Source organism: Indicator indicator, chromosome 14, assembly GCF_027791375.1.
Source record: "Indicator indicator isolate 239-I01 chromosome 14, UM_Iind_1.1, whole genome shotgun sequence".
Lineage (NCBI taxonomy): Eukaryota > Metazoa > Chordata > Aves > Piciformes > Indicatoridae > Indicator > Indicator indicator.
In genome coordinates, this window is record NC_072023.1 from 18,481,003 (window position 1) to 18,587,771 (window position 106,769).

Genomic DNA, 106,769 nt, shown 5'->3' on the forward strand with positions numbered 1-106,769 from the left:
CCTGCCAAGGTTGTTTGTTTTTTGTTTTGTCTAACATCTTTGACCTCTGGCTTAAAGTTCATGTTAGTTTAGAAGAAGAAAAGGAGAAACAAATGAAGCAGGAATTCATCTGGGACACCCATAGTGGATCTGTCAGCATGGACTACGATTAATATAGATGATTATGTGGACAAAGGTATGATCTGCAATGTGGATAAGCTCTTGAGGGGATTGTTGCATTCTCTAGGTTTATTAAACTTGAGAAATCTCTTCTACCTCCAAAGGGCACAGAAGGATTGTGATTAAAACTACTGTCAAGGTGAAACAACACTAGGTTTTCAAACAGTGTAGCTCAAGTGACATTTAAGATTTCCCTAATTATATCACACTGACCTTAACACAAAGCTTGCCAATTCTACAGGAGAAACTGTTGAATGGACAGAGACCCTGCCAGGGCAAGAGCAATTCATTCAGTTCCTGTATTCTCCATGCTGCTTCTTTTTTCCTTCTGGGAATACTCCAAGGGAAAAGGGAGACTTGATATTTTGCCTGTCCCTTTCAGCTTCCTCATCCTCATCGTATCTTTCATCCTCATCTTCATCTTCACTATGGTGAGGGGTGGAATGCTGAGAGGCAGAAGGTGATGGTGGTACTGACGAAGGCCTGGGGTATCTGAAACCTTCCGTCTGGCAGAGAGAGAAGCAAGTTGTACTTGAGCTTATCAGAGTATTGTTCAGCTGGTTGTATCCTGTAGTTTATGGCTATCAGCACTTCAAAAGAAATCAGTGGTGGGATATAAACTAGACCTGTGCTGCACTCTAAAACTAAACTTGAACCCAGATCCCATCAATCCTTCTCTGACAGCAAGTATATGCTTGTATGGCAGGGATCTTTAGCCTGTGCCATAAGCAATATGCTGCCCTTCCAGAACTGCTTTTAGCCAAATATGAGTATCTGTACTGAGCCTTAAACACAAAATTCTCCTCTCCTCTGTAGTCAGAATATGCTTATTGAAGTTCAGAATTCAGTTTAAAGTTTTAAAAGAGTTTTCTGATTAGAATGTCAGTATCTGCAAAACCAGAACCAAGCTAGGGGTTTGGTATGAGCCTTCTTTCTCCTTCTTAGTTAAAAAAATTGAGCTGCTCTCTGGAGGTGTCTGGAGGCTTGGTTTCAAATATCATTGTTCATACATTGGATCTGAGCAGCCTCCCTTCTGAAATTTATTCTAATATTCACTATGCAAGAACTTTTTTGAAGGTATGCCTTTACACTGACCCCTTGCAGTTCCAATCACAGTTACCTTCTCAGATACCATGTTTAGATGAAGGCAATACTTTGCCTCACTTTCCCTAGAACATCCTTTCCCAGCTCCCCTTCTGTTTGGTTTCTGCAGAACATCCCATGACATTTAATCAGAAGAAGAATCAGAAGCTGCCACTTTTCTAACAGGAATTCCAAGGGTCTGTTCCTCAGCTGGTCTGAAGTAGCCTAGTTTCATCCAGGATACCCTCAGTCACCTGAAGAACTGTTCCTGTATTGCACCTGGTACCCTTAATGTTTGCATCTGCTACCTTTTCAGCTGGAGCTATGGCCTATAACTTGTTGAGCTTTTAACTGAGCTCCTATTTCCCCTCACTTAAAACCTGTTAACTTTTCCCCCACTGTTTCTGTTACACTATCACAGATGCAGATACACACACACTCTCTTTCTCTCTCTTGCTTGCAAACAGCTGAAATGCAGATGAACTCCTCCCCAAAAGCAGACTTTACCTTTGGTGGAGCACTTGGTTCCATCTCAAATTTATCTGGAAATGTTCTGCTGAGGGCCAAGTGTCTGGCATGCATGTAATACTGCAAAATAAAAGAGGAGCCTTTACAAGTGAAGAATGTCTGGGTAGATGAAGCTGGGGGCGAAAAAAGGGAATATAAAATGAATATCTTTTAAAAGATGATGCTGAAGAAAGGCTAAACATGTTTTCAGCTAAGCTGATTCCACTGCTGATATGTGATGAACATGTTGCTGGGAAGCAGTCTGCTGCTCATGTTAGATCCACTCTGAAGCAGAGTCTGGAGCAGAAGATGAAGCAGGTTTCTGTAAGGCTAAGATGTATAAAGATGACAACCAGCACTTGTCTCAGGCAGTGATAGCTATTCTTTATCCCTCAAAACAGAACTGTTTCTTTTTAACCAGGAAAATATACATCCTTAGAGTTTGGATGTGTAAACAGGGAATATTTGGCCTAACCCCTGCTTAGAAAGCATGTGTAACTGCTACAGAGAAGTGGCATTTATCAGTTTAGTGAGGCTTGGAATTCAAGAATTTGGCAAAAATATTTATGGTTCCCCATTTTGCTCTTGTAAGACCTCACCTGCAGTACTGCATCCAGCTCTGGAGCCCTCAACACAGGAAGGACATGGACCTGATGGAAAGGGTCCAGAGGAGGGCCACAAAAATGATTAGGTGGCTGGAGCACCTCTGCTATGAGGACAGGCTGAGGGAGCTGAGGTTGTTCAGCCTGCAGAAGAGAATGCTGTGGGGAGACCTAATGGCAGCCTTCCAGTACCTGAAGGGGACTACAAGAAAGCTGCAGAGGGACTGTTTGCAAAGGCCTGCAGGGATAGGACAAGGGGCAGTGGTTTTAAATAACAGGTTGTCTGGGGAGGCAATTGAGGCCCCATCCCTGGAGATATTCAAGGTCAGGCTGGACAAGGCTCTGAGCAAGCAGATCTCGTGGAGCATGTCCCTGCTGGCTGCAGGGAGCTTGGACTAGATGACCTTTAGAGGTTCATTCCAACTCAAACTATGTTTCTGTATTCCTGCATCTCCATCACATGCATGGATAAAACGGTTTGTTGTGTCAGGGTCTTATGGTGTTTTGGGAAACACAAACAGAAAGGTTCTCACAGTTCCATGGACTTGAGAACATAGCTTTGCTGCTGTTCCTAGTAAGTAGTGCTGCAGTGTTTTCTGTGGTGAGTTAAACCTACTGTTAGGTCATTGAGGCACAGAGGTAGTTTGGGATTGTTGAAGAGCCACAAAGCTCAGCAGCATTTTAGGAAGAATAGGTAGGATGTGTGTTAGAGACATGAGCTTTTTGTGTGGTCTTCAGCACCAGGAGTATAAAGACCTCAGTGTGACTGGCTTCTGCTGTAACCTATTCAGTTAAGTCATGTCCCTCCTTAACTAGAGAAGGGAACCATTACACTGAGACGTAAAGGGAGGCTTTGCCTTTAGCAGCTTTGAGAGAGATGCTTTTCAGAACAGGGATGTCTCCCTACATTATAGCATGATGCTCAAGATTGTTACTTAGACCTCTGTGCCTGGAATTTTTAATACTTCCGTTACAGTTTCACACACCCTGCCTAGGTATCTCCAGTCCAACAGGTCTGAGAGCCTCTCAGTTCGGTTCCTTTGGATGATCCTCTGGCGGCGGGACTGCTGACAAAATCCATACAGGAACTGAGTCAGCTGGTTGCATGATTCATCAGGTGACAGGAACCTCCTGTCAACTATGTAGATGCCTGAAGGACACAAAAAGTTGAAGATGAGTTGGGGTGAAGGTGAGTAGAGGCTGGGTCAGAACAATCCTCATTATCAATGCAGGCTGGGGGATGAGGTGATAAAAAGCATCCCTGTGGAAAAGGACCTGAGAATTCTGGTGGATGAGAAGCTGGACATGAGCCAACAGTGTGCACTTGCAGCCCAGAAGGTCAAAGGCATCCTGATCTAGTGGAGGATGTCCCTGCTGACTGCAGGGGGGTTGGACTAGATGACCTTTGGAGGTCCCTTCCAACCTAAACCATTCTATGATTTTATAATAATTACTCTTTGTTTGATGAGTGGCTTTGATGTCCCAGTGCCTCCTTCTCAGACTCTTCAAAAAGAAGCAAATTTTCCATGCTTCTTTCAAAGGGCTTCAAGTGTTAGAGTGTAACCAGAGGCATTATAGGGAAGTGGTGAGAGACTCTAGAATAGTATAAGAAGTGCTGAGTTTGGAAGGTTAAAGCAGACAAAAGATTAAAGGAGATGAAAAAGAGAGAACCTGGAAAGTGTTTGGATAAATATAAAAGCTTAAATGGCTTGTTGAACAGAACAAGATATTCAGAGCTCTGAACATAACCCCCAATGGACTCCACTGCAACAGTGAAAGCATGCAGTTGAGGACTAACAGCATCATTGCTGCAGGTTTTGCTTTACTAACACAGAGCTGCTGTCCTGATATGGTGTTAAAAATTTTACCATAAGCTGCTGGGTCAGCAACATGTTCCTGCATGAAGCAGCCGAATCCTGAAAGGTTTGTGGTCACACTGGGAATGCCCATCACAGTGCATTCAGCTGCCAAAAGAAACAGACAAAAAGCATTTCAGGGCAATATGCTTGAAATGGTTTTACCTTGAGAGGAAAAAAAAAGGGGTAAAAAGGAAAAAAAAAAACAGATAGAAGGTCCCATTACATTAGAACTGCTCTGAAAATGTCAAGTGAAAACTATTATGCTTTGTTGTGGACTTGGAGAAAAACTAAAAAGACAAAATAAAAGAAAAAGAAATCTTACAAAGAAAATTTCACACTGTTTTTGTGAACATAACTTTTTTCCACAGCATCTAAAATGTAATGTTTCTGGGAGTCCAGTTTTGGAACAGAGAACCCCTCTACTCTGGTCTGGTAAGACCTCACCTGAAGTGCTGTGTCCTGCTCGGGGGCCCACAGCACAAGAGAGACGTGGACCTGCTGGAGTGGGTCCAGAGAAGTGCCACCAAGACAATCAGAGGGATGAAGCACCTCTGCTATGGGGACAGGCTGAAAGAATTGGGGCTGTTCAGCCTGGAGAAGAAAAAGCTCTGAGGAGACACTTAGAGCTGTATTTCAGTATTTGAAGGGGACCTACAGGAAGGCTGGGAAGGGACTGTTTAGAAGGGCTAGATTTAGGTCGGAGATCAGGAAGAAGTTCTTACAATGAGATGGTGAAATATTGGAACAGGTTGCCCAGGAATGTGGTTAATGCCCTGTCCCTAGAGACATTCAAGATCAGAGAGGATGTGGCCCTGGGCAGCCTGCTCTAGTTGGAGATGTCCCTGCTGAGTGCATGGAGGTTGGATAAGATGACCTTTGAGGGTCACTTCCAGCCTGATGCAATCTGTGAACCCAAAAATATGGTCTAGACTGTTTGGATTTTAGATTGAAGCCAAATATAGATATATTCATTAGTTACTCACAGCTATGCCCAAAACTGGATCTCTTAAGTGCAGGAGCATGTTAAGCTTTGCATTGTGATATTCCTTGTTTGTAAAGTGGTCCCTTTAGCAAGAAAAAAAGCCAACCAACAAACCTCCTCCTCAACTCATAACTGCATTCAAAGTAAAAGTGGAGCTAGTTTTAGAAAAGTAGAAAATGGATGCATATTTTGTAGTGATTTCTGTCATCTCTTTAAGAATAACTCTTTACTCAGGCTTAAAAGGGTTTCGCCAATGAACTTCATCCTAACCTAAGACAGCATGCAGAAAAAGTGAATAATCTCTGAAATCCTGAAAGCCACCTACATGGCCTTCATTGATATGACAATAAAACTGGTGTCTATGAAACAGAGCTATAAATCCCCTCCCCATTTTTTTTTTCTGGGAGAATTAAATGGGTCTCAACAAAAGCATTAGTAAACAAAAGAGAATTTACCCTTTTAACTAGTGTAAATCACAGCTTTCCTCAAAACTGCTAAGAACCAGCCTAATTTATCTGTCCAATTTACTTTCACTTCAAAATCATCCCTGACTGTCACCTGGCCCCCAGATTTTGCCAGCAGGTAGGACCTTTGCACTGCAGAGGAAACAGAGCCCCAAGAGCTTTGTCACCACTCCAGAAGAAAGTGGCTGCAAAGCTATTCTGCATCAACAGAATGGGTAAAGAGATTAGGTACTCATCTTTTGATACAAGTTAAGTGTACAGATGGCCTACCTGGAGTGTAACCCCAGGGTTCATAGTATGATGGAAACACACCAAGGTGGCAGCCTCTGACAAACTCCTCATAGTCCAAGGGCAGCAGTGGGCTTGTTGAAGAAAGGAACTCTGGATGTAGTATCACCTGAGGATTCAAAACTTACATTAGAGGTGAAAGAAAACCATCATCAATGCATTTGAATTAGCAACAAGCTTAAGCAATCTCTTCATTCTGTTTTTTTCCTAAGTATCTGGACAATGCCTCCTTTGCCCATCTGTGGTCTAGTTCACTTCCTGCACTAAAGTGTTGTGTGTGGTCTTGTCCTGGAAACAGTACTGATAATGAACCCCTTGTCTGAACAGGTCTTCAGCTTCATCCTTGTTGATTGAGGAAGACCATGTGCATTGAGAAATGCACCTAAGGCTGTGGCATTTAACAATGCTAAACTGAACAACCTGGTCTAGTGGGAGGTGTCCCTACCCATGGCAGGGGGGCTGGAACTGGATGATCTTTAAGGTCCCTTCCAACCTAACCCATTCTATGAAAGGATGAATTGAGAATAGCTGTGAGGTGACTGGTTGTCTCCCCTGGAAGGGGAGAAAGAGGGAAGAACTCTGTTAGTGTAATGCTGCCTGCCTATCAAGAATTCAACTGCATTCCCCATGCTGATGACCCAGAAGGAGCCTGTTCAAAGGCATCCCATGTTCCATCTACAATGCAGAGGGCAGGGGGTACCTTTACTCTGTCCGTCCGGTTGTTGAACAGGCCGATACGTCGGATGGTGTTGAGGATTGGATCGTTGCCATCATCAATCATGTTGTGGGTGGTCACTGGAGGCAGACAGTGTCTCTAAGGAGAGAAAAGCCAATGCATAAGCCAGGCAAAACTGTTGGGGAAAGAGTCCTATTAGTATTTTCCAAGGTTAATGGAAGACAGTGGGAGATTTTGTCACCGATGTTAAAAGGTTTTTACCCTCTCATGTTAAGATTAGAAAGGAAAGTTGCAGTCGTACAATGTGGTCTTCTACATAACAAAGGCCACAAATGAGACTGTAAAAATCTGTCACAGGACTTGTTTCATTTACATAAAAAACTATGTTTCTGTGCTAACTTTTAGAAAGGCCTTCCATTGCATTTTAAAGGACTTTAGTTGATATTTAGTTGTTCTTAATTGTCCTCAAGAGCCTGGGTGTACATATTTAATAAAAACGGAAGGCTTCAGGAACAATGCAAGCTTCACACTGAGTACAAAACAACTAGGAATTTCAGTGTCCTGTATGGAACTAGAGGAATTCTGCATGGATTCCCCAAAAGAATTAATCTGGATCATAATCTTAGTAAAACCAATCACAGCTGATCTTTAACTGATGAGAAGTGTGTTTGCCACAACCTTCTTTTTCAAGGCATTCATATGACTACATTTACTATTCAATCCTTCTATATAGTCACAGTTCTCATTTGTATTGAATATTGGTGTAAATAATACATTGTCTGACCTGAGTTGAAAAGATGGCTCTTTTCATAATGGTTATATCATCTCGGTCAAGAATCTTGGTCAAGTCTGGAATTTCTCCTCTGCAGAGGCAACACAGAGCCCATTTTACTAAATCACTTATTATCAGTTGTACAAAGAAAGGGAAAAAAAGGCAAACAAGATCTGGTCTGGCTAATATCAACATGAATCTGTCCTTTGTTTTCATGGGCTTTCTAGATCCCCCACATTTTGTTCTCTCACATGCTTGGTGATCTTCTAGTTAGTTTCCAAAAAAGCTAAGGAATTCTTTTTCTCTGTTTTTCAGATGCACCTTGGTTTTGCTGAAGTTGTAGTCATCTCATTTGTGTTTTAGGAAATTCGCTTCCAGCTCTCTTTTGAAAGGTCTATGACTAGGTCACAAATACATATTAGTGTGTGTCTGGTGCTTTTTTTAAGCTGAGGTAGCTTATTTCTGACAGTGAGTAAAACTTTGTGTCAGTTGGACATCCCCCAAGTCTCTTAAGACTCTTTCCACAATGGTATGCTAGTTGCCTTATTTTTTTTTCTCTGTGATTTTCCTACTGAGTAAATAACAAGAGGGTCCCATATCCTTCTCTTATGGATGTTCCTTCCTATGGATGTCCATTTTTTTTTAACAGACAAGCACAGAAAGATCCAAGGTAACCCAGCTGAATATGTGGCTCTGCAAGGCAGGGCAAAGTCACCTATACACTCACTTTAGCAGGGCATTGTAGAGTTTCTTTCCAAACTTTTCTTTCACAGATTGGGCAGTGTCCCTAGGGAAATAAATGAATATATGTTAGAAAACAGGAGAATCCAGGATAAGCACAGAATAAGAGAGATTCCTGCTGCTGGAAATTAAATTGTGTTTTTTTGCATACTGGTGGAACCAAGAATGCAGAAGGAGATAGAGGTCTGAGTCTCAAAGCTGTTACCCAGTCAGCAGCCATACTGATGCATTTCAACACAACTGAGAATCTGACCTGCATCCACAGATCAATGAACTGTGAAAGCCAGAGGCAGACCTCAATAGTGATTACTTCTCGCATTTTGATCTGATTAGCAGACCACACTTTCACCTCAGCTATGGAAAGGAAAATGTGACTCTATGTAGAGAAACATGGTCATTACCACTGGACACTAGTCAAGACTGAGAGGTCGCCAGTTTAACTTAACCTAGTGAAAAGATGTTATAAGAATTAAAAGTCTAGGGATTTTAAAGCAAGCATCTCCCTTCAATTTCTGCCATATTTCCTGTCTCAAAGATCTTTGAAAACAAGTGTTAGGCTATAAGGTAGCTTATAATAAATTAGTTTGCAACACAAAACACTTCCTGGAAAACTCAGGCTATGCTTTAAGCTAATAACAAAGCCTGGGGCAGACAGATGTTGTGTTTGAACTAATCAGGAGCTCCAGGAAACAACTGTTCTAGATGCAAAGACTCATTTCTATTTCTTTAGTTCCTAGTGTCCATATCCCATAGTTAAAATAGCTTGAAAAAGTACAGCTGCAAGTGCTGTTGATGAATCAGCAAACGCACTTAACTCAATCCAGGTGAAACATCCTCTTCATGGAACTTTCTCTGGCTTTATGATTTCTAAGAATGATACTTTGGACTAAAACAAGGCGTGATGGTTTGAAATGAGAGAAGATCAGGTTTAGATTGGATGTTAGGAACCATTAGGGTGCTGGAATACTGCAACAGATTGCCCAGGGAGGTGGCTGAGTCTCCATTCCTGGAGATATTCAAGGCCAGGCTGGATAAGGCTCTGAGCAAGCTGATCTAGTAGAGGATGCCACTACTGGCTGCAGGAGGGTTGGACTAAATGACTTTTGGAGGTCCCTTCCAACCCAATCCATTCTATGATAATGCTGCATGTGATGATGCAGAGGGTCTCTTGCTTTTCACAGAGCACAGTGAAAACAGCAGCTGGAAGCATCATTTTTTGCATAATTCCACATCTTAAGTTTCCCTTCACTGTTACTGTTGTGCCTGCATTACTGAGTGCCACATAGTAGAGACACAACAGGGAAAATCCTTTTGCATATTTTGTTTAAAGTTTTCCTCATATCCATATATCAATTATTTAATATGTACCTGCTGTATTATATTCAAACATTACATACTTCATATCAAAGACGAAGCAGAGGCCAAAAGTACTTGCTGCAAACATGGCTGTTTCTCACTGCACTCATATTATTTTCCTACAGTTCTTGTCTACAGAGCTCTGTCTGTGTTACCCTACTTTAGCCACCTACAGTTTGAGATAGTTGCACAGATCCTCCACAAATCTACAGGGGGTGACAGCCTGTCCAGATCAGAGGATTCCCTTCACTCATCTCGCTGAAGAGGTATAGCATGAACTTTAAGGTCCCTTCCAACCTAAACCATTCTATGAATTTATCAACTTAACAGGCAGTGCTTATTTTGTGGGAACTCAATGGCATGTCCAAGTGGAATATCATAAACAGTCAGATGTCCAGAACCAATACTGTATTTTCAAGAGCCTTTCACTTTGTGGCTGCAGAACAAGAGCCTTTCGCTAACTTGTTACAAAGAATGGCAAGGCAAGTTTACAAAAAAAGACCTAGGACCAAAAAAAAAAAAAAAAAAAAAAAAAGAGAAATATTTGCCCTTATTTTTCATTCCCATCTCCTTCATCCCCACAAATACATTCGAGTTACCCCAAATCCTCAGTTTTAGCAGAGCAAAAAAGAAAGGGCACCATCCTTCATTAGAAACCTTTGCATGTCTCCTCAACTCACTGTACCAGAGCCTCAGTAGAACGGCAATTACCAGAGCTGCTTCCGGACTGCTTGTCCTTTCAGGGTTTCCACATTGAAATTGTTTGTCTTTGCTGGCATGATGAAGAACACAACAACTGTAACATCAGCCTTATGAACCTACATGGATACAAGAAGGAGAAGAACAAAACATCTCACTGCAAGGTATCATGGCCAACTTCAACGCTAGGAATTAGGCACAGGAAACAATGCAGTTGGATTTCTTCTCCAGGAAGGGTTTGATCTTATATATACCTAACCCTTTAGCTATGAAGTTTTTGTCAAGTCAGAGGAGTCTGAGGGGTGACCTCATTCATGTTTATAAAGATGTGATGGGCAGTGTCAGGGGGATGGAGCCAGGCTCTGCTCAGTGATGTCCAATGACAGGACAGGGGGCAATGGGTGCAAGCTGGAGCAGAGGAGGTTCCCCAGGAAGATAATAAGAAAACTTTTTCATTGTGAGGGTGCCAGAGCCCTGGAGCAGGCTGCCCAGAGAGGTTGTGGAGTCTCCTCTGGAGACATTCCAAACCCAGCTGGATGTGTTCCTGTGTGACCTACTCTAGGTGATGCTGCTCTGGCCGGGGGCTGGACTGGATGATCCTTGGAGGTCCCTTCCAACCCCTAACATTGTGTGAATCCTGTGCAAAAAGCATTTGATGTAAATTTGATGGTTTCACCTGCTGGTTTCTGCTGTCCACTAACAACGTGCAGGATATAAGGTCCCTCAGGCATTCCTTGCATGGAGCAGAATGTGGTTGCATCTTGTTAGCAACTATTTAAAGGAAAGCTAAGGGTGAAGTGTTCAGAGCTGTAAGCACTAAATAGTTAAAACTGCCTCCATTCTGAACTTTAGAAACAAACATGCTGTCAGCATGGTGTGTCTCAGACTGGGCTGTTGTATAAACCTATGAGAGTCATCTGTCATCCTAAGGCTCTTCCTTCCCTCTCTTCAAGGCAGCTTCAAAGTCCATCATGCTATGATCCACTCACTATAAATGAAGATCAGGTTTGAGACCATGTAAAGATCCTGAAGGTGCACAAGTCACAGAATCACAGAATGTTAGGGGTTATGGAAGAAATTACTAAGTTATGTGAGGTGACCTTTGTTGTATGAGTGAATGGATAAAGTATTTCCAGAAAGTTCTTAGGCTCTAACGGTGTATTAATAAAAGGTGGAGGCAGAAGAAGTGTACTTAGGGCTTGGAAAATCAATTTTTTTTTTTCAGCTCCACAGACAATATAGTATCAAGATTTTTATTTCTATCATTTAAATGATAGAGTACCAAAGAGAGAATTGAAAAAGTGGTTTCTAATAATTTTCTGTTTTATTTTATTTTAAATGTGTGTTTGGAACATATCTGGAGACATTTTCAACAACCTCACTCTGCTCTTTGATCATGACAAGGCCTAGGTCTTGTCTTCATTAAGGTACTCCATAAAGGCATTCAGAAACACTGCAGTACCTGAGAAAGCAGAAGCTTGGAGGAGTGGCTTCCCAATGCTTATTCATCAGGCCCCTGCCACACTGTGAATTATGATGCAAAGTTATTATCCAATGTGATAACAGCACTCAAAGATTTAAAAGATCATGGTCAGGTTTCAATGAATTAAGTAATTTGCTTTAAAAGATGGGTTTTAGTTGTGTCATTCAAGGATTATTTTTATTTGCCTTCTTTATAAGCCTTCGGGGTAAATTCCTGAATTATATTTTCAGGTTTTTTTCTGTAAAAACAAGAGAGCTAACCATGGGTTAACTTCTTGAGCTGTGTAATCAATTAATTTTAGGTAGCCTGAAATTGGCATATGCTGCCATAGTTCAGAGAGAGCTTTGTGAAAACTCTGAATGTCCCAAGGTATGGCATGGAAATTCCTGCAAGTGACTTCCATAGTGTAGTAAGTTTGAGCAAAAGGTCTGTGTGACCTACATTTAGAGGCTTCCTTACCCTCAGCAAAAAGTTTAACCTTGATAAGGCTTCTAGAAACATGTCAGCTCCTTTGTTGGAGAACTCATATCTGCCAGCAATGAAGAAAAACAAGGTCTTCTCAAGACTGAAGTCAAGGTGTCTGAAAGCAAGCAAACAGACAAGTACAAAGTGTTTCACACGAGGTAATAAAGCAAAATAAGTAACAGCTTTCTATTCTGGAGAGCCTTTGGATTCCAAGGGTATAATGAAACTGAACCTTTCTGTTGTTCTTTAGATTAACATGACTGTCTTCATCCTGGGTAAATAATGAAACAAATCAAGACCTTCTGCCTGATCTCACAATGTCTCAATCACAATGAAAACTGGTGAACTAAAATTCCTTTAGCTTCTGACTGAGAAATCCCAGACAGATATTTGAGTAAGTACCACAGAATCACACAGTTAGGGGTTGGAAGGGACCTCCAAAGATCATCCAGTCCACCCTCCCTGCCAGAGCAGCATCACCTAGGGCAGGTCACACAGGAACACATCCAGGTGGGTTTGCAATGTCTCCAGAGAAGGAGACTCCACAACCTCTCTGGGCAGCCTGCTCCAGGGCTCTGGCACCCTCACAGGGAAAAAGCTTCTCTTCCTGTTCACGTGAACCTTCTCTGCTCCAGCTTGTACCCTTGTCCTGTCATTGGACATCCCTGAGCAGAGCCTGGCTCTGTCCTCCTGACACTGCCCTTTACATCTTTATAAGTATGAATGAGGTCAGCCCCCAGGCTCCTCTGCCCCAAGCTAAAGAGCCCCAGCTCCCTCAGCATTTTCTCAGCAAGGAGATCTTCCACTGCCTTCAGCATCTTTGTGGTTCTAGCTAGACTCTCTCAAGCAGTTCCCTGAGGTCCTTCTTGAAGTGAGAGGCCCAGAACTGGACACAATATTCCAGATGTGACCTCACCAGGGCAGAGTAGAGGGGAAAGAGAACCTTTCTGGACCTACTCACCACACCCCTTCTAATCCACCCCAGGATGCCCTTGGCCTTCTGTCCACCAGAATCCCTAGGTAAGGATCCCCAGAGCTGCTCTCCAACAGGTCAGTCCCCAGCTTATACTGGTCCATGGGGTTATTCTTTCCTGGATGCAAGACTCTACACTTGGTCTTGTAGGATTTCATTAAATTTATCCCTGCCCAACTCTCCAGCCTGTCTAGGACTCACTGAATGAAGTAGGTAACACGTCAAGTATTTGAAGTATTTGTTAGTCTTCCTGCTTTGGTTCTTGCTTTATATGTTGCTGCTAATGTTTGCAAAGTAAAAGCATACCCATAGAAATGACCTCGAACAAACTCTTGGATCCTGGCCTTGTACATGGAGTGCAAATTCTGAAACTCATGCATTGCTGAGAATTTCTTAACATTCAAGCCATTTGGGGTGACAACATCTGGAAAAGCAGAGAAAAGACAGAGGTAGACATCTTCAGAGTCAGGAAAATCTTTAGGGAATGAACCAATGTGTCTTTCAGCTGTGGGTAGGTGAACAGGTTATGGACATGTATTACTCATGGCTGGGGAACAGCACTGGCTGGCACAATGGTTAACCCCACAAAGTAATTCTATGTAGCACTCCACTGTCTGTATCACTGAAGTGGCTTGGTATCATATTGAACTCGTAGCATAAACCCTGATGAACAGTGAGGCATCCCCTTGCCCTTTTGTCCTGTCAAGACTTAAGTAATGTCTCTGTTTAGCCATATGGGTTTTGTGCAGTATGCTTTTTACCTCTTTATTCTTGATCTCACTGTTGCCTGCTTTATCGGTAGAGACTGAAAGCTCTTGAAAGCAGAAAATGTTCTACTCTGCAAGGCACAAAAGAGGTCTGTTCTGTCATGACAAAGACAACCAACACCAGTGATCCCAGTGCACATGGTTAACTCCACACACATCAGGGACCAGCATCTCCTGTGATCCCAGTGCAGATGGTTAACTCCACACACACATCAGGGACCAGCATCTCCTGTGATCCCAGTGCAGATGGTTAACTCCACACACATCAGGGACCAGCATCTCCTGTGATCCCAGTGCACATGGTTAACTCCACACACACATCAGGGACCAGCATCTCCTGTGATCCCAGTGCAGATGGTTAACTCCACACACACATCAGGGACCAGCATCTCCTGTGATCCCAGTGCACATGGTTAACTCCACACACACATCAGGGACCAGCATCTCCTGTGATCCCAGTGCAGATGGTTAACTCCACACACATCAGGGACCAGCATCTCCTGTGATCCCAGTGCACATGGTTAACTCCACACACATCAGGGTCCAGCATCTCCTGTGATCCCAGTGCACATGGTTAACTCCACACACATCAGGGTCCAGCATCTCCTGTGATCCCAGTGCAGATGGTTAACTCCACACACATCAGGGACCAGCATCTCCTGTGATCCCAGTGCAGATGGTTAACTCCACACACATCAGGGACCAGCATCTCCTGTGATCCCAGTGCAGATGGTTAACTCCACAGACACATCTCCTGTGACCCCAGTGCACATGGTTAACTCCACACACATCAGGGTCCAGCATCTCCTGTGATCCCAGTGCAGATGGTTAACTCCACACACATCAGGGTCCAGCATCTCCTGTGATCCCAGTGCAGATGGTTAACTCCACACACATCAGGGTCCAGCATCTCCTGTGATCCCAGTGCACATGGTTAACTCCACACACATCAGGGACCAGCATCTCCTGTGATCCCAGTGCAGATGGTTAACTCCACAGACACATCTCCTGTGATCCCAGTGCAGATGGTTAACTCCACAGACACATCTCCTGTGATCCCAGTGCAGATGGTTAACTCCACACACACATCTCCTGTGATCCCAGTGCAGATGGTTAACTCCACACACATCAGGGTCCAGCATCTCCTGTGATCCCAGTGCACATGGTTAACTCCACACACATCAGGGTCCAGCATCTCCTGTGATCCCAGTGCACATGGTTAACTCCACACACATCAGGGTCCAGCATCTCCTGTGATCCCAGCGCAGATGGTTAACTCCACACACATCAGGGACCAGCATCTCCTGTGATCCCAGTGCACATGGTTAACTCCACACACATCAGGGACCAGCATCTCCTGTGATCCCAGTGCAGATGGTTAACTCCACACACATCAGGGACCAGCATCTCCTGTGATCCCAGTGCAGATGGTTAACTCCACACACACATCTCCTGTGATCCCAGTGCACATGGTTAACTCCACACACACATCAGGGACCAGCATCTCCTGTGATCCCAGTGCACATGGTTAACTCCACAGACACATCTCCTGTGATCCCAGTGCAGATGGTTAACTCCACAGACACATCTCCTGTGATCCCAGTGCAGATGGTTAACTCCACACACACATCTCCTGTGATCCCAGTGCAGATGGTTAACTCCACACACACATCAGGGACCAGCATCTCCTGTGATCCCAGTGCACATGGTTAACTCCACACACACATCAGGGACCAGCATCTCCTGTGATCCCAGTGCACATGGTTAACTCCACACACACATCAGGGACCAGCATCTCCTGTGATCCCAGTGCACATGGTTAACTCCACACACACATCTCCTGTGATCCCAGTGCACATGGTTAACTCCACACACACATCAGGGACCAGCATCTCCTGTGATCCCAGTGCACATGATTAACTCCACACATACATCAAGATCTTGATATTCTTTTGGTAAATTGGTCCTTCTCTGTAGTATAGCCAGACACACTGCATGTGCATTAGCACTGCTCTTTGTGTTGGCACACCTGTCTCTATTATTTTCATTCAGTCAGAGGAAATGTACTCAGAGGAAACATAATAAAAAAAAAAAAAATGAAACCCAAACCAAGACTTACCAGGATTTCTCTTAAGCATGTGCTCTGCTTCTACAGATGTTATCTGTGAGACTGTGGTGAACACATGGGCACAATGTACAGATGCCCGTTCCATGCAGTACCTGTGGTAAATCTGTCTCTCTCCTGCTTCCTTGTCAATGTCAAACTGTAATAAAGCAAGAAAAAAGACACCTGTGTGATATGGTCATCAGGCTCATTAGCACAAAGAAGGTCTCTCATGTTAAGCTTGATTCAGAATCAGGTGATTATGGCATTGATTTGTCTTTCTGTTTTTTTGAAACATTTTATCAATTTCAAAGAGTTTGAAGGAGCAAGAATCCTGAGTTCCTGTGTGCTAATGAAATAATGGCAGCTCTGCAGTGGAAGAAGACCTAAGTTAGTGACCCCATGAAAGGTAAGGATCTGTGGTGTTTGGCCTGCTGGCTGGCAAAACGGAGAAGAGGAGCCTGAGGGCTGACCTCATTCATGTTTATAAAGATGTGAAGGGCAGTGTCAGGAGGAGAGACCCAGGCTCTGCTCAGTGATGTCCAATGACAGGACAGGGGGCAATGGGTGCAAGCTGAAGCAGAGGAGGTTCCCTGGGAAGATAATAAGAAAATTTTTTCATTGTGAGGGTGCCAGAGCCCTGGAGCAGGCTGCCCAGAGAGGCTGTGGAGTCGTCTTCTCTGCAGACATTCCAAACCCACCTGAATGTGTTCCTATGTGACCTGCCCTAGATGATCCTGCTGTGGCAGGGGGTGGGTTGGCCTGGATGATCTTTGGAGGTTCCTTGCAACCCCTAACATCCTGTGAGTCTGTGAATATGTCATGCTGCATATTGCCTGGGTTTGCTGGAAAACTTGGGAGGGCAGGAAAGTTGCTAGTAACTGAAGGTACAGGGGAAAGAAGTAAAAATGGAAATGGGGATGAGGACAAAACCTGGGTACTGAGCAGAATGTTGGGAATCATGCCTAGGTAAGAGGGAAATGGGAGTTGTAGTAGACAGGTAACTCAGTCACAAATCCCAAGACAACAAAATAAATAGGAGATACTTTCTGATACTCTTCCAGACATGCTTCCTCCAACTCCATCACTGTTACTTGCTGCTCCTTTTACTCCAATTTGAGCCCCATTAATTTCTAGAGGCAAATGTAAGCTAAACTGCCAGTTATGATCACCCCAAACACTAAAGTGTTTCTCAGTCACCTTTTAAACCTTGCAGCTACCTTTTGTCTTTTCTGAGTTTACATTATCCTGATGGAAGAAAATGCACAATGCCTATGGAGCTCATGCTTAAAGGTTCCCACTAATCATCATTGACTAATGATGTCCATTGCAAAATTCTTACAATGTAGGCTAAAAAGGAATAAAGGTAAAGGTGTGTCAATAATGACAATTAAATTACAATCCTCTTAGTCTTACCTGGTGTTTCACTTCAGGCAGCAGAAGTGTTGATCTCCTAAGATCAACAGCATGGGCACCAAAGAGGCACATGAGCACCATGGAGAGTAACAATGATTCTCAGGCAGCTTTGTCATTACCACTGCCTAATGCTAGGTGCAGTCTGATTTTGATTGCATTTGACTCTGCAACTTCATTGGCCATAATAGATTTAACCAGTATTAGATGCTGGACAAAGAGCACTTCCTATAGTTAGAACGTCCAGTCTAACCTTTGCCGTGGCTCGTTGCTTTGAGTACTTCAGGGCTTAGCCAGAAGTAAAGCTATTTTAGACCACTTCCCCCCCCCCCCCCTTTTTGTTCCTCATTTACTTGCTCAAGGTTGGTATAGAAAATACTTCAAGAAATTTCAGCAAATGTGAACCATTTCAGGGAACAAGATTGAAGCAAATACTTCTGTTTTTTTCTTCCTTTTGTTCTCATTATTTTGTATTTAATTGTATATCTATAGATGTGGGATATCTTACAACTCTATTATTAAGAAACTTAAGCATTTTTATTCACTGAGTGCTCTAATATTGCTCTGGGGCTACACTGCTAGTGGGAAAATGCCTTCTACTATGATGGGTGGACTGCCAAGTGGACAAGGAATTGGTTGGATGATTGCATCCAAAAGGCTTGATATTCAGAAGTGGTGTCCCTCAGGGTCTGTGTTTGGGCCAGTGCTGTTCAATATCTTCATCAATGATATAAAAAATGAGACTGAGGCACCCTCAGCAAGTTTGCAGATGATATCAAGCTGAGTGGTGTGGTTGATAAGGATGAAGGATAGGATGAGTGCCATGCAGAGGGAGCTGGACAGGCTGGAGAGTTGGGTTGAGGAGAATCTCATGAGGTACAACAAGGCAAAGTGCAAGGTCCTGCACCTAGGTCAGGGCAATTCTAGATATCAATCAAGGCTGGGGGATGATGAGATTGAGAGCAGCCCTGCAGAAAAGGACTTGGGGGTGCTGGTGGATGAGAAGCTGGACATGAGCCAACAGTGTGCACCTGCAGCCCAGAGTTGGCCAAGAAGGTGATTGGAGGGCTGGAGAAGCTCCCCTATGGGGACAGGCTGTGTGAGTTGGGGCTGTTCAGTCTGGAGAAGAAAAGGCTCCAGGAAGACCTTAGAGCAGCCTTCCAGTACCTGAAGGGGCCAACAAGAAAGCTGGAAGGGGACTTTTTACAAGAGTTTGGAGTGACAGGATGAGAGGGAATGGATTGAAGCTTGAGGAGGGCAAATTGAGACTGGAGATTAGGAAGAAATTCTTTCCAGTGAGGGTGGTAAGACACTGGAACAGGTTGCCCAGGGAGGTTGTGGATACCCCCTCCCTGGAGGTGTTCAAGGCCAGGTTGGATGAGGCCTTGAGCAACCTGCTCTAGTTGGAGCTGTCCATGCCCATGACAGGGGGGTTGGAATTGGATGATCTTTAAGGTCCTTTCCACCCTAAACTATTTGAAAAACTGACTTGGGGACATGTTCACTGTTTATGTGAACACTCCCTCCAACACTACTGGAAGAAAGGTTAATAAAAGGATTGTTCAAAGCACTTTGGCTTATTTGTTGCCACCTTTGACTTCTATGATCGCATGAAAGCATTTTACACATTTCACTCATAGTGATGTTTATTTCTTCACTGCTAATCATTTTCTCACATTCCGGAAATGGAAAATATCTGATTTTGCATGTGCTTGCATGACTTTTGGATTGGTTTTTCAAGGGTATAGAATTCCATATCTGTTAACAGGTGTAAACCGAGGTCACAGAGTTCTCACATTTCATTTGCTCTCACTCTGCTGCAGGTTCCTCCATCCAAAAGTAAAGTGAGACCTTGACCTTTGACCTCCTTTATAGAGTGGAATAGGAAACCTCACTCTGCACTTCTGAGCAGGCTAGATGTGTGACTTCAGAAAATAAGCCTTAGACAAGTTGAAGGACAGGTTAAATGGAACTTAATTGATGAGACAGTGCAGGAGACAAATTTAGTCCACACAGTACAGCACAAAGACAGCTGAGCTTGCTGTGACAGTATTAGCTCCAGAATTAGAGCAACGTGGGACATGGCAATGTACCAAGCCAGTGCCAAAATCAATCAGAACACCAGTGCAGCTAGTTTGCTTTTCACCCCCAAACCAAGCTTTCTGCTCCGCAGTCAGCTCTGCTGTCTGAAGGCTTGCCTGCCCTAGCTCATGCACCTGTAAACTATGCTCCTTAGCATTCACATTCACCAAGAGCAAAGCATAACCTCTGTCAAGCGTGTTGTGCTTCCTCTTGTTTGCTGTTCTCACCAGATGGGAACACTAGCAAAGGCACAAATGAAAACTGCATCAGGAGAAAAAAACATCTCTGAGGCAGACTAAATGTTTATAGAATCATTTAGGTTGGAAAAGACCCTTAAGATCATTGAGTCTAACTCAGGGAGTCCAAGGGTTGATCAAGTTGTTAGTCTTTGTAAGTCACTGAGGAAACAAACACACTTCTTCAGTGACTTTTAGAGACTAACAACTTCCATGTTCACTTCCCTGTAGTTCCATTGCTTGTCCCAGTGAGGATTCCCCCCTCCTACACTGACTGTTAGAGACCAAGCAGATTATTAGGAGTGTACATGATGGCAAAGAGGGGAAAGTGCCTCCCTTGTAAGGCCACTTTAATTTCAAAGCAAAACAGGAAAGTGTTTGATAGGCAGAATGCTTTAAACTTGCATTTGCTGCAGTGCAATTTGGAGGAAAAGCTTCAGCTCATTTCTGTCCTTCCTGTGGATCCCTGTGATAATTGTAACATTTCATTCATGTCTTTAAAAGGTAGCATGCTAGGGGATGCAGTAGGTAATCACTGAGCCTCCCAGCATCAAGTTCTAAGACAGCTAAGGCAGTCTTTGGATGCAAAAGAAGAGGGTATCAAGCAATTGTAGGATACAGGCCTCCTGTTTCTTTGGAAACAGTGAACACTCACTGAAGGAACAAGTCCAAATCAGACATTCTTACTTCAAAATAATAAAGACAAATTACAAAGGATTTACAAAAGCACAAGAAGAATGATTTGAGAGTAAAAAAGGAGGCAAGATATACTAGCTGTGTAAATACTTTTCTGAAAGAGAAATGATTTGTCACTGCCTGATGCTGATAGTATTCTATGCTTTCCTGAAGCAAAAAAGAAAAAAGTATGATGGAAGGCAGTGGAAATTAAACCACAACAAGTTCAAACTGGAATTCAAATATGTTTTTTTTTGATAATGAGCAACTTTGTGACACCTTTGGATAAATAATACAGGGTCCCCTCACCACTTGAACCTTGCTTCAAGAGTGGGTAATGTTTCTGTAAGTAGTTAGTATCTCAGATAAAAGGTATAGGTTTGGTGGATGAATTTTCAGCTGAGGATTTTAGGCAGAGAATGAAATGACCTCTTTTGGTCTTTAAAATCAGCAGCACACTCAAGTTCACGAGGTGATTCACCAGTGGGATCAGGAGCAGTCAGAGATAGGCCTGAAGTTAAAATTCCTTATCTACCAGAAGGTAGAACGGAAAGATCTTGACTCCTAGCACAATCTCACTGCCATTGTCTGAATTGTGTAAGAATTACTCTTTTTTAAATCCAGCTTACACCAAATGTAACTCCCATTAATTATCTTGTGCAAACAGAACTTTCATCCTGGTATACCTCTGCCATGACAAAAAAGAATGAAATTTACACTTCCTGCTTTAAATCAGATTTCCACGAGCTGCTCTCCTAACAAAGCGGATCAGCTTTGCATAACAGTGAGCTTAGTGACAGCTGTGAGGGGACTGCACTGCCTGCAACGAGAACTGCTGCTTCTGGCTTCTCAGCATTAAAGCTCTTAGCAATTCATTTTCATTGGGATTTTTTTTTAGTACTTTTCCTCTTAGACTTCTTGGGACAGAATTCTCCACCTCTTTGCAAACTAGATTCAGCTGTACTTATGAGCCAAATTTAAAATGTTGGTAGGGCAAAATAAAAGTCTTGTACATTGGCATGGCAACCTTACATAAGGAAAAAAAGGCAATAAATAGCGAGACCAATATTTTCTTTTTTCTTCTCCTTAGAGCACTTTTCCCATTATAATTCAAGGTGATTTTTTTTTTAGTAAGAACCATGAGAGGCTGAAGCTGACAAACTTCTCCATTATGCCAGACCAATGGTCCACAAAACCACTTCAGATGGTCACCTTCCAGATGCAACTCCAGGTTAGATCATTTGCCAAAGAGACAGTTCCCAGTACAGCTGTCTATTCATCTATCAACTAGTATGGATCATCAGTGCCTCTGTCAATTATAAAAGGTGTTGATTTATTTAAAGCCCTAGAGGGGTGAAATGAGACCCCAACCAACCAAAACCAAACAACCCCTCAAGTACGGCAGTTCCCTTCAACAATGGGGAAAACAAAAGATTAATAGCCACTCTCTTCATCTGAGAATTTAGTTCTCCTGAAGACAAAAAGGCACCACAGGCTTAGAATTTTCCAGAGAATTTCCTTCCTTCTGGATTAGCTATTTTGGTTCCGTTTATTTTAGCAGCAAACGCAACCCTACTCTCACCAGTGTAAAAGCTACACTGGACATGGGAGAAAAAAATGCCTTGTCAACTGGACTAGCTAGATCCTCAAAACTTGAGCAGAGATAATATCTCTGTTGGGAGTGAAGCTCATCACATACCCTGCTTGTTATTGAAATTAGAAAGTGGTGACTTTAGATGTGTTCAAGACAGTAGGCAGGATTAGAAGTCCCTGACCCAGCCATTTACTCACAGACTCACAGATTGCATCAGGTTGGAAGGGACCCTCAAAGGTCATCTTGTCCAATCCCCCTGAAGTCATCAAGGACAGCTCAATTAGATCAGGCTGCCCAGGGCCACAATGAGTCACATCTTGAATGTCTCCAGGGACAGGACCTCAACCACATTCCTGGGCAGCCTGTTCTAGTATTTCCCCACTCTCATTGTAAAGAGCTTCCTCCTGATGTCCAGCCTAAATCTACCCTGCTCCAGTTTCAAATCATTGCTCCTCCTCCTATCACTCCAACCCCTTCTAAACAGTCTTTCCTCACCCTTCCTGTAGGCCCCCTTCAGATACTGAAATGCTTCTATAAGGTCTCCCCAGAGCCTTCTCTTCTCCAGGATGAACAACCCTAGTTCTTTCAGCCTGTCTTCATAGGTGAGGTTCTCCAGCCTCTGATCATCTTTGTGGCTTCCTCTGGATCCGCTTCATCAGGTCTGTGTCCTTCCTGTGTTGGGAGCCCCAGAGCTGGACACAGCACTGCAGGTGAGGTCTCCCCAGAGTAGAGCAAAAAGGCAGAATCACCTCTCTCCACCTCTGGCCACCCTGCTTTTGACGCAGCCCAGGCTGCCAGTGGCCATCTGGGCTGCAAGTGCCCATTGGTGGCTCATGTCCCCCAGCACCCCCAAGTTTTAGGAACTAAAACGTGCACTGCCCTGGGTTTCCTTAGCCCATCTATTGTTTGTTACATGCTGTTGAGGACACAACAGTGTTAATTCCAGTGTTCACCACGTCCCTGTGCAGACTGTTAAGGATTTAACACTCAGGTTTCCACTGAAGCAGAGGCAGCTAAAATTCTCCCAGTCCAGGTGAACTGAGTAAGCCTGTAAGGATATACAGCATCACAGAGTAATGCTGTGTAAGAACCAGGACCCTGTCTCTGAGGCAAAGAGCAGATGGCTTAGGAAGAGGTGAGTAGTCAGATAACATTACAGTTTTACATCTGTAGTGCACCCTCTGATCTTGCAGCAATCTACAGCTCTAATCTGCTAGGTTGGCTAGGTTTTTCAGTTCCCCAGAAAAGGTCCTTTCATAGCTTACAGGCTGACATGTGCCCTCAGGTCACATAATAGAGAGTTTGGGTAAGCTCCAGGAGTTCAGACCTCTATGTGATTTAGGGAGTCCATAAAGAATCACCATCATGGTGTGTCAACCCTTCACTGAGCAGCAACCCTTCACTTCAACCAGCAGCAGAACGAGGGTGCACAGTCTCAAGTTGTGCCAGGGGAGGTTTAGGCTGGATATTAGGAGGAAGTTCTTCACAGAGAGAGTGATTGCCCATTGGAATGGGCTGCCCAGGGAGGTGGTAGAGTCACCGTTCCTGGAGATGTTCAAGAAAAGACTGAATGGGGCACTTAGTGCCACGGTCTAGTTGATTGGATAGGGCTGGGTGATGGGTTGGACGGGATGATCTTGGAGGTCTCTTTCAACCTGGTTGATTCTATGATTCTAAGTCATTCTTACCTTTTCTCCACAAAACGAGCAAGGCTTAAGGTGAAGTTTGCACAGGTCCAGTGTTTGTGAGGACTCTCAGAGGATCATTTGGAGCCTTCCCTTCCAGTTTTACCACCTGACAGGGGATGGTGCTAGAGAAAATATCAGCCACCACCACTGTATAACCCTTTGCTTGATTATTGGTACTGATGTTCACTTTGAACTGTTCGGGACATATGACAAGGTCTTCTGTGCTCTAAAGCTACTGACCCCAGTGGCCTACTTCAGAGAATGCATTTGTCTCTCCTATTCTTGTGCCAGTTGGCACCTATTGAACTTTTGCTAGGAAGGTGAATTAAAGTGGTATTTTCCACCGTGGGATCCAGAGAAAGAAAGAAAATCTCTGTACTCCTGTATATTTTTAAAAGAGATCTTTCAACTCATCTCATATCTCCTGGTCCTGCTTATCTACAGGGCAGGGTTTAACAGGGAAGTGGAAGAGTGTCACACTGTGTGGACAGCTGTGCATGTGTGTGCAGAGCAGTCAGGGCTGACGGACAGTGGAGGACAGAGAATGTTACAGTGGCAGGGCTTACTGGAAGTACTAAAGTGAGGAACATTGCCTTGGTCACACATACCCTGGGCACTGTGAAAGAAGAGAGAGAAAAGACTGTGAAGATGTCAGGACTGATCTCTCTCATCAGTCATCAAACAATCATGTCATGGTTTTGCCTGTGGATCCCTGTGTTAAATCCTTCAATGCTGCAGAAAAGCCCTTGGCCTCAGAGGGCTGAGTGCTCTCTAGCAGGTGTTTTAAGCCAGCTTTTTGTGGTCTGTGCTGGGGATTAGAAAAGAGAACATTAGGTTCTCTCTTTTCTCTGCAGCATCTGCACATGCCTGCTTGTCTCTGGGCACAATTAGGCCACATCCTTTCCTTTTGCACTGCAACCATTTTCCTGTGTTACCGGGCACAGCACATACTACAGTTGCATCTTTTGCATCTTTCCCATCTGTGTCAGTTGCTGTGCTTAAAGCTGGTGGAAATTGTGTTCTAACCATGAAGTGAGAATTAAGTCAATTATTATTATGCATTAAAGGAAGACAGTTTTGCAGTGGTATTGAAACAGGAAACCCAGCTATTATACTTTGGGGTGAGAGGGAATTACATGCCCTAAAAATGTATTGTCTCATCCAAAGATTAAGCCTTAGGAATCCTTGGAGAATTTTCTTCATTGGACAAATTATTTGTTTGACCTTAAGAATTTACTACTAGAAGACAGCAACAAGAATAGCCTCTGAAGGCTTAGGTTCTGAAGAGTTAGCTGTCTGTACTCTTTAAAATGACTTTAGATCAACCTCTCATGTTTCTCAACTTTTTCTAGGTGATAGATGGAAAGATAGATAGATAGATAGATAGATAGATAGATAGATAGATAGATAGATAGATAGAAAGATAGAAAGATAGATAGATAGATAGATAAATAGATAGATAGATAGATAGATAGATAGATAGTTCAATCTTTCAGATGGTAATCTGAGGATGTTTGCCTTACAGTGGGAGCCTAGGATGAATAACCACCTATATTAGCTACCCCATACTGGGCAGAGAGAACTTCCCCTGCACACTACCATGCTGCAACCTTGAGGCACATGTGTAAAGGAACAGAGACAAGCTCAGTGTGTTCAGTAGATTCAGGAGTTGCCTTTGGTGGGAAAGAAAAAAGAATAATCGAGAGGAGTGGAGTGAATGAGTTTCTTGGAAGTACAAGAGAAGGGCAATCTGTTCCGTGCTTCTGAATAAGGCCAGTGGCACACTACTGCTTGGACCTAGTCTTCGGAGGACACTGTTCCATAGTGTGGCATTATAGAAACACCCAACTGAAAATTGCCAGCTGAGTAATTTCCTTCATTGATTTTAGCCAAGGGAATGCATGGACAGTGTATAAAGCAGTTGGTTTAGCCTTTTAATCACCTTTACCATCAATAAGTGCTGGAATGCAAAAACCTCTTTTAACTCAGTTTGTCTGTAACCATATTAGAAACACAAGGCAGTGCTGAAGACATCTGGGTCCCTGAAGCATTTGTTTGTGTTATGCTTTGAATGGAAAGAGAACAGTGAAAACCAGCTTACAAAAATTCCAAGATACAAATGCGAGTCATTTGAACTCAGAAAATACTTCTTACATCTGCCAGTTACAAAGTAAGCCTAACCTGAAAAGATGGAAAGTAAAAGGACTTATTATGGCTTGCAAGAATTTAGAAGTAGGCTGGGGAAAGGGAAAAAAGACCAACAAACCTTTAATGGAATTCTGGGGTAATTTCAGCAAGAAGAGGGCTACTGGCTGTTTTTTTGTACTGTCTTTCATGAAAAAAGAGCACTGTCAAGTTGCACCTGAAGTGTCAAATGCCTACAGATGAATAGGTATTTCATTCACTGGTTACTCTTGCTACCAGTAACTCCCAAACCATAGCAATCAGCTCGAGCAAGGGATGCCTTTCCTGAACACAAAGGGGAAGATTCTTAAGGACACTTGGCTTGCAGTGATGTCTGGGCCTGTAACTCTCCCCTTGCTCTTGAGAAGTACCCCAAGCCATTGAAAAGAAGGTTAAGAATCTCTGCTGGCAATCCCATACTGCTGCAATATTAGTGGATTGGATTAAGGCACTGACTTGGCTGGAGGCTGAATGAGTTTCAGTACTCTGCAGTGTGAGTGTGGTACAAGAAAGCTCACTGAAGGTTCTGAAAGTAATTTTAGATTCCACTGAGCTTTAACACCTCTCAGATGACATAAAGGCACTCATTCCTAAACACCTCATGGTCTTACAAATATTATTTCTTGTGCTCTTGAACTGATAACCTTTCAGTCAGCTGTGGGTCAATCATATGTGATCACACAAGGAAAATACAATATATAATGTGGCCCAGTAAACAGAAAAGGAGCCAGGAGCTCATTAACTGAAAAAAAAAAAAAAAAGAAGGAATTCAAAAAAATTCTCTTACCTGGTCAAGATTGTTGTAAAAATCTATACTGGCTGCACATAAGTATCTCCCAAGCAGAGTGGCATGGGTAGTAAAAATGGTGGCAACAGGAAGTTTCTGAGATCGAGACAGTATTAAACCCACTCCTGCCTGCCACTCATGGAAGTGGGCAATTATGTTGGGCTTGTCATCAAACTGAGAGGAGAGCTGAAAATAATCAGAAAGAATACACATTATCCCATCAATCATCCCAGCCCCAGAAACCTCTGTTTCTCATGATGCCTCCTGTGTGCTTGCTTGCTTTCATATGACAAAGCAGCACAGCATTTTCAGTGGTCATGTGTCTTGATTCCCACCAGTTCTAATGCTTAGCCCAAGAACTGTGTGAGTCTCACTACTGCCTCAGAACAGTATCCTGCCTAGATTGTTGGGAAGCTCTGCCAGTCTTCCTTCGATTAACTTGCTCTTCTGCTGTGGAAACTTGTTTGAGTAAGAAAATTGGGAACACCTATGATGGACAGATGATTCTGCAGGAATGTTCAAACCTCAGCCTCGTCAGCAGGGCAAAAAGCTTTGGGATGTTGTTCCTATTATGTAGTTTGAAAACTGTGTTTATAAGGAGGTTTATACCTGATGTAGATCAAATTTCTAGATTGAAAATCTGTACCTCTTTTAAAAACCAGGCTGTTAGTGATCCAAAAATCACAGCATCGTTGGCTTCGCGGTCATGAAAAGGGATCCCTATGTTGCTCACATCCCAAAATTCACCTTTCCACCTGTCCAGATTCCAAGCTGCTGATCCTATATCGAACAGGATGACATATGGGCTGCCCTCTATCAACCATCTTCCAAAAAAGACCTGTGGGAAAGAAGAAGAAAGCAAAAAAGACCAGAGTGAATGCAACAGCCAGTCAACAGAACTGTGCACATCCATCAGACGTGAAGCATCTGACATCAGCACTATGTGGTCATAGTCCTGCAAACACAGGACTTGTGGTTTTCCTTGCAAAATGCATGGAATAATCCTGGATCAAAGGCAGGGGTAAAAAGAAACTGCAATCTTTAGGAACATTTTGAGTGCTGAGTGATGCACTTGATAAGTCTGATGTGCTGATGTGATGCCATGCAGAGGGAGCTGGACAGGCTGGAGAGTTGGGCTGAGGAGAATCTCATGAGGTTCAGTAAGACAAAGGGCAAGGTCCTGCACCTCAGTCAGGGCAATCCTAGATATCAATCCAGGCTGGGGATGATGAAAGCAGCCCTGCAGAAAAGGACTTTTTGCTGCTGGTGGATGAGAAGCTGGACATGAGCCAACAGCATGTACCTGCAGCCCAGAAGGCCAATGGCAGCCTGGGCTGCATCAAAAGCAGCATGGCCAGAGATGGAGAGAGGTGATTCTGCCTCTCTGCTCTGGGGAGACCTCACCTGCAGTGCTGTGTGCAGCTCTGGAGCCCTCAACACAGGAAGGACATGGACAATATGGAACAGGTCCAGAGGAGGGCCATGAAGATGATCAGGGGTCTGGAGCACCTCTGCTATGAGGACAGGCTGAGGGAGCTGAGGTTGTTCAGCCTGCAGAAGAGAAGGCTGTGGGAAGACCTAACAGCAGCCTTCCAGGATCTGAAGGGGGCTACAAGAAGGCTGCAGAGGGACTGTTTGCAAAGGCCTGCAGGGATAGGACAAGGGGCAATGGTTTGCAATAACAGGTTGCCCAGGGAGGCAGTTGAGATCCCTGGAGATATTCAAGGTCAGGCTGGACAAGGCTTTGAGCAAGCAGATCTCATGGAGCATGTCCCTGCTGGCTGCAGGGAGCTTGGACTAGATGACCTTTAGAGGCTCATTCCAACTCAAACCATTCTATGACTCTATATTCCTGCATCTCCATCACATGCATGGATAAAATGGTTTGTTGTGTCAGGGTCTTATGATGTTTTGAGGTGCTGGAGTTGTTCAGCTTGGAGAAGAGAAGGCTCCAGGCAGACCTAATAGCAACCTTCCAGTGCCTGAAGAGGGCTACAAGAAGGCTGCAGAGGGACTGTTTGCAAAGGCCTGCAGGGATAGGATGAGGGCCAATGGTTTGAAATGAGAGGAGAGCAGATTCAGATTGGATGTTAGGAACAAGTTCTGCAGCATGAGGGTGCTGGAACACTGCAACAGGTTGCCCAGCATGGGAGTTGATGCTCAGTCCCTGGAGATATTCAAGGTCAGGCTGGACAAGGCTGTGAGCAAATTGATCTAGTGGAGGATGTCCCTGCTGACTGCAGGAGGGTTGGACTGGATGACCTTTGGAGGTCCCTTTGAACCCAAACCATTCTATGATTTTGTTTTAAAGACCTCAGATTTTGTTGCAACATTAGAAAAAAAAGGCAGTTTAGGAAGACTGCACTTGGTTAAATAATGAGGTTATTGAAGTACCTGTGTCTACCATCAAAATGGCTGCAGAGATAGAGATCCCTTAACCAGGAAGAACGAGGTACTGTAGGCAAGCTAGGACAGTTTATACCCCATGCAGAGCAATCTTTTCTGTGACTCTTCATTTGCTTTTCATTCACCAACTCCTGGGACCTCAAAGTTTGAACAGTAGAATTGTCTTGAAAACAATGATATGGAAACTCTTAGACCTGTCTGCACAGGGTGTAACAAAGACAGGTGTGTGCAGAATAGACTACACTGAGCACTGAGGCTAACCTGCCCTCAGGCTTTTCCTAAACTCTAGCCAAGCCCTTCAGAAGGGTTGGTGAATTCAAGTTTGTATCCACAGTCAGATAATTAAATCCAAGTCTGAATTTTAGGGAGGTTTTAATTTGAGTCTCCTCCTCTTTCTCTGCTGTGAGTGGTCCGGTGATTCAGTTAAGAATCTAAACTGCCTCTTGCCCTCTTCTCCCATGAGAAGATTTTAGTAATTCTTTTTACAATTGGCATGGTTGCTTCAATGTATGGGAAGCTGGCATAGTCAACTGGAACTGTGTGATTCTTCCAGGCTGGCCAGTGCTGTGCAAGAGCATCTCTGAGCATCCTGTCTGTGGAGTGTCTTAGGAGACAACTGAAGAGCCCATCCTTTAGCAGTGTTAAACCCAAGACTTGGGTTAGACATCTGAAGAAATTTCTTTTCAATGAGGAATGTCAGACACTGGAACAGGTTGCCCAGGGATGTGGTGGATGCCCCACCCCTGAAGGCAATCAGGGTCAAACTTGACAGAGCCCTGAGCCAATTGACCTAGTTGGAGGTACCTGTGCTGACTGCAGGGGGATTGGACAAGATGACCTTTGAGGTTGTCTTTCAACCCTACACATTCTGTGCGACTCTGTGTGTGTGTGTCTGGTGAGAATCAGCTCCTTGTGGGCTTATTTCAGGCTGTGCAGGTTTCTTATTCAGGACAAGGAAGTTAAAAAGCAGAGAGATTGTGTGAATCCAGACTTCATCTAAATATGGAGTCAGGTTGTGGCAAGGAATGTTTCTCACTTGAGAAGGCATTCCTGGGTCCCCTGGTTTCAAGGGATGCATTGTGATGCATAAGCAAACCCCAGACATAAATGTTAATAGGATCAGCACAGCTCTGGGGCAGTGGAGTGTCATCATTGAAGATCAAAACCAGCCTTGACGTACCCAGCCTTGCTGCTCTACATGAATACTCCAGCAGCACAAGGCACAGGCTGGGCTGATGAAATTGAATGTACTGCTGGAACAGCATGAAGTACATGAATATAGCATCCTGGGATGCAACAAAAGCAATGTGGCCAGCAGGTCCAGAGAGGTGATTCTGCCACTTTGCTCTGGTGAGAACTTACCTGCAGTGCTGCATCCAGCTCTGGAGACCCCAACACAGGAAGGACATGGACCTGATGGAGTGGGTCCAGAGGAAGGCCACCAGATGATTAGGCAGCTGGAGTCCAGGTCCCCTGCAGTCAGCAGGGACATCCTCCACTAGATCAGCTTGCTCAGAGCCTTGTCCAGCCTGACCTTCAATATCTTCAGCAATAGGGCCTCAACCCAACCACCTCCCTGGGCAACCTGTTGCAGTGTTCCACCACTCTCATGGTGCAGAACTTGTTCCTAACATCCAATCTAAATCTGCTCTTCTCTCATTTCAAACCACTGTCCCTCATCCTGTCACTGCAGGCTGACGAAGTTGAACATACTGCTGGAACAGCATGAAGTACATCTATATAGCACTGCAACTAACCTGCCCCACAGGTCTTTTTGGCTGTTTCCCAAACAAGGGCATGCTACCCAGCTTTTAGAGATGTCTCTTTGTAAGCAACATGGAAAACTTTATCAATCACTTACAAAAATCTGATTAGAAATACAAACCATCAGTCAGATTAGACCTCTTAGCATGAACCTCAGCTTGGATAATGCAAGCATCACATGATGTTAGTGTCCCCAACACTTCGCCAAGCTGAGGCACACAGACATCCAACAATGCACTTCTACAAAGCATGCAGTGGAACACTAGATCCTAACAACAGCAGAACTGCTGCTATAAAGGGACATAACACATTGCCAGTGCCACAGCAGGTGGCAGTCCAAGAACTTCATGAATTTCTACCCTGAAGTGTGTCTTGTCCCTCAGCAACAGAACCTTGTACAAATGCTTCCTTGCTGATGCCTCTCAATGCTTTTCACATCTGTTCAGCACACATTATAAGCAGACAATTCTTTCTTCTGCAAATTAGCACCTCTGAAGGACTCTGCTGAATTTGTGAAGGTGAATTCTCAGTGCTGAATTAGTGAAGGTGAATTCTAGATTTCTGATGAGGACTTTCAAGGAAGAAGGTCAGATTTAGCCTGTGTTACCCTCCCCCCTTTTTCTGGTAATCAATTGTCCTCAAGGCTGCAACTGCATGCAGCTTGGTAGGTTGTCCACTGACACAGCAGATTCTACTCCTTTCAGCAGATCACCTTTATTTGTTGGAGAAACTGAGCAACAAAAAGTCTATAAAGTTTGACACAGAAAACACTGGTTTAAAGTTGTCTAGGAAACAGATCAATTCACTCCTTGTGCTGTGGTTTATCCTCTCTTCTTGGGGAAGAGATAGCTGGTTGCATTGATCTGAGCAAGCAGATCCTTTGTCCCTGTGGTTTGTCCCTTACTGGTTTTCAACTCACTATAAAGCTACATAAGAATATTTGTGAGCTAGCGGGACACTCTTCTCTCTCTAGGACAAACACACCAAATGTAAGAGTTCATTCAAAGTAAGGTCATATTGTATCTACTAAAATCTCACTGTATTTAGAGACTAGATAAATAAGTCATTAATCCAATTAAGCAGCCTTGCAGATAAATGGCTGTTAAAACCTGTAATTGGATAAACCAGTTCTTCCTCAAAAATAACCTTTAATGAATTGACTCTGTTGTTCCAACAGTGGATTCTGAGCCTCTCCCATTGTGACATTGACCAGGTTTGCTGTGTCAAGTGGAATCACGCTGGCAAGAGCATTAACCAAAACTGTAATCTCCTCAGAGTCAGCTTTGTTGCCCTGGGAAGCAGTAACCCATCTGATTTACCTGACACCCTTGGCTTTTCATGGTATCCATTGCCTTCTTGACTGCAGGGTTTGGAGGCTCGCATGCTTCCACCTGAGTCTTCACATTATGCTCAAAATAGGGACCAATCAGAAAATAGTTTTCACCCCATTCATCTGCTGTAGTTTTGGCCTTTGTCTGGATCACAGTGTAAATGCCTCCCACTGCAAAAGAAGATCACAAAGAACAAAATGCAGAAAGGGGAACAGGCCACAAAGCTCTGGGTCAGATAAGTCTCTAAGTAAATCACTTCAGATATTCAGATTTTAAGTGAAACCCAGGCTCTATCAAATCAATAGAAGGTCAGGCTCTGAAATGGATCAGAACTTTGTGGCTCAGTTGTGGAGTGTGCAACTCCAAAGCAGGCTGTGTTTTATTACTCCTGGGTGACTGCATTTACCTTCCCTGTATTTCTCCTCCAATCTCAAATGGAGATCCCAAACTGTTATTTTTACCTAGTCTGTGATTTTAAAAACATCTTCTAGGTGTTCTGTGCCACACCACAAATGTTTAACCAATATATTGTTTTATTTTTATGTTATTCCCCCTTTTTCAGATTGTGAAATCTTTGCACTCAGATTGTGGGATTCAAATCCTGGGGATACTGCTTCAACTCTCCCATGCCTCACCTGGATTCTACTAAGCAAAGCCTTCTACTTTTTTATTGCAGCAGTTACCATTTTCAAACATACATTTCATGATGTGGAAATATGTGTGGTGAGAACAAAGCTGGCACTTGCAGCTTGTTTTACACAAACCACTGAGAGAAGGTGAGGGACTGATGGATTTCATTGACTGCTGACTATAAAAATGGATTTGGACCAATATCCTCATAGAAAGGGTGTCTGTTCCTTTACCATTCTAAAGAAGTGATGAAGTTGCAACGAATGGAGCCTATACTGCCCATATAAATGCCTGCAGCACCTTCCATCAAAATCTTGTCTGTTTTTAAATGCAGCAGTGGGCACTCACAGCCTAGAAGGCTAGTGGCATCCTGGGATGCAACAGAAGCAGTGTGGCCAGCAGGACCAGAAAGGTGATTCTGCCACTTTGCTCTGGTGAGACCTCACCTGCAGTACTGCATCCAGCTCTGGAACCCTCAACACAGGAAGGATATGGACCTGATGGAGCAGGTTCAGAGGAAGCCACCAGATGATTGGGCAGCTGGAGTCCAGGCCCCCTGCAGTCAGCAGGGACATCTTCCACTAGATCAGCTTGATCAGAGCATTGTTCAGCCTTTCAATATCTTCAGCAATGAGGCCTCAACCAGCTGCCTGGGCAACCTGTTGCAGTGTTCCACTACTTCATAGTGCAGAACTTGTTCCTAACATCCAATGTAAATCCAATCTTCTCTCATTTCAAACCATTGCAGGCCTTTGCAAACAGTCCCTCTGCAGCCTTCTTGTAGCCCCCTACAGGTATTAGATCTCCCCAGAGCTTTCTCTTCTCTATGCTGAACAACCCCAACTCCCTCAGCCTGTCCTTGTAGCAGAGGTGCTCCAGCCCCCTGATCATCTTTGTGGCCCTCCTCTGGCCCTCTCCATCAGGTCCATGTCCTTCCTGTGTTGAGGGCTCCCCAGCTGGATGCAGTACTGCAAGTGAGGTCTCACCAGAACAGAGTAAAGAGTAATAAGAAAGCTGCAGCTCAGTAGCTGGATAGAGCCTGGACCTTTGTTTTGTATAGCCAGCAGTTGAGTATTTCTTTTCTCAAGGCTTTGCTTAGCATCACTGTGCTCTGCCAAAGAGGTATGGAAGGCCTGTTCTGAGGGAAAGAGGGGAGGGTATGCTGTGCTCTGCCATCATAATTTGATGCACAACAAGGTAAAGAACACTTCAGGGCAATGATTTGCCTGAAATGCAATTAAAAGTACTTAGGATGAAAACAAAAGAGTATGTTTTACAGACAGAAAAACTCTTCTGAAGATACCTTGATGATCTTGGAGGTCTTTTCCAACCAAACCAGTTCTATGATTCTATAGCTGTCATAATAGCTCTGGGTTACCTGGTTGAAAGCTTTTGTCTTCTCTCCTATTGTGGAAATATGAGACAGAAAACATGTCTGTGCATAAGTTTTAATTGACAGGGGAGAGAACCTGCAAGTCAAACTATGCATGCGGGAAGTGTAGGGCAGAGGAATGTCTAGAATAATGAATTATCCATAGCAAATTCAAGGAACACATCACATATCATTAAGCATTCAAGAAGGATCTAAAAACTGAAAGAGTCCAGCACAGAGCCACAAAGATGCTGAAGGCAGTGGAAGATCTCCCTGCTGAGGAAATGCTGAGGGAGCTGGGGCTCTTTAGCTTGGAGCAGAGGAGCCTGAGGGGTGACCTCAGTCATGTTGATAAAGATGTGAAGGGCAGTGTGGGGAGGATGGAGCCAGGCTCTGCTCAGGGATGTCCAATGACAGGACAAGGGGCAATGGGTGCAAGCTGGAGCAGAGGAGGTTCCATGGGAACATAAGAAGAAAGTTTTTCCCTGTGAGGGTGCCAGAGCCCTGGAGCAGGCTGCCCAGAGAGGTTGTGGAGTCTTCTTCTCTGGAGACATTCCAAACCCACCTGGATGTGTTCCTATGTGAGCTGCCCTAGGTGATGCTGCTCTGGCAGAGGGGTTGGACTGAATGATCTTTTTAGGTCCCTTCTAACCCCTAACATTCTGTGATTCTGTGAAGAGACAGCTTATATCTGCTCACTTACTTTGAACTCCATGGAAATACCTGTACCAGGAACCAATGCACTACATCCCCTACTAAGTAACAGAGTATGAGTTCACAGATTCCCTTGGGGCCTAAAAGAATCACAACAACTAGTAGGATGTTGCAAGGTCATATAATAAACAGAAAACCTTTACAAACAACAAGGATGTACCAACATCTCATGATGTTGCAAGCTTCTGTATGCAGCCCCTGAAGTTTTGTACTTTGAAACGGGTTTTAAAACAAACAAGAAAAGACAAAATGAAAAGAAAAAGGAGAGACTAGATCCAGAGAATTGGTTCAGATTGTCACAAACATGAAGAATTAGCAGTAAAATGCAGGGCTGGGTTCGAGTTTTTCTCTCCACAAAAATGCTTTGTAAAATTTGAAGTTTTAATAATTTTTAAAACCCCTTTAGAGAAAAATATTTCTATTATTTCTTTTTAAAATGCTTTTTAAACTTTTTAACCAGAATGAAGGAAAACAAGCCATAAAGGAAATCAATAAAAAATAATTTTCAGTGTTGATTTTCTTTCCATTCTTCCTATTTTCTCTCTTCCCCCCCTCCTTTTTATTCCCCCCCAAAAAAAAATCTGGCATGGAAAAGGAAAAGTAAAATGCTTAGTAAGAAAGAAATGTGTTCATTTAAGAGAAGTTTGGCTTTTTTTTTTTAAGAGATTACTAAAAAAAAAAAGGAAGATGAAACCAAAGTATTTTCACAGAAAATATTCCACAGGATTATTTTTAAGGGGTTGAATGTTTTCAAATACATTACCACTATGAATTTGTCTAAAGGAGTTACCTCCAACAATTTTTTTCTTTTCTCAGTTGAAGTCCTGGTGCATTATTTCTGTTGTATATTTAAAATCCAAGCAGCAATTAGAGCCCTCCAGGATAGACATCAGAACTACCTAAATGAATAAAAAGTCTGTAAATCAAGAACAGTCTCTTGATATCATAGGATTATTGAGGACAATAAAGAGTTGGGGCTGTTCAGACCAGAGAAGAGAAGGCTCCAGGGAGACCTTAGAGCAGCCTTCCAGTATCTGTAAGGGATTAACAAGAAGACTGCAGATGGACTTTTTACAAGGCCTTGTAGTGATAGGAAAAGGGGCAATGGCTTTGAGCTGGAAGAGAGGAGATCAAGACTGGAGATTAGGAAGAAATTCTTCCCAGTAAGGGTGGTGAGACACTGGAACAGGTTGCCCAGGGAGGTCATGGATGCCCCCTCCCTGGAGGTGTTCAAGGCCAGGTGGGATGAGCCTTTGAGCAACCTGGGCTAGTGGAAGTTGTTCCTGCCCACGGCAGGAAGGTTGGAACTAGATGATCTTTAAATCCCTCCCAACCTAAAGCATTCTATGAATCTATGGCTGCCATGGAACCCAAGAGAGCAGTGAGACCCCAAGTTCAGGATTCAAACTGACTTCACTGCCACAGCTCCTAGTTATGCTGACTACCCTTTCACCTCCTCCCCTCAGAATATGACCTCATTTATAGATGTAGTAAAATTGCACTTGCATTTTAAACTTTTCTTTAATGTTTGGCCTGAATTCTATTGCTTGCTTGCCTGCCTGTTGAGGTAATTGGGAACAATTTCTAGAATCAGCTTGCAAAATGTGTCAGGTGAGACCCTTCCCCCCCAGCATCTTCAGCACATGATTTTCATGAAATTTTTGCCTATGTTTGTGGCAAAGACTCATCAGAAGACAGAAGATCTCTAAATTCTGTGAAATCCTGGCATCCCAAAGACATTCTGAAATAATACTGAAACACTGAAATTTCTGACAGATGTCCACAATAGAGAAGCTATTTCTGTGTACATCATCCCTGATGCACAAGATTTCCTTTGAGATCGACTTGACGTTGTTCTGCCACCCCACTCTCAAATGCACAGAGCTTTGATGCTCTGCTTTTGCCAAGCTGATGCCAGCTCATCCCCACTCCCCAAACTGCGTTAGCTCAGGTGTGTCACAGATGACAGTGTTCACTTTCTGCCAAGGAACTTTCACCATGAAAAGATGTTTAGCACAGAGAAGGTAAAATGCTGGTCCTGCTGACTTCAGTGGATTCAGGATTGAATTTCCAAGAGCCTGGATTTCCACCAGAGAAATTGTGGACACAGCTTTGCTGCTTCAGGGTGAGCTGAACCAGGGTTTGGTCTGAAGCAGAGTCTTCAGTCCAATAGGGATGGAAACAAATATTTAGGGTTCCTCCACCAATGACTCCTGAGCTAATCTGTTCACAGCTGAATGATGATACAAACTGGCTGCCTGCCCAGCGTTTTTAAGCACTCTTCTATTTTCTCTTCAAAAGCTGTTAGTTGTGCAGCAGAAATTACTAATCTAAATATCACAGTATATCAGAGGTTGGAAGGGACCTCAAGAGATCATCAGATCCAACCCCCCTTGCCAGAGCAGGATAATTTAAGTCCACCCAGGAATGCATCCAGGTGGGTTTTGAAAGCCTTCAGAGAAGGAGACTCCACAACCCCCTGGGCAGCCTGTTCCAGGGCTCTGTCACTCTCATGTTGAGGTGAAATCTTCTATGTTCTAGTTTGAACTCATTGTTCCTTGTCTTATCACTGTGAACCACCAAAAAGAGCCTGGCCCCCTCCTCCTGACACCCACCCCTCAGATATTTATAGACATTGATCAGATCCCCTCTCAGTCTTTTCTTCTCCAGACTAAACAGCCCCAGGGATCTCAGTCTCTCTTCATAGGGGAGATGCTCAAGTCCCCTAATCACCCTTATGGCTCTCCATATTGCTGGAATGATTTTAAAGACATTGTTATAGAGCACACTTCAGATCTATAACATTCTCAGCTCTTCTCAATGTATCAGAAAACCTCCTAAATCACAGCTAACTGTTATTTTAACTTACAGAATTAGATGTGTCCCCTCTACCCAGATGAAACACTTCAGTTTTCAGAGGGCAAGAGGTTTAAGAGGACAGAGCCATTTTCATTGTGGGAAATGTTCCTTTTCACATGAGTTGGAGGGAGGGGGAGGGAGAGCCACACTGGCAAATGATCCTTTTGTATGTCTCATTCTCTCCTTTAGCTACTTTATCATGGCTTGCTCCAGACAGAAAAGAGGGAAAAGAAGAGTAACTGAGATGTTGGTGCTTTCCAATACATGTGTCAGAGGTTGCAATTAGCACAGTTAGTAGCCAGGACAGAGAATATAAAAAGGAAGCATGGAGAAGTAGAAAGCTCTGCCTTTTTAGAGCATTTATTAAATGGCCCAGACTTAAAAAAAAAAAGGAGAGACACCTTCACTGTGACAGCTGCAGAGAAATAAGTGACAAGGAACTGGAATGGGTATTTGTAGATCTCTGAGTACTGAAATCAGACAACTGACTTATCTTTTCCTACAGCTGCATCTCATGCTTCAGTACCAACCAGCACCACCAGGGAAATCCTAGTGAATGCTTGCTCTCCATGGGCAGCCCAGCAGATGAAGATCCTCTCATGCTAGGTGTAATCAAATGTGCTCTGATTTGCAGGGTCCAAGCTTTGAAGAAGAATATGGTTAAGACAGGCTCAGAAAACAGCTCAGGACCTATAAACAAGACTGTTTACAGGTGTGAGGATAGCTCTGGTAGCATGTTCTCACTGTGAGGAGGATATTCTGCCTTATTGTCGCTGCCACAGAGAATTGGAGGACCCACTAGGAAGATGAAAGGAGGAAATGTACCCACAGCCCAGCACCTAGTGATGTGCACAGTTAACAATGACTAGATTTCTCTCCTGTAGACAGCAGCAGCTTTACAGCACTTCAGCAGTGCAAACCAACTAATCTGACACCCCTTTGGATTGCTAGAAAGGAATTAAAAAAAAACCTTCACATTAAATACCCAAGATTTGTTTTTCAGGCAACAAACCCAGCTAGTGCTTGTCTTCTGCTCTATCACAGGAACACATACAGCAGCAGTCCTGTGTGACCTGCTCTAGGTGATCCTGCTCTGACAGGGGGGGTTGGACTGGATGATTTTTGGAGATGCCTTCCAACCTCTAAAATTCTGTGATTAAAACTAAAACACTAAATCATGCAGCAGTACTAAATCTCTGTGGGGTTGGCCTACTTAGTTAAATAGTTCTTCCTTCAGCTGAAGGAGGTGGGATACATACAGGGTAAGTTACTATTTCCTAAGCCTAGCTAGCTTCTGTGATGACCACTCCCCTGTATTTTGTTGGCTCCTCTCTCCTAAGGAATACAGTGCCCTACCATTTTCCAAGAACTGTTTATGAAAGTTAGGTCACCAGAGTACAGAATCTCACCACGTGACTTAGCCATTCAAACAAAAAAAAACCCTCAGTATCAAGAATTTACCAGAGAAAAAGCACAGAATGCTTCCAGTCAAGGTTGGTCAATGGAAACTTTGCAGAGAGATCCCATTCTGATGAAGAAATTGTTTGCCATCAATAATTCAGTCAGCCTTGCTTGAATATTATGGGTTTGGGAAGTGGTGCAATTATTTTAAAATTAACTGGATAAATAGTAATTAATTATCTCAAAAATGTGAGATTAATACATTGTAGCTGTGTCAGTAGATTTCACTTCAGTGCCCCATGTACCATTATAAACTGGGGACTGACCTGTTTGTTGGAGAGCAGTGAAGGGGAAAGGGACCTTGAAGTCCTAGTGGACAGAAGGATGCCCATGAGCCAGCAATGTCACCTTGTGGCCAAGAAGGCCAAGGGCATCCTGGGGTGGATTAGAAGGGCTGTGGTGAGTAGGTCCAGAAAGGTTCTCCTGCCCCTCTGCTCTGCCCTGGTGAGGCCACATCAGGAATATTGTGTCCAGTTCTGGGCCCCTTGGTTCAATAAGGACCTCAGAGAAGTGCTTGAGAGAGTCCAGCACAGAGCCACAAAGATGCTGAAGGCAGTGGAAGATCTCCCTGGTGAGGAAAGGCTGAGGGAGCTGGGGCTCTTTAGCTTGGAGCAGAGGAGCCTGAGGGGTGACCTCATCCATGTTGATCAAGATGTGAAGGGTAGTGTGGGGAGGATGGAGCCAGGCTCTGCTCAGGGATGTCCAATGACAGGGCAAGGGGCAATGGGTGCAAGCTGGAGGAGAGGAGGTTCCATAGGAATTCAAGGAGAAAGTTTTTCACTGTGAGGGTGCCAAAGCCCTGGAACAGGCTGCCCAGAGGGGCTGTTGAATCTCCTTCTTTGGAGACATTCCAAACCTGCCTGGATGCATTCCTATGTGAGCTGCCCTAGGTGATGCTGCTCTGGCAGGGGAGTTGGACTGGATGATCGTTGGAGGGCCTGTCCAACCCCTAAAATTCTGTGATTATGAGGACACCCGGATTTCCTAGATCTCTGCTGCCATCTGCTTGCTAGCTTACTTAGCACTGACACTGCAAAAGTAAATGCTTGGTGCTCCAAGTTCTGACAGCAATAAATTACCTCAAAAAGCTTGACTGAAGTTACTGAAAAATAAACCCACCAGGATTTGAAGAGCAAAAGCTACTTTGTACTACTCAAAGGCACTGACAGCCTCATCAACTTCCAATGACCAATGCAAAATTGCACTGCAGTAAGGATTCCATACCAAGAGTTACCACAGAACAGTAATTTCAGTTTCACTATGGGGATAAACCTATGCACTATCTGTTCCTCTCACACACATTTGTCTAGAGTTAAAATCTTAACAGATTCCCTTCTCCTGACTAAATGTGCCAGGACACATGAGGTCAATCATTTACTCACACTACCTCACTTTTCTGGTGAAAACAAGGCCTGGTCTCCCTTGAACAACAGCTAGGTGAAAGGGGATGATCTGATGACTGAACTAGAAATGGAGGCAGAGGATCTTTGCACAATGAGCAGCATGCACTTTGCCTGATAGGCTGCATGCACTGAACACATGTTCAATGTGTACACAGGCACAAAGAATGAAGTCCCTGCCTGGCATTGCTCCTGTTTGCAAAGACCAGTCCAAAAGGCTTTCAGAAGCTGGTATAAAGACTGCTGGTCATTGACATCTGGTTTTTGCACACTTGTTTCAGTGCAGCTGTGTTTATTTACACCTGTTTCAAATGTGGCCTCTTCTCCACACTGCTCTAGAAAACTGACAGAGACTGATCAACTGCGCTGAATCCAATGTCTGTTTTACAGCTCATTTCATATTCTCAAGTGAATTTGCATGAACCATAAATATGTCCAAAGCAACATCTTCAATATTCATACATCTGCACACACAGACATAACACTGAGATGTTTAAACAACCTACCCTGGTGGTGCACCATGCAAAGAATCATAGAATCAACCAGGTTGGAAGAGATCTCCAAGATCATTCAGGCCAACATATCACCCAGCCCTATCTAATCACCTAGACCATGGCACTACATGCCTCATCCAGTCTTCTCTTGAACATCTCCAGGGATGGTGACTCCACCACCTCCCTGGGCAGCCCATTCCAATGGGCAATCACTCTCTCTGTGATGAGCTTTCTCCTAATATGCAGCCTATACCTCCCCTGGCACAACTTGAGACACACAGCCATCCTGAGGACATGCTCACCCGACACAAGCACCAGCAGATGCATGCAGGATTGCACATGGACGCCACATGTGCTCCCTCCAGCACAGCAGCTCTGTAGCATGCTTTCCCCCAATCTCCCTTTGATGCCTTTCTCATTCAAGCCCTTCATGCCTCCTGTGAAAACAGCAATACTAATTCCTAAGAGCGTTGTACAAACCTTTGTTGGCAACTTCCCAAGAAACTTCAAAGAGCAACAAATCCTCCACCGGTAGGTCTTCGTCCTCCCACTGAGGAAGTCCGTTAAGAGAAGTCATGGACAGTGATCTAGCCAGTGGCATTTTCTTCAGCCCTTGAATGCTCTCCACGCAGGCTACAACAGCTAGCAAGTGTCCAGTTAATGTGGCAGTTCTCTGCAGTTCTGGTTAGAGCAGTCTGCTGCTGTGCTGGGCTCCAAGGAGAAAATTATTCAGATAGCTGGGAGCTAATGGGTTTAAACTGTCTGACCACCAGCATTAAATTGGCTCAGCAAAATCCTCAGAGCTTGAGAAACAGCTGCTGGTAGGGGTAGGAATTTAAGACTGACCTGAGAAATGTCTTGACTGTTTTAGGGCCAGGGCTTGCTCTACTTTTTTTCTCTTAGAGAAAAAACGGTTTCAGCTCTTCAGCCACAGCATTTGCTATCTACCACCTCAGAGATAACTGAAACTTGACTGTAAATTCAGCTCTTCCCCAAGCAAACTCCAACAGGGAGGAGGACACTGAATTCACCACCTGGTTTGAGTTCTGCCCCCGAGTCCTCCCCTCGGGCTACACCCTCCCATTAACACCCAGGGACGTTCTCTGTCTGCTGGCCACCTGCTGACTGGGTTAGGAGGCTCATTCTGCACGATTTCTCTTAGATTACTTGTTGGGTTAAATGCTGTCACCTGTTCTTGTTCAGTTCCCCAGTCTGTAAGCACTACTTTACCTCACACCTTTCTTCTGCAATTAACTCCAGCTGCGTTTCTAGGGCTCTGCACAAGCTGCTGGCTTCATTCTGCTCTCGAGCAGTCCTCCAGCCCTGACAGCTTTTAGAGAGCTACAAAGGCTCTGTCCCTGCTTTGACACACTTTGGCCCTATTTCCAGTCCTGGTCCCTGATTTTCTACCTGTTTTGTCTTTTTCTATGCTACTGTGCTTTTTTGGTCCCTGGATCCATGTCCTCTGCTGAGGGAAACTAGTGAGTAGTATGTCATGGAACAGTGCTCCCTTGTCTTGTTCCAGCACAGAGCTGGGATGCTCCAAGTGTTGCAGGTGCATCTGCAGAGATGTCAGTCCCTAACTTGCAACCTGACGTCCTCAAAGCTTTGTAGGCAGTCACCTGCTTGGAAGATGCTTATGTGCTTACAGGTCTGGTTGAGAAGCCAGTGCCTCTGGGACAGCTGTGTATGTTGAATCCGATTCTGAGCTTAGAGCACAACCTGCCCAAAATCTGCATTTCAGCAGGGAGCAAATCTCCAGGTGAGATCCAGGGCATCTCTGGCACTGTGGAGAATAACATTGTACCAGCAGGTAAGGGATATACAGTAACACAGAGGGAAAGATTTTTGAGCTCACTTAATATGAAACAAGTTCAAGGTGACTGGTCTAGAAGACAAGCAGCTCATCTGCATAAAAATCTCTTAGACATAACAGAATATAGTTGAGCCTATCTTAATGGCTAACTCTCCCCCAAAAGACTGACTCTTACACATACACCTCTCATGCCCTCTTTGCCCTTATGGCAGTCAGACCCATCCCTGAGCTCACTGAACTGATCTATGGAAAACTTTTTTTCCAAGTTAGGAATGAGAGCTCTCTCAGGAGAGAGCCTAGCAAGAGGGGAAGGAGCAGCACAGCTGGGACCAGGGAGAGATGGGAAAGGTGAGAGGTAACGGTGCCTGGCTTTCCCAGCTGGTGGAGCTGGCAGGCTGGCTCAGCTGCCCTGTGACACTTTGCCCACAGACTGAGCTGCAGGAGGGAGGTTTCCCTTCTAGGTTAACTGGAAGGCCTGCCCAGAGAAGGATGATGGGGTTTCTTGGCATTTTGTCTGGATGGTTTGAGTTGCCCTATTTGCTGATTTATGAATAGAAGCCTGGCCAAAAACTGTTATTTTTGGAACAACTACTTGGAGTAGGTAGAAAACCCATGGGTTAAAAATCATGCTACTTAAAGGAAAAATCAGTAGTCCTTTAAGGATCACTTCATTTCTGAAACAAGACATCTGCCCAAGTCACATTTTCAGTTTTCCCTGGAAACCCTGAGGGAGAAGCTGAAAGCTGCCAGTCCCATGCGAGCCTCAAGGTGACAAGTGGGGGAGGTACGAACAAAAGACCCCACAAGCCTGCTGTAATCATAGAATTGTTTTGGTTGGAAGAGACCTTTAAGATCATCAAGTCCAACCATTAACCTGCCACTGGCAAGTCACCACTAAAACATCTCTCATCACCACATTTATGTCCTTTAACCACCTCCAGGGATGGTGACTCCCCCATCTCCCCGGGCAGCCTGTTCCAACGCCTCACAACCCTTTCAGTGAAGAAATTTCCCCTAATATCTTAATAAACTAAACCTCCCCTGGCACAACCTGAGGCCGTTTCCTCGTGTCCTATCACTCGTTCCTTGGGAGAAAAGACCGACCCTCACCCACCTCGCTGCAACCTTCTTTCAGGTACTTGTACAGAGCAATGAGGTCTACCCCCAGGCTCCTCCTCTCCAAGCCAAACACCAGGCTTTCGCCAGCCCTGTTTCGAGGCATACACCGCAAAACGAGTCGCTTTAGACGACCCAGGAGAGGCGGTGTGACCCAGCCTGCCTGGCTAGCTGCAGCCGACGGCCCAAGCCCCAAGCTCCGCTCGGGGGGCTCACACCAGGCCTCCTGCTGCCATCCTGCGGCGCGGGCGGGCGGCGCCTCACAGCCTCCTGCTCGGGCCGCGCCGCGCTCGCGGGCCGCTGCCTCTGCCCCTCTGCCCGCATGAGGGCAGGCAGGACGCTGCCGTGTGGCACCGGCGGGAATGGCGCTGGGGCGCTGCGTTAGCCTTAGGCGGCACATAGGAACTTTTTGTTAGCAAAAATGCGATCCCCGCCGAAGAAACTCACACCCGCTCCCTCCACGTTTCAGGAACTACTGCGAGCTGCAGCTTCCCAGAGGGAAACCAGCTGAGTCTGCACGGACAATTGAACTTCTAGTAGTCATGCCAGATAATCGTGAACCAAGATTTACTGAGAGGGATCAACCAACCTTTTGGTCAAATCACACAATCACAGAATGTTAGGGGTTCCAGAGCAGCATCACCTAGAGTAGGTCACACAGGAACACATCCAGGAGGGTTTGGAATGTCTCCAGAGAAGGAGACTCCACAACCTCTCTGGGCAGCCTGCTCCAGGGATCTGGCACCCTCAAAGTCAAAAAGTTTTCTAAGTGATTCAATCCAGCCAGATGTTTGTTACCCCAGCACAATGAAGAACTGCTTCAGACTAGCTTTCTAGTTGAAAAAATCAACTTCAGCCTCCCTGGCTGCACGTGAGGCAGCATGTGTTAGGGGAAGAAACACCTGGACGTGTGACATGTGGGAGTTTATGGTGAGAGAACTGTCTAGGTGTGGCTCCTTCTAAATAGAACTCTGCCCACACTAACAGAAAGTCGAAGAGAGATGTTAAAAATATTCATACACATTGAGTCAAATTTTACAGGAGGAAGCCACAACAGTTTGTAGCAATTACTGAGGCACACATACCCTTCTGCAGAAACAGAGCAGTCAGTGGCACTGATGGGATTAGCATGAATTCTCCAGGGTCTTTATTGTTCGTCTGCAGTACTGTGTCCAGTTCTGGGCCCCTCACTTCAAGAAGGGCCTCAGAGAACAGCTAGAGAGAGTCCAGCATAGAGCCACAAAAATGCTGAAGGCAGTGGAGCATCTCCCTGCTGAGGAAAGGCTGAGGGAGCTGGGGCTCTTTAGCTTGGAGCAGAGGAGCCTGAGGGGTGACCTCATTCATGTTATCAAGATGTGAAAGACAGAGTCAGGAAGATGGATCCAGGCTCTGCTCAGGGATGTCCAATGACAGGACAAGAGGCAATGGGTGCAAGCTGGAGCAGAGGAGGTTCAATGGGAACATAAAGAGAAAGTTTTTCACTGTGAGGGTGCCAGAGCCCTGGAGCAGGCTGCCCTGAGAGGTTGTGGAGTCTCCTTCTCTGGAGACGCTCCAAACGCACCTGGATATGTTCCTGTGCGACCTACTCTAGGTGATCTTGCTCTGGAAGGAAGGTTGGACTGGATGATCTTTGCAGGCCCTAACATTCTGTGATTGTGTGATTTGACCAACAGCTTGGTTTATCCCTCTCAGTAAATCTGGGTTCATGATAATCCTTAGTTTTATGAAGTCCATGGAAAGAGTCACAAAGCAATCAGCAAAATTGGTGATTTTCTTCAGGAATAAAAAGCCTTTGCCTCAGGCTGAACGACACAGGAAAGAGAAGAAAAGAAGGGTAAAGATGGGATCCCACATAAAACAAAACAAAGCTCTGACCAAGCTGAGCTAGTGGAAGATGTCCCTGCTGACTGCATGGGTTTGGACTAGATGACCTTTGGAGGTTTCTTCCACAAACCATTCTATGAATTTGTGAGCCAAGGCTGAGCCCAACTCTGTGTACAGAGTTCTGATCCTTGGGAACAGCCACACCAGTCTACTGTCTCATGTGACATTTTCAGGGGACTCAGAGTGACTTTCTGTTCTGCAGCCTGTAGTTATTTATGCCTGCAAATATAAGAGGGTCTAGGTCCTCACAGCAATTAAAATAACATTGCTGGTCCTACCTTATGTGAGTCAAGCAAGTATTCCTCAGCACTTTCTGAAGTGTTCTGCTGTGCTGCTTCTTATTGGCTGTGCTACTCTATCCCCCCGCACCACAATGTTTGCTGTTAGACCAAGGAGTGACAAAAGTACCTCTTGACAGGAATAAATGTAGTGAAAAACCACAAGGTTTTAGCCTTTCATGGGCTAAAACAAGCACAAAGTTCATGTATCAATGGGCTGTACAAAGCACATGCAAGATAAACACGAGTCTGTTACATTCAGAATAAAACCCATAGGTATCTTTTAGAGATAAAGCACAATGGCAATATAGTTATTAAGGAACTGATATGGTTGATAAGAGTCTGTTATGGATAGACTCCAAGTAACAGAGAGCAGTAGGCTGGTGTTAAGCACACATACAGAAGCCATTATACAGCCATGCAATAAAGATGTAAGACTGCATGATAAGACTCCTAATAAAACTGATATACTTGAAGAAGACTTACATTTAGTGAATGCAAAAAAATAATTTGAAAAGCTTATTTATAAAAATCTCAAAGTCCCTTAGCTTGAGACCCTCAGACCTAGTTAACAATTTTGAACCAATTCTCCATTACCAACAAGGCCATTTTGATGCTGTTTAGATTTCTTAGATTTTTTTCCTCCAGGAGATCATCTCCCCAGGAGCACTTTTTACACCAACTTATCATGCAAACCCAACATTCCTTCTTTATTCATTCAGTACCCTGCTTTCTGTATCCACTTTCTTTGTGACAGAAATTCCCTCCCCACCCTGCTGCTGACATTAGAATCACCTTCCAGGGAAGCAGTGGAGTCCCCTACCATTGGTCAGTTTTAAGACTCAGCCTGACAGGCTGCTGGGCCCTCTCATTGCAATTATAGAACCTAGAACATTGGACCAGATTATCCCTGAGGTCTCTTCCAACTCGGCATTCTATGATCTTCATTAGCTCTCTGGTTGTTTAAGGTATAGGCACAAAAGATCTTGTGCTGTTGTTGAGTCTCATGATCACTAACAAACAGCTCTGGACTCCGAGGAGGAATTGAAAGAACCATTAAACTCCAGGTGACAGTAGCTTTTCAGCTCAAGCATTGATTACAACCTCCCTTTCAAGATGTCCCAGCCTACTTGAGGTCTGTTTGCTGACTACAATGTATGACCCTACACTTTTAATGGGTGATGAATGCACACTGACACAATTAGGGGCAAACCCCAGTTTTACTGTAGCCAAAACACACAAAAAAGGCTTCCACTAATGTTGTATTCGTGAAATCCCACCACAAGTGATTCCAACATTGTTTCTGACCTTTGAAAAGGACATTTCCCTCTACACTTCCATGTAGTCTGTGATTGAAGTAGAATACTAGAGCAAGATATACAATTTAAACACTGAAAATGAGCCACTAGGACAACAAATGCCTGAATGTTGCTTTATTTGTTCGTAAGGTTTGTGCGTTACAGCAAGCCTAAGTTTAGCTACTGTTGACAAAGCTCAGTCTGGAAGAGCATTAAATGTTATTCAGAGATGTACAGTGCCCACATCTGCACATGACATGCTGGTTTTCTATTGCTGGAATCTAATATTCATGAGTTACAGATCTTTGAGATCTTTCTGGATGTTCCACAGCGTATCTGCGCTCTTCTTCAGCTGAGCCACCTCATCATCCTTCAGTTTTTGGTTGATGACACTTGTCAGTCCAGAGGCACTTAGGACAGCAGGAAGGCTCAAGAAGACATCGTTCTCAATGCCATACATGCCCTGCCACAAACAACAGATCACTCAAACATGTGCCCAACACCCAGATCTGCTTTTGCTTTACATAGCAGGAAGCTTTCTGAGAGCAGAGCAGACTAATTCTGAAACCTTGTAACAGTGTGAGAGCTGAAATCCCCCCCAGCAAATGAAAGCTATTTTAAAACCATTCACAAACCTGGAGAAAATTCAGTCATGATGTATTTGAGAAAAGAAGTGGTTTAGACCAAGTGACTGGCACCACAGAGAGAGCTCACTTCAGAAACTCCACCTCCAAGCCCCTCACTTTTATTTATATGCAGCAAGCAGCTGACAACATTCAGACACTGTATCAGTGCACATCTTTTTTCCTGCTATAGAGGGAGCAGTAAGTTCAGCCTGCTCAGAGTTCTTGCTGCACAACTGGTACAGGCTAGATGCCGCCAGTTCCACCAGCTATAAAAGGACACAGCTCTCTTCCTTAGCACCTATGCTAGGCAGTGGCTTGTGGAATTATAGGTGAACCTCCAAGAATTTTGCATTTTTGTATGGAAACTTCCTTTAATGCATCTGCATGTCACACATCATAAACTTTACACCAGGGTAATAAAACATTAGGTAGAATACAGAGAACTTAGTTTGTGAGGAGTGTAGGCTAAGAGGTCAGACTACAAAGAGCTGCAATAAGCCCCCATTTTAAATTTAAAGTAGTATTTTATAAAGCTTCCTTTGTTCAACACCTTGCAAATTGAGGCTATTTAGCCTTCCCATAACAAGAAAATGCACCAAGAGCATCTCATTAGCCACCACTTCTTACCTTTACCAGCGTTGAGACTGAATGAACCCGGTACAAGTTCTTCAGCATGGACTCACAGAGGTCAGCAACACTAAGGCCAATAGCCCAGTTTGTGTATCCCTTAAGTTTGATTACCTCATAGGCACTGAGGAAATATTGAAACAGTTGCATTAAGATATCTTCAAGACATTGTGTAGATGGCAAGTCTTTAGATGAATACTTCCCATTAAAAAAAAAAACAAACCACACCAGACTGTGACACTAAGTTATGAAATTAAAATGTCAGAGTGCAGCATCACAGTAGAAGGTATCAAGTCTGTACCATCCCATAGGTACACAAAGAAGCTCTACTGTTCTCACAAGAATGGCTGAAATGAAAAATAGCTTTCATCCATGAACAGTTCTTAGGGTTAAGCAGAAAAGCAGACAGGAGACATCTACAGCTGAATGAGTTCTCCCTTCAGGTCAGTGCCTCAATCATTCTGGGTGCAGATTTAGATTGGATGTTAGGAACAAGTTCTGCACCATGAGAGTGGTGGAACATAGCAACAGGCTGCCCAGGGAGGTAGTTGAGGCCCCATCCCTGGAAATATTGAAAGTCAGGCTGAACAAGGCTCTGATCAAGCTGACCTAGAGGAGGATTTTTCATGCTGACTGCAGGAAGGTTGGACTGAAGGACCTGTGGAGGTCCCTTCCATTCCAAACCATTCTGTGATTTAGAGCTAAAGCCATGCACTATTTACACACCCCACCCTAATTTTTAAACCAACATCTTACACTTTACACCAGCATAGTCCTTACTTCCTGAGTGACAAGTGATTTAGCCATTCCTCAAATCAATGTACCTTTCAACCACCTGTTTGTGGACTTCCTTCCAGTTCTCACTATCTTTGTCACTTCCCATGGCAGGATTCAGCTGCTGGAGAGAAACACCTGCCACATTAACTCCACTCCAAACAGCCACTGTAACAGAAAGAGGACACAAGTTTCAATAGCACTTAATGATGCCCAGTCCACTTCTCCTATCTCAGATACCTGAAAATGAAAAAAAAAAAGCAGTAGTAGCCAGAACCACAAACACATTTGAGACAGATTAAGGTTAATTCTGAGAACTCTGGGCAGTCAAATATTAACAAGTCAATCTCAACACATGAACTACAGTGCTTTTCTTGGAAGGTGCAGACAGCTACTTTTAAAGCCAGAAACCTCAAATTCTAGCAAAAAGGCTTGTCTTAGCTGTTTAGCTTTCTCAAACTAATTTTACCCAAAACCCACAGCAAGTAGCTATTTACTTTTCCACAAATCAGTATTAGCTTTAGCCTTCAAGAATTTATTTTTCTGAATAACTGAGTAGCAGCATGCAAACTTAGAATATCAAGAGAGGAACTGTAACCAACAGGACAGGGAGATGATTCTGCCCCTCTGCTCTGATGAGACCCCACCTGGAACACTGCATCCAGTTCAGGTACCCCCAGCATAAGAGGGACATGGAGCTGCTGGAGAGGGTTCAGAGGCAGCCACAAAGCTGATCAGAGGGCTGGAGAACCTGTGCTGCAGGGACAGGCTGAGGGATTTGGTGCTCTTCAGTCTGGAAAAGAGAAGGCTCTGAAGAGACCTTAGAGCAACCTTCCAGTACCTGAAGAGAGCCTACAAGAAAGCTGGGAAGGGACTTTTGACAAGGGCGTATAGGACAGGATGAGAGGTAATGGACTGAAACTTGAGGAAGGCAGGTTGAGACTGGAGATCAGGAGGAAATTCTTTCCAGTGAGGGTGGTGACAGGTTGCCCAGGGAGGTCATGAATGCCCCTCCCAGGGGTGTTCAGTGCCAGGTTGGATGAGGCCTTGAGCAACCTGGGCTAGTGGAAGATGTCCCTGCCCATGGTCAGGGAGGTTGGAACTAGATGAGATGATCTTCAAGGTCCCTTCCAACATAAAGCATTCTACGGATCTAGGGATCTCCTGTCATATTGGAAGCTTACAGGCAGAGTCATTCTCTGTTCTATTAAAACACCTGGGAATTCTTTGTTACCCAAAAGCAAAAGCAGCTGTAGCACTGAAGCAAGAGGAGCTCTGTGTATGCTCAGCCAAGCTCCATTTTCACTATGGTAGAAGGCTGGCTTCTGTAAACACTGCTGTTGGTCACTGAACTTTGATCAAATGCAACAGGACACTGAAGAGGTGGCTTCCTTAGGAATGCACAGCACTAAAATACAGAGCAGTACCAACCCATATAGATTCATCCATCAGTTATAAGCTGTAGCCTCTGGGATACCACTTTAGGTAATAAATCCAGCCTTATCAGTTCAGTGTTTAATTATGCAACCACAATCACTTTTATAAAAAAAAGTGCAGCTACAGTTCCTGGACTTGTCAACTCCAATATTGATAAAAATAAAGCCAAGTTCTAGTTACTTGAGCTTGTCTGCATCCATTCTCTCAGAATTCTGTAACATCCACTAGGCCCCAACCTCTAACCAATATCATTGCTTATTCCCAAAGACATTGGAAGTGCTCCTTACCACTGGAATCACCATGCTCTCCCAAGATCCAGCCATGGCAGCTGGTTGGGTGGATGCCAAGCCTCTCAGCCATCAGATGGCGAAACCTGGCTGTGTCTAGATTGCAGCCACTTCCAATCACACGGTGCTTTGGCAGGCCACTCAGCTTCCATGTGACATAGGTTAATATATCCACTGAAAAGGAGCAGATGCACAGCAGATGAAACCATTTGCATACACCGAGAATTCTCCAACAACTACTCTACTGCAAGGCAATGAGGACCATCCTTTACCCATGAGGGGGGTGGAACACTGGAACAGGTTGCCCAGGGACATAGTTGATGCCCCCACCCATGGAGATATTCAGGATGAGGCTTGACAAGGCCCTGAGCAAACTGATCCAATGCAGGATGTCCCTGCTGACTGCAAAAGGTTTAGGCTAGATGACCTTTGGTGGTCCCTTCCAACCTAAACCATTCTATGTCTGAGAAACAGCATCCAGACTTTTGAGCTCTGCTTTGTAGTCTCATAATTTGCCTCCAGTAGGACTTTCCAGGCTGCAGACAGTGCTGAGCTAGAGCCCAGACAGACAAAGGGAAGTAAATCAGGAAAGGACAGAGGTCACACACCACCACGTATGCAGTGGACACCCCTGAAGTCCCTCATAGTAACTTCCACTGTTGAAGGCTAATGGACAAAACACTACACACTGAGGAAACAGAGCACTACAACAGTAGTTCTGACAAGGTAACATGCAATTCTCTTCCTGCAGCTGCTCTACTGGAGAGAAGTTTGTAGCTTGAATTCAGCTTCACTAGAGCAAGAACAATTTGATCTTGACTGGGTTTGATTTTTAGATAAGTGTTTAAAATTGCCCTAACTTCTTGTACTTGTACTGTAGCTCACTACACTACTATTCAGCAGTACTAATTGTATATCAACTATTTACACAACCACCAGCTGAGCTGCTAGCTTTCTATGCACTGTTTTGACTCTGCCAAATAGCTTTGGAAGCAGTGTCACTTGATTCCCAGGCTTCACTCAGATGTCAAATCAAGCAAAGACAGCATGCCAATTCTTTTTCCTGAAAATACCGCCAAGACCATAGGGCAAGATCTTCACTCTGAGAAACATCATATCCAGCCACAAAAGAAAGCTACGATTTCTGAACAGCTTTCAAGCAAAGTGGATGTCTCCTTTAGGTAAAAATTTTAAACTACCTACTGCTTAAGCCAGTGTATGTAAAGATCTGAAGTATTTGCCATGAGACATGCTTTTGAAATATGAACAGCATGAAAAAGTTCTGAGTAAAGAGCGTCAGAAAGTACAGAATGTTTGTATTCTGCTGTTAGCAAACACATGGCAGGTGGCCACACAAAGCCAGTCATTATTAACATTGAATTTGTATTTAATAGAATTGGTAAGCTAAAACACTAGTTCCAACAGACAGAATCACTAGGTGTTCTGGAAAAGATTGCCTTACCTGGGTTGGAAACCACTAGGATGGTACAGTTGGGGCTGTATTTGACGATCTGAGGAATGATGAATTTGAAGACGTTCACATTTCTCTGAACCAGGTTGAGACGACTCTCCCCTTCCTGCTGACGAACTCCTGCAGTTACTACCACAATCTTGGAGTTGGCTGTAACAGCATAGTCTACAACAGAGCATGGGGGAAAAGATGTAGAATGTTAGCTAGACTTATCACTGATTTCAACAGCATTGTGTCCATACAGGTATCATAAGTAGCTTTTCCACTGTACAAACATTCCAACCCAAAACCCACAAAGACATCCATATTAAAGCCAGCACTATCATAGAACAGAGTTGGAAGGGACCTCAAAGTTCATCTAGTCCAATCCCCCTGCAGACAGCAGGGACATCCTAAACTAGATCAGCTTGCTCAGAGTCTTGCTCAGCCTGACCTTGAATATCTCCAGGGATGGGGCCTCAGCTACCTCCCTGGGTAACCTGTAGCAGTGTTCCACCACACTTATGGTGCAGAATTTGTTTCTGACATCCAATCTAAATCTGCTCTTCTCTCATTTCAAACCATTACCCCTTGCCCTATCCCTGCAGGCCTTTGCAAACAGTCCCTCTGCAGCCTTCTTGTAGCCCCCTTTAAGTACCAGAAGGCTGCTATTAGGTCTCCCCACAGCCTTCTCTTGTCCAGAGTGAACAACCCCAGCTCCCTCAGCCTGTCCTCTATCTCTTAACATTATCCCAACTTAGGGGTCTTAAGAGCACATTCAATCCCTCAATCTCATTTCCATCATCCAAATAATGCTTTGCACTCTACAAAGAAGCACCAGAGTGTCATTAAAATCAATTTTACTCAACCAGCTCAAAATGGTGAAGTGGTCACTAGAGATAAGGAAAGCCTAGGTAAGAACCACTCCCACTGTTAGGGTGTTTATCTGAACTCTCACCCCAGTGAGCTTTTCAAAGCTAAGTCATTAGAGTTCTTTAGAAATACACAACTAGTGGTCCACTACTTAGCAAATTCACAGAAAAGAAACTAAGGCTCACCTTTGTCTGCCACAATCTTGTGAGTGCGAAGGAACAAGCTCCCATGCTGCAGATCCATCATTTCTCCTTTGAGTTTGTCTTCCAAAACATCAACCAGAGCAAGCTCATCACAAAGATCCTGGAAAGAATGAAATTGGAAGGAGTCAATGAATCCAGTTAACTTGGACTTTTAATTTCACCCTTGAGGTATACTACATTTTAAATGAACCTGTTACACATCTGAAAGAATCTCCTCTCCAAAGGTAAAGCAGTAGGAGAGCACTATGGTGGTGCTCTGATTCATGTCACAGTAACAAAGTCAGAAGCCACAACAGCACAGAATTTCAAACTTGAAAAAGAAAAGGAGTTATTATGGGTTTGGAGTTGGGGTGCACAGCTAACCCTTGCTAGCAAGGCACTTTGATTTAGCCACTATCTTAGGAAACAAGCAGCATCTTTCAGAACCATAACAAACCTACCCTAACAAAACACACCACATAATTATAAAGTATTCTCTTTTAGTTCCTTCAACCAATTCATTTCATAAAAATATAGAACCAGAATGGACTTACTTTCCTCAATCCTAAAAGCAGCATCAAGATAAAGCAGATTCTTCACCTAATTTTTCTCTATTATAGCCGCTATGTTCTATCTACTTTGCAGAACAGATTCAGCCATGCATGCTTGTTCTCCAGCCCAAATAAATTGGGAGATAATGTCACACAACAGAATATTGTGTCCAGTTCTGGGTCCCTCACTTCAAGAGGGACCTCAGGGAACTGCTTGTGAGAGTCTAGCTAGAGCCACAAAGATGCTGAAGGCAGTGGAACATCTCCCTGCTAAGGAAAGGCTGAGGAATCTGGAGCTCTTTAGCTTGAAGCAAAGGAACCTGAGGAAAGAACTCTAAGAACCTTTATCTGCAGTCCAAAATCAGTCTTAAATATTGGAAGTCTCCTTAACTGAAGTCACTGGTGTAAAACTAAGGTGGTGGTGTAATCAGAATGTGCACATGTGATTATGGGTAGATTCATACACACAATCTGACAACATGGGACTTTTATCGTAGGCCAATGTTCAGACTCAGCAGGTTCATGGACCCAGCTCTCATTGAAACAAGAGCATCTGGAATAGCCCCAATGACCAATGTCATCTGTGTTGCCTAGAGAAGATCTCAGCTTGTTATCAGCACACAAAGGAATGAAATTTACAAAGTCACCAAATGCAGCTTAATATCCTCATTGAAAGCAGCTGACCTGTGGCTGTAGAGACATTTCCTTTTCTACAACAGTAGGGCAACATCAGGGAATTCTAACTCCAAGGGAGCTACAAATAACCCATGCGGAAGTTTGAGGGGCATTCAAATTTATCTATTAAAATATTACAGCAGTAAGCTGAAATTAGTGTTATCATAGAATGGTTTGGGCTGGAAAGGAGCTCCAAGGGTCATCTAGACCAAACCCCCTGCAGTCAGCAGGGACATCCTCCACTAGAGCAGCTTGCTCAGAGCCTTGTTCACAGCCTAACCTTGAATATCTCCAGGGATGGAGCCTGAACTACCTCCCTGGGCAACCTGTTGCAGTGTTCCAGCACCCTGATGGTACAGAACTTGTTCCTTACATCCAATCTAAATCTGCTCTCCTCTCATTTCAAACCACTGCCCCTCATCCTATCCCTGCAGGCCTTTGCAAACAGTCCCTCTGCAGCCTTCTTGTAGCCCTTCAACGACTGGAAGGCTGTTATTAGGTCTCCCTGGAGCCTTCTCTTCTCCAGGCTGAACAATGCCAGCTCCCTCATCCTCTCCTTGTAGCAGAGGTGCTCCAGCTCCTGGATCATCTTCATGGCTGTTTATCACAAAGATTAATTTTATAAAATTCAAACGCATGTCAAACTCAACTGTATCAGCTCACTATAGTACACTATGGACACCATTTTATGCCATGGTTTAGCAGACATCTTGGGAAGCCAACCACCTGGCACAAGTCAAAGCCATATTGTATCCCTCCACAGCTGACTGGACATGAGCCAATAGTTTGCCCATGAAGGACAACAGCATCCTAGCTTGTATGAGAAATACTATGGCCAGCAGGACTAGGGAAGTGGTGCTGAGTGGTACCAGACTTGGTACATTTAGGTAATGGTTGGACTTGATGATCTTAAAGGTCTCTTCCAACTGAAAATATCCTAAGTGATGTGTGTGTGTACTCAGCACTGGTGAAGCTGCACCTTAAATAATGTGTCCACTTTTGGGCCCCTAATGAGAACAACACTGAGGTGCTGAGGCACAACCAAAGAAGAGCAACAAAGTGCCTAAAACACAAGTCTGAGAAGTGGCTGATCAATCTTCACTTGTTTAGCTTGGAAAAAAAAAAAAAAAGAGAAGGATCAGGTGAGATCTGATCACTCACTAACTATCTGAAAGGAGGTTGTAGCAAGGTGTCAGTCACTTGGTCCCAAGTGTCAAGTAATAGGACAAGAAGAAACAGCCTTGAGATGGATGAAGAGAGGATCACTTATTAGGAAAAACTTCTTCCCTGAAAATGTTCTAGTGCATGGCAACAGGCTGCCCTGGGAAATGGTGGAATCACTATTCCTAGAGGTATCCAAAAGGCATCTATGTGTGGAACTTAGTGACATGATTTAGTGGTGGACTTGGAGAGCTAGATTACAATTGGACTTGATCTCAAAGGTCTTTACCAAGCTAAATGTTTCCAATTCAGTGACAAAAAATCAAATGGTTTTGTTATATAAATGCTTTATACTGCCTGTGAGAAAGTAGGGGAAAGCAGAGGCCTAGTTGAAATAAACTCCATTATACCATAACCCAAGGCAGAAAGAAATTAAAACCAGTTTTCACTCTGGATTTGCATGAAACTTGTGATTAGTAAAACTTTGTACCTAGATTTCTAAGTTTTCTGTATATGGTTTGATCCTCCTTAGAGCAGTGCATTAAACAGATGAATGCTGGATTGCAGGGAAGTCTGGGGTAACTTTACCTGGCTCCCTGCCATCCTTTCAGGTTACACTTCTTCAAAAATAAATGGGTTCAGACTATAAGATAACATCAGCTTAAAAAAAAGCCCACACACAGTGAACTGTCATTGTTTTTCCATTAAATGTCTCTTTCAGTTACACAGTCTAAAAACCACTCATTACTTTCACCATGGCCTTTGTCAGGTTTTTTCCTTTGCTCAGAAGGCTCATGAATATAAGCAACTGAAAACCCTCCAACTTTTTCATGATTAAGACCCCACATGCATCCTCAAGGTAACAGGTATAAGAAGGATCAGCTCCAAACATAATACAGTTGGTTTAGTAGTACACAAGTTTTGTGATCTCACTGTGAGACACCAAATTTAAGATTCATTGAATCGTTTAGGTTAGAAGAGACCTTCAAGATCATCCAGTTCCAACCCCCCCTGCCATGGGCAGGGACACCTTCCACCAGATCAGGTCTCTCAGGTCCTCATCTAACCTGGCCTTGAACACGTCCAGGGAGAGGGCATCCACAACCTCCCTGGACAACCTGTTCCAGTGTCTCATCACCCTCACTGTCAAGAGCTTCTTCCCAATCTCCAGTCTCAATCTGCCCTCCCCAAGCTCCATCCATTCCCCCTTACTCTGTCACTCCAAGCCCCTATCAAAAGTCCCTTCCCAGCTTTCTTGTAGGCCCCCTTCAAATACTGGAAGGCTGCACGTAGGTAAGGTGTATCTGTTTAAGTCTTTCTAAAAAGCAGAACAAACAAAATTTGCAGCTCCCATTTATCTTTTTAAGAAGAGCATAACAGGAATCAAATTAACTCAATTCACAATATTCTCCAAAAAACAAAGTGCAAAGATATCCTTATTGCATAATAAGCTTTTGCTTTGCTCAAAGACTACAATATGAGATTTTGCTTTAAGAAAAAATAAAAAGCACAAATTGAAAAACCAGAATCCAGCAGGATTCAGAATAATCTTTAAGTCCAGCCCCTCTATTGTCAGTTTTTTTGGAATAAATAAAGTAGTATAAACAAGCAATAAGGGCTTATGAGAAACAAAGAAGCCTGGGGACAGCAGTATTTTCAGTTCTTATGCCACACATGCATTAAAAGAGTGAAAACCAAACACAGAGATTCCTATCCCCTATTTCACATGGATTTCTATTCTGCCTGCAATCTTTGCTCAGGGGATCTCTCCCATCAAGTAAATTCCAGCTTTGTTCTGGAAAAATAAGAAAATTAAAAAGAGAGGTTGAACAGGGACTTCAAAGCCATTTTTTCAGCAGCCTGCAAAATAACTCTGCCTAATGAGAGATTCATTGTGAAGCAACAGAAACCAGTGGAAAGCTGAGAGAGCAAGGAGAAATTGAATGGGGAGGTCAGCCTTGCCTGAACAGTGGAGGTCACCTTTTGCTTGCTTACATGAACCACAAGTGATTCGTTCCTGTACTAACCTACCAAATTTCCCACTGTTTGCTAAGACAAGCAGGCAGTGCAGAGGATTACAGCAGTGGGAACCTGAATAACACGTTGCCCTTGAGCTGTACCTTTCCAAGGATGCTGATAGCACAGGCCATCCCGACCTGTCCAACCCCCACAACAGTTATCTTGTTGTTTGGGGCTGTGCTTCCTGCAGCAATAGGGGTAAACAGCTTCTCCTTGAGGGTAGCCATGGTGTTCTGCAAGGAGAGACAGAAAGATATGGGTCAAAGCAAGCCAGAGAAAAACAAAAGGAGCGCTCTGAAAAGGTCAGCTCCCACAGCTGGAAACTCGCCGCTGGCAGTGCTGCTGTCGGCGCTTTACGAAAGGCAGCAGGCAGGCACACTGCCCTTGCTCACCGAGCTCCTTCCACCCGCCACTTACCAGCTCACCCACACACCCTCTTCTGCTTCGGCACAGGGCTCTGGCGCCCAACCCTCCCTGAATTCGATGGTGCCTACGGGAAGAGCTGAAGCGGGACAGAAGCTATTTCGGAAGCAGGTTAACAGAATATCCTTCTGTTCTCGGAGTTTCTAGAGCCTCCCCAAAGGCAGAGATACCTTCCCCCCTTCATAAATCCCATCAGAGCTCCGGGCCTGGTAATAAAACCACGAACCAGTTTGGTGCAGCAATACCACTGGTATTTTCTCGACTCGTTTCTATTCAGCCCGAAGGTTCCCTTCGCTCAACCCACGGAATCCTGCGCGGTGCCTCCGACCTCCCCCATGCCGGCTTCGCCATGCTGGGGGTACCGCCCCCATCTCACCAGCCGCAGCCCAGCGAGGGGCCGCAGCCAGCACACGAGGTCACCGGGAGGGATTCTGCGCACGACAGGGGGCCGAACCAGGAGCCGCCATTCCATTTAAACGCTCGAGAGCTTCAGCCTGGCTCCGGCCCCCGGCTAGCGCATCGCATGCTCCTTGCCCCAGTGCCATTTGCCCGCCGTGCAGGGATGCTCGGCCCCAAGAGAAGCCGCCCGCGGAAAAAAAGCTGGGCTGAGAGACCCGACAGCATCTAACAACCCGGCGAAGACACCCCACCAGCTCCGCTCGTCCCATACCCACCAGTAAGGCTCAGTCTGAGGAGAGGCGAGAACACCAACGCCACGCTCCTCTGGCGCTCGGGCAATGAGGACTCCGCAGCGGAAGGGGCGGGCAGGGCAGGACAGGGCTGGGCTGGGCCGCCCCTCGCCTCGCCTTCCTGGGCGTTCCTCGGCGGCTTACGGGAGGCGGTGGCCGCTGCGCTCAATCAGCGCCAAGGACGGAGGCTCAAGGGTGCTGCTGCTCCGCCCCCGGCTCCCCTCGCTGTCCGTCCGCTTCTCGCCCTCCCTCCTGCCTGCCGGCCCCTGGGAGTCACCTGAGCGGGGAGGGAAGCGCTGGCTCGTCCTTCTTTTCGTGCTGGCGGCGGCAGGGCGAAGCGATGGTATCGGTCAGCCGTTAACGGCGTGCAGCCCTGAGCGTCTCTGAGCTGACCGTCACAATTAGCTACCAAGGTCGGGCTGCGTTATTTCTCTCGCGGGGACATAACCTTCGCCACAAGGAACACGCAGAGGAATCGTTGCAAGCAAGAAGTTACACAGAATCATAGAGGCGTTTCGGTTGGAAAAGACCTTTAGGATCATCGACTCCAACGACTACCTTAACTACCACGGCTGGTGCTAAAATCATGTCCCTCAGCACCACATCTCTTGCCTCTCTTAAATACCTCCAGCCGTAGGGATTCAACCACTTTCTGGGGAGCCTGCTCCTGTGTTTAACAAGTTGAGCAAAACGAAAGCATTTTTTATAATCTTCGGGGGCAAAGTCGCTCAAGTTGGTGGTCTTTGATTTTTATGCGCTCTGAGTTTTTGCTCTCCACCTAACTCAAGTTGTTTGGTTTTTTTTTCGTGTGGTTGAACAAATCGGAGGGGGACAATGGCACGGATGGAGTCACGTTGAAATTCTTTGGCAGGAACAAAGGAATGTAACGTGATGCAGTGCCACAACCACTCCTCCCCCTGCTCCGTCTGCTTCTGCCCTATTCCGGATCACGCTCTGACCATTTCGCCGTATCACTTTAAAATGGTCATATGTAGGACCTGTGGAATTAGCCCCTGGGGCGTGAATGGAGTTTTTGTTTCTCCTAATGCTGTAACATTACTTCTTTCTAGCTATAAAGGAAGAGGTAGGGGCAAAACACGGCTTGTACACGTTTAGTTTCACTGAGGAAAGAAAAGAAAGCTTTAGGTTCCTCTTCACACATGATTGTTGCTCACAAGAAGGAAAGCAGAGGGTAGATTCCAGAGTCGTCCCGAATAAGTCGCTGGGTTAAATGTGACTAGGCAGAAATCCTAGCCCTTCCCATCTAAGAATATGGTTACTTTTTTTTTTTTTCTGTTGTTGTGGCTAGTTTAAGGTTTTATTGATTTTTTTTTTTGACAGATACTTTGCCAGGTTAGTAAGAACTGGATTAATTCCCTCTGGCTCACCATGCAGCCAAACAAATGGTGGTGCCAGCACAAGAGCAGTGGCAAGCACAAGTGGTGAGGAAAGGGTAAAATCTGCTTTTCTGCATGGCAGGACAGATTCATGCTGGCTTTAAATGACTAACTAGGAGCTACTTTTCTTCTTCACGTTATTTGACAGAGCAGAGGTTCCCTTTGAGGGAAAGAAATGAGTTAAGCCATCCACATGACATGCCAGGTAGTAGACTGCTGTAGGAAAATAAGACTTTGGTAACTACAACTGAAATGGGAGCTGGTGGTAAATGATAATTACCCAATGAAATAGAAGGTTCATGAAATCTATGCTGTATCACAAATGTGGGAACAAGCACAGCTGAACTGGAGGAAAATGAGGTAGAGAAAAGGTACAGGAAACATTAGGGAAGGATCAGAGCAAGTTTTTTTCATTCCTGAACCAGAACCAAGGGGTCATGCCTGTCCTGCCAGTGCCTGTTGTGAGGAACCTTCACTGCTGCATTATGTCGTTGGACAGGATCCTTCTCTCTGCTTATAAGCCATTAGCAATCAATTATCATATTAGAATTTATAATTAAATAGAGAGGAAAATGCCACTCTCCTATTTGCAAGATCTTAAAGCTTTTAAAGGCAGAGTGGACCATTTACCACATTGCAACAATTCTGCTAGACTCTCACTTAGATCAAGCCTCAGTTTGTTTCCAGTGTTAGAAAGTATTTATTCCCCTCCCTGAAATGCTTGTGATCTAAACAGACAAGGGAGGTGCAGGATGGTGGGAGAAACATTATTCTCTCTTCCTGCTCTTAATGATTTAGTTTTTTTTTTTTTTTATTGTTTCCAGATGATGGAGGATTAAGGCACAGAGAGGTGAAGAGATCTCCCCAAGGTCAGAGGGGAAGTCTCCCAGTGTCAGGTCACAGTTTCAAAGTTCAGCTCCACTTTGGCAACTCTGACATTTTTGGTGAAGTGTAGTTTTCCAGAAAACAAACCCTGAGGGGCACAGTCTAAATAAATTTGTCTAGTAAGCTTCATACAATTACAACATAATTTTTGTGTGTACATTTTAACAACATTTAACTTTTGGGTTGTATACAAAGTGTGTAGTTAGATAAGTCTGAGCTACTTCCCTAGCGTTTATCTCATCATCTTTCCAAAATACATGAAAGTATTTTCTTCCAAAGAAAGAGAGCTCTCACTTGAAAAACTTTGTTAATGAAACTATTTTTCACAGCAAAATATTGATAGTCTTATGGCTATAACCACTTTGCTCTGGTGAGACCTCACCTGGAGTACTACGTCCAGCTCTGGAGCCCTCAGCACAGGAGAGACATGAACCTGATGGAGCCACAAAGATGGTCAGGGTGCTGCAGCACCTCTGCTGAGGTGCTGGGGTTTTTCAGCCTGAAGAAGAAAAGGTGCCAGGCAGACCTTAGAGCAGTCTTCCAGTGGCTGAAGGGGGGCTACATGAACGCTGCAGAGGGACTGTTTGCAAAGGCCTGCAGTGATAGGATGAGGGGCAATGGTTTGAAATGGAGAAGAACAGATTTAGATTGGGTGTTAGGAACAAGTTCTGCACCATGAGAGTGGTGGAACGCTGCAAGAGGTTGCCCAGAGAGATAGCTGAGGTCCCATCCCTGAAGACATCCAAGGTCAGGCTAGAAAAGGCTGTGAGCAAGCTGATCTAGTGGAGGATGTTCCTGCTGGCTGCAGGGGGGTTGGACTAGATGACCTTTGGAGGTCCTTTCCAACCCAAACCATTCTGTGATTCTATGATTCTATGATGATGGCCGTAGTCCTAAAGTGGTAAACATCACGAAGAATAAAACCTGGGAAGGGAAGGAACCCATTACATGAAACTGACATGGGATGTAAGCCTGGTGGCAGGAGAACATACATTATAAAGTAATCTTCTCTCACTGTGTTAGATCTAGCAGATCAGGTCATCAGACTCTGGGATGTATATGCTCTGTTATTTCACATGGCTGTAATGGAGAAAAAAACATGAGTTGTCCAGCTCTGCAAAACACAGGGAACTGGATTCATCTGCTGGAAACCACGACGTGCCGACACACACAGTGCCAGCAGACACTACATGAAAATTCTGGTCCATTGGTATTTTAATTCTATGCTTATTCATCTGGATTTTCCATTCAAAGGGAAAGTACATCACACCATAAAGAAAAATTCTCTTGAAATGGCAGGTTTGAAAGCTTCTTTTGATCCAGTTTTACTTGAAGGAACTGTTCCTTATTTTTTGCAGGGGGCCTGGTTTCTGTTTGATTTTTGCTTAAAGCTGTTGTACAGATATGTGTATACAGGTACACATTGATAATTCACAGATTGCATTGGGTTGGAAGGGATCCTCAAAGGTTGCCTTGTCCAGTTCCCCTGCAGTCAGATCAGCTAGATCAGGCTGCCCAAGGCCACATCCAGTCTGATCCTGAATTTCTCCAGGGACAGGGCCTCAACCATGTCCCTGGGCAGCCTGTTCCAGTATTTCACCGCTCTTGTTGTAAAGAACTTCTTCCTGATGTCCAGCCTAAACCTGCCCTCTTCAGTTTCAAACCATTGCCTCTTCCTCCTATCAGTCCAAGCCTTTCTAAACAGTCCCTCCCCAGCCTTTCTGTAGGCCCCCTTCAGATTTTGAAATGTAGGTCTGAGGTCTTCCTGGAGCCTTCTCTTCTCCAGGATGAACAGCCCCAGTTCTTTCAGCCTGTCTTCATAGGTGAGGTTCTCCAGCCCTGTCCTGGTGGCCTCCTCTGCATCTGCTCTATCAGCTCCATGTCTCTCTTGTGTTGAGGGCCCTGTAGCTGGACACAGTACTCCAGGTGAGGTATCACCAGAGCACAGCAGAGTGGAGATTAATCTATCCCACTCCCTTCCACCTAGACATTCACTTCCACAATCCCACAACTTACCTGTATTTAAATTACCATAATTCTGGAGGCAGACCAAGTGATTTTTGCCTCTTTACAGAAACCCTTCTGCCTGTGCTGTCCACTAGAGCCAGGGTCTTCCAGCCACTGCCTTTGAAGCAGATTGCTGATGCTAAGGGTCAGGGTTGTTTGACGTTTTTGTGTTGATATCTTGGCTAACCTTTGCCATATTGCCCTCTGGATTCATGCTGCTCTGCAGTTCACAGAGCAAGCTTTGTGGAGCATATTGTGAACACAACTGAGTTTCCAGTGAGCATTATTAATACATTTCCCAATACTGAGGGATGTTTGGCTCCATTGCTGCAGCCAAGTCCCATCTGAAGTCTAGAAGGACACACTTTTCTCTGAACCCACTGGAGACTTGTGGTCATAGAGATTTGTTGATGAAAACTGGCAGAAACCAATCAGATGATGTTGGGGAGCATCTTACCTTTAATGATATTGGCTTTATGGGGAGGAGGAAGAGAACTGTTGCAGATGCAGTGCATATCTGAATGTTGGGGAAATTCCTAGAGTGTCCTCAGTCATTGCTTATTTCACTGACCAATGCATGTCCTGAGAGGTGAAAAGTGGCAGCAACACAGAGCTGCTCCTAGAGAAGGCATGGTAGCTTGGCACTCTACCAGCCTGGCAGACATGGTCATGAATGTATGCAGGTGTCTGTGTGATGCATGTATAAAGGAGCCCATTTATAATTGTCATGATTCTTCTTTATTGTGAGGAAGTGTTGTTTCCTTTAGCACACACCATTACTATATGCTGAAAGGAGAGCCAGTGAAATGCTTCATGGCTGGAGCTTGGCAGTGTGACCTGAGAATTTCAGTGTAAAGTCATTGCTTCGAAGCCAGGTGGGACCAGCAGACATCAGAAGGTGTCACTTTCTGTCTGACTGGCTCCATCTAAGCACCATTATTTTGCATACTGATACCCCTCTCTTCTAAGAAAAGAAACCAAGACACAGAAATTGTTCCTCAGATCTGCAAGTCAGTGCCAAAGCAAGTCTGAAAAGCAGCTCATGTTCTCATTGTCATGCCACCTCTTCCAGGCACCCCTCACCGACCACAGACACCCATTGCTGTCTTCTTGTAATGCAGACTCCCAGTTCTGACCTTCTGACTCACACCTAAGTGAGATGCCTGCAGAAGAGAGGACTTGACTCCTCTCTGTTACAGTGAGTGAATAAACGGAGCCTTCTAGAGGGCCTGTTCCCAAATGCTGATTCTTGTCTGGGGAAGCTCTTTTCATCCCCACACCACATTCAGCAGAAACTCTCTTCCAGAGCCAGTTTAAGACATAGTATGAGATGATGGCTTCAGAAGCATCTCTTCAGGACAGCTTCATGTATTTTTGCCCCATGTTGGCAGCTTCCAGTTCTGCATTGGCTGTATTGCTGCAACTACACTGGCCTGAAAGCAAGTCTCTGTGCGCAGGGAGGTCATTTCTGTCAGTTAGACATCCAGTTCCATGACAATGACAGCAGCATGAGGAGTGCAAAGTTACAGCATGGATGTAGGGATTCATTTAAACCACCTCCACCATTAAAACTCTTCACTTACAGAGGAGCCAGTGGTGAAGCTACCCAGCAAAGCTGAGATAAAGGATCAGCTCAGCACTGTGGGAATGAGCAAGTCTCAAAGTGCTGCCATCCACCCATACTTGTGTCTTGCACCCACCAGCTCTAATCCTTCTCTAATCTCTTCCTGGGCCAGTCCAGCTCATTAAATCAGCTGAAGACTATCACTTTTCTTTCCTCGAAGTAGTTTTCTGTTCATTAGCCAACTGGTATCAGAGATGTGCCCAGCAAGCACCAGAGACAGCTCAGGAATGCCCAGGCACAAGGAGAGTCCCTTTCCTTTGCTGTGGCTGAGAAACACTATCAGCTCTTTGCTTCTCCTGTAACCTCAGCCTAAATTAAGTTCATGCTCTGAGCTGCCTTCTAGAGAAGCTTTACATTACCACAGACTACAGAAGGAGCTCAAGATGGTGATTAGCTTCACTCAGCTAAATTTAGACTGTGAATACCTCTTCCTGTACCTATCTGCTGTAATTCCAACACTTCTTATTAAGTCTTTGTCCTGTATTTGATAGGGGCAGAGTTAATTTCCTTCCTAGTAGCTAGCAGAGTAGTGTATTTCAAATTTAGCAGGAGAATAATGCTGATAGCACCCTGGGCCTCAGTCAGCAGGTGGTGAGCAACTGCATTGTTCATCAGTTGTCTTCTCTTGAAATTTATTCCTTTCTTTTTGTTATCCTCCTATTTTATTACTATTATTGTTACATTTTATATTATTTAAATGATTAAAGTGCTCTTATCACAACCCATGAGTTTTACTGGTGTCTTTCTTTATGATTATCCTAAAACCAGAACTATCTACTATTTTATCAGTGCTATAGACAGTGGGATCCAGTGCACCATCAGCAAGTTTGCAGATGACACCAAGCTGACTGGTGCTGTGGATATGCTAGGGGGATGGACGGCATCCAGAAAGACCTGGATAAAGCTGGAGAGGTGGACCCAGGTGAACTTCATGAGGGTGAACAAGAGCAAGTGCAGAGTCCTGAACTGGGGTCAAAACAACCCTCATTATCAATCCAGGCTGAGGGATGAGCTGATAGAAAGCAGCCCTGTGGAAAAGGACTTGGGGGTACTGGTGGAAGAGAAGCTGGCCATGAGCCAACAGTGTGCACTTGCAGCCCAGAAGGTCAATGGCAGCCTGGGCTGCATCAAAAGAAGCATGGCCAGAGATGGAGAGAGGTGATTCTGCCTCTCTGCTCTGGTGAGTCCTCATCTGGAGTGCTGTGTGCAGCTCTGGAGCCTTCAACACAGGAAGGACACGGACCTGATGGAGCAGGTCCAGAGGAGGGCCATGAAAATGATCAAGGGGCTGGAGCACCTCTGCTACGAGGACAGGCTGAGGGAGCTGAGGAATCACTGCTAGGAAAAGAGTAAGATTCATGTTCAGAACAACAGGTAGGGACAGGTAGCATGGGAAAAGTAGGAGGTGGGGGTCACTGTTTTGGTACTAGCCCTTCTTAGCTCAGCATAAGGCACTCATGAAGCTGCACCTTCAGAGCAAGGTGAAGGTCATTCATTCCAGCTCAGCACTGCACTCCTGTTGTGCCCCTGCCAGTTTCAAAGGAGAATTATTTTAGCCAAAGCAGCTGTAAGGTCAAGTGACTGCCTGATTATTTAGAGCAGCAAGGCACTGCCATTAGGCAGGTTAGCATCCAAATTAATAAAGGAAAATGAGCAGCGTTAGGAATGCCACCTCCAGCTGAGGTGGCCTTTGCTGTTTGTATGCTGGAAGTCTGGTTTGCAGCTGCAATGAATTCTGTCACCATCTCATTAGCAGATATAAAAAAATGAAATCAGATTGGATTACTGTATGAATGAGATGCTGTGGACTCCTGCAAAAGAGTAAAACTGGGGTTGGGCAGTCTTCAGGGAACTGGTTGGTTCTTCAGGATGCAAAAGACACTAGTGCTATCATGTCAGAAATAGAAAAAGAGAAAACCCAATTGCTTGTGGCTGTTAAGAGTCTCAGAGGTACTGTTCTGGGAGTTTTGTGCCATTCAGACTATTGTGCTTCTTCACTGATAGAATGTCTTGTAAGCTAGCATTTGGTATTGCAAAAGACAAGGTATTTCTGTGTCAAACAGCAAGGCAATAGCAACATCTCCTGAATAAGCAGTCATGAAGCACGTGTATCAGGAGCCACTGGGGTTGGCTAATCGTGTCTGATGCTTACATTGTGCTGCCCTCACTGATGCTAGCATAACCCTCACCTATTTCAGATTATCTGGGTCAGGAAATCAAGGGTGCCTTCCTCCTGAGTTTCTTATAAGCCCTTTATTGCTGCCACTCCCACTCTGAGAGCGTAGAGTCTCCCGACTACTCTGACTCCTTTCCAACCGATCTAAAGATTGAAAAACAGAGTGGATAAGGCCCAGCTTGTGCTGATCTCTGATTCATTTCAGGTGGAAAAAGAAGGTCCAGAGCCGTATTGCTGGATGGCTTTCTTGGCATCTGTCTTCAATGACAGCTTTCTGGTTTCTGCTCTGGAGGGATAAATGTGTTAGCTTGCCAGCTCAGGGAGTGCCAGGGTAATACTTATTCTCCTGATTGCTATCATTTGCTCTACTTGAATCTTCAGTCTAAAAGTCAGTGGAAACTCCACTGGAACAAAAACTGTTACTGTATTTATGGAGTCTTAAAGGTTTTGGGGAGGAATGCCTGTGAGTATTTAGTGTGGCATTTTGTGCTCTAGGATCACACAGTCTGATTCAGATTTCCAGGCACAATCCTAGCACAAGCAATATTATGTCATGATTCATACATAGATTCATAGAATGGTTTAAGTTGGAAGGGATCTTAAAGATCATCTAGTTCCAACATCCCTGCCATGGGCAGGAATGACCCAAACTGTTCCTTGATTCTGTGATTCTGTATTTGAAGCAGTTATGGAGTCTGAGCGTGGAGAGTGCCTGGGACATCCAATCCAAGTTTATTCCTCAGTAGAAAAAAAAAATCAGCTCTTAGCTATGTCTGCTTCGTGTGATTTTGAGTTGTGTAAAATGTTTGGTTTAACTTTTCTTAACAAGGCACCTCCAGTGATGCACATTTGGAGGTAGTTATTAGGCAAAGCCAAAAGCACTACTGTGGTGCTGTGGGTGAAGGTGATCATCTCAGGTACTTTAAGTTGTTCACTAATATAAGCAAGCTATACCACTGCCTGCATAGCCTAGCCCTTCTGGCAGGTAAATCTGTTTTCCTCAGTTCACATGACCCCCTAGCAGGGACAAAGGTCCTGTTTCTGCAACCTTATTGTCTCAAGGGCTTGTAATCTTCTGTACCTTGGGTAGCGTCTTCTCCTTCTTTAGTTCCCTTTACCTCAATGGGATTGCTTGCAAAGCAGTCAGGGCTGCTGTGGCTATCATAAGCTGTCCAAAATAAAAGAGTCTTTGACCATCTGTGGAGGCTGACAATGTGGAGAAGAAATATTAATCGTGGCGGTGCTTTTTATAGTTTTTCCTTAAAATTAATAAAAAGACATTTCTCTAAGATAAAAAAACATTTAATAACCATTTAGTAACTAGTCACGCTTATATTTACTTCTTTAAAGCAGTTATGTTATTGTTTGGACAGGTATTTGCTTTTTTTCCCTTTTCACTGTTTAAATAAGTTGTTCCTCCAGCAGAATGTCAAATATTTACATTTTGCCAGGGACTGATGATCTCTGGAGGTCTCTGGCATTCTGTGTGTCTGTGTGACCATTCATTTAGATAGTCTGCTGTTCAGGCAGAAGTAAGCTCTGAGGCATTTAAGCCAGGGAATTCAGAAGCAAAAGCAACTGCACAAAGCAGTGCTCTTCCTCTTCAGAGCCTGGTTTGACTGAATCCAGTGAAAGGATTTCAAAGAAGCATCCCAGGAAGGGATAGAAATAATGGAAAGTGTTTAGAAGAGAGCACTGTCTATTCATGCATTGTGTTAGTAAAACAAAGTTTCCACAGAGTGTTAGTAATCCAGGAATATGTAATTCCAGTTGTTCCATGCTTAGAACTGACATTGTTTTTAGTAGTCATGGCACATACACAGCCACACAGGAAACTTACATTGTCTCAGCCTTTTGTAACTGCATCTTTTTCAGGGCAGAATGAGAGCCTAAAATATCCATGGAATATAGTAGTAGAAGAAAGAAAAAACATAAAGCATGGAATTTGATCAGGTTTAAGTTTCCCTGTACACATAAACCATCTACCACTTAGGCCTGCTGGAGTCAGATTTATTTCTTCCCCTGCAGAAAATAAAAGTTGGGTAAAAACAAAACCCAAATATTAACTTTTCGACTTGAAATTTCTGTTTCCTTCTTCACATAGTGACAAAGAGATTGAATGAAAGCAAACAGTTAAAGAAAGGGTAGGTTAAACATTTACCAGAAGCCTCAACTTAGCACACAAAGTCTGAAATGCCTTTGTGTTTCCTCAAAGTCTATAATAAGTTTGCTTAGCTGTTCCTCTCTGCTTTGTGAACAAGGCCACCTCCCCAGAATCATCAGCACTCCTTATGCTTGTTGATCCCAGTTATAATGGAGAGAATCTTTATCTCCAGCACTTAAGAAGACAACTGCAACTGCTATGCTTTTTGGAGTCAGCAAAAAACCTGAATGTTTGCCCAAAGTCTTCACTCCTCCAGTAAACAGGATAGAGGACCACCTTCCTCCCACCAGCCCTCTGGACAGAGCTAGGGAGGCACAAAACTGCAGTACTTTCTTCCTCCTCTCCTAGGCTGATTGATTAATTTTCCTCCCTGTCTCCTAAAAAGCAGCACAGCACTGAACTGGATCATTTTTGTAAAGTCTGCCTGTGTGCAACTGCTGCTCTGTTCTCTCCTGAGAACTACTGATTAACTCCTGGCAATATCAGGAACACATAACACAGAAGATGGGTTCTCAAAACCACTGACTTTCTATGTGCTCAGCCAAAGAGTCATAGAATGGTTTAGGTTGGAAGAGACCTTAAAGATCCTCCAGTTCCAACCTCCCTGAAATGAGCAGGGACACCTTCCACTAGCCCAGGTTGCTCAAAGCCTCATTCAAACTGGCCCTGAACACCTCCAGGGAGAGGGCGTCCTCAACCTCCCTGGGCAACCTGTTCCAGTGTCTCACCACCCTCACTGGAAAGAATTTCTTCTTAATTTCCAGTCTCAATCTGCCTCCTCAAGCTTCAATCTATTCCTTCTCATCCTATCACTCCAAGCCCTTATCAAAAGTCCCTTCCCAGCTTTCTTATAGGTCCCCTTCAGGTACTGGAAGGCTGCTCTAAGGTTTCTCCAGAGCCTTCTCTTCTCCAGGCTGAACAAACCCAACTATCTCAGCTTCTCCCCACAGAGGAGCCTCTCCAGCCCTCTGATCATCTTTGTGGCCTCCTCTGGACCTGCTCCAGCAGCTCCATGTTGGGGGCACCAGAACTGGCTGCAGTATTCCAGGGGGGGTTTCATAAGAGCAGAGTAGAAGGGGAGAAGAGATGACCAGGAGAAGAGAGAATGTTTTCATGCTTTCTTGCAAAGTGGAAAGTTACTGAGTTTGCTTTTTTTCCCCTAGATGTTACAGAATCCATATGATAGAGATGTTTTGGAAACTGGACTTCATTGCCTTGCAGCCTGTAGCATAGTTTAACATGCATGGTCATCACAACAAGCTGAAATGAAAGAATCTGCAGATTTTGACACACATGTCACTGCAGGACAGCAATGGTACCACCACAGGAATGGCACAAAGGGTAGGTGTGGGTTGGCACACACACACACATGTCACTGCAGGACAGTGTGATGGTTTGAAACTGTCTTTTTAATTTTTCCTTGCAACGTTCAGAACAGAGAAAGTGAAAGAATGTAAATAAGTCACTATTGGGTGTAAGAAAGCAAAATAACGATTGTTCTAAACACTTCCATTGGATAGATAGAAATGTTTAAGAACTATTACCCAAAACAAAGTAGGCATTCGGCACATTCTGCGTTCGGCAGTGGGGGCAGTTGCTGGGCTGTCTGGCTGCTGTTTCTTCTTCTCTTCTGGCTGAAGATAACACACTGACCTTGGCAGCTAAGTTAACAACTTTCTGCTTAACTAACTCTGCTTCTCTGTCCAGGGGGGTCTGGGGGGGAAGCTCCTGGGAGAGGGAGGCCCCTTTGGGAGGGTCCCCTTGGGGGGAAGCAAAGGGAGATCGATTGTGCTTTTTCTGTTGATTATATATATTTATGAATGTTGTGAATTTTGTATATTTGTACATATTCATTGCATTTCATTGTAGATTTTAGACTCTGCTTGTAAATACAGCTTTTCATTTGCTTCCAGACTGGGCTAGCCTGGTTATTGTCGGTGGGGGGGGAATTTCAGCTCACACCGACACACTTTTTATTTTTGGCGCTCCAACTCGGGCTCGATTGCTTGTTTGATTTATTTCTGCTCAGATTAGGAAGCAAAATGAAGCTGTTTTGGGTTCTGAGTCATTCTATTTTATCTATTATCAGTGTGATTGTTTACAGATGGGCCGTTTCCTGCATGATAGACAAGATTGTGAGATATGTGGCATATAAGTCGTTTCTTTGGGTTAAGAACAAGTTACTGAATGTTGGTGAATTCTGTTATGGTCTTATTGGGCTAAGAAGCTATGGTAACTCAACTATGGATCTGCTAGCAGACACATATGAGTTTGTTACTCCTCTTACAACTACAGAGGGTTCTTGGAACCAGTGGTACCCTAGATATCTTGTGCTTGCCTTAATTTTTGTTGCTTCTTGGAATAATCATATGGCTACTGATAGCACTGTATCAAGAAAGACATAAGGCTACTTGCTCTTCCAACTCTGCTGTGAATGTGAAAACCAAGCCAGTAAATTTGGTGGCCACTGTAACCAGAAAGCGTAAAGGAGCTGCAGGAGGAGATGCAGATGCTGCAGGAGATGGTGCAGATGGAGATGAGGGTCCTTCTACTCAGGGTCCCTCTCTTAAGAAATATCCTTCTGATGAGGAAGAGAGGGTTAGCCTTAAAACTCTGGTAGACCTCTTGAGACCCCACATGGATGATGGAGATGTAGGTCAGGATGTAGACCCTGGTAGATTAGCAACTGCTGGTAGTGCCTCTGAACTCAAAGAAATTCAACGGAGGATTAAAATAGGATTATGGGGACAGCGACCTCAGGATGATGACGATGATGATGATGATGAGGATGACATACAGTCAGCTAATGCACCCAGACAGGAAATTAGACATGTGAGGAAGGATTACATCAGAGGAGATAATGAGCCAGTCCTGTCTTGGCTAGCCAGGTGTTTTGATATGGGAGCCCCAGCATTGGTGGTAGGCGACAAGTCGGCCTCTCAGTTGGGGATGCTCTCAAAGGATACAGGCATAGACAGGCATCTAGGCAAGTGCATTGGTAAAGTTTCTCTGTGGGCACGCCTCCTACTGGCAGTCTCGCTGAGGTACCCCAGCAGAGATGATTTACCATGGAACCCTAAGCCTTGGACCACAATAGCTGAGGGAATCAAGCGTCTGAGAGAGTTTGCTGTGAGAGAAGTAATGTATGGAGATCATAAGACTCTGAATCCTGATGAAATTCCTGTTGGAACAGGCCTTGCCAAAAAGCTCATTAAGCTTGCTCCTCCTAATTATGCTACTATTCTGGCAAGCAGGATTGTGGCAAGAAATTATGGTGGAGCACCTCCTACTGTTGGCCATTTCACTGACCAAATGAGGCAATTGGAGGATAGTCTTGCACGTACTTCTTTGGTTTCAGCCATTGAAACTCTGTCTGGAGAAATAAAGAATTGCATGAAAGAGCTGAAGGAGGAACTTAAAACCTCCATATCCAACTTGATGAAGGGGGATGATTCTAATTCCTCTTCCTCCAGATGGATACAAGTTTCAGCTGTTAGGAACAGACGTGCTCCAAGGAGGCCATTCCAAAATAGGTCAAACCAAAACAGACAGCAGAGGCAATCACGTGGCAGTATCTGGATAACTCTGCGTGATCAGTTTGGTGAGAACATGAACAGATGGGATGGTCAACCAACTTCTGATCTTTTCAAGAGGTTACGGGAGCTGCAGAGGGGCACATCCCGAGGTAGCAATACCAGGAGGGTAGCTGTCGCTTCCTCAGTTTCCCAGAACAACTCTGATAGCTCCAACAGTGATCCTAATTCTGGTGCTGGACATTGTGCCGGCTGTACATGTGGAGGTAATCCCCACCATTAGGGGTGCCCTGCCTTCCGCCAGGGGGAGGTAAGGGATAATGGAGATAACAGAATCTATTGGGATGTGTACATCCAGTGGCCTGGCACTTCAAAATTTCAGAAGTACAGGGCCTTGGTTGACACAGGAGCTCAGTGCACCATAATACCATCAAATTATCAAGGGGGAGAATCTATAACTATTCAGGGAGTCACTGGTGGATCTCAAGAGTTGTTTAAGATAGAGGTTGATATAAGTTTAACTGGGAAGCAGTGGAAGAAACATACTATTGTAACAGGTCCTAATGCACCTTGTATTTTGGGAATTGACTTTCTGAGAGAAGGGCGTTTTAAAGACCCTAAGGGTTACAAATGGGCTTTTGGAATAGCAACTGTAGAAATTGATGGAGGAAAATTGAAGTTGTCCATTAGACCTGAGCTTTCAGATGAAGCTGCAGTTGTGGGACAACATGAGATAGAGGATGTAAAGCTGCCGGTTGCTTCTCAAACTGTGCATCACAGACAATACAGAACCAACCGTGACTCTTTGGTGCCCATTCAAAACTTGATTCGTCAGTTGGAGAGTCAGAAGGTCATCAGCAAAACTCATTCACCTTTCAACAGTCCAATCTGGCCTGTGCGAAAACAGAATGGAGAGTGGCGTCTGACAGTTGATTTCCGTGCCTTGAATGAAGTAACTCCACCCATGAGTGCAGCTGTACCAGACATGATGGAACTCCAATATGAGCTGGAATCCAAGCAGGCCAAATGGTATGCTACCATAGACATTGCTAATGCTTTCTTCTCTATTCCCATAGCAGAGGAATGCAGGCCTCAGTTTGCTTTCACCTGGAGAGGCATTCAGTACACATTCAATCGTTTGCCCCAGGGGTGGATTCACAGTTCAACCATCTGCCATGCAGTGATCCATGATGCTTTGGAGAAAGGTGGAGCTCCAGAACACATTCAGTTCATCGATGACATCATCGTCTGGGGTGAGACTGCTGAAGAAGTCTTCGAGAAAGGTAACAAAATCCTTGACATTCTCTTGCAAGCTGGTTTCGCTATCAAGCGAGACAAGGTGAAAGGACCTGCCAGAGAAATCCAGTTTCTGGGAGTGCGGTGGCAAGATGGTCGCCGTCACATCCCAATGGATGTGATAAACAGAGTCTCCACCATGGCAAATCCCACCAACAAGAAAGAAACTCTGCGTTTCTTAGGCATAGTGGGATTTTGGAGACTGCACATTCCTGGATATAGTCAGATTGTGAAACCTCTCTATGATGTGACTCGAAAGAGAAACAGTTTCCAATGGGGTCCTGAGCAACAAGCAGCCTTTGACCAGATCAAGCGAGAGGTAGTCCAAGCGATGGGTCTGGGACCTGTCCGAACTGGTCCAGACATTAAGAACATTCTGTACACGGCCGCGAGTGACAATGGTCCAACCTGGTGCTTATGGCAAAGAGCTCCAGGGGAGACACGAGGACGTCCTCTTGGTTTCTGGGGTCGTGGCTACAGAGGCTCAGAGGCAAACTACACTCCAACAGAGAAAGAGATTTTAGCTGCTTATGAAGGAGTGAAAGCTGCTTCTGAAGTGATTGGAACTGAGTCACAACTTCTTCTAGCTCCTAGATTGCCAGTTCTGAATTGGATGTTCAAAGGCAAAGGTTCTTCACCACATCATGCAACAGATGCTACCTGGTCTAAGTGGATGGCTCTGATAACACAGCGAGCTCGAATGGGAAATCTCGAAAGGCCTGGTTTGGTGGAGGTGATCACAAACTGGCCAGAAGGCACAAGCTGTGCTAAACCTCCAGAGGAGAGAGTAACTCGTGCAGAGGAAGCTCCTCCTTACAGTGATCTGTCTGATGATGAAAAGAGATATGCTTTGTTCACAGACGGTTCCTGTCGTCTGGTTGGGAACAAGCGGAGATGGAAATCTGCAGTGTGGAGCCCAACGCGCAGAGTTGCAGAAGCGAGAGATGGAGAAGGAGAATCCAGTCAATTCGCAGAGGTAAAAGCTGTCCAGCTAGCTCTTAACATAGCTGAACGTGAGAGATGGCCAAAGCTTTATCTCTACACCGACTCGTGGATGGTAGCCAATGCCTTGTGGGGTTGGCTGAAAGACTGGAAGAAGAATGGCTGGCAGAGGAAAGGAAAGCCAATCTGGGCTGCAGATCTGTGGCAAGACATTGCTGCTCGCATTGAGAGAATCCCAGTGAAAGTGAGACACATCGATGCTCACATTCCTAAGAGCAAAGCTACTGAGGAACAACAACACAACCATCAGGCAGATCTAGCTGCAAGAGTTTCCCAGGTGGACACAAACTCTGATCCTGATCCTGATCTTGACTGGAAACACCGAGGTGAGCTGTTCTTAGCTCGGTGGGCCCATGACTCGTCAGGACATCAAGGCAGAGATGCAACCTACCGATGGGCTCGTGACAGATCCATTGACATTTCCATGGATGCTATCACACAAGTCATCCATGACTGTGACATTTGTGCTGCTATTAAGCAGGCAAAGCGGATCAAGCCCTTGTGGTACGGTGACCGATGGTCCAAGTACAAGTATGGTGAAGCCTGGCAGATTGACTACATCACTCTACCTCGTTCTCGATCTGGTAAGCAGTATGTGCTGACTATGGTAGAGGCAAGCACTGGATGGCTGGAAACTTATCCAGTTCCTCATGCAACTGCACATAACACCATTCTTGGCCTGGAGAGACAAATCCTGTGGAGACACGGAACTCCAGAGAGGATTGAGTCAGACAACGGAACTCATTTCAAGAACAATCTTGTAAAAAACTGGGCCAAAGAGCACGGCATCGAGTGGATATTCCACATTCCCTACTATGCACCAGCTGCAGGGAAGATCGAACGCTACAACGGTTTGCTGAAAACCACTCTCAAAGCCAGGGGGGTGGATCTTTGAAAAACTGGGAGAAACATTTAGCACAAGCAACCTGGTTGGTGAATAGTAGAGGTTCAGTGAATCGAGCTGGACCTGCCCAATCAGATTTGTTGCGAAAGGAAGAAGGTGATAGAGTTCCTGTTATCAGAGAAAAGAATCTGTTAGGCAAAACTGTTTGGGTATTTTCTCCTTCAGGAGAGGCCAAACCTGTCCGAGGGGTGGTTTCTGCTGAAGGTCCTGGTCACACCTATTGGGTGATGCAAGAAAATGGTGAAATTCAGTGTATTCCACAAAGAAATCTAACTTTGGCTGAGAGAGGTTAAATTCAGAGTGTTGCGCAGATACAGCATCGCGCCCAAGAGGAGAGTTCATGAGATCTACGGTGCACGAACCCTGAGAGCCCTGAGTCACCTGAGAGTCCCTGTTCCTTTCTTCGCTCCATCTGCGAGGAAACAAGCTGTTTGCTGTTTTTCCTGTGATTTGACTCTTTTGAATCATCTACATCTGAGATAGCCGGAATGGACTATGGTCTTTATTCACCTAGTGTTGTAGATATTATTTTAGATGAGATAAATGATAGTAGCAGCCAATGGAATTGTTTAGAAGGGGTGGACTGTGATGGTTTGAAACTGTCTTTTTAATTTTTCCTTGCAACGTTCAGAACAGAGAAAGTGAAAGAATGTAAATAAGTCACTATTGGGTGTAAGAAAGCAAAATAACGATTGTTCTAAACACTTCCATTGGATAGATAGAAATGTTTAAGAACTATTACCCAAAACAAAGTAGGCATTCTGCACATTCTGCGTTCGGCAGTGGGGGCAGTTGCTGGGCTGTCTGGCTGCTGTTTCTTCTTCTCTTCTGGCTGAAGATAACACACTGACCTTGGCAGCTAAGTTAACAACTTTCTGCTTAACTAACTCTGCTTCTCTGTCCAGGGGGGTCTGGGGGGGGAAGCTCCTGGGAGAGGGAGGCCCCTTTGGGAGGGTCCCCTTGGGGGGAAGCAAAGGGAGATCGATTGTGCTTTTTCTGTTGATTATATATATTTATGAATGTTGTGAATTTTGTATATTTGTACATATTCATTGCATTACATTGTAGATTTTAGACTCTGCTTGTAAATACAGCTTTTCATTTGCTTCCAGACTGGGCTAGCCTGGTTATTGTCGGTGGGGGGGGAATTTCAGCTCACACCGACACAGACAGCAATGGTACCACCACAGGAATGGCACAAAGGGTAGGTGTGGGTTGGCACACACACACACACACAAGCAAAAGCATGCCATGGAAGCAGAAACTGGTTAACTGGGAAACTGTAAGAAAAAGCCATCTGGTTTAATTAGTCCAAAGAGCATTGCCTGCATGGCTTGTTTTCTTTGCTACTTAGCTGGAGTAGGATTCTGATAAAACAGGACAGGCACTTGTGTAATGTCAGTGCCTCAGAGAAGGGTGGTAGGGGCAGTGGTAAAACAAAGCCTTGAAGGACAAGAACCAGAAGGTAAGGCTGATTTGTTGCAGGCATGTCACCAATTAGTGCAGTGGCTAGAGTGGCTGGAGACCACCTGAGGCTGAAAGAGAGGTACAAGCGCCCTACAAGAAATGATGCTGAAGGAGCTGTCGATAGGGTTTGTGCTTCCATTGCTGGCACATGTGCAATACAGGTGATGGCTCACTGGGCTTGGCTCCTGCTGAACTCAGTGTCCCCTCCAAGACACTTTCCTCATAGCTACTCCCTCCTCTACCTAACATTCTCTGCTACTTGGACTAGTGCATCAAATTATTGCAGACTAAGCCAAATCCTCTTTTGTTGCTGCCTGTCAAACTCATTCCTATTTTTTTTCCTCATCTCCTGAATAAGATGAATCCACTCAAACACCACCTGGCAAAGCTAAAAAAAGCTTCTAAGGATGGCAAAATGGTTGCCTAGGAAGCAGGCACTTGCACATTCTGCAGCAGAGGTCTGTGTGTGTTTGCTTATCGGTTTTGCATGCAAGAGGTTCAGTAACCAAGACGTGGCACAGCAGAAGCATCTGAAGAGATGAGTGACTAAAGCTGACGGGGAACATGGTCAGATGGTAATTACTGGTTGTGCTTGGGACGTGCTGGCAGGAGTTTTTGGGTGTATTCCTCCTTGCACCGTTTCTACTCTCATTGAATCTCGATGGGTTTTCTCTTCCCCTGGGTGTTCACAGAGACGACAGCAGATCCCCAGCAGAGACGACAAACCCAGGGAGCATGGTGCACCAGGGCTGCAATTCAAGCACACACAATGGATGATTTAGCTCGCGGTGTTTCTCAAGACCAACATAGCATGGCTTTTGCTACCAGTTATTGTCCTGCTCCCTAAAAAAAACAAACCAAAATCAAAAAAACCCAACCCAAAGCAAAACACCCTGAGGAGGAAAATTTCCACTTTGCATTTCAATGAAAGGCATTCAGTCGCCTTTCCCCACCCCCACTCTATTTCCTGTGCAACCCCCCTGACTTTCATTTTCTTTCTGAAACATCTAAATTTGCATTTCACTGAGCCCTCTCAAGCCTCTTCTTTCACAGCTTGTGAGAGAGGACTGTACCGGGGTCGTGCTGGGGTTCACATTTGGCTCTTGGAGTTAAGAGAGCCAGGACCCAAGACCCTTGCATCACGGCCCCAGTCACAGCAGCAGCTGTCTGCTTTTCTGCCAGCCTGTGGCTCCCTGTGCCAAAGCAGCTACCCTTTGCCTCACAAGATTCACAGCTTCACAGGTTGCATTGGGTTGGAAGGGACCCTCAAAGGTCATCTTGTCCAACCCCCTGCAGTCCAATATTATGGAAGCCAGATATTTTGGAAAGGGATATTTTATATTAGTCCCTGGCAGGCACAGGGGCGGTCCTCTGCCTGAAGTCAGAGCTGGGCTGGGAGCAGCGTGGGGTTTGAATGCCAGACAGATCAACGCTGGGTGCATTGCCAGCACCTTAATTACATTTGGCCACTAAGCCTGACTCTGCTTTCCAAAACACTTGTTTTATATGCTCTGTGATTTCGGTGCAAGGTGTGTTTTTCATGTTGCAGCCTTGTTGATTTGCTTTTCGCTTAAAATGTATCTCACAACCATTTTGGTGAGAGTTGATACAGTGAGAGCAGAAAGAAAAACAAACAAACAACTAAACCCGCCTCAAAACCCCCAAACAAACAAACAAACCAAACCAAAACAAAAAGAGAGAGTATAGGAAGCACGTCTGGTTGTGTTAGGAGGTAGAATATTTTCTGTGCCTACAGGGAGAGTAGGCTTTGCTTCATGTAACTTCGCCAAACTTCATTTAAAGGATGAGGAGGTGGTGGGTGGTGTAAAACACAGTAAACCTAGCATCTTTCTACATGTCCTCCTGCAAAGGTCTGAAGAAAGGGAAGTGGGCTGTTCGAGAAATCCACTTGGTTCTGCTGCTGTAGATCGTTTTGCCCTTCAGAAGCAGACAATGAAAGCACAGCTAGCCTGGGATGCGTGGGAGATATTTTATTAAGCAAGATACACACAAACATCTTTCTCACAATCCCAAAGTGTCTTTGCAGGTAAGAGAGACTTTGGAAAGGCTTTCTGATGATTGCCTCATCAAACAAAAACCTGTTCCAGATGCATGGCTTTGTTTACTCAATGGGTGAATATTAACTAAATTACAGATAGGAAAGAGCGATTATCCAGCCCAGCAATCTTTGGTCCAAACTTTTGTCCAGGTTGAACCTTCCCTCTCTCCCCAGGCAGCCAAGGAAAATTCTGGTGATCATTTCACTCCACCATTGCTTTGGCTGACATCAAAGACAAAACAAAAACCAAAAACAATCATGGGAAAGCTTGTGGGTTGTCACCTAGAATTGCTCCTAAGTGGTGAGACTGCTGGACATCATAGAATCATAGAATGGTCTGGGTTGGAAGGAACCTCCAAAGGTCATCTAGTCCAACCCCCCTTGCAGTCAGTAGGGACATCCTCAACTAGACCAGGTTTGGTGGGAGAGAGGAAACCTAATACATTTAGGGAACTCTCCTGGCAAAACAAATGTGCATTGTGTTTGACAACATGAACTGAAATACTTCAAATCCCAGGATTAGCGACATGGACGAAGAACAGTTGTCTGTGGCCTGACCAGGTTAATCTTCCACTGACTGGAAGGGTTATGCCCTAGCCTGCCCTTCCCTTACTCCCAGTTTCTTAACAGAGCAAAAAGCAATCAGTCAATTTAGTTTCCAGTGCATGGAGGATGGATGAGAGGAAAGAGCTGAATACTCACCACACAGATTTTTCTTCTTATTTGTTAGTAACTACTAACTCTTTATGCTTAGGAGATTCCCAATCACATGGCTACCCAGGGAGGTGGTGGAGTCACTGTCCCTTGGAGGTGTTCAAGAAATGTGTAGGCACTTTGGGATGTGGTTTAACTACCATGGTGATCTTAGGCTGATGGTTGGACCTGATCTTAGAGATCTCTTCCACCTGAAACAATTCTATGATTCTATGACATTTTGCATTCATTGAAAGCATTTTCATTCTCCATGAGTGGCTGCCTTTCTCCTAGTTTCTGTACTCATACGAACAGTCTTTGAAGCATCCTGGATGACACACAAACAGAACAAACCCTTGTAAAGTCCTCCTTTGGTTTCCTCACATGGAAGACCTGAGATAGAAATAAAGGAGTCAGAGAAGCTCATTAACAATGGATAGCTGTTCCCCTTAGCCACAAAGAGATTTGCACCAGCCTTTGGCCCTTTCCTGAGGGAAGTTGGGCAAGAGAGGTACACCTTAGGTACCCCTTTGCTGTCTGTTGACACTTTTATTTACTGCAGATTTATTGCCACTGGTTGGTTTATTTCAGTTGTGCCTTCATGGTTGCACACCCTAATCACTTCACTTTCATTTTGTGATATTCAGACAGACACCAAAGGCTATGCCAAGTGTTTTGAGCTCTGTTGTGGATGGAGTAGTAGCAGAGTGCCTCAAGTGCCTCAGGAGCTGCACCTCCAGAGCTTCATGACAATCACATCCCTCCAGAGGCCTGGGCTCTCCTGATGAGCTGCTGTTGTGGCATTCATGTTTCAGGCTCTTGTGGAGCCTCAAGAATTGACTGACTAGTTCTCACTGCAGACTGTCATTTCCCCTGCCTGAAATGAGAACCAAATGAGTCATTCATCCACAAATATTCATTTCTTGCAGATTTTTCTTTCATATTGATGCTGGTCTCAGAAGTATGATAGTTTCTGCTCAAGCTCCTGTTTCACCCAGGATTAAACTTGCCATTTCTTTGTGATTTTTCTGAAAACTTTGTTCTATAACTTCTCCACTTTATATTCCAGTCGTTGTCTTAATCTTTGTCCACTAGTTTCCAAATGATAGAAAGTTATACAAAAATCATGATATATTCATGATATAAAGTTATTCAAAATAGTTATGGTTTTGGGTCAGAAGGGAGTGATGTTTTTATTTCTGCCTTTGCTACTGGCAAGTACAGTGACCTTGTCCTTAGAAGTTTCTCTTTGCATTTCCTTCTCCATGACGTGTTGGACTTGACACTAGGAGTGTGCCCCTCAAGAGGATGTTTTCCCCCAGCTTCTCCCAGCAGAGTTATGATTTGTTCTGTGGAGGAGCTTCTCTCTGTTCATTGCTTGTGTCCATAGTTAGGCATCTCAGTTGTGGGGGTACAAACCTGGGTCTTTTTACCCCAAATTCCTACCTACATTCTAAGCCTTGAGCCTTCTGTAGCAATCTGCCTCCAACAAAATACTTTCTGTTGCTCCTTAATTATGTGTTTTCTTTGACAGTCTTTTCTTTTGAGCTTGTTTGACACTCATATGAGTGCTGCTATTGAGGTTCTTATCAAAGGGTCTATTCTGATATTCCTAACAGCATTTGTGATGGAAATCCATGCTTGGCCTTCCTGTTGTGCTACCACCCCAAGGATGATGAGATCTGACAGCAAGTATCCAGACATAATCAGAGTAAAGGTCTCCAGTCTTTTCCCCATAACACAGACTGCATTTAAGCTTTGGGTGAGCTGATTTTAAGAGCCAAGATCTCATTTGTGAACTGACTTAGCTCCATTCAGTGAAGATAAAGGATGTGCTGAACTCTGTGAGGCTGTGATTGTTCTATGACTAACAAGGGAGAAACTTGGTTTGGAGTGCAATCAAATGCAATGTGCATAAAACTTTATCTTCACACAAAGAAGAGTCCAGGTGTTGCCAACCACAAGTTTCAGGATAAATGGAATTATACACAGCTGTGTATATATAGATTGTGTGACTGAATCATCTCTTCTCTGTTGAAGTTTGAAGGAAGAAAATAATCCCACCTGTACTCTAAAGAAGCTAAATCAGAAGACAAGTAGCAGTGCAATGTTTCAAATGTGGAGACAAAGGTTTACTATGAATTTTTCACAGTAGAGTGAGATTGGAGCAATTCATCCAGACTTGGATCCTGGGTCACAGTGGTGGAAATAGCTGTCATTCCTACAAGGGAGCTTTTGCTATTGCCCCAGGGCAATGCTGGCAGAGGCATCTTGCACCTTGCATTGGTTCTTTCCTTCTTGTCAAGCTGGCAGCTGCATCCTCCACATGTGCAGACAAGATTTTACAAAAAGAGAAAATGCTTCAGAAATTTGTTCTGGGTCCTCAAGGTGCTCTTGTGTACACAGGAGAGGATTTCCAGCAGCGGGTATCTGCAGCTTGTGGAGTGAATTCAGCTCTGCCTGAGTTCAGGGGTGAGTGATCATGCAGAAGAAGCAGGCTGCAGGGGTAGTGTGACAAGCCAGAGAGCAAGAAGAGGCAAAGAGAACAGTTGTAGGTAAAGACAAGAGGGTGACACTTTCAGAAACATGTCATTGACTGCTAGCAGGCTCAGTGTGACAGGGTCTGTGCATTGCAGACTTGAAGCTTGTCTCTGGGACTGACTGTAAGACTTGCAAGAAAACCAAAGTGGATCTGTGAGTGCCAGCAATCAAGGTGGGAAGCTGATGGCAGTAACTAACTTCTACAATGTCCCAAATCTCCCTGCTGCTTAGGACTTCTAATGCTTTGTTAGGGGACCCCTGCTTTCAAACAGGACTCAGCCTTGATGCAAAATTTGTTTTTCATGTAGAAGTTTAAATCCCTCTGTAAGTTGTGGAAGACATCTTTTCAGTGAACTTTTAAGATAAAATACTTGCACATGTTTTTGAATCTTGCTTTCTCCTTCCTGTATCCAGCAAATTAGGGAATCGGCAGTCTAGGACACTAGTCTTTCTTTTTTTTTTCCTATTATTTTGAACCTTTAAAAGTCTTCCAGAGTCATGTAGCAAGTGTCTGCCAAGTATTTTTGCTGTCTTCTGTTGCTTTTCTATTGTCTCCCCTCTGTTGGTCAAGGACTGCCTAGCTACTTATAGTTCCACTCACCCTGCACAGCAGCCATACATTGTGTCCCCCCCAGCTTCAATGCAAGATGCCCAACTCACTGAGAAGGAAGCATTCAGAGAAACACCTTCCCAATTCCCTGTTGCATCTGCAGGGACATCAGCAAAAGTTTGGAAAATGGCTAAGACCACTGGCTGACACAACTTGCACTGTCTGATGCTGCCACCTTGTTTTCTTCTATTTTCCATCCTGTGTCCATCAGTTGCCTCCTGTCTGAGGTAACAAGCAGCCTGGGCTACTGCTGTCTTTGTTCTGCCTCTGGACAGTTCCTGATGCAACAAGATCCTGATCCATGTTGGGGCTTATAGGTGCTCTAGACATACATGGAGTACTGTGTCCAGCTCTGGAGCCCTCAGCACAGGAAGGACATCAGTCTGATGGTGCAGGTCCAGAGGGCCATGAGAATGATCAGAGGGCTGAAGTACCTCTGCTAGGAGGCCAGGCTGAGGAAGCTGAGTTCTCCCTGGAGAAGAGAAGGCTCCAGGGAGACCTAATAGCAGCCTTCCAGTATCTGAAGGGGGCTACAAGAAGGCTGCAGAGGGACTGTTTCCAAAGGGCAGCAGTGATAGCTCAAGGGGCAATGGGTTTGAATTAGACAAGAGTAGATTTAGATTGGATGTTAGGAACAAGTTCTGCACCATGAGGTGGTGGAGCACTGAAACAGGTTGCCCAGGGAGGTGGTTGAAGCCCCATCTCTGGAAATGTTCAAGACCAGTCTCAACAGGGCTCTGAGCAAGTTGATTTAACGGAGGATGTCTCTGCTGACTGCAGGGGGGTTGGACTGGATGACCTTTGGAGGCCCCTTCCAGCCCAGGTGATTCTATGATTCTACAAAACACCTGTGGGGATATTTTAGATGCACTTTGGGCCAGGTTTGCTGTCAGGATGGCCACTTCTGACATATTCAGGGCAGAAGGTTGCTTGTCATTTGGACACCTGGTGCTGCATACACCCCATTTGGGCTGTTAAAGCCTCTGCACACAAACCTGTGTCAGATTGCCCCTCCAAAGAGGGCATGTGCTGGCTGCTCTCAGATGTAATAAGCAGCTATTGGCAAGTCATTCTACAGACATCACTGCTTCCAGAGCCAAGCTCTTGTGTAGCTCCTAGCTCTGCTGGTAGCCAGGGGTGACACTCGTGTACTGGCTTTCAGTCAAGTGCCTTGGAGTGCTTTACAAACAGAGATTACTTGTGCTTCATAGCACCTCCTGAGGCACATAGTATTACCTATTGTCAGACAAGAAACACCACAAAAAGGAAGAAAACATTAGCTGGTGCTATTAGCTGCCCAGCTCGGAGTAGGAAAAGCCTGGTTTCCATTGCTGTGCTGGATTGAGTTGGGGCTGCTCACCACATCTACAGTGTCCCTGAACCAGAGGCACCACAGATGAGCAGCTGTTTTTGCAAGAGCTAGGGATCTTGCCTCTTTCTACCCTAAAGTCAATTACCCACTGGAAAAAAAAAAAAAATAGGAGCCCTTGCTCCCAGCATCCACTGAGCTTCTGGACTATGCCTGGATGTGATGATCTTGGGACTCTGTGTGGGTGCTGAGACAGCTGTAACCATTTTTTTCTGTAGCAACAAAGCGAGTATAATTTCCAACAAACAAGAAAAAGGTAAAAGCAGCTATCTTAAACTTCTAGGATGGCTGTCAAAAGAGGATAAGGTACTTATAACTTGCTTCCATTCTTTTACAGGATTTTTTTGGTTAAGATTTCGGATGACAATAGGTAAGGAAGGGCTTAGATGAGAAAGGTAATGGGCTGAAAGCTTGTCTGTAAATCAGTATGAATAATAAAGTGAGTGAACACAAGGTTATTTCCATAGTTACATGAAGAACTTAGATGTAAACCAAAGCTGGTCAACTTTCATCTCATGCTATTGCAGCGGGGTCTGATGTTTCCAGGTACCCAGACTCCAGGAGGATGAGTTTAGCTTAATGCCATTTCACTGTAATTGTATCTGTGGTGTTCTTCTCACAGGCTGTGTGTCATGGTGTTTCCAGGTGAAGACAAGACAAGAAGCCTCTTATTGTGGAAGGCAAAAGCATTTATTGCCTAAACAGCTAAGCAAAGTACTAAGCACAAGCACAAGCAAAAGCTGAAGCCTAAGCCTAAGCCAAAGCCCAAAGCCTACTACTCTGTTACATAGTCAACTATGCTCTCTTCCTACAGTTTCACAACTTGGTTAGCGTGTGGGAGGATCTTGTTTGGAGCAGGTTTTGTGGGCAGGATGGAACAGGACAATCTGCTTCCCCAGGGGAATGGGCATGCTAGAACCTCCTGACTTTTTGGCATCATCCCTTCCATAACCTAGTGGTGCATCTCCTTTCTCCTACAGCTATGCACATGTTGGAAGAAAGGTTCAACAAATGTCTTCAGCAACACTTTCTCCCCAGAAATATTTGGACCACTTAGGCCTCATACAGCACCCTAGAGGCTTACATCTTACAACTGCAGTGCCTGGAGATTAAGGAATGGTCTGGGTTGGAAGGGAGTTCAACCCCCTCTGCAGTCAGCAGGGGCATCCTCCACTAGATCAGGTTGCTCAGAGCCTTGTCCAGCCTGACCTTGAATATCTCCAGGGATGGAGCATCAACTACCTCCCTGGGCAACCTGTTGCAGTGTTCCAGCACCCTCATGGTGCAGAACTTGCTCCTAACATCCAATCTAAATCTGCTCTTCTCTCATTTCAAACCATTGCCCCTCATCCTATCCCTGCAGGTCATTATTAGGTCTCCCTGGAGTCTTCTCTTCTCCAGGCTGAACAACCCCAGCTCCTGCTGTCTGTTGGATAAGCACAAGTCCAATTGTTTGTAGCCCTATCTCTTTTTGTAGCAAACACAAGAAAAAAAATCTAGCCCAGAGGCAGCCATCAGTTGAATCTGACTGCTACTAACTCTGACTTCAAAGGTGCTAATTTTGGAAGATGGCATAAGGCTTTGCAATGCAATATTCAGATGAGAAATTGGGAAAGCATTATTCTCCTCACTGCCACAATCTGTCTCCCTAATGGCAAGATATTTACCTACTAAAAAAAAAAAAAAAGAGAAACAGCAGGGTTTTTTATCCCTCTGCTTATTCAGCTTTTTTTTTTTTTTTTGAGTGGAAAAACCTACAAAACACGAAGAAAACAAAATACCACAGAAGATTTCAGCACTGGTGTGGCCACACCTGGAGTGTTGTGTTCAGTTCTGGGCCCCCTACTACAGGAAGGACATTGAGGTGCTGGAACATATCCAGAGAAGGACAACGAGGCTGGTGAAGGGCCTGGAGCACTTGGCCTATGACAAGTGTCTGAGGGAGCTGGGGTCAAGAGAGAGGAGAGGAGGCTGAGGGGAGACCTCATTGCTCTCTATAGCTACCTGAAGGGAGGTTGGAGCAAGGAGGGGGCAGCCTCTTCTCCTTGGTGACAAGTGACAGGACCAGAGGAATGGTTTCAATCTGCACCAGGGGAGGTTCAGGCTGGATGTTAGGAAATAGTTCTTCACTGAAAGGGTTCTCAGACATTGGAATGGTCTGCCCAGGGCAGTGGTGGAGTCACCATCCCTGGGGGTGTTAAGCAGCATGTGGACTTGGTGCTTAGGGACATGGTTTAGTGGTGACCCTTCAATGCTGGGTTGAGGGCTGGACTCTGAGGTCTCTTCCAACCAGATGTATTCTATGATTCTGTGTGATAGTGTGGTATTTCTAAACTGCTTTGAGTTGTCCTCTGTTCAGTCCCTCAGTCCTTTGCACAACCAGGTACTGGTTCCTGTGAGCATGCACCATGACTCTGCTTGGTCTGAGTACCATGATCACAAATGAACTGGGGTATTCACAACAAATTCAGCTGCTCAGGCCTCAGGAACTCACAAACCTTGTAACAATTCAGTTACCCATGTGCAGAAAGAAAACAAAATTCATTACCCACATGGCTGAGTGCACAGCATAAATAGCAAAGGGCAAATGTAAAACTTGCTGAAGTATATACACTATTGGTAGGGTGCTATCAGCACAGAAATTCCTACAAAGTTAGTTAGCTTACAAACAGAGTTAGGGACAAAAGCTTTGGATTAATTGCTGCTGTGATTAGCTGTATCAGGCAAATGCAATATTAATTGTAGCCCACTGCAGGAGTCAAATATACTGGGGGAAATAAAAAGCTGTGCCTTTCAGTGAGGGGTCTGTTTTACTACCAGCATAGATCCTGATGCTTCTGGTTAGCATAGAATCATTCAGGTTGGACAAGACCCCTGGGTCCAACTGACCCTAGTATACAAAGTTCACCCCTAAACCTATCCCCAAGCACCACATCTAAAAGACCTTTAAAGGCCTCCAGGGATGGTGACTCAACCCCCTCCCTGGGCAGCCTGTTCCAATGCCTGTCCACTCTTTCTGTGAAAAAGTTTTTCCCCGTGTCCACTCTAAACCTACCCTGTTGCAGTTTGAGGTCACTCCCCCTTCGAATCGTGGAATCATAAAATTCTTAGGGTTGGAAGGGACCTCAGGGATCATCTAGTTCCAACCCCCCTTGCCATGGGCAGGGACACCTCACACTAGATCAGGTTGCTCAGAGCCACATCCAGCCTGGCCTCAAAAACCTTCAGGGATGAGGCTTCTACCACCTCCCTGGGCAACCTGTTCCAGTGTCTCACCACCCTCATGGTGAAGAATTTCTTCCTAACATCCAATCTGAATCTACCCATTTCTATTTTTGCTCTTGTATTGCTAATTACCTGTGAGAAGGGACTAACACCTACCTCTCTACAATGTCCTTTCAGTATACAAGTGATACAGAATAGCTGCAAAAAAATAGTCTAGAGAGGCAGAAGATGTTTTGTAGTAAGATAAGCAGTTTCCAGAAAAAGTTTCTAGTTCTATTTTTTGCCTGCTTTCCTGTTTTGTCCTCTTTTCTGCACCCTGATTTGTGTAAGAGTTGCTTAGAAACAACAAGAAGAAAATGCTCCCTAAACACTTCAGGTGATGGTGTAATATACTGGAGGGGAAAGCACAGCAGGAATTCAATCCCATGCAATTGTTTTGTGCCCCTCTCCTCACCTTGTAACACCTGTGTGAGTTAAACAAGAATATACAACAGACTTGAAAGTCAGCTTGCTGTCCTGGAGTTACAGAATGACAGAGAAAGAAGAGAAAAAGGGAATCCACTTCAGAATTGCCAATCTGCAAAAGGGATAAGGACTTTTGAAAAATCCACTCCACCCTCTCCCCCTCTTTCTTTGGAATTAGCCAAATAACATTCACAGAAGGGTGAATGGAAGAGACCTCAAAGATCACCCAGTTCCAACTCCCTTGCCATGGGCAGGGACACCTTCCACCAGCGCAGGTTTCTCAAAGCCTCATCCAGCCTGGCCTCGAACACCTTCAGGGAGGGGGCATCCACAGCCTCCCTGGGCAACCTGTTCCAGTGTCTCATCACCTTCACTGGAAAGAATTACTTCCTAATTTCCTGTCTAAATCTGACCTCCTCAGGCTTCAATCCATTCCCTCTCACCCTGTCACTACAAGCTCTTGTAAAAAGTCCCTTCCCACATCTCCTGTAGCCCCCTACACGTACTGGAAGGCTGCTCTAAGGTCTCCCCAGAGCCTTCTCTTCTCCAGGCTGAAGAGCCCCAAGTCTCTCAGCCAGGGGAGGTTTTCCAGCCCTCTGATCAACTTTGTGGCCTCCTCTGGAAACACTCCTGCAACTCTATGCCCCCCTTATTCTGGGGACACCAGAACTGGATGCAGTTTCTAGCCTTAAAGTCATTCCTTCCCTCTGCAAAGGAAAGGAAGCAAAACTAACAAATGCCCAGATAAATCTTACCAATAGTGAGTCAACAGAAAACAGCCTTAACAAAATTGCACTGTTTCAAGAACAGGAACTGCTGAATGGCTTTAAACAGTAGGAGCTGATCACACTACTAAAAATAAAAAGTCCCACTGGGTTGTTATGTTGCAACTTACAGCACCTTCCCTGCTCTTGTAGCCATTATTCCATAACCCAACTGAACACACTCCCTACTCTTACCTTCCTTAAAAACAAAACCCACCAAATCCTCCTTTTATACCAAGCCTGGGTGTCGTCTGTGATGACTCAGCTGTCTGCAATTCTGCAAGGCTGCTGCTAAAATTTGGGTGCTATGAGAAGAAATCCCTTTGAAAAGGAAAAGGAAAAAAAAGTGTAAAACGAGTGGTTAGAAAAAAGGCAAGGGTATGAAAGTTTGACTCAGAACTGCTTCACCTTCTTGTTCCATGATATAGTTAGAAAGGAAGCCAGGAAGGAGGTTTTAGAGAGGGCAACTGTTAAAAATAGACAGGGAGTAGGCTTCAGTGCTGTCTGACAGCACAGCTCTGCAGAGAGCTTGCAGCATGAGCATTGCAAGTGCAGTGCTGCCATGTCCCTTTTCCCCATCTCAGTATATTTAACAGATTTGTTTTCTTTCTTCTTAAGAAAGCATTTCCAAGGTGTTTCCACGTTAGGTACACAAATGAAGAAGCAGGCAAAAGACTACTGCTGGGCCTGCATGCAGCCAGCCTGCTGCTTTCTGATACTACAATGTTTAAACAACGCCTGGATGCTGTCCTGTGCTGTAATTCCAACACTTCTTAATAGCTCTTTGTCCTGATTTTGACAGGGACAGAGTTAATTTCCTTCCTAGTAGCCAGCAGAGTGCAGTATTTCAAATTCAGCAGGAGAATAACACTGATACCTCCCTGATGTTTTAGTTGTTGCTAAGTAGAACTTATCACAAGTTAAGGATTTTTCAGTTTCCCATGCTCTGCCAGTGAGCAGGAGCACAAGAAGCTGTGAGTGTCCAAGGCCAGGACTGTTGACCCAAGCTAGCCAAAGAGATATTCCATGCAGAAGACATCATGCCCAGTATATAAAGTGGGAGGAGTTGGCTGGGAGAGGCTGAATGGTGCTTGGGGCTGGCTGGGCATCACTCAGCAGCCTTTCACTGTTCGTAAGTTTTCTCTCTTTTTTTTTTTTTTTATTTATTTACGTTACTTTTCTTATTATAATTATTATTTAATATTTTTTATTTTATTCTTAGCCCATGAGTTTTACCTTTTTCTTTCTTTCCAGTTCTCCTCCCCACGCTGTGGGATAGTTGGGGGAGTGAGCGAGCAGCTTCTTGCTTCTTAGTTGCCTTCTGAGGTTAAACCATGGCAGAAGCTCCGTAGTCAGGAAAGGATTAACCTTCCTGCAAATATTTCAAGTGCCCTTCTCTGAGTTGTTGCAGGTGCTGTAGCATGCTGGCTGCTCCCAGCCAGCCTTGCTAAACCTGATAGACCAGGGCATTAACAGGATCCAAACTGATTTTAATCTGTTGCATGAGGAAGCTGTGCTTAGAGGTGTAGCATTCATGTGCCTATCTAAACTTGGGGTGCAACCTATGGTTGAGTTTTGGGTCAGAGATAGATTAAATAGTGATTATCTCACAAACTTCCCTTACACTCACCAATTTAAAAAGAGATCACAGTCTTGTCCTTGTTAAAATCAATGTGCAGATATGCTTAGGCTAGGCTTAACCAAAGCACATTCCAAAGCACAAAGGCTGCAAGATACAGAGACACATCCCTAGGTCCACAGCACAGAAGAGCTAAGTCCTGTTTGCTGTGGGTTTTCCCTGTTGCAGAGTTGCAAAGCTGCTCTGCAGCATCAGTCACCCTGAAAGGAGTACACACATGAAACAAGATGTTGGGCCCTGAGTGAGGAAGATATTCCACAAACATAGAATAAAGAGCCTATGTGGCTAAATATCTATTTTGAAATGAACAACTTTAGGTCAAAGAATAAAGAATTCATGCTAGACTCTCAGACTGGCCCAGCAAAAAAACCCCAGTAACTCCCATGAGACTTTGACTCCTTTTAGTATTTGAAGATAAGATCAGTAGACCAAAATCATCTGTAAAGATGAGGAAAAGGGTTGTGCCATTACAAGGCACTGTATCTTCAAACTCTTTTTAGACTCCAGCTGTATAAGTAATACAATTTCATTGGCACTTTACAATTGCTATTGCACAATGCTTTGAGGCTGGGTTTGGGGTTTCCCTGGGGAAGAAGGAGGTTGAGAAAGAGGGAGAAAGCACAGAACACTTTGAACATGGCTTCCAGAAAGGAGCAAGGAGAGCATCATACTTGTGAAAAAGCCCCCTGGCAAGAATGAGAAACTCTATGTCAGTGAAGTCCAGATCAATGGTGCCAAGTAGGAGGTTGTAGCCAGGTGGGGATCAGTCTCTTCTCCCAGGCAACCACAGAATCACACAATCACCCAGGTTAGAAGCGACCTCTAAGATCACCACGTCCGACCAACCACCCAACCCTAACTAATCAACTAGACCATGGCACTAAGTGCCTCTTCCAGGCTTTTCTTAAACACTTCCAGGGATGGTGACCCCACCAGCTCCCCCGGCAGCCCATTCCAATGGGCAGTCTAAGATCAAGCCTAAACTTCCCCCTACACAGCTTGAGACTGTGTCCTCTTGTTCTGTTGCTGAGAAAAGAGACCAACCCCCATCTGGCTACAACCTCCCTTCAGGTAGCTGTAGACTGCAATAAGGTCTCCCCTGAGCCTCCTCTTCTCCAGGCTAAATAACCTCAAGCTGCCTCAGCCTCTCCTCATAGGGCTGTGCTCCAGACCTCTCACCTGCTTTGTTACCCTTCTCTGGATACATTCCAGGAACTCAACATCTCTCTTGAGCTGAGGGGCCCAGAACTGGACACAGTACTCAAGGTGTGGCCTAACCAGTGCTGAGTACAGGGGCAGAACTGAGTACAGTGACAGAAGGAGAGGACACAGTCTCAAGCTGCACCAGGGAAAGTTTAGGCTGGATGTTAGGAAGAAATTCTTCACAGAAAGACAGATTGGCCATCGGAATGGGTGCCCAGGGTGGTGGTGGAGTCACCATCGCAGGAAGTGTTTAAAATAAGACTAGATGAGGAACTTAGTGCCATGGTTTAGTTGATTAGATGGTGTTGGGAGATAGGTTGGACTTGATGATCCTGAAGGTGTTTTCCTGCCTGGTTAATTCTGTGATTCTGTGGATATCACAGAGCAGTGTTAAACTCCAGACTTGTGTTTCTCATTTAATTTGCACAATAAATGCATGGTTTGCATCTTCCATGCCCTTCTAGAGGTGGGGAAGGGAAAGTTTCTTGTAGAGTGGTGAGAAATCGCAAACCCTGGCCCATCCTTCTGAGTTGCACAGAAAATCTTCTCCTGCATTTGAAAGGATTTCAGCCCCATCTGTGCTCACCACGACTAACCCTCATCTTTGAAAGGTGGCTGTGTACGGTTCGGGGATGCCCAGAACTGTCACTGATACCCTAGTGGCCAGGAAAAGCTGTTTCTTAATGAGGTGCACGCTGACCTCTGGTGGCAAAGCCTCCCACAGCCTGCAAACCAGCAGGCTGCTCATGGCAGGAAGGTTGGAACTAGATGATTTTTAAGGTGCCTTCCATCCTAAACCATTCCATGAATCTCAAATAATTACGCCCACAGTTGTTTTTCACTGTAGGTGACACCATTATAACCTCTCATTATAAGAACGAGCAAAATAAAGGTTTGGTAGGAGAATTACAACGTCTAGAATTCCTTTTATTTTCGTTTGTGGTGGCTGGCCAGTCTCCCACAAACAGATTATCCAGATCTACTTTTAAGAGATTGCTTTAAAGCAATTTCTGCCCAGCCATTTGCCTGCTGTGGCAGGGGGGTTGGAACTAGATGACCTTTAAGGCCCCTTCCAAATTAAGCCATTCCATGAATCTATGGATTAAGAACAAATTCAAAGCAGCATAAGTGGAAAAAAAACCCGTGAGTGAGCCTTTTGTATCCACACCGAAGAGGCATGAATCTAAAGGAAGGTCGCACAAGTCGTCTGCATCAAGCCTGTTTCTGAAGTGGGTTTTTATGCAGCCGAAGGGGCTGCTGCAAGCCTCCCAGGAGCACCACTAGATGGTGGTAACAACGCAGTTTCCTGGGTGGTTGGCGGTTGGATTTTTAGTTAGTTATTTTCCCCCCTCCACTTGGAAGGCAGGATTCACAATTTTAGCTGCTCCTGACACTGCGTGGACAGTTTGTTACACGAGGGGGAAACAGCCATCAGGCTTCAGATGTGAAAGGGAAACCGGACGCCAGCCGTGGGAAAGAATGTGGCTGCCCCACAAAGAGCTCAGTTACAGCAACTGGAGATGAGCAGATAATGCTGATTACAGAGCAGCTGACTGGAAAGGGAAGGGAAAGTTTTCCTTGCTCACCAGAGATTCACTTTTGAAATGCCTTCTGTATTTAAAGGCTGGAGGATTTAGATTCATAGTTAAATTCCCACTTGTGTGCTATTTCCCACTTTCCCACTAGCACGCAGGTGTTGCAATATTCATGCTGCAGCAGCTTTGGCTGGTGTAAGGTTTACAACCTCAAAGTCCACCAAATGTCTTTTATTGTTATTATTTTAATTATTAAATGAAATAAAAAATATATAGGCTAATAAAAAATATCTCTTACCGTCTGCTTGAGTATTTCTTTGTCAACAGCTTTGGGCCATAAGACTGCTGCTGATCACTGGTTCAGTGCCAGTGGAACAAAATTTAAGGTGATGAATGTCCAAGTCTGTCTTGGACAATTCCATCTTCTTGCATTCCTCAATAGTTCAGGTTTTTCAAAGAGAAAACTCATCAAATCAAGAAAATTGGTCTGTGCTCTTTAGACAATGTCCAAACATTGTAGTGTGAGAGTTTTATCATACAGTCATAGAATGGTTTGGGTTGGAAGGGACCTCCAAAGGTCGTGCAGTCCAATCCCTGGGCAGTCAGCAGGGACATCCTAAACTAGATCAGCTTGCTCTGAGCCTTGTCAAGTATGACCTTGAATATCTCCAGGGATGGAGCCTCAGCTACCTCCCTGGACAACCTGTTGCAGTGTTCCACCACCCTCATGGTGCAGACCTTGTCCCTCACATCTGATCTAAATCTAAATTCTCTCATTTCAAACCATTGTCCCTTGTCTTATCCCTGCAGGCCTTTGCAAACAGTCCCTCTGCAGCCTTCTTGTAGCCCCCTGCAGGTACCAGAAGGCTGCTATTAGGTCTCCCCACAGCCTTCTCTTCTCCAGGCTGAACAACCCCAGCTCCCTCAGCCTATCCCCATAGCAGAGGTGCTCCAGACCCCTGATCATTTTCGTGACACTTCTCTGGACCCTCTCCATCAGGTCCATGTCCTTCCTGTGTTGAGGGCTCCAGAGCTGGACACAGCACTGCAGGTGAGGACTTACAGCGTAGAATAAAGTGGCAGAATCACCTCTCTCCATCTGCAAGTGCACACTGTTGGTTCACATCCAGCTTCTCATCCACCAGCACCCCCAGATCCTTTTCTGCAGGGCTACTTTCTATCAGCTCATCCCCCAGCCTGGATTCATAACAAGGGTTGTTTTTACCCAGGTGCAGGACTCTCCACTTGCTCTTGTTGAACCTGGGCCCACCTCTTCAGCTTGTCCATGTCCTTCTGGATGCCATCCCATGCCCCTAGCATATCCACAGCACCACTCATCTTAGTGTCCAGAAGGGTGTTTTCTTTATCTTAGCAGCCATGTCCTTGCATAGGCAGTACACTAGCAACCATAGTGCAGAAAAGATCATACTGAGATGTAAAATTCTAATTCCTTCTGTGTCTAGATAAACAAATCAGTATGTCTTCTGGTGTGAGCACTTCAGCTGTTGTAACTACTTATGTGTTCATTCCACTTGACAGTGAATTTGATGTTGTAGCTAAGAGTACATAAAAATGAAGGGAGTTGCTCTGTTATATGCTCAACTGCAAGCTGTGAGGAAGACTTGATTATTGCAGTTACAAAATGGCTCTTGGTAAAAGAACCACCTCCATATTCTGCAATCTTTACTGCTCCAAATCTTAAATTTATGGACCTGTCTGAGACTTGCTTAGTAAGGTGAGTGCATTTCTCCCACAAGATATAAGCTATATTCTATTTTAGAGTCTCAGATAAAATATCTGACAAAATAAATAAACTTATGTAACTAATAGAGTATTAGAAAGTAGAAGGCTTTTTTTTTTCTTTCCAGTTTGAGGCAAATTGTTCCATGCCCTATGCACTTCATATTTTTGTAATTGTAGGATATGTTGCATTAGTGCTGAATTGTTTTACTATCATGACTCTCACATTACTGTATGTGCAATGGTTGCTCAAAGTTGTGATTTATTGGACTCAGGTGGTGGCTTGCCACTACAGCTGACCACCTACTAGACAAAAGACAATGTGCTAGGGAAATAGAAGCCTTCTCAGGTCTTCCTATATTGCTCTTGCCCTCCATTTTTTTCTCCATCTTGGTCTCAGTGAAACCAAGCCTCAAAAAAATAAATAAAAAAAAAAATAGCATAAGTCAGGGATGAATTTGAGACCCAAAAATTCAGAACTACTGGTCAGAAACCAAATTGAAGCAGCAATTAGTCAGGATTGTGTGCTTGCTAGCTAAGCCCAAGCAGCCATGCTGCTGGGAGACATGCCTAAACCCAGCTGTGCAGATCAGTCACTGCATTATGCTGAGACACCAGCTTATTTTTATGTTTAATCCTTTCCATGTTATGTTTAGTATGTTCCCCTTTATGTTTAATATGTTTAATCCTTCTCATTAGGAAGAAAATCCACCCAGAAGAGGTCAAGAAGCTGTAAAAGATGCAAAGCTTTTCCTCGCTGATGCATTCTTTGTGGCCTGTTTTTGCAGAAATCTCTCTTAGTCCAAGCTGTCCTGAGATTAAGGGTTGAGGGAGGGTTAGTCAGCCTCCCCAGCCATGGCAAAAGTGATCACAGCACTCAGACAGCACAACAAATTGATAAGGTGCTGTGCAAAGTGCTTTCTCGACTTCTGGCAGCCCGGGCCCCAAGCCTGTGTCAAATGAGCTTGGAGGATGCCGCAGGAATTCAGCCGAGTGTAAATATCTGCCCCAAACCATCTCCCACTAACGTCAAAGCAAACCTACTCAAAGGAAACGAGGCCTTCCTGGAAATAACACCGAAAAAACTGTTTCATTAGCTGATGGGGGTATGAAACCTTGTCCTCCCAGAACATTTACACCACAGCTAGTAACAAATAAGCCAGAGTACACTGAGGCTTTATCATTTGTCATTGCATTTGGCAGGCTAGTTAAGGTTTTGCTCAACAACAACAGCTCTACAAGCTGAGAGAGAGTTTGCAGGTACAGTAGCCACAGAGACATATCCACACGCTGCAAGTCCATGGGAGGTGAGAGGTGGTGGGAGCACAGCAGCTGGGTATAGGTGGACAGCTTGGGCCTCGTAGTGATAGGTTGAGGGGCAATGGTTTGAAACTGGAGCAGGGTAGAAACCCCCAAATCTGTCTTGCTGCTTTACAAGGGAATGGATGGAGTGTGGCTCCATCTCCCAGATCAACAAAACCATTTAATGGCAAGTCCTCATGGCAAGCACCTGCTGCATTGCAAAGCTTGATGGGGCTCTGAGCAGCCTGATTGGATGTCCCTGCTTACTGCAGCGGCAGTGGACTAGGTGACTTTTAAAGGGCTCTTCCAACCCAAACCATTCTATGATTCTTTGATTCCATTTGGTGCAGGACACCAGAGCAGCAGGCTCTTACCAGCATGCATAGTTTGCCAGTTAAACCAGCTCAGGGCCTGATGTCTATGAGAAGGTCAGCGAGTGAGTCTGTGCATAGTTTAGGCTAAATTGAAGGTCTTTTTCTTAATAAGGGACATCTGAATTTACAAGATCAAAGAACAGAATGAAGCTGTGCAGTCTTAAACATTTTTTTACAGGATCTGAACGGGGCATCTGTAACATTCTACAAGAATTCTCTATATTGGGTTGAATGTTTATTTTTTAAATGAGTACCTCACCTTCCCTGGGCTGCTCCATTGCAGACTGCTCACCAGTGTCTGCACAGGAAGCATCACTAGTTCTGATCTAGTGGTTTATCCCCTCCAATCTCTGTTTTTGTGAGGTTATAGGACAAAAAGGACTGGTGCATTAGGACTGGCCAGGTGTCATGGGTTAGCCAGTTGAATCTGCAATTCCATACCATGCTGCTGTCATTCCAGCTTCACAATGAAAGTGCTGCTGGGAGCAAAGCATCATGGGGCTCATAGTTCAGATTGTGACATGAGGGCTTCTGGTTTCTGGGTTTTGGAAGGCTGTTTTTTTTCCACTGGGCTGGCTGCAGGTTTGGAGAGTGGAGGGGTCGTCTTATCACTGGCTTCTGCCACTGCTTCTGCTTTTGCTGTGCTTTTCTACAAAGCAGGCTAAGTACATTGTAATCATCTTATTAAACTTTTTATCTCAACCCAGGGCTTGTTGCATTACTTTCCTTCCCACTTTTTGTGTGAGAGACTTGCTTTTTAGAGTGGGCTGTGTTGACCCAGGACACCAGAACAGCTTCAGAGAGCTGCCTCCCTCAGCACCCTTCATCATGCCTACTGCAGAGCCCATTTCCAAAGCTCTTCCTCTAGCGTGCTGGATCCTAGAAGAAAATATTTCTGTGTGTATTAGGAATTAGTTAAAGTTGACACACAAATTGCTTTTGGAATACTTACTTGTGATTGCCATTGCTTTTTGAAATTATGAAGCTGGCTCACTCTTCTGCTTGCTTTTTAAAATGTCTGTCTTTTTTTTTTTTTTTTCCCCCAGTCCTTGATGTGTTTAACAAGCCAGTCAACTCTGAAACTGCTCTTAGCAACGCTATCTTTTGGTTGTTTGGAAATAACTGTGTCTCCATCCTGAATAGATGTAAAACTGTGTTTTCTTTTAGGTTCCCCCTGTTTCCACTGCTCTTTAAACAAACTGTGGCCAAATGATTGTGCTAGTGCAGTGTTTCATAACAAAGTAGAGCCTTTCACATGGTGTTGGCTATTTCTAGGGCAATGTGAAAAATCACTCTTTCCCTTTTGTTTCTGTTGGAATCAGATTGAGCCCCTATTACCAAATGACTTCATAACTCCAGTACCAGGAATATGAGTAGCCATTGAAAAATAAAATAGAGTTGGGCTGATCAAGCTTAGGGCAGGTACTAGAAAGTTGCTTAATTCTAAGCCAAATCCTTCCTTTTTTTCACCCATTTTTAAAGGTTCACTGGTTTAATCTAAGAGAAATAACTGGCAGACCTGGTTCAGACAGACAAGTGATCCAGACAACAAACTACGGGGGTATTACAGTTAATCTATCCTTGTTAAGGCAAAGTTCTGCTTTACTTGTGTAAGGAGCATAAAAAGAAGCAGAAAGTTTATTGAATGGATGTTTTGATGACATATTGAACAAAACCAAATTTATGGCTTGCTCATTTCTCTGGAGTGCAGATAATACTTTTTTTTTTTTGGGTCTTTTTTTTTTTTTCTTCTTTCTTTCCATAGATGTTGTACACAGCAAAATCCGTTCAAAACTTGAGGCTTTAATGGTGCCACAGAGATGTGGCAAGAAGCTGAGGTTATAAAGTTCAAGTCTCAACACCCTTAAACACAGAAAGGCTCTATTGCTGTGTTAATTCTGTTCCTTGGCTTACAGGTCTTGGTCTGACCATGAGCCACTAGTTCATGAATATGAACTCTGGGGCCCAGACTCAAAGATGTAAGTGGCCAATTCATGGTCAGTGGTTCTACCTTTATTTGCTGAAACAAAGACTATTGACGGGGGCCTTCTATCTCTTTTTTGATTCCTCTTCCCTTGCCTTATCCCCTTTCCCTGTCTCTGCTCTGTCCCCTTTGCCTTTACCCTTTCCTTTTTCCCTCTAGATGTAACAAATTCTTAACCAGATCAGTGCACACTATGTTGTCATTTGCACACTTTGTGAACTCTTCCCAAGTGCATTTACCTTAGCACTTCCTTGAATACATGGAGCCATTAGGAGAAAAACAAGCTTCAGCATCTGCCACTTTACAATTTCTCTTTCTCTTAGACCTATTTTCTTCTTAGTGGGTTGGCCTAGCCCTTGATATGTTTTAAAACTCTCAAGGAAGCAGCTGTTGAAATGCATGTTAGCTTAATAACCCACCCCCCCCCCCCCCAAATAAACAGCAAAGATGTGTGGGAAAGGAAACAACTGTACTCACTGTGAACACAGCAGTGTGCAGGATGAACAGCTTTTCCCCCTAGTTCCTCTTGTAAGTCAAAGGCTTTTTACCCACGAACATTTGATCTCAGTTTGCCTTCTGCAACAAGGTCACTGTCTGGTCGGGGAGCAGAGATACGCAGAGATGATGGAGATCAGCTTCTTGTGGCTAAGAGGGAGAAGATAGGAAAGCATAAATCAAAATAAATATCGTTGTCCCTACTGTGGCTGAAAGAGCTCCCGTGGTATCCAGGGACATCAGAGGATTTGGAAAGAAAGGTTGCATTGTGATAGTGTTTTCCCCTTTGTGGGTTACTCAGAAGCTTGTATGGGAAGATGAGGAACAGCTCTGATCACAGACTGATGGGGATGAATCAGTGTATCTAATTGTACATAGAATAGCCTCTGTGAGAACTGGAGAAGTTAATGTCAGAATGGGGTGTGCTGGAGTTAATAATATTGCTGGTTGATTGAAGGGGGAGCAAGAGTAAATAATGCACACAAACAGACAGGCTCTAGGCTCTCATTACAAGCAAAAGCACAGAGAACTAAAACAGAGACAGGAGGAAAATACCAAGGAAAAAAAATGAGTAAGTGTCAATATTTTCCTTCTCTAAAGAGAAATATTTCTATTTAAACAAGTCCATAGGGCCTGAGGGTTTGCTCCCACAAGAATTGGCCAATGTCATTGTGAGGTCACTCTCAATTATTGTTGAAAAGTTGTGGCAATCAGCAGAGGCTCCTGAGGACTGGAAGAAAGCAAATGCCACCCCTATCTTCAGGAAGGACAAGATCTGGGGAACTACAGGCCAGCCAGTCTCACCTTGATGCAACAACTAATCCTGGAAATAAGGACAAGAAGGTGATTAGGAAGAGTCAGCACAAACTCACAGAGGAGAAATCACATCTGACCACACTCAAGATGACCAGCTCGGTCAATGTGGGAAGATAGTGGACATTGTTTTCCTTGTCTTCAGCAAAGCATTTGACACTGTCCCCTATAACATCCTGCCAGAAAAACTGATAAAGTATGCTTAAGATTGGTGGACAGTGGGGTGAGCTGCAAAGAGACCAACCTGCCAGGATCAAACAATTGTGCTCGGTGACATGAAGTCCAGTGGAGGTCAGTCACTAGTGATTTACCCCAGGAACTGATACTCTCCCCACCCCAAGTGTTCTGAGGCCTTACACCCATCCCTGTGGATTAATGGGGCTTCTCTCAGTCCCAGCTAGAAAAAAACAGACATCTTTTCTCTAGTGCCTGCTGCCTGAGTGAGTGGCTTGTCACACCTCAACAGGAGAAGGCCACTCTAATGGTTGAAAAAAGGTGTAGACCATGCTACATACCTCTCAGAAGGCTCTACTGTGAGGTAATTAGCCAGCACCTTCTGGTAGATGGGGGGACCAACTAAAATGTTGCTTGCTATAGAGGTAGGTGAGGAGACACTGGTCTGATCATTCCCTGTGGCACTGAAGGGAGAAGCAGCTGAGGTGCTATGAGCCAGAGCACAGGCGTACAGCAAGGCTCCAGCTGTGCAAACAGCATTGGCTTGTGTTCACTGAGCACAGGCTGCACAGGTACACAAACCCTTTGATTCAAGGCTTCAGGCCAGCCAGGACACCATACAGTTTGCATTTGGTCAGGGCTGGATTCAGATGGAGAGTTAATCCATGGGCTTAGATAGCCCAATTTGTACAATCTGAACAGCTAGCCCTTGCTAAACAAAAATTTAATCAGGTCCTGTAATGTTTTTGTGCAGCTTTTTTTCTGCCTAGGCTACAAACTGTGTTAAGAAGTTCCATGATTTAAGTTCCACAGTTGAAGCTGAGTCCTCATGAGTTTGTCTGATGTGGACAGAGACTTTTTCATATCTGCATCAGAAAGTGGCATAGATTGACTTCAGAAATACATTTCTTCCCTGCCCCTTTCTTGGCACTACCTGTGTGAACTGTCCTGCCAAGGCAGCCTCTGTGTGTGTGCCTGCACCTGCATGACAGACAAGTCCCCCACAGAGGCTGGCATCTGCCTGGCTCTGCACTGGGGCAAATCCTGAACAGTAACCTCGGTGGAGCTGCTCAGGAGAGACACAAGCAGTTGAGGCCAAGATCTGTTCCATTTAATGAGAGAAATAAAGGTTAAATATCCTGGAAGATCCATTTTCCAGTGTTCATAACCTTGTCTTTGCTGATGACCCCCTTATTTATTTATTTACTTATTTCCAAACGGAGCTTTTCATGGGCATTGACATAAATTTTCCAGCTTTTCTAATACAGAACATCTGTGGTCCCTATGCAGTGTCCTCTATAGGTCATGGGAAAGCTTTATCTTACTAATAAGCTCCATTCCTCTATATATTCAAGCCCAGCTGATGGGGCCAAGTGTGTTTATAAATAAATATTGTCTTGTAATGACCATTTCCATATGTCCCTGAGGAACAGAGATTTAGTCCTTTGGAGCTGGACAGCTGCCTCCTTTGTAGCAGTGAGAACAGTTTTCCCCTGTCTGGTTAACGTTTGATTTATGTGGAAATGAACTCCCCAAGGTGGCAGGCCAGTGATGCTGGAAAATGTAATGCTCCCAGCTACCCTTAATAGTCTGGGAAGTTTGTTCAGCCATCTACCATTTTTTTTCCCTCATCATTCAACAAAAGGAGAGTTGTGTTAATTGAATATTTCTATTTGTCCCTGATCATCTCTATCTGCCTCAGTCAAAACAGGGCTAAAAGCAAGAGGAAGGCAAAGTGAGTTTCATTGGGATGCCTTCCCATAACTTTCAGGGGGAGAAATGACTGCTGATGTAGGACATAGCTAAGTTATGGAACAATACATTTGCTCGGAAATGCAGAGAATGGGTTGCAGAAATATGTGGGAAATGACTGGCCCTTCTTGCTGGTGAGTGCAACAAGAAATGTGCTGCAATATGCCTTCTCTTTTGGTTGAAGCATGACCTAATAGGTCCTTATCACTGGAGGATGACATACTGTCTCAGTAGCTTATTTCTTAATACTCTTCTGTCAGAGACAATATGTTGTATACATCCCATGAATTGTGACCTTCTCTGTCTGAATCCTCTTCCATCCAGGCAGTGGTGCAGCAGAGGTCAGGATCCATCTTCTAAAAGGCAGTCAGAAGAAATCCATTGCAGTTTTTAGAAGATCAACACAGAGACCTAACGCAGCATATCTGTTAATCTTCACTGCTGGAGTTGTTCCTTTAGCTGCACAGATGCCTGTGTTTATGTAGGTATATACACAGAGAGCAAAGAGTGTGTATTCTGATTTTCCATTCTCCCAAAGCTTTGCAGTGTGTGGAAAGGAATGAATGCCTGTAGATATCTATGGTTTGGTTTCTTGTAAAGGCTGGTTTCTTCTTCAAGTCTGACAAACAGCCTCCAGGCTTGATCACTAACAAGAACTGATTCTTTTGGCTACAATTTCATCCTATCTTACAGGAGGAAATTTCTGCCAGAAATAGTTCTGCTGTTTCAGTTGGTGTGATAGACATATTGACAAATGTCAAGTATCTCTTTCTCAACTTCTGTTGGAACAGTGAAACCTCTTCCTTATGAGGAGAGACTGAGGGAGCTGGGTGTCCTTAGCTTGGAGGAGACTAAGGGGTGACCTCACTAATGTTTATCAATATGCAAAGGGTGAGTACCAAGAGGATGGTGCCAGGTTCTGCTCAGTGATGCCCAGTGACAGGACAAGGGGCAATGGGTGGAAGTTGAGGCATAGGAAGTTCCATGGAAACATGAGGAAAATTTTTTTCACTGTGCGGGTAATGGAACACTGGAACAGGCTGCCCGGGGGGGTTGTGGAGTCTTCTTCTCTGGAGATATTCCAAACCCACCTGGATGTGTTCCTGTGTGATCTGGTATATGTGATGCTGCTCTGGCAGGGGGTTGGACTGGATGATCTGTTGAGGTCCCTTCCAGCCCCTAACATTCTGTGATCCTGTGATTCTGTGACTCCTTGATTTCATATAGAAACAAAAGTATAAACAGTTTCACAGTAGTATCTTACCACGACACTAAAATCTGGGTAAAATCTTTAGATACCCCTCCCCCCACAAAAAAACCCAAAACCAAAACCAAAATAAACAAACATCCCCCCCCCCAAAAAAAACCCAACACCCCAACAAAACAAAACAAAAAACCCCAAACCAACAAAAAACTCTGCCATCTTCAGTCAAATTTCAGGCCACAAATATGATTCTGGCAGCAATCAGCCATTCCTATCCCAGAGAGAAATAAAGCCAAACCCTCCCTTATCCTGGAAACCTGAACAATGAAAGAGATAAGACATGGAATTTAAATCTTATCTCCCTGTATTCTCACAACCTATGGCTTTTGAATAGTATTTAATTTTTAATAATTCTTGGAATTCAATTACATCCCTATTTTTTTTTCCCCCACCAGAGAAGACTGCCAGTGCTGGATGACTGTGTGGAACTATAGTGGCATTGCCTTCAGAAGAAGGGTGAACCAAGACAGCTTGTGGCTCCAAATCAGGAACTCCATGGGGACAAGTAGTGGGAGAGGACAAGACAGATGATAGTCGGAAAAAGAAAATGTGTCTGTGTATGTGTGAATAACCCAAATGCAGAAAAGAAAGGTTATTTTCCAGAGCTTACACAGGGAAAACAAGGAATTGTCCTTCTCATTAATATGTTGGTGTTTAGGACTCAGTAAAGAGAAGTTATCTGCTTTTGGGTGTTTAGGTGTTTTTCCATTTTTGTGAGAAATCCAGTTTTGACTGATGTATGAAAGCCTGGACAGAGCCTTCCTCTCCTGTACTCTGCAAAATGTTCTTTATCGTGAGGGTGGTAGAACATTGCAACAGGCTGCTCAAGGAGGTAGTTGAGGCCCCATTCCTGGAGACATTCAAGATCAGGCTTGACAAGGCTCTGAGCAGCCTGATCTAGATTCATAGACTCATAGATTCATAGTCTCATAGACTGGTTTATGTTGGAAGGGACCTTAAAGATAATGTCCCTGCTCACTGCAAGGGGGTTGGACTAGATGACCTTTGGAGATCCCTTCCAACCCAAACTATTCTATGACTCCATCTTCTAGGCGAGAATTCAGCAGTATCCCAACTCCTGTAAATTAAGTTATTACAACCTTATAATGTTTTCCGATTTCTTTCAGACAATACAACATCACAATGTCTGTTAGAAAGGGATGTGTGCACTGAGGTTTGATTTTGATCCTGATGAGATTTTGCATTGCAGTCTTGACTCTTCAGTTTTAAATGGCGAAGAGAAAGCCATACCACCAGCAAATTAATATAAAATACTCTCTGTAGATACTTAATTTTAGGATTATGGACTAGCTAAAAACCAAAATAATCCCAACCCAAAAAAGCTTCAATTGATCTATTTCTCAAATTTTCTGCTGTACACTACGTGATGGCCTTGCTGTTGGCCGGTGGGAAAATCTCCTGAGAAGAAATGTGTCTCTTATTTCCTCTGGGAATGCTCAGTACCCTGGAGATGCTTGTTGCTTGACATTTGTTTCTCACATGATTCCTGAGCCTTTGCTCAGATGAGGGAAGTCATTTTTCTCTCCCTGACTCCAAGTAGTACATGTAATTATGTAGTTGTAAGGCTCTTTCCTGACTGCTTGAGGCTAAACTGGCTTGTGACAGTGGATAAACAGAGGTTTTTCTGCTCAGTGCTTTTGTGAGCAAGGCTGAGCTAGGCTGGGCTTCTTTTCTGGCATTTTGGTGGCAGGTAGCATGGTGAGCTCACGAAATCCCACTTCAATACTGGGCCATTGTCCATCCCTTCTTTCATAAATACTCCCATAGGGAATTTGGGGGCCAGAGCCAAAAGAGTGCAAACCAGGACAGTACTCATGTCATAAGGGGTCACAGAATTACAGAATCACAGAATGTTAGGGACCTCTCCTATGAAGACAGGCTGAAAGAATTTGGGCTGTTCAACCTGGAGAAGAGAAGGATCCAGGGAGACTGTAGAGCTACATTTCGATACCTGAAAGGAACCTACAGGAAGGCTGGGGAGGGACTGTTTAGAAGGGCTTGGAGCGATAGGACCAGGGACAATAGCTTGAAACTAGAGCAGGGCAGATTCAGGTTGGACAGCAGGAAGAAGTTCTTCACAATGAGAGTGGGGAAATACTGGAACAGGCTGCCCAGGGATGTGGTTGAGGCCCTGTGCCTGGAGACATTCAAGATGAGACTGGATGTGGCCCTGGGTAGCCTGATCTAGGTGGAGCTGCCCCTGCTGAGTGCAGGGGGGATGGACAAAGTGACCTTTGAAGTGACCCTTCCAACTCAATGCAATCTGTAAATCTCTGAATCATTGTTCATTTCATTGATCAATGGTGCTTTTTGTTCATTAGTAATTGAGGTCTCATTACAACATAATCTCTATTTTTTTTACCAGAAATCTATGAAACAAAAGTACACAACTGCCATACAGAAAGGGAAACTAGAAGCTCACTGCTGGTTTTTTGTTTTGTTTTGTTTGTCACCAGCAGAAGTTGTATTGAAATGTCTAAACAAGGATGCTTGCATTTGTCTTTAAGTTTAGGGTTAAATAACTCCCCAGGGCTGAAAGGCAAACACCCACACTGCCTGGGAAGGGCTGCTTCAGGATTAGGAAAACTCCTCTGCTAGACAGATTTATGCTCTGGAGATCCTGCCACATTTCGCTTTGCTCTCCTGCCTGGACTCTGGACTCTTAAGCATATATTTAACTTTAGAGGCTTCCTTGAGAATTTTCATAATTTGGAGAAGACTTAGAGCAAGTGTAGAGGAGTTGCTGAAGTGTTTAGGATCTCAGAAGTGGTCAGGTGTTTCTGTGTGTTTCAGCTGGTGGCAGCATCCTCAGTGGTTTAATTATATTCAATTTATTCATATTAGCAGACAGCTCTCTACAGTTGGCAGAATCACAGAATGTTAAGGGTTGGAAGGGACCTCCAGAGATCATTGGGTCCAACCCCTCTGCCAAAGCAGGATCACTTAGAGTAGGTCACACAGGAACACATCCAGGTTGGCTTTGAAAGTCTCAAGAGAAGGAGATTCCACAACCTCTCTGGGCAGCCTGCTCCAGTGCTCTGTTACTCACAATGAAG

At 44.5% G+C, this 106,769-nt stretch overlaps 2 protein-coding genes across 2 annotated transcripts; both read right to left on the reverse strand.

Moving 5' to 3' along the window:
- Window positions 1–449: 449 nt before the first annotated feature.
- Window positions 450–41,671, reverse strand: GYS2 (glycogen synthase 2). Its single transcript, XM_054386636.1, has 16 exons — window positions 41,551–41,671; window positions 32,129–32,310; window positions 27,286–27,477; window positions 26,640–26,825; window positions 15,996–16,140; window positions 13,416–13,533; window positions 12,131–12,251; window positions 10,201–10,307; window positions 8,120–8,179; window positions 7,405–7,483; window positions 6,645–6,758; window positions 5,927–6,053; window positions 4,220–4,315; window positions 3,338–3,501; window positions 1,750–1,830; window positions 450–665 (listed from the first exon to the last, which is right to left on the reverse strand). The coding sequence occupies exons 1-16, from the start codon at window positions 41,669–41,671 to the stop codon at window positions 450–452; spliced, it is 2,109 nt and encodes a 702-aa protein (XP_054242611.1).
- A 5,918-nt stretch (window positions 41,672–47,589) lies between these two features.
- Window positions 47,590–59,267, reverse strand: LDHB (lactate dehydrogenase B). Its single transcript, XM_054386398.1, has 8 exons — window positions 59,222–59,267; window positions 58,226–58,357; window positions 53,722–53,839; window positions 52,676–52,849; window positions 51,214–51,387; window positions 49,540–49,657; window positions 48,716–48,839; window positions 47,590–47,925 (listed from the first exon to the last, which is right to left on the reverse strand). Exons 2-8 carry the CDS (start codon window positions 58,349–58,351, stop codon window positions 47,758–47,760), a joined length of 1,002 nt encoding a protein of 333 aa, XP_054242373.1. The 5' UTR covers window positions 58,352–58,357; window positions 59,222–59,267; the 3' UTR covers window positions 47,590–47,757.
- Window positions 59,268–106,769: the final 47,502 nt, after the last annotated feature.

Bases quoted from the DNA above. Each gene is read 5' to 3' on its own strand.
- LDHB (XM_054386398.1), bottom strand. From the start codon at position 58,351: ATGGCTACCCTCAAGGAGAAGCTGTTTACCCCTATTGCTGCAGGAAGC. The intron at 53,840-58,225 runs GTACAGCTCAAG...CATTCTTTCCAG, and splicing joins CTATCAGCATCCTTGGAAAG to GATCTTTGTGATGAGCTTGC. The intron at 49,658-51,213 runs GTAAGGAGCACT...TTTCTGTTACAG, and splicing joins AGAGCATGGTGATTCCAGTG to TGGCTGTTTGGAGTGGAGTT.
- GYS2 (XM_054386636.1), bottom strand. From the start codon at position 41,671: ATGCCACTGGCTAGATCACTGTCCATGACTTCTCTTAACGGACTTCCT. The intron at 10,308-12,130 runs GTAAGGAAGCCT...GTATCCATGTAG, and splicing joins GGTTAAACTTTTTGCTGAGG to GTTCATAAGGCTGATGTTAC. The intron at 4,316-5,926 runs GTAGGCCATCTG...TTCTTTTGGCAG, and splicing joins ACCCTGGGGTTACACTCCAG to CTGAATGCACTGTGATGGGC.